Here is a 136,035-nt window from a genome sequence, read left to right on the forward strand (position 1 = left end):
GATCCCAAGAGTAACCTATGGGCTCACTGTTAGTCTCCCCCATATAAGCCCTGGATGGAGGTAGCTTCTCTCTGTTTGAGCTCTGCTCTTCTGCTAAGCTGAGGGCCAGTGCAGTCGTGCCTAGTGTGTGTGTCCAGAGTGTTGTAGACCTCAAAGTCCAGTCCTGCAGCCACCATCAATTCAAGTAAGCTAAAGTCACAGATTTATGAGTCAAGTCAAGTCAGTCCCTGTCATCTGTCAAGTCAACGTGGTCTGCATTCACTTGTCCAGTCCTACTTCAAGTCCCAGCAAGCCCTTAAGCTCTCTGCATCACTAGTCACCTCTGTGGGCCCTGGCTGAACTGTATAGACTTTACCAACTATCTACCCTCAGTAAAGCTACTGTTGTCCTTAACTTGGCATTGGAGTCTTTATTGCCCCCGTGCCTAGCCCAGGATCCAGTGGTATACCTTCGGGTGGTTTTAGGCTAAACCACACCCTGGCGTTACAAATAGAAGGGGTTAATGCCATTTGCCCCTAGGGTAACAACATCTGCCCTTATCACACCCCACTACCACATGCGGTACTACAGGGCCCAGCAGAACAGCACATAGACCAAAGCACAGTTGATATATTATGATTTTTACTAAATATCCATCTGTCCCACCAGTTCACAGGGGCAGTTATATCCCACTTGTGCCGCTAGTTAAGACATAAGGGCACTTGATATTATGCAGCAATACCGTCTGCTACCATTCAGGATCATTGCACAGGGTCCTGAAAGTGTTTTCTTTTTTCCGCTTCTTTCCTTGAAGTATTGCGCCAGTCATGCAGAGCAAGCACAAGTTAAGCCCGTAATACAGCGGTGTAGACGTTTCCATCTCCTACCTCACTCCTACTCATTTTAGAAAACATTAAGGATTTATGCCCGCTGCACATATTTATAAGCAAGTGGACCAGGCATCCTTTGAAGTCAGTCACACTCTTATCTTTTCATTCTGTTTAATCTTTTATTTTACTTTGATATGGTTTGGGCATAATTGAAAAAAAAAAAAAAACCCTAAGGAATTTCCCTTCCTGTCAAAACCTTGCAGGCAAATGTCTGTGTTCTACATGCAAGGAGACATTGGGGTGAGCTGAAAGAAAAAATCTCTAATCTGCTTTACATGGGAAAATTGTAATGATGTGTATACTTTTAGGCCGGGTTCACACTACGGAATTTCTGACCCGAATTCTGCTTCTGAATTTCGTGTTGGAAATTCCGCTGCCTGAGCCTAAGATGCAAGTGAATGGATTTTTAGTTAAAGGGGTATTCCAGGCAAAACCTTTTTTTATATATATCAACTGGCTCCGGAAAGGTAAACAGATTTGTAAATTACTTCTATTAAAAAATCTTAATCCTTCCAATAGTTATTAGCTTCTGAAGTTTTCTGTCTAACTGCTCAATGATGATGTCACATCCCGGGAGCTGTGCATGATGGGAAAATATCCCCATAGGAACTGCGCAGCTCCCGGGACGTGAGTCATCAGAGAGCAGTTAGACAGAAAACAACTCAACTTCAGAAGCTAATAACTATTGGAAGGATTAAGATTTTTCAATAGAAGTAATTTACAAATCTGTTTAATTTTCCGGAGCCAGTTGATATATGAAAAAAAGTTTTGGCCTGGAATACCCCTTTAACCTGTTAACATAGCGGAAATTTCTGGGCAGAATTTCCGGCCGAATATTTTGATCTAAAAATTCCCCCAGAATATTGTTCTATCGGGACGGCAATGTCCGCGCGATCCTAGCACTGACTTATTTGTAGTTTCTGATAACAAATAAATCCTGTTTAAAGTCTGATCACCCATGACATTAAAACTGCCTACCTAATATTGTATAGGTTTTCCTGCTGCCAAAACATCATGACCTGTTGAGGCAGTGCTTCCCAACCAGGGTGCCTTGCGCTGTAGCAAAACTACAATTCCCAGCATGCCCGGACAGCCGAAGGCTGTGTCGAGGCATGGACTCCGCAAGACCTCTGTAGGTGCCTGTGGTATACGGCAGCAAGACGTTAGGTCGGAGGTGATAAGTCTCCACCAATTGCTAAAAGAAGGGGTGCTTTTTAGCTTTTGTTTGGCTTGGCTTGGCGTCCCTCAGAGAGCCAAGCAAACCGTATACAGATTTATAGTCTATGCAACTTTCTAAGAACCTGTACGTTGTACACTTGGCTCCCTGAGGAAAGCTGAACAGAAGAAAAGGGGCACGGTGCTCAGCAGACCACCTCTGCCCCTTTGGTTTAGCGATCAGTGGGGTCTCAGAACCTGGACATGCACCGATCAAAACCTGTCACTATGAAATTAAAAAAGTTTGTAAAAAAAAAAGAGGTATTCCGTAAAGGGGTTCTCCAGCCCCACAATATTCTAGTGTGTGGGCTTGGGCTGGTTTAAAAATAAAACAAAAAAAGTGACACTCACCTGTCCCGACCCACCTGACAGTACCTGGTCCCGGCTGAACAGCACTTGCTGCTTTCGTCTTGACAGGCAGAAAGCACCAGCTAAGCCAATAACTGGCTGTAGCGGTGACCTAGGCACTGTCATGAATGATGGGCATTCTTTTTTTTTATTTTAATGCCAATCTAAGCTGTGATTCAGTTGTCTGTCTCTAACCATCTCAATTTGGCTTTACTGACAGCTCCAGTCAATTACTGACAGCTCCCAATAGTTCTGTTTGAAAACTTGTTGTGATGGAACAATTACTTAGCAGAACAATGCCCCTGTTTTTAGCCCTGACAAGAAGTGTCTTCCAGTCATGGGTTTCATTATAGTTTCCAACCATCCATCATTCGGACTCTCTCATTAGTGATCCACAGCCATTGTCCTCAATCCCTCTGGTTACACACTGGTCTTTACATAAGAGTCAATGTTATTTTTAGCTTGTTTTGCTTATTTTTGTCTAACATGGCCCAGATGGGTTGGTGAACCACACACTGCTGCATTATAAAGATGAATTAGCTATAGGCAGGACTGTTTTGGCCATTAGGCACCTATGGGCCTTTGCCTAGGGCCACAGTGTTGTAGGGGCAGCACTTTGGTGAGTTAAAAAAAAGGTACTTTTGATGTAGCTGCTGCCACCATGCTGTGGTCAGGAGAAAAATAATCTATTTCCCCTTTTTGTCGAATCCACATGGGTCAGAACAGCCACTCATTATGTTATAGATTTGTGTATAGGGGTGAGATCCACTGTGAGTCCGCAACCAAATCTGCATGTAACCCATGTGGCTTTTGCTGCATATTTGAACAGATCTGCATGTAGAGTCGCCATAATGGGGTGTATTTAGTTCAAGTGCCTAGGGCAGCACAAGCTGTAAATACAGCCCTGGCTATAGGGGGTGCTGAGAAAGGGGTTTTGGCTGGGTCCCAACTCCTAGAGTACTCACAGGCCCCTAAACTATCGTATCATAAGATCGGGGGCATTACTAGGCATATACATCCAGGCCCATGCCCCATCTAAAATGATCAGAGCCCGTATCCCCAATCTCAGACTTGTCTCGACTGTCATGTTACCAAACAGCAGGAAGAGAAAAAGACAGTATGGCACCTCTCCCTGTCTGCTTTGTCACCCGAGGTGGTGGCTGTCTTGTTTACTAGTGCAGTAAGGTACATGGAAAGGAGGAGGATGGGCAGCGGGCTTCACCATCACAATGGGGACTCAGCACGGCAGCCATGACCAGGAAGCCATGTCTGTAGAGCTGCCTGTGCTGTATGTTGGCAGATACTGCCAGAAGATTGACCAAGTTCAATCTTACACCGGAATTTAATTTCTAATCAGAAGTTCCAACCCAAAACTTCTGCTGTGTGCACAGTGCTGGGGGATACCCAATGAACACATTGAGGCTGTAATGCAAGGTGGAATCCATGAGGAATTCCTCGCTGACATTCCTTGCTGGTTCCATCTTGCAATTCTGTAGTGTAAAAGAGCCCTAACTGTGATAAGTAGGAAAATGTATACAGCTTTGTTTCAGATTTATCGCACAGAGTGTTCATGCAAAAAATCTGCAGCACATATCGTAGGAGCGGATTGAATGAGATTTAAAAACCTCATCTACATGTTGCTGAAAAAACACAACAAAACTATTTAAAAATGTAAACATGGTGCGGATTTTAAATCTACAACCTGTTAATTTTGTTGATGGAAATGCAGCAGATTTAGAGTGTAATAAATGTAGTGTTGTGGTTTTTGCAATGTTTCCTCAGCACTTCCTTCACTTCGCTTCAGTGTCTGATGACGTCACTCGTGCACCGGAGCAGCCAGAGCGCCGAGGAAGAGCTTGGCCCGGCCTCATGTGTTTGCTGGATATATGTAGCCAGCGGGCACAATGGCTCTTCACCCTGTCAAACTTCCCACATTTAACTGTAGATGCCTCATAAGAGGCATTAAAGGAGTACTATGATAAGCAAAAAATGTAACCAGGATTGGTACAGCGGTTCTCCTGCTACAGCCCCTGGTAATTTTGCATACTTCTGGGTACTGTACGTCTGAAACTGTTTGCCTCCCCCTGTGTCTAGCCACCACCCAGAGCCACCAATCCCCCTCTGCGTCCTCCAATCATGCTGAGATCACTGCATCCGTGTCACGCTGGCTACAGTTTTGTAAGCATAATGTGCTCACATCGCTGTAGCACGCGTGGCCCAGAGAAGCAGCAAAAAGCACGAGGGAGACAAAGCGCACACACAATGGTATTTATACAAGTGATTATAAATAAACGTTTGCATAGATATGAATGTTTATGTATGTGTATATAAATATATATATATATATACGGTATTTGTGTGCACATATATATATTTATTTGTGCATATATATATATATATATATATGTATGTGTGTATATATATATATATATATATATGTGCATATATATATATATATATATATATATATATATATATATGTATGTGTGTTGTGATAAGGTGGCAAGGAAAGGGTGTATTTCCTTTGCTCACCCTGAAGATTCTCTCACCTGCTTCTTAAGTAATGAGGCAGCAGGGAAGGGAGGTGTATATAAGATGGAGACTCAGTCTAATCTGTGCTCTCCCTTGGAAACAGTATGCTGGCTGTTAGAGGGGGAGACACACGGGTCCTGTTTAGGTAACATGCAGAAGGCGCTACGAGTGGTCCAAGTTCGGGTGTGAACTGTGAGTAGCAGGTTGCAGGAGTCACATGTTTAACTGGCTGAGGGTAGCTCTCCAGTTAGTAGTTAGGGCATGCTGATATGTGTAGTCAGTGACCAGACGGTCTAGGATTTTATTTTGTTCCTGCGTTATGTTTGTTTTTCCCCTGCAACATGTCTAAATAAAGCTGGCAAGGTGCCAGGCTTGCATGAATAACCATTGTCTGCGGGTTTATTGAGTGGAAACGTGTCCCGTGGCAAGTGACCAGGACAATCCCGGAGCTATCCCGAAGGAGGAATCCTTACAGTGTGTGTGTATATATATATATATGTATATATATGTATATATATATATATATATATATATATATATATATACACACATATATATATATATATATATATGTGTGTGGAACACATTACTTTCTCCCTGACACCCTCTTCTACCCCTTACCCTGTCACGCCCTTTATTCTGAACACAATAATGTCTCCATGACACACACTTCTAACCTTCAACTTCTCACCCTCATTACCCAAAACACAGTACTGTCTCCCTATTAACCGCTTCTGTCACTCACCCTATCACCCTCTTTTTCATTATGCAAACAATCTATCAATTACATTCTTTGTACTCTTTATCCCTCTTACCAGGGATGCCATCAGAAATTTCGGGGCCCGTCACACAGGTCAATGCAATGGGAGTTGTAGTTTTGTAACAGCTAGAGAGACACAGATTGGATACAGTTTAATCCATCGTCACTGCAGAACTTACAAGTGACTATAGCGCTGATGGGACAGTCAGGAGAATACACAATATCAGTGACCTGAGTGACGACTTCTGACTTGAGTGATATCTTCTGTTATCTTTTCTTCTTCATCTGGTCCAGAGACCAGGTCTTCCTCCAGCTCCATCTTTTCTGCAGAGTCTGGCATCCAGACATCATTGGCGCCTCACTTTGTCAGCAGATCCTCATCTTCTGCATGAAGACAGTAATCATTATAACCTTGCCAGTAAGTATACCATAAATAAAATACTGCCCCACACTGTACCCTGAATATAATACTGCCACACACTGTACCCTGAATATAATACTGCCCCACACTGTACCCTGAATATAATACTGCCATACACTGTACCCTGAATATAATACTGCCCCACACTGTATCCACTGAATATAATACTGCCCCACACTGTACCCTGAATATAATAGTGCCATACACTGTACCCTGAAAATAATATTGCCCCACACTGTATCCACTGAATATAATACTGCCATACACTGTACCCACTAAATATAATCCTGCAACATACTGTACCCTGAATATGATACTGCTATACACTGTGCACACTAAATATAATACTGCCCCACACTGTACCCTGAATATAATACTGCTATACACTGTACCCAGTGTATGGCACATGGAGGTGTGTCATATCTTCTGTAGGCTAAATCTTTATTTTTGTAACCTAATGCTGACTGTATGTATGGGCATGGCTCTGTCCTAGAGGAGTGGCTATGGAAAACCCTCCTTTTGTTGTCTGTATAAATAAAACTGTACTGACCTCCAGAGAGGGCAATTCTCTCTAGGCTGGTGGGAGGAATCAGTTGTAGGACCACTGACTTCTGTCTGTGTTTTTCAAACTACTGCGAATTCGATATCCCGAGCAGGCACAACTGACGCTGAATCTTATTACAAGTCTGGATTTTCTACAACAACCCCTGAATATAATACTGCCACACATGCATGCACATCATATATACATATACACCCCCTCTTATCCTCTGTGTCCTCATCACCCCCATAACCCCCCGCCAAACCTCTCCTCATCACTACTATAACCCCACCCCCAGCACCTCTCCTCATCACTACTATAACCAGGGGGGTTATGGGGGGTGATGAGGAGAGTTGTGTGGGGCACCTCTCCTCATCACCCTCCATAACGCCCCCTGCACCTCTCATCTCCCCCATAACCCCCTGCACCTCTCATCACCCCCATAACCCCCTGCACCTCTCAACACCCCCATAACCCCCTGCACCTCTCATCACCCCCCTGCACCTCTCCTCATCACCCCCATAACCCCCCTGCACCTCTCCTCATCACCCCCCAACCCCCTGCACCTCTCCTCATCACCCCCCAACCCCCTGCACCTCTCCTCATCACCCCCATAACCCCCCTGCACCTCTCCTCATCACCACCATAACCCCCCTGCACCTCTCCTCATCACCCCCCAACCCCCTGCACCTCTCCTCTTCACACCCATAACCCCCTACACCTCTCAACACCCCCATAATCCCCTGCACCTCTCATCACCTCATCACTCCCCCTGCACCTCTCCTCATCACTCCCATAACCCCCCCCCCAACCCCCCACGGCACCTCTCAACACCCTCCCAGCACCTCTCATCCTCCCCATAACCCCCCTGCACCTCTCTTCATCCCCATAACCCCCCTGCACCTCTTATCACCCCCATAAAACCCCCCTGCATCTCTTATCACCCCCATAACCCCCCTGCCCCCCTTATCACCCTTGCACATCTCATGACCCCCATAACACCCCTCCCCCTGCACCTCTCATGCCTCTCATGACACCCATAACACCCCCCCCCCCCCCATCACCATTGTAGTCCCCTAACCACCATATGCCCCCCTCCCCGTCCCCAGGCCCCCCGCACCAGTTTACTTACCTTGCCGGGGATCGATGCAACAGCGTGAGGCTGCTGCTCCTAGTCCTGTCACTAGATGCTGGAGGTCGCTTGGGGACGTAGGCAGGGACAGGTCAGGTGAGTAGACGTGCGTGCCTGCGTGGAGCACGTGACGTCTCTACTCCAATCAGCCCCTGACCTGTCCAGCCCTGCTTTGTTTCTTAAGGGGCCCGCGCCCTACAAAAAGGTATATTTAATAGAAATGTGCGGGCCCCCTGGACTATGAGGCCCGGTCATAGTCCTGGGGGCACCCAGCGGTCAGTGAGTGACAGTCGCAGTCACTCACTGACAAGCAGGGCCGCCATCAGGGGGGTACAAGTGACAAGACAGTAAAAAAAAAAAAAAAGTCCAGGGACGTCCGGGCCCCTGAAGCTCCGGGGCCCATACAGGTGTATGGGTTGTACCCCCCTGATGGCGGCCCTGCCTCTTACCATATATTTACATATCCTATCTAATTTTTAACATAAAAATACATTATAATTTTTTTTAAATATTTTTTAAAATTCTAACTTTAATAATTTATTATTCACAGTCTGCAGAAGATTTTGAATTTGACGAACTGTCAATTGTAACGGAAACTGTTACCACTTCTTCGCCATGGGATTCTGACAATGTAAGAATATAAATTTAGACTAAATAGAATAATTATTTTTTCTAATGAACTGAAAAATAAATTTATTACATGTTAATTTTAATCTTTAAAATCTAGGGGTAGGAAGAGTTTGAAGATGATGATGGTGAAAACCAAAATGCAACCTCAGCGCGTCAACAAAGAATTATTAAAAATGGTAATTAATACTTTTTTGAAAAGGCAATAGTATAAAATAACATAAGGTCCTATTGGTAAAGTTACAAACATTTGACATAAGTATGTGAATTCAAATTTTGATTGATTTTATCACAACCTGTTGTCATTGGTTAATGTGTTAAAATCAATCAATATTTTAACGCACCTGCTTTATTTAACCTCTTAAGGACTCAGGGCGTACCTGTACGCCCTGAGCCCGGTCCCGGAGTGAAAAAAATGGGTTACACCGTGACATCGCATCACACCGGGTCGGTCCCGGCTGCTAACGATAGCCGGGACCCTGGGCTAACAGCGTGCGGCACCGATCGTTGTGCCGCGCGCTGTTAACCCTTCAGATGCGGCGATCAAAGTTAATCGCTGCGTCTGAAAACGAAAGTGAATGCTTCCCGGCAGCTCAGTCGGGCTGATCGGGGATTTTATCGCGATGTTCCGATCAGCTGGGATGCAGGCGGAGGTCTCCTTACCTGACTCTGCGGCGTCCGATCGGGGTTTGATTGCCCCTATCTCGCTGATCCGTGAAAAGCTATGGCTTTGCAGGGATCAGCATAGGAGATCAGTGTGTGCAGTGCTATAGCTCCCTATGGGACCTATAACACTGCAAAAAAATAAAGGTCATTTAACCCCTTCCCTAATAAAAGTTTGAATCACCCCCCTTTTCCCATAGAAAAACCAAAACCGTTTAAATAAAAATTAACATGTGGTATCACCGCGTGCGTAAATGTCCGAACTATAAAATGATATCATAAATTAAACCGCACGGTCAATGGCTAGCGCGCAAAAAAATATCGTGGGCACTTTTTATATCATAAAAAAATGAATAAAAAGGGATCAAAAAGTCCGATCAACACAAGAATGGTACAGATAAAAACTTCAGAACACGGTGCAAAAAATGAGTCCTCATACCGACCCATACGTGGAAAAATAAAAAAGTTATGGGGGTCAGAATATGACAATTTTAAACGTATACATTTTCCTGCATGTTGTTATGATTTTTTTCAGAAGCGCGACAAAATCAAACCTACATAAGTAGGGTATCATTTTAACCGTATGGACCTACAAAATAAAGGTAAGGTGTAATTTTGACCAAAAAATGCACTGCGTAGAAACGGAAGCCCCCAAAAGTTACAAAATGAAATTTTTTCTTCAATTTTGTCTCACAGTGATTTTTTTTTCCGTTTCGCCGTAGATTTTTTGGTAAAATGACTGTCACTGCAAAGTAGAATTGGTGGCGCAAAAAATAAGCCATCATATGGATTTTTAGGTGCCAAATTGAAAGCGTTATGATTTTTAGAAGGTGATGAGGAAAAAATGAAAATGCAAAAAACGGAAAAACGCTGAGTCCTTAAGGGGTTAAATGTCCCCCCTTTGTGTACTTTTTTTTGTTTATTATTTAAATAAATATATGTATTACTATTATAATTTGATATCAATGTCTAATGCTAAGGTATGAATTTTAAAAAACATTTTCATTTATAATGTATACTGAATAGGTGTACAGTAAATGTCTGAGATATATAAACCTTATTTTTTTCAGAAATATATATATATATATATATATATATATATATATATATATATATATATATATATATTTTTTTTTTTTGTAAACATACATAATTAAGATAAATAATAATTTTATTACTAAATAGTATTAAAGGGGTTCTCCGCTGCCCTTCCTTCCGAAGCTCCGCTCTCAGCGTCTGTAAGATTATTATTCCTAACGCTGTGTGCGGGCTTCCGTGTTCGAGGCTGCCCTCTCGTGAAGTCACGCCCGCCCCCTCAACGAAAGTCTATGGGAAGGGGGCGCAAAGGCTGTGACGCCCCCTTCACATATACTTTCATTGAGGGGGCGGGCGTGTCTGATATCTTTCAGCAGAACTGGATTCAAACAAACTTTGGCTAAAACATTGTGGGCAGGTAAGCCGGGTGTCAACCATTTAGTATTTTCATTCTGCTCTTCCATAAGTGCGGGATGTTGGCATTGTAAAGAAACTGAGTTTTCCTCCCAGGAATGTTGATTTGCCACATGGTGCACCACAGACCGCCATCGGTCTACCAAAATTTCTGGGTTCTTTTCACATGTTCTTGCACACCACCACAAGTGGTTCTTTACAGTTTGTATCCATGACTTTAGAATCTCAGTCTTTCTGCATTTTGCACCAGCTGCCAATTTGTTGCCTACTGATTTTACTAGATGCCACACATCAAACTGATGCTCAATAAATGGATAGTCCTCCCTCAAAATTTTTCGAATGGATATGTGCCTGTCTGTAGCAATCGTTGAAATATCAAGATTTTTATTCAGTAAGCTGGCAAGGCACTTCTTGAAGGCTGTTTTTTCTAAACCTACTGAAGTGCCACTAGGTTTTAGTTGTTCAACGTGGAAAGCAACTATTTTTTTGGAATCAGCATCCATCAAAGTATAAGTGCAGTACTTAGCACTAAATCCTGGTGAATCATTCTGACCATCACCGGTTAGGTATAGCGGTGCTTCGCCAATCTCATTTATAATTTGTTGTTGCTCTTTTTTCCAACTCAAATCAATTCCTGGAAAAAAAATTTTTTTTCTTGAGGAAATAAATTTGATGTTTATAGTATTGAAGAAACATTCTATTTTTTTAAACTATTGCCACTCAGAACAATAGCGGAGGATAATAGTGGATTCCCAGATGGTTTGTTATTCACATTTGGTTGTGATTGCCATAAATGTCTAATATGTCCTTGTGAACATCTTACTGTCAAAGACAACATGCTTCCAATATAACGATTTTTTGTAGTGTGTCAACCGTCCCTTGCACTTTCTTTTAACCTGACAAGGGATCAAGTGTATACATTTTTTTAAACTAGATTTAAAAATTATGAATTTTTCATCTCGTATTACATCAGTATTGATGTCAAATAAATCATCAAAGTTGTCATTTAGATTTTCTTCTTCCTCACTGCCACTTATTGAGGACTCCTCTGCCTCTTCCTCACAATCAGAAGGATGGAATGAGGTGTCATCCTGGTCAATGTAAGTTGAAATTGTAGTTTCTGCAACTTCAATTAGATAAGGATTATCTGGAACTTCAAGAGATTCAGAATTATTTAAAATTTGTTCTTGTACTTCAGGGAGAACCATTTCAGATGGTTGCGGATATAATGATATAGAAAACGCATCTAATACTTCCTCATCCACAAATTTTGTTGAATAGTTGTGCTCTGCTAAAAAGCTCTTTGACGGTGCAGACATATACGTTCTTATTGGTTCTTGAGGAGAGGTAATATGTGTAGATGAACAACATATAGCAACATGACTGGAGGGACACTAGACCCGCCCCCTTCCCTTCTTAACCTTGTCTGGCCATCATCCATTTCCACCTCCCACCATTCTTCCCACAAAAAGACCCAACACGTATTATGGTGAAAATGGGCCGCTCGGACCCTTTTATTAAATATTAACACATTAACGTCCATGTAACAGTTTACATTAACCAACATTTCTCTCCAACATTTTATTCCTGAACTTAGGCACTCGCTATTTACCCCTGGCCGCGAACACCTGACCCAGGGGCACCCACAAGTGTTAGTGCCTGCTCCCAACAACTCCTGGGGCCCAAAAACACCACCAGAAGGTCCGTTCAGCTGTGTCCCCAACAGCTGTCAACCCATTCCAGTAAACCAACACTGCAATTGTCCCCAATTGGTCCCCACAGGGATCCCTTTCACCTGCTCCCGTCTAACAGTGCCAACCCCCCCAATACTAGGGCGGGTGGGCGGGACCTTTCTTCCTCAATACTTCACCGGAGTGAGCTCTCTCACCTCCGGTTCAAGCTGACACTGCTAGGCTCCTCCCCTCTGAACTTCTGCTGACCCCTTGTCCCTTCAGACTGCACATACACCTTCCCTCCCCCCTTAAATGGCCATACACCCTAAATTAACTCTCTAATTAACCTTCCCCAAAATGAGTGAAGGGGACTCTAACGCCCCCGTCATGCCGCTAATCCACTACCGGGTGCCCCTTCCACTCCGTTTTGCTCCCAGGATTTGTCTCCTGTACTTGCTCATCATGTTAATCAACATTATCTGTTTCATCAGGTAGAAAGCTTGTGAAATATTGGGATTGTTCTCCTATGTCCTCCTCCTGTTCCATCATCATTACCTTCAAAATTGCTAACTTTTTCAATAGCATGTGACTATTCCTCAAATGATATAATTTTACGCCACAATTTTTTCTGAGCCTTTGATGTTATTGACCTTTTTTTTTACCTTGAGGACTTTTAAAATAAAATGGTATTGTTTGACAGGCAAAATCCTTTTTAGTCACAATAGATCTCCTCATTCTTTTGCTTGGGCTGGGATCTATTTCAATTTCTGCTACTCGCTTAGTTGTCGCATCAGGGTTGAGGGTTGGTGTTACATTAGATGACACTGCCCAATATGTTGATGGCTCACTACTTGGCAATATTTGACTTAGACTATGTAATTCTGAGGAAGATGAAAGTAAAGCCAAAGATGACTGTGATGTAGATGACGTCTAAGTCAATGTTGACATTGAGGAACAGATTGGTAGTAATGACACAGTTACTGATGTGGATGTGGATGAAGGTGAAGAATATGTCAACACTGTTGTTGTTGCGGTAGCACAAGTACTTACTACTGTAATACAAGGCAAAGCAGTAGATGATACTGTAGATGGAAGAGTAGACAACATACCACTGTGTTGTACAGAAGATGAGGCTTGAGGATTAAATATCGTTGGTTCTGCATTTGGTAAAAGTCGACGACGGTTTTCCTCATATCTATATTGATGATGCTCAAAACGTAATGAGCACATGCGGTAGGTGTCATACAATTTACCATCTAACACCTTCTGGACCATCACTTGTAAATTTTCTGTGAATTGGCCTGAATTTTTCAGCCACTTCTGGATACGTTCACTTTGATTAGGAAAATTGTGCATTATGATAGAGGGGTCCCTTTTACATGAGCTACCGTATTTTTCGCCGTATAAGACGCACGTTTTCTTCCCCAAAACTGGCGGGAAAAAGTCGGTGCGCCTTATACGGCGAATACACACCTATCGCGGCGGTCCCTGCGGCCATCAACGGCCGGGACCCGTGGCTAATACAGGACATCACCGATTGCGGTGATGCCCTGTATTAACCCTTCAGACGCGGCGATCAAAGCTGACCGCCGTGTCTGAAGGGAAAGGAACACTAACCCGGCTGTTCAGTCGGGCTGTTCGGGACCGCCGCGATTTCACTACGGCGGTACCGAACAGCCTGACTGAATAGCCGGGTTAGTGCTTACAGGACACCGGGAGGGACCTTACCTGCCTCCTCGGTGTCTTCCCCGTTCAGGGATCCCCTGTATGGCCGGCGCTCTCCTTCCTCGTCATCACATCTTTGCGTACGTGCGTCGGCGTGCGTAACGACGTGATGGCGGCGATGGAGAGCGAGGATACCCGGCCAGCGGCAGAGACATTCCAGAGCGACGGGGACACGGCGACAGCGATGGAGTGACATCCAGGGCAGCGGTGACATCCGGAGCGGCGGGGACACGTGAGTATTACCTCCTATGCAGTGGTCTTCAATCTGCGGACCTCCAGATGTTGCAAAACTACAACTCCCAGCATGCCCGGACAGCCAACGGCTGTCCGGGCATGCTGGAAGTTGTAGTTTTGCAACATCTGGAGGTCCACAGGTTGAAGACCACTATTGGGTTCAAAATCTTTATTTTTTTAGATTTTGCACCTATAAATTGGGTGCGTGTTATACGACGGTGCGTCCTATAGGGCGAAAAATACGGTACTTGGGCAACCTTTTACTATACACAAAGGCATGCTAAAAAAAAAATAATCATATAAGAAGAAAATTTATATTTAGTTTTATTAAAATTTGCAAATGAAATGAAAGTTTTAAAAAAAATATATTGACAATAAATCTAATTACCCAACAGTATATGTGTTTTTTGTTGTAGTTATTCAAAAGCTGCAGATAAAGTGATGCATACCCAAAAATATATTTTTATGTTTATAGAAGTGTGCCTACAGCTGTTGCAACATTAACATTATACTCATGAGTGCTCTAATGCATGCTGTGAAATGTATAATACAATAGCAGCAGACAGAATGGGGGAATAATGAGTTAGTAAATTGGTTACTCTTGTGGAATTTTTTTTATTTTTTTATTTTAAAATCACGTGGTGCTAGTAAGTAAAACAGATTATTACTGTTTTCAATGACTTATTATCTGCTCTGTTAAATTGTTTGAGTCTACGCTTTGTGCCACCAATGAACCTTACCTTTGTGGGTTTAAGCCGTGTATTGTTTGCCAGCATATGTGCTATGATGCAGCATTATGCTGTATGTTTAGTGTTGGTGGGATTACTAAAAAAATGGGAAAGCTTTACTGGGAATAGTCAGCTAAAAGGGGCCTCGCGGCTGCCTAAGTTGATTAATTAGCCCGTTCTCCAGAATGACATATATAAATGTCATGATGTGCATGTAGTTCGCACATCATAAAATTTATATATGTCATGCAGTTAAAACGGCAATGTACGGCATCGCACAGGTCAACTGGCAGAAGTCCCGCTGTTACCAGCAGGGGGACAACTTCTGCATGCCACCCCAGGACCATCTGTGGATGGTCAAGGTCAGCGATCACTGTGATTGGTCCCGGTTTAGATCCCCCTGCTCTGCCCGCCCCTAGAAGTCGGGCAGAGCGGGGGAAGAAGATCCCGGGAGCTGCGAGGGGACTGCGGCACATACCTGCGTGGGGGAGAGGCGGGGAGGGCGTGTCAGTAAGGACCGGGGACCAGCGACAGGCACATGTGTAGGCGGCGGCAGGCAAGTGGAAGCAGCAGTGAAGATCACCGTAAAGTGATCTTCACTGCTGCTTCTAGGAGTTTAAAAACTACAACACCCAGCAGGCCCATGACAGTCAAAGGGCATGCTGGGAGTTGTAGTTTTGCAACAGACTTGCACAGGGTATATTAACATGGGCGGGATGCAGGGAGTCTCAAACTGCAAGTTTGTGATGCAGCAAATTTTACGCTGCAGCTCAAACTCCCAGCGGGAAACACGGTGTGAACAGGCCCATGTGAATGTACCCTAAAAACACTACACTACACAAAATTAAAAGTAAAACACTACTTATACACATACCACTGCACAGTCCCCCCCCCCCCCCCCTCCACAATAAAAATGGAAAAAAAAATCAGCTATGGCACTGTTTCCAAAACGGAGCCTCCAGCTGTTGCAAAAAAGACAACTCCCAGTTTTGCTGGACAGCCATTGACTGTCCTGGCAGACTGGGAGTTTTGCAACAGCTGGAGGCACCCTGTTTGGGAATCACTGGCGTAGAATTCCCCTATGTCCATCTCTATGCAAATCCCTAATTTAGGCCTCAAATACGCATGGCTCAATCTCACTTCAGAGCCCTGTCATATTTCAAGGCAAAAGTTTAGGATCACATATGGGTAATTTCCGCAATCGGGAGAAATTGCCTAACAAATTTTCTGGGCTTTTTCTCCTTTCACCCTTTATGAAAAGGAAAAGTAAGGGTCTACTCCAGCATGTTATTGTAAAAAAATATATTTTTTTTAGAGTAACTTGTTATTTTCACAAAAGGTAAAAGGGAAAAAATACACCAAAATTTGGTAAACGAATTTCTCATGAGTACAGAAATACACCATATGTGGACGTAAAATGCTCTGCCTGCGCACAACAAGGCTCAGGAGTGAGAACGACATGTAAATTTGAAATGATTTGAACAGGGGTGGCTGACCGTTAGAGCGGTTCTGACATAAACACAAAAAAAAACAACACCCACATGTTACCCCATTTTGGAAATTACACCCCTTAAGGAACGTAACAAGGGGTATAGTGAGCCATAACTACCCACAGGTGTTTGAAGATTTGTCGTTGAAAAATGTAAATTTGTATTTTTCACTAAAATGCTGGTGTTCTCAAAAATGTATCATTTTCACAAGGGGTAATGGGAAAAAAAAGCCCCCCAAAATTTGTAACCACATTTCTTCTGAGTATATACATACCCCATATGTTGATGTAAAGTGCTTTAAGAAAGTTCCTTCATCAGTTTCCAAAAAGAAAATTGGCACGAACTAACAGCAAAATGGAGTGCTGGGACTTGTAGTTATGCTACTTATAAAAGACATAGTAAACCAAATTTACAGTATAACCATTTGAGAACAATACATGATGGGAGTTGTTTTTATTGAACAACTAGAGGCATACAGCATTCAATACAATGGGATGTAATAAGTAAGAAATCTTTATATGGTAAAAAATAAAAATAAAAGCAGTGTAGTGAAGGGGAGATGGATTAGTTGTGGTTGTCAGGTCTGAGTGGAATGTTAGAACCTAGTGGAGACAAGGAGTGTAATTTGAGCTCAACTGTCTGTCTTTATCAGATAGCATATTGTCTTTATCAGATAGCATACTGATTTAGAAGATGGGTGTATAGTAGAGTAATAAAATTTAAAGTGAAACAATGGATGAATGTTGGAGGAATGGAAGGTTTGCTGGGGGTTTGGGGAAGGTTGGTGTTTTGGTAGACAATATTGGAGATGACTAGTCTAATTACGTCTGTCTGTCTGTCTGTCTGCTATGTCATGTAAGTAACCTGAAATGTAACATATGAAAAGAAATTATAATGTTAAATTTCAGGTTACTTATATGACATAGCAGACAGCCAGACGTAATTAGACTAGTCGTCTCCAATATTGTCTAGCAAAACACCAACCTCCCCTTCCTCCAACATTCATCCATTGTTCCACTCTAAATTTTATTACTCTACTATACACCCATCTTCTAAATCCGTATGCTATCTGATAAAGACAGAAATAATTATATATATATATATATATATATATATATATTTAAATATGGGAATATGCAAATCGGCTCATTACATCACCTTTTCAGGCGATGTTCCCTGGTATCAGCTTAGCTCCAGTCACGAAATGTAAAAAGCTAATCGGGATTAAAGCTTTATTGTCCATTCAGTCATTACAAGTCATACAATAAATTACAATCACACAAAGCATGACAGTACAATACACAGCAAAGGTTCCCTAAGCTATACATCGCACATCATGCTAATCTAACACTCCGCTCAATCCTGTAATAGAAAAACACAAGATATCGAATAACAAAACAATACAATCTGTGATCGGGGTAGGAGCGACTATGTGCGGGTGGGGAGGGGCGGATCACAGGGCCAAACTGCTTGGCTGTATCTTCAAGGAGACATGGGAGAAGGAGAGGGGTCTTCACTCCTCTTCTTCCTCATCGACGGCCGGGCTGTCCAAGATAGAATAGTCTCTAAGCAGGCTCTAGATGAACCTGCGGCAGTCCCGGACGGACATGTTCTCCCTGTTGATCACGAGGTGGTTCCTGGCAAGCCATACTGCATCCTTAAAACAGTTCATAAGACGCAGGCCTCCTGGATGGCCTCCACGTCGTGGGTCCCAGGGAACAGACCGTAAAGCACCGAATGGTACAATAGGCAGTTCCTGGGTACAGAGTCTCTGAGTTCATGTTCCAGGGCGTCCAACAGACCCTGTGCAAAGGGGCACTGCCAAAACACATGCAAAGATATTTCCTCCACATAGGGGCACCAGGGGCAGTACCGGGTTGTGCACAGGTTGCGGGCATGCATGAACGACCTGAGAGAGAGTCCTCCCTTGACGGCCATCCACAACAAGTCCTTGTGTCCATTGGTAAGCCGCTTTGAGACCACATTAGTCTAAACTGTCTCTGCAGTGGCTGCGGGGAGTCCCGGAACCAGCTCAGTCAAGTCCTTAGCTCGGATTAGCTTGTAGATTGTTTTCGGCTTCCATAGGTCAGGTTTCAGTCCTTCCAGCTGGTGCTCCCTCACAAACCGGACAACATCCCCATAGAACCAGGGAGCGTTCCAGTTGTAAGGGATGGAGCTGTCCCATCTGTCCCAGCCCAGTTGTCTCCAGAGGGGCATGAGAAACAAGCAAGACATGGACCTGCCCGCTGAGCCAGTCTTTTCAACAAGAGTCCGCTGCACGCTGACCCATGCAAAGGAGGCCCTCAGCAGAATGGGGATATCGGGTATTCCCTTCCCACCCTTGCGGGGATCCTTGTACATCACAGTCCTCTTGACTCTGTCCATTTTTCCCCAGATGAAGCGAAACACTGTCCGGGTGATGGCCTTGCAAACAGTGGTATGGGGAGGCCAAGCCTGTGCGGTATACTGGAGCACAGGCAAAACTTCACTCCGCAGGACCAGTGCCTTGCCTTCAATAGAGAGCTTTCTGGAGCTCCACAGTCCGATCTTAGAGCTCATCTTTCCTAGTCGGTCTTGCCAAGACTTAAGGGCCGCTCCTTCCTTCCCGAACCAGACTCCAAGAATTGAAATGAAGTCCGGCTTAACAGTAAAGGGGAAGGGGGCGGAAGAGGCCAGGTGCCATTCCCCGAAGAGCATGGCTTCCGACTTCCCACAGTTTACTTTTGCTCCCGAAGCTCTGCTGAAGTCCTCGCAGGTCTGGACAAGTGCAGTCACCGAACGCTGGTCAGCGCAGAAGACGGTCACGTCGTCCATGTAGAGCGAGCACTTGACCTCATAGCGACCTGGTCCTGGTGCGGTGATCCCTCTGATCTCTCCATTCTGCCGGATAGTCTCAGCGAAGAGCTCTATAACACAAACAAAAAGAAGAGGTGAAAGAGGGCAGCCTTGTCTAACCCCTGAAAGGATGGAAAAGGGGTCAGTCTTCCAGCCGTTCACCAACACCGTGCTGTAAATATCAAAATACATAACGTTAACAAAAGAGCAAAACATCTTCCCCAGACCTAGCCTGCACAGACAGATCTGCAGACAGCTGTTTCTTTTTTTTTTTTTTATTGAAAGCCGAGATACGTGCTCTCAAATCACCCAAGTGCAAGTGTTCACACAAAAAAACGTGCACGAGGATGCGGTCTATCACAAGCCCTTCTCCGAAAGGAGAGAGGCCCCCCAACAAACCAAACCCTTCGCCTCCGGGCCAAAAGGCACCTGCGAGGTTCCAGGTACGATGTCCCCTTTCACCGAAGCTACTCAGGGACCGAAAGTGTTCCCGGCAAACAACTAGGCGTTAACCAGGTTGTCACCAAGGAACCAGTAAAACTGTAAAACTGGTTTGGCATCCTGCCGAAACAGGATGCCACGGGGTATAGCAAGGAGGTGAGGAACCTAATGGCCACACACACCTCCCCTAGACCGGCAGGAGGGACACCCAGAAGGGCTACCGCACCCTACCAAGTCCTAGTGAACAAACGAACACAAAAAGTGGACACAGTGACAAAAAATAAATAGATAAATAAATAAGTGGATGTGCGCAGTGTGTAATATTTCCCGGACATCCGACCAGATCTATAAAAATTCCCCGATCCTAGCTGGAAGGCCGGGATACTAAGGGTGAGTGCCCAGAAGAGTGAGAGAAAAAGTGCGTAATATGTGCTTTCATTCAAGTGGGGTTGCCAATCCCAAGTGAATTCCAAGTGAGTGGGGATATCGGGTATTCCCTTCCCACCCTTGCGGGGCTCCTTGTACATCACAGTCCTCTTGACTGTCCATTTTGCCCCAGATGAAGCAAAAACACTGTCCGGGTGATGGTCTTGTAAACGGTGGTATGGGAGGCCAGGCCTGTGCGGTATACTGGAGCACAGGCAAAACTTCACTCCGCAGGACAAGTGCCTTGCCTTCAATCGAGAGCTTTCTGGAGCTCCACAGTCCGATCTTAGAGCTCATCTTTCCTAGTCGGTCTTGCCAAGACTTAAGGGCCGCTCCTTCCTTCCCGAACCAGACTCCAAGAATTTGAATGAAGTCCGGCTTAACAGTAAAGGGGCGGAAGAAGCCAGGTGCCATTCCCCGAAGAGCATGGCCTCCGACCTGCGGCAGTCCCGGACGGACATGTGCTCCCTGTTGATCACGAGGTGGTTCCTGGCAAGCCACAATGCGTCCTTAAAACAGTTCATAAGGCGCCAGGCCTCTTGGATGGCCTCCACGTCGTGGGTCCCAGGGAACAGACCGTAAAGCACCGAATGGTACAATAGGCAGCTCCTGGGTACAGAGTCTCTGAGTTCATGTTCCAGGGCGTTCAACAGACCCTATGCAAAGGGACACTGCCAAAACACGTGAAAAGATGTTTCCTCCACATAGGGGCATCGGGGGCAGTACCGGGTTTTGCACCGGTTGCGGGCATGCATGAACGACCTGAGAGAGAGTCCTCCCTTGACGGACATCCACGACAAGTCCTTGTGTCCATTGGTAAGCCGCTTTGAGGCCACATTAGTCCAAACTGTCTCTGCAGTGGCTGCTGGGAGTCCTGGAACCAGCTCGGTCTAGTCCTTAGCTCGGATGAGCTTGTAGATTGTGTTTCGGCTTCCATAGGTCGGTCCTTCCACAGTCCTTCCAGCTGGTGCTCCCTCACAAACCGGACAACATCCCCATAGAACCAGGGAGTGTTCCAGTTGTAAGGGATGGAGCTGTCCCACTTGTCCCAGCCCAGCTGTCTCCAGAGGGGCATGAGAAACAAGCGAGACATGGACCTGCCCGCTGAGCCAGTCTTTTCAACAAGAGTCCGCTGCACGGTGACAAATGCAAAGGAGGCCCTCAGCAGAGTGGGGATATCGGGTATTCCCTTCCCACCCTTGCGGGGCTCCTTGTACATCACAGTCCTCTTGACTGTCCATTTTGCCCCAGATGAAGCAAAAACACTGTCCGGGTGATGGTCTTGCAAATGGTGGTATGGGGAGGCCAGGCCTGTGCGGTATACTGGAGCACAGGCAAAACTTCACTCCGCAGGACAAGTGCCTTGCCTTCAATCGAGAGCTTTCTGGAGCTCCACAGTCCGATCTTAGAGTTCATCTTTCCTAGTCGGTCTTGCCAAGACTTAAGGGCCGCTCCTTCCTTCCCGAACCAGACTCCAAGAATTTGAATGAAGTCCGGCTTAACAGTAAAGGGGCGGAAGAAGCCAGGTGCCATTCCCCGAAGAGCATGGCCTCCGACTTCCCGCAGTTGACTTTTGCCCCCGAAGCTCTGCCGAAGTCCTCGCAGATCTGGACAAGTGCAGTCACGCTGGTCACGTCGTGCAGTCACGACGGTCACGTCGTCCATGCAGAGCGAGCACTTGACCTCGTAGCGATCTGGTCCTGGTGCGGTGATCCCTCTGATCTCTCCATTCTGCCGAATAGTCTCAGCGAAGAGCTCTATAACACAAACAAAAAGAAGAGGTGAAAGAGGGCAGCCTTGTCTAACCCCTGAAAGGATGGAAAAGGGGTTAGTCTTCCAGCCATTCACCAACACCGTGCTGTAAATGTCAAAATACATGACGTTAACAAAAGAGCAAAACATCTTTCCTAGACCTAGCCCGCGCAAAGCCCTGCCCATGAATGCGTGGGAGACACGGTCGAATGCCTTCTCCTGATCTAAGCTGAACAGGGCGGCGCGGCCACCGCGGTCCTGGATGTAATGGACCTTGTCTCTCACAAGGGCAAGGCTGTCAGCAATCCTGCGACCAGGAATGCCGCAGGTCTGGTCCGGATGGACGATCTGCCCGATGACAGGTTTCAGCCTGTTGGCCAGCACCTTGGCGAGGATCTTGTAGTTCACGTTCAGGAGAGAGATGGGACACCAGTTTTTCAGTTCACATCTCTCCCCCTTCCGCTTATACAAGATCGTGATCATCCCTTCCCTCAACGACAGAGGCATTCTGCCCCCCACCACCATCTCCTCGTACACCTTCAACAGGTCTGGACAGATCAGATCAGATCAGGCCAGCCAGCCAGCATACTTGCCCCTCATCAGTACAGAGCAGAGTAATCTGGCTTGGCTGAGATGAGGGGCCTTAGACCAACTAAACGGGATGAGTATTTAACTCAGGGTGAGTTCACCACTCCTGGTGTGACGGAGCTTTCAAGGGCCACTAAGCACTCCGCAGGCATTCTGGGTAGGGGAATATGCAAATCAGCTCATTACATCACCTTTTCAGGCGATGTTCCCTGGTATCAGCTTAGCTCCAGTTACGGAATATAAAAAGCTAATCGGGATTAATGCCAAGCCAGAACTCTCTCTCTCCAGAAGGAAAGAGCACCCATCTGCAGACAGCTGTTTCGCGGGGTACTTGCCCCTCGTCAGTACAGAGCAGGGTAATCTGGCTTGGCTGCAGTGGCGTTGCTACCGGGGTGCGGACCGCACCGGGTGACACCACGTCCGCCAGCACCCATCCCAACCCCCCTCCACTACTGCAGCGGCACATGGGTGACACCACGTCCGCCAGCATGCTGCACCCCCATCATCCATCAGCAGATCATCCTCCTGCCATTAGCACCCCCATCATCCATCAGCAGAATCATCCTCCTGCCATTAGCACCCCCATCATAACGGAGGATGGGGCGCCACTGCCAGGAGGATTATCCTGCTGATGTATGATGAGGGTGCTACTGATGAATGATGGGGGTGCTGCACCCCCATCATCCATCAGCAGGATCATCCTCCTGCCATTAGCACCCACATCATCTATCAGAAGAATCATCCTCCTGCCATTAGCACCCCCATCATACCGAATGATGGGGGCGTCACTGCCAGGTGGATTATCCTGCTGATGTATGATGAGGGTGTTACTGATGTATGATGAGGATGCTACTGATGAATGATGGGGAGGCTGCACCCCCATCATCCTGGATGATGGGGGGGGTGCCACTGGCAGGAGGATGATCCTCCTAATGTATGATGAGGGTGCTACTGATGAATGATGGGGGTGCTGCACCCCCATCATCCATCAGCAGGATCATCCTCCTGCCATTAGCACCCCCATCATCCATCAGCAGAATCATCCTCCTGCCATTAGCACCCCCATCATACCGGATGATGGGGCGCCACTGCCAGGAGGATTATCCTGCTGATGTATGATGAGGGTGCTACTGATGTATGATGAGGGTGCTACTGATGAATGATGGGGGTGAAGCACCCCCATCATCCATCAGCAGGATCATCCTCCTGCCATTAGCACCCCCATCATCCATCAGCAGGATCATCCTCCTGCCATTAGCACCCCCATCATCCATCAGCAGAATCATCCTCCTTCCATTAGCACCCCCATCACACCGGATGATGGGGGCGCCACTGCCAGGAGGATTATCCTGCTGATGTATGATGAGGGTGCTACTGATGTATGATGGGGATGCTGCACCTCCACCATCCTGGATGATGGGGGGTGCCACTGGCAGGAGGGTGATCCTCCTTATGTATGATGAAGGTGCTACTGATGTATGATAGGGGTGCTGCACCCCGATCATCAGGATCATCCTCCTGCCAGTATCACCCCATCATCCATCAGCAGGATAATCCTCCTTCCAGTAGCACCCCATTATCCATCGGCAGCACCATCCTCCTGGATGGTAGGGGTGCTACTGCCAGGAGGATGATCCTACTGATGGATGATGAGGGTGCTACTGCCAGGAGGATGATCCTACTGATGGATTATGAGGGTGCTACTGGCAGGAGGATTATCCTGCTGATGGATGATAAGGGTGCTACTGGCCTCCACCCTGGCAGTAGCACCCCCATCATACATCGGCAGGATCATCCTCCCAGCAGTACCACCCGAATCATCCATGTTGATGACCTATGTCGATGACCTATGTCGAGTGTTTTTTGTAATAAAATATTTTTTTTCCATGTTGTGTGCATGTGTGTTTTTTTTTTTATATTTACTTTACAGGCTTAGTAGTGGAAGCCGTCTTATAGACAGAATCCATTACTATGCCGGGCTTGGCATTAGTCCCAAAACCAGCTAGCGCTAACCCCCAATTTTTACCCCAGTACCTACTGCCCCAGGGGTGCCGGGAAGAGCTGGTACCAACAGGCCCGGAGCATCAAATACGGTGCTCCTGTGTCTAGGCGGTAACAGGCTGGCATTATTTAGGCTGGGGAGGGCCAGTAACAATGGTCCTAGCCCACCCTGGTAACGTCAGGCTGTTGATGTTTCGCTGGTATCTGGCTGAGAATGAAAAGGGGAACCACCCATGTTGTTTTTATAAATTATTTTTAAAAATAAAAAGTGTGTCGTCCCTTCTTTTTATTCTCAGCACGATATTAACAAAACATCAACAGCCTGACGTTACCAGGGTGGGCTAGGACCATTGTTACTGGCCCTCCCGAGGCTAAATAATGCCAGCTTGTTACCGCCTAGGCACAGGAGTGCCATATTTGATGCTTCGGGCCGGTTGGTACCGGCTTCTCCCAGCACCCCTGGGGCAGTGGATACCTGGGTAATAATTGGGGGTTAGCCTGAAAAGTAAAAAAATAAATAAATAAAAAAAACACACAACACACAGAAAAAAACATTTTATTACAAAAAACACTCCCACAGCCCTTATTAACATTTCATTTAAAGGAATACTCCGGAGTAATTGTTTAATCTCCCTTGTGCTCAGCTGGGACAGGCACAGGTTGACTAGAAAGGGGGCTTGAGCCCCTGCGGCCCTTTGGATATTTCTCCTACAAGTTCCCTGGGCAATGCTGAGTTGTCTGTGATCATTATATGGCAGGGGTGTCCAAACCGTGGCCCTCCAGCTGTTGTAAAACTACAACTCCCAGCATGTTGGACTATATAGTAGTATATAGTAATGGTAAGTGTTTCCCAACCAGGGTGCCTCCAGCTGTTGTAAAACCACAACTCCCAGCATGTTGGACTATGTAGTATAGGTCAGTGTTTCCCAACCAGTGTGCCTCCAGCTGTTGTAAAACCACAACTCCCAGCATGTTGGACTATTTAGTATAGGTCAGTGTTTCCCAACCAGGGTTTCTCCAGTTGTTGCTAAACTACAACTTTCAGCATGCCCAGACAGACAACGGCTGTCCGGGCATGCTGGGAGTTGTAGTTTTGAAACATCTGGAGGGCCACAGTTTGGACACCACTGTTATATGGGCATTTATATAAATTATTATGAGATGTGCCCTTTTCTTCTGTTCAGCCCCTGCCCCCCAAAATGTCTGTGCTCGTCCCTGGAGCCCTGGCTGCAAAAGTATACAAAACAAACTTTGACTCACCTGCCTACGCTCCCCCATTGCTCCGATATCGCTGTCCCGTTCTCTGGTCCCTGTCTTTTTCCGCTTCCTGTGGGTCATGACTCATGCTGTGCTCAGCGTATCACCGGCCGCAGCAGGACATTTCTGCGGCCGGTGATATGCTGAGCACAGCGTGAGTCATGACCCAAAGGAAGAGGTAGAGACAGGGACCGGAGTACGGGATGGCGATATCGGAGCAATGGGGGAGCGTAGGCAGGTGAGTCCAAGTTTGTTTTGTATACTTTGCAGCCTGGGCATAGAGAAATTGAGCAATTGCTCCGGAATACTCCTTTAAATAAAAATAAAAAACGCTTCTTATCAACGTAGTCCACCAAATCCATAGTTATCCTCAGCATACACGTATCTGAAATGAGAAGAAAATGGGTTAGTACATTTTGGCAGTGTGTTCCCAAACAAGGAGCCTCCAGCTGTTGCTAAACTACAATCCCCATCATGATGATGAGGCTGACATGAGGAGGCACAGTATTGTGAGGGTTGGAGGGTGATGATGAAGTTGACATGAGAGGGTGATTGGGGGGGTTAAGGATGCTTGGGATGAGGGTGGATGACCATGGAGGGCACAAGGCACAATATATAATATATGGGAGCACAAGTGTATAATTTATTTGTGGGGCATAGGTTGTTTTGCATTCAGAAACCATAGTGTATATTGTATGGTGTATGTGTGTGTGTGTGTATATGTGTGTATATATATATATATATATATATATATATATATATATATATATATATATATATGGTAGAACGTTTTTTGTGGGCTATAGTATGTTGCGGTATTATATCCATAGGGTACAGCGTGTGGCAGTATTTAATACAGTATGGGACAGGGTTATATACACAGGGAGTGAAGTGTGTGTGGTAGTATTACATTTAGAGGATACAGTGTCTGATTGAGTTATATTAATTATTGTTTTCACATAGAGGCTCAGAATCCGCCGACACAATGAGGAGCGATCTAGGTTCTACAGAGTGAAAATTTAGCTGGAACAAGTCCCGGTGGTATGTACTAACTGAATTAGATAAGGAAAAACTATAGAGAAGATGTCACCTGTAATCACTGATATTATTGTGTATTCTCCTCACTATAGAGAAGATGTCACCTGTAATCACTGATATCATTGTGTATTCTCCTCCCCATAGAGAAAACATCACCTGTAGTCACTGTAATCATTGTGTATTCTCCTCACTATATAGAAGACATCACCTGTAATCACTGAAATCATTGTGTATTCTCCTCACTATAGAGAAGACGTCACCTGTAATCACTGATGATATTGTGTATTCTCCTCACTATAGAGAAGACGTCAACTGTAATCACTGATATCATTGTGTATTCTCCTCACTATATAGAAGACATCACCTGTAATCACTGATATCATTGTGTATTCTCCTCACTATAGAGAAGACATCACCTGTAGTCGCTGATATTATTGTGTATTCTCCTCCCCATAGAGAAAACATCACCTGTAGTCACTGAAATCATTGTGTATTCTCCTCACTATATAGAAGACATCACCTGTAATCACTGAAATCATTGTGTATTCTCCTCACTATAGAGAAGACGTCACCTGTAATCACTGATGATATTGTGTATTCTCCTCACTATAGAGAAGACGTCAACTGTAATCACTGATATCATTGTGTATTCTCCTCACTATATAGAAGACATCACCTGTAATCACTGATATCATTGTGTATTCTCCTCACTATAGAGAAGACATCACCTGTAGTCGCTGATATTATTGTGTATTCTCCTCACTGTAGAGAAGACGTCACCTGTAGTCACTGATATTATTGTGTATTCTCCTCCCCATAGAGAAAACATCACCTGTAGTCACTGATATCATTGTGTATTCTCCTCACTATATAGAAGACATCACCTGTAATCACTGATATCATTGTGTATTCTCCTCACTATAGAGAAGACATCACCTGTAGTCGCTGATATTATTGTGTATTCTCCTCACTGTAGAGAAGACGTCACCTGTAGTCACTGATATTATTGTGTATTCTCCTCCCCATAGAGAAAACATCACCTGTAGTCACTGAAATCATTGTGTATTCTCCTCCCCATAGAGAAAACATCACCTGTAGTCACTGAAATCATTGTGTATTTCTCCTCACTATAGAGAAGATGTCACCTGTAATCACTGATAACATGGTGTATTATCCTCACTATGTCCTATCAGAGCTGGAGTCTGCAGTGATGATGGATAAAACAACAACTCACAGCATAACCTTATCACTGCTTAGGTCATACTGGGAGCTGTTGTTTTACATGGTAAAAACGTATTCCCCTTACTTTTCCCTTACTTGACAATTGTGTGTTTTTAATATGTAGATCACACAGAAAACCCAATTATTTAAAATCAACCAATGACCTAAATATTGATAAATAAAAATATATTGTACAGCGCACAATAATCCAAGTGAGGTCTCACCAGTGTTTTGTACAGCGGCATGAGCACTTCCCTCTCTAACGCTAATATCTCTCCCTATACACCCATGAGCACTTCTCTCTTTCTACTGCTTATACCTCTCCCTATACACCCATGAGAAATTTCTTCTTTCTACTGCTTATACCTCTCCCTATACACCCATGAGCAATTTCTTCTTTCTACTGCTTATACCTCTCCCTAAGCACCCAAGCATTCTGCTGCCGTTTCCTGCTGCTCTATTACATTGTCTTCCTACCTTTTAAGTCTTCTGAAATAAATCCCTTGAGGTCAGGACTGTTTCAAATATTCTATATTCTGCCCGAGGGTTTTTACACGTAAGGTGCATTATTTGTAAACTTATCCCAATTAAATTTCAGTTGGCAGAGTTTGAACCATTCTTCTAGTTTTCCTAAATCCTTTTCCATTTGGCGTTTCCCCCAAGGAACATCAACCCTGTTACATATCTTTGTGTCATCAGCAGAAAGACCAAAACCATCAAGACCTTTTACAATATCACTTATGAAGATATTAAACAAAATGGGTCCCAGTACCGATCCCTGATGTACCCCACTAGTAACAAGACCTTGTTCTGAATATTCTCCATTGACTACAACCCTCTGTTGTCTGTCCCTCAACCACTATCTAATCCATTCAACAATATGGGAGTCCAAGCTCAATGACTGTAGATTATTGATAAGTCTTCTATATGGGACAGTGTCAAAAGCCTTACTAAAATCTAGATATGCGATGTCTACTGCACCTCCGCCATCTATTATTTTAGTCACCCAATCAAAAAAAATGTATACAATGACCTTTCCAGTTTTACCACAACAAACGTTGCATGGGGATGCCATAAAGTGGGTGGTTTACATAAAAGCTAAAACCATGGGACATTGTATTATATTGCAAACAGGCCATAAAAATATATGAGGCATCCAACTAATGAGAAATTACACACTGGGAAAACCAGTCTATTCATACAATTAGCAACATATGATAAGCACAAGAAACAAATTATATGTTTTCATTGTGTCCTCTTTTTTTCCCGATTGAGTTTCATAAAGCAAAGTCTGAAGGGAATATTCCACTATGCCACATGGAGTGCATAAGTCAAAGAGGCCAAGTGGATACCAGCAAAGGAAAGCAAAGGAGGCAAAAATTTAATCAATCAAAACTCTTGCTGGATCCATGCTCAAATATGTCAAAAGACCAGATGATGGCCAGCAGACCAGATGATGGTTCATCAAAATACACCACGCCAATTGATCAAGCTGAGTCTTCTGATGCTTTTTTTGCGAAAGCTTTCTCCAGAGGAGCAAGAAGTGGAAATGGCAAAATCTGAAGAAGAGCAAGGAGGGAAAATAGAAGAACTTCAAGCAGAACAGCAAGGAATGGAAATGACAGAATCTGAAGCAGAAGAGAGTGCTGAAAGTGACTCAAGCCATAGTCCTGATACTATGAAAGAGATGAGTGCAGTAAAGGAGAAAGATCTGCAAATTTTATCCGATGTGTCCTTCTGGGAGATACCGGTTCCAGATCATTTTCGGGTAGAAATTGTGAAAAGAGGAAGTGCTTCTTTCCAGAACAAAGATGGTCCTTTTAGTGTCACAAAAAGGCCTGATGCAAAAGCTGCTGCAAAGGGAGAAGTGCGTCAACTTTCAAAAGGATGGTTTTATAAGGTCATGCCAAACGGAGAGAAAATTCTGAGGACATGGATGGTTTACTCACCTGTCAGTAGGAATGTATACAGCTTTTGCTGCCGACTCTTTGCAATCTGTACTACAGATACAACATCTAAATTTGTCACTGGGTTTCAGAAGTGGTGGAAACTGAGCCCAAAAGTATATCATCATGAGACATCCGAAGAGCACTTACACTGCCTAGAAAAGTGGAAAACTTTGGCAGCAGGACTTCAGCTGCAAGAAACCATTGATGCCCAAACTATTTCTATGATGGAGACCGATAACAAAAAGTGGAGGGACATTTTGCACAGATTGCTTGACATAACATTGTTTCTTGCCAAGCAGAATCTGGCATTTCGTGGCCACAAGGAAGATGAGTCTTCATTGAATAAAGGGAACTTTCTTGAGATGGTTGAGATGCTTTCCAAGTATGATCCAGTACTGAAAGAACACCTAATTAGGTTAAAGCAGCACACCTGTCACCTTAATGTGTCTGTCTCCTATCTTTCGCCACAAACTCAGAATGAGTTTATAAGTGTCCTGGCAAATTATGTGAAGGAGAAGATTGTAACGGACATAAAGTCTGCATTGTACTTTGGAATCATGTTTGACAGCACACCTGATGTTTCACATACTGATCAGATGTCTGAAATGATCAGATATGTACGCATCACCAACAGGAAAGTTGAGGTGAAAGAAGTATTTTTAGGAGTTTTCCCTTTAAAAGGGAAACAAGCTGCTGACCTCAGTTCGGACATTCTTAAAAAACTTGAAAGTGATGGCCTAGACATAATGATGTGCCGCTCTCAGGGTTATGATAATGCTGCTACTATGGCTGGAATCCATGGAGGTGTACAATCCATTCTGAAGGAAAAAAACAGGAAGGCTATTTTTAATGGATGTGTGGACCATTCCCTTAACTTGTGTGGTCAGCACTCTTTTGCTGAAAATGCATCTTGTGTGACCTTTTTTGGAACTCTGCAGACAATGTTGACTTTTTTTGCTGCTTCCACCCATCGATGGGATGTGTTAATTGAGCATACTGGAGTGTCAGTAAAAAGACTGTCCACAACACGCTGGAGTGCTCATCATGCTGCAGTTAAGCCAGTAAAAGAAAAATTTGACATGTTTGTATTGGCACTTGAAGCTCTTTGTGAACCGTGTGAAAATCTGGACACAAGATGAGCAGCACAAGGTCTTCTACCTGCGGTCTGTGACTTTACTTTTCTTTGCTACCTGCACTTCTGGTCTGATGTACTGAGGGAGGTTGATGATGCACAGCAGTACTTGCAGACTAAGGGCTTAAGTCTCGATAAAGTGGTGACAAAGCTTGAGACACTAAGACTTTTTCTGTGTGAAGAGCACAGTCACCTAGTCGAAAATGCAATTCAGCAGGCACTTTTAAAAGCTGATGAACATGGAATTGCAGTAGAGAGAAGAGCCAGGTTCAAGAAGAGGATGGCAGGGGAACTGGCAACAGATTTTGGAAGCATAAGTCTCCAAGAAGAAAATAAGAGGGCGATGCTTGAGTGCATTGATCGCTTTCATTCGGAACTCCAGACCAGATTAAGGGCCATCATGGAAGTAGCAGGCATGTTTGAGGCTGTTCAAGCAAAGAGTCTCATATCTGCCACTGAAGAAGAATTAAAGGTGTCTATTCCAAAACTGACCAATTTCTATGATGAGGTATCAAAGAGTGAGCTGGTACTGGAGATACCAAGGTTGAGAAGACACCTTACAGCAGCAAAGTTGGACCTAGAAGAAGTCACAGATTGGACAGCTTTACAAGTTTTGACCTTTATAGCGGAATGGGATTTTATTGAATCTCTCCCACACCTCTCACTTTGTCTGAAATTATTTCTCACAATCTGTGTATCTGTGGCTTCGTGCGAGAGGAGCTTTTCAAAGCTTAAACTTATCAAAAATTACCTAAGATCTGCAATGGGACAGCCTAGGCATTCCAATCTTGCACTGTTGTCAGTTGAAAGCGAATTAGTGCAAACCATTGATTTTGATGAAGTTATTAACAGTTTTGCGGCTTTGAAAGCCAGAAAAGCTAAATTCTGATTTAAGTGCACTTGTATTTGTTCTTTTTTAATTCGGTGTTATTTATTTATTATTTGTTCCTTTTAATTTTTGTATTATTTAATTTTATATTTTTTTTCCTCCTGTTTAATTTTGTGTTGCAAAAATGTGTTATTTATTTAGTAAAGATTGAATTTAAAATAAACATAATTTTTTTTAAAGCATTAACTTTGATTTCTTTCAACATATTTCTAGTTATATGGCTTAAAAAACTACTGCTTCGGGGGGATGGTGACACCATTTTGAAAGAGCTTTATTGTCCGTTCAGTCATTACAAGTCATACAATAAATTACAATCACACAAAGCATGACAGTACAATACACAGCAAAGGTTCCCTAAGCTATACATCGCACATCATGCTACTCTAACACTCAATCCTGTCATAGAAAAGCACAAGAGATCGAACAACAAAACAATACAATCTGTGATTGGGGTAGGGGCATGGGCTGTGGGGCGGGGGCGGTATGGACGACTATGTGGGGGTGGGGAGGGGGCGGATCACAGGGCCAAACTGCTGGGCTGTATCTTCAAGGAGACATGGGAGAAGGAGAGGGGTCTTCACTCCTCTTCTTCCTCATCGACGGCCGGGCTGTCCAAGATGGAATAGTCTCTAAGCAGGCTCTTGATGAACCTGCGGCAGTCCCGGACGGACATGTTCTCCCTGTTGATCACGAGGCGGTTCCTGGCAAGCCACACTGCGTCCTTAAAACAGTTCATAAGGCGCCAGGCCTCCTGGATGGCCTCCACATCGTGGGTCCCAGGGAACAGACCGTAAAGCACCGAATGATACGATAGGCAGTTCCTGGGTACAGAGTCTCTGAGTTCATGTTCCAGGGCGTCCAACAGACCCTGTGCAAAGGGGCACTGCCAAAACACGTGCAAAGATGTTTCCTCCACATAGGGGCATCGGGGGCAGTACCGGGTTGTGCACAGGTTGTGGGCATGCATGAACGACCTGAGAGAGAGTCCTCCCTTGACGGCCATCCATGACAAGTCCTTGTGTCCATTGGTAAGCCGATTTGAGGCCACATTAGTCCAAACTGTATCTGCAGTGGCTGCGGGGATTCTCGGAACCAGCTCTGTCAAGTCCTTAGCTCGAATGAGCTTGTAGATTGTCTTCGGCTTCCATAGGTCAGGTTTCAGTCCTTCCAGCTGGTGCTTCCTCACAAACCGGACAACATCCCCATAGAACCAGGGAGCGGTCCAGTTGTAAGGGATGGAGCTGTCCCACCTGTCCCAGCCCAGCTGTCTCCAGAGGGGCATGAGAAACAAGCGAGACATGGACCTGCCCGCTGAGCCAGTCTTTTCAACAAGAGTCCGCTGTACGCTGACACATGCAAAGGAGGCCCTCAGCAGAGTAGGGATATCGGGTATTCCTTTCCCACCCTTGCGGGGCTCCTTGTACATCACAGTCCTCTTGACTCTGTCCATTTTGCCCCAGATGAAGCGAAACACTGTCCGGGTGATGGCCTTGCAAACGGTGGTATGGGAGGCCAGGCCTGTGCGGTGTACTGGAGCACAGGCAAAACTTCACTCCGCAGGACAAGTCCTTTGCCTTCAATAGAGAGCTTTCTGGAGCTCCACAGTCCGATCTTAGAGTTCATCTTTCCTAGTCGGTCTTACCAAGACTTAAGGGCCGCTCCTTCCTTCCCGAACCAGACTCCAAGAATTTGAATGAAGTCTGGCTTAACAGTAAAGGGGAAGGGGGCGGAAGAGGCCAGGTGCCATTCCCCGAAGAGCATGGCTTCCGACTTCCCGCAGTTGAATTTTGCCCCCGAAGCTCTGCTGAAGTCCTCGCAGGTCTGGACAAGTGCAGTCACCGAACGCTGGCCAGCGTAGAAGACGGTCACGTCGTCCATGTAGAGCGAGCACTTGACCTCGTAGCTATCTGGTCCTGGTGCGGTGATCCCTCTGATCTCTCCATTCTGCCGGATAGTCTCAGCGAAGAGCTCTATAACACAAACAAAAAGAAGAGGAGAAAGAGGGCAGCCTTGTCTAACCCCTGAAAGGATGGAAAAGGGGTCAGTCTTCCAGCCGTTCACCAACACCGTGCTGTGTAAATATCAAAATACATGATGTGGACAAAAGAGCAAAACATCTTCCCCAGACCTAGCCTGCGCAAAGCCCTGTCCATGAATGCATGGGAAACACTGTGAAATGCCTTCTCCTGATCTAAACTGACCAGGGCAGCGCGGCCACGACGGTCCTGGATGTAATGGACCGTGTCTCTCACAAGGGCAAGGCTGTCACCAATCCTGCGATCAGGAATGCCGCAGGTCTGGTCCGGATGGACAATCTGCCCGATGACAGATTTCAGCCTGTTGGCCAGCACCTTGGCGAGGATCTTGTAGTCCACGTTCAGGAGAGAGATGGGACGCCATCAGGTCACCCAGCGCTTTTTGGTCTCCTCCAGCTCCTCCCTGACATCCCAGCCACACTGGAGCAGTTCCTGCAGGGACTTCAGCTCGCGCTGCAGTTTCCTGAAGTCTCACTTCTTTGCACACGCCTGATGTCTGCCTTTTGCCTGAAAGAAACAACAGAACTCGACTTTAACATATTCCCACCAATCGCTGATGCAGTTAAACAGACATTTGTCACTACGCCATACAAGGTACGCATCCCTAAGTTCCTCCATGACCTCCCTCTGCTCCAACAGGGCACAATTCAACTTCCAGGAGCCTGGGCCAGGTGGGAATCCATGGCCCAGGGTCCCCCGAAATCGAATGGCCCTGTGGTCAGAGAAGAAGCAGGGGACCATAAGGTACAACACCTTTCTGACTGCTCTCGAAGTGAAGATGAAGTCTATCCGAGAACGGAGCGAGCCATCGGGGAGGCTCCACGTATAGTTTACGGAGCCATTTCCGATGGACCCAACAACGTCCTGCAAGGATGCCTCTGTCACCATCTCAATCAGCAGCTTAGACGTCACGTCCAGGTTGGCGGATGTGCCAGAACTGCGCCCGTCCACCTCAATGGGGCAGTTGAAGCCACCACCCAACACTACTGCCCTAGTGGTGGCGAGCTGAGCCCGCAGGGCCTGGAGAACCTCCAGTCGGACATTCTTCTCAGGGGAGGCATACACATTGATGAGCCGCACAGGCTCACCCGCCCAGAAACTGTCTGCGACGAGAAGTCTGCCACAGACGAGCTCCCGGACGGAATCAAGTGCAAAGTTACCTCCCCTGATCAGGATGGCCACCCCCGCAGACCTACTGTCACCCCCATCAGACCAGTAGGAAGGGCCGTGAGACCACTGCCTGGCCAGATGGTTGTAAGACCTAGAAGCAGACAAAGCACATTCCTGCAGCATGTAAACATCACACCTCTAAGAATCTAAGAACGTAAGGACAGTCTGAAATCTAAACCTAGCTCTAATACTCCTCACATTAATGCAGAAGATGTTGAGATCAGCCATGGGAATACTAGTTACCACTCCGGTCGGGCGGGTCCCCTTCTCTGGCGCCTGTCAGCTCCTGTGGCTTCTCATAGCGCCCTTCCAAGAACTCGTCGTAGACCGGGTTGGCCGGTGCATCTAGGATTTCTTTGACCTCTGGGTCCTGCAGCAGCTCCTCCATAGACTGAGCTTGGACCTGCTCCACTTGGGCTCTCCATCTGAAGCTTGATATTATTACACTACTTATTAAAACAATACTTAAAAAATAAATATATTTATATATATAAAAAATAAATATATCTGTGTATGTATACATATATATGTACATATCTATATATATACATATATATATATATATATATATATATATTAGATTATTTAATATCTAAAAATATATATATAACTAGATTTTTTTTAAATATATATATATATATATATATATATAGATTTAACATTAAAAAAATAATATATATATATATATATATAAATTTGAATATATATATATATATATATATATATATATATATATATATATATACAGCAAAAAGAAATCTTGTCTTCTGTTTTATTACCCTGCTTTCTGTTTTTATCCACACATGTCTGACCCATGGACTTGTTTATTTTCCTATTTCCTTTTATTCATTTGATTTTACCTTTTTTGTTGATTCGGGCTGCGTCCCGATACTTTTGCTTTACTTTGGTATTGCTACCTTCTTGCCTATTACAATAAAATTGGTTGAATTGACACTAAAAAGAAATCTTGTCCACAGCACCAATTCCAAAAAAGTGTAGATTTTATTCCATAAAAGGTGTCAGTACAGCAGCGACGTATCAGTCAGCTCATCCTGACCTTTCTCAAGCAGTATATCCATAGTGTTAATCACATTTATATAAGGGTATCAATCACACCAGATACCAAATAGAATAAACAGCAATTAGTGAATAAAGTGCATCATAGTGCATAACCAAAGTACATATAAAATATTCAACCACAGAAAATTAATCACACAATATATCAAAATTGTATACATAATTATAAAAAACACACATATCATACAGTGCAAAAGATATTAAGATAAATGCTTAATCGCATTTAAATTAGGCAAGTGATACACATGTGTAGAAAATAATAAAGATTAAAAAGGTGGGGGGAGTAAACACTCACCGGATGATCACATAGTCAGCGCCATTACAGTAGCTAGCGTGGGGAAATGCAGACTGCGCCTGCGTCACCTATTCAATGAGTGTTTGTCCATGTCTACGTAACTCAACCAATCAGTTGCAGGCATTGTAGTTCCCAAGGAGACGGGCACAGCGTCCCAGCACGCATGCGCACATCCCCATGAGTTCGACAGTGCCATCTTGAAAAAGGGAATGAAGCCTCCGTAATACATATAGAAGTACTGGTAAAATAAAATGACAAAAATATTTTTTTGTATTATATAATCTGATTTGTCCCTGTTTGGGATATGCACAGTGGTAGGGATGCATCCCAGCCCCCCATTCAAAGAGATCACTCACTCTTTTACAGGCTGTCAGCACAATCAATGTGTCACCTAACCCCGGGAAACGGAGCCAGGTGCTGCATAGTGTGCACGCAGTCATGTACCCCCCGCACGTAAGTGCGAGGGGACATGTATGCAGCAACATAAATCGCTGGCAGCCCTAGGACCCTCTCGGTCCATCAATCACATTCAGAGACTCACTCCCAGGGACATAAAGGGACCATCAACTACTAACTAGTAAAAAAACTTTTTTTATAAAATAAATAAATAAAGTAATAATGATAAAAATAAAATAAAAACAAAGAATACAAAATGAAAATTGTGCAAAAGAGCACCAAAATATGTAAAAACCAAAAAACCAAAAAATTAATAAATAAAAAAGAAAAAAACAGAAAAATAATAAAAAAAATAATAATAATATTCTTACGAGGTCTCATCCCCTTTGTTACGTTAGCTGGACATGCAAACAACTCATGAACAAATAGGTAATAGTATACACAAAATATTTTATTTCTTATACTAATAATTATACAAATATACAAATCATCAGATGAGTGTTCAAAGATTCCCCAGATCCACCTAAAAAAACACAAAAGAAGGGCAGATTAGTATAGTTACGTATAGTGATAACACAAAAAGATATAGCATTACCAAGCTTCAATACCCCGAATTACATATATTGGAGGATTATTGAGCAACCACCCTATGGGGGGTCTTAAACTCAACGTTCAGGCCCCCTGGTTTCAATGAACCAAGTTTAAAAATCCATTTCAACTCTAATCTCTTTAAAACAGCTTGTCGATCCCCACCTCGTTTAAGTGGAGGGACATGATCGACTATAACAAATTTTAATTCCTTTTCTGTGTGTCCAAAAGTCGCAAAATGACTCGATACCGGCAAATCTAACTTTTTTTTACGTATTGTGTACCTATGTTGGTTTAAACGTGTCTTCAGGTCCCACGTGGTCTCCCCCACATACAGGAGGCCATATGGGCACCAAAGCACGTAAACCACATAAGAGCTGTTACAAGTTAGGTAGTACTTAATAGGATATGTTTGTCCACTCCTAGGGTGAACAAAATTGTTACCCTTACACATCAATCCGCAATTTATACATTGTCTACAGGGAAAGCTTCCTTTATTCACAACGGACAGATACCTCTGTGTGCCTCCTTGTTTCTGGGAAATGTCCGCTTTAACCAGTCTGTCTTTTAGATTTGTTTGTCTTCTATAGGATAAAAGGGGGTAAGAGTTAAATTCAGAGATGTTACAACAATCTTGTATAATGTGCCAATGTTTTCTGATGACCCTGCCTATAGCCTTAGAATCCTCACTGTAGGTAGTTACAAAAGGCACACGTGTGTCATTCTTAATCCTTCTTACTGGTACCTCCTCCATTTGTTGCACATGAGTTCTATGTCTATGTACTAAATCCCTAGGGTAACCCCTCTTGACAAAATTGTCCGTCATTCTTTCCAATGCCGCTTCCAATTTATCCTTTGTGTCTGTAATCCTCCTTGCCCTCAGCATTTGGCTGAAGGGCAAGGAGTTAACCATAGGTCTCGGATGACAGCTCTCAAATTTCAATAACATATTACAATCAGTGGGTTTAATGTACAAGTCAGTGGTCAAACCACCATTTTCTACACCGACCAGTACATCAAGAAAATTTATGGACTCCTGAGAATATGTGAGAGTAAACTTAATACTTGTTGTGACATCATTGAGGTAGTTCTGAAAAGAGAGTAACTCAGACACTCCCCCACTCCAGATGAGGAAGATGTCGTCTATGTATCGCCACCACCCCAGGACATGCCTGAAGTGGTGCGACACATAAACGTACATCTCCTCAAAATGTGCCATATAAATATTTGCGTATGTAGGCGCAGTGTTACTCCCCATTGCGGTCCCTCTTTTCTGTAAAAAAAATTCATTATTAAAAAGAAAATAATTATTCTCGAGGACCAACTGTAGTAGGGAGACAAGAAAGTCAATTTTTTCTGGAGAAAAGGTAGCTTCCATCAAGCATCTGGTTACTGCCTCCACACCTCCATCATGTTGGATGGAGGTGTAGAGGCTAACCACATCAAAGGAGGCAATGATGGTGCCAGGTCGCACCCTAATTCCCTTAATCTTGTCTAGAAAATCAGCAGTATCCCTCACATATGATTTTGTATTAACTGCAAAAGGCCGTAAAACTTTATCCAAATACACCGATATTCGTGAAGTAATAGAGTTCAAACCCGAGACGATCGGTCGTCCCGGGGGATCCACAAGATTTTTATGGATCTTTGGCAAGAGATATAGTAACGGCGTAACTGGAAAGAGTACAGTCAAAAATTTCTTAGTCTCTTCATCAATAATTCCTGCCTCGAATGCATTTTTCAAAATAATCTGTATCTTTCTCTCTATCTCAAAGATTTGTATATTTGTATAATTATTAGTATAAGAAATAAAATATTTTGTGTATACTATTACCTATTTGTTCATGAGTTGTTTGCATGTCCAGCTAACGTAACAAAGGGGATGAGACCTCGTAAGAATATTTATTCAATTTTGTTTTTTTTTTAATTATTATTTTTTTAATTATTTTTCTGTTTTTTTCTTTTTTCTTTATTAATTTTTTGGTTTTTTGGTTTTTACATATTTTGGTGCTCTTTTGCACAATTTTCATTTTGTATTCTTTGTTTTTATTTTATTTTTATCATTATTACTTTATTTATTTATTTTATAAAAAAAGTTTTTTTTTACTAGTTAGTAGTTGATGGTCCCTTTATGTCCCTGGGAGTGAGTCTCTGAATGTGATTGATGGACCGAGAGGGTCCTAGGGCTGCCAGCGATTTATGTTGCTGCATACATGTCCCCTCGCACTTACGTGCGGGGGGTACATGACTGCGTGCACACTATGCAGCACCTGGCTCCGTTTCCCGGGGTTAGGTGACACATTGATTGTGCTGACAGCCTGTAAAAGAGTGAGTGATCTCTTTGAATGGGGGACTGGGATGCATCCCTACCACTGTGCATATCCCAAACAGGGACAAATCAGATTATATATTACAAAAAAATATTTTTGTCATTTTATTTTACTAGTACTTCTATATGTATTACGGAGGCTTCATTCCCTTTTTCAAGATGGCGCTGTCGAACTCATGGGGATGTGCGCATGCGTGCTGTGACGCTGCGCCCGTCTCCTTGGAAACTACAATGCCTGCAACTGATTGGTTGAGTTACGTAGACATGGACAAACACTCATTGAATAGGTGACGCAGGCGCAGTCTGCATTTCCCCACGCTAGCTACTGTAATGGCGCTGACTATGTGATCATCCGGTGAGTGTTTACTCCCCCCACCTTTTTAATCTTTATTATTTTCTACACATGTGTATCACTTGCCTAAATTAAATGCGATTAAGCATTTATCTTAATATCTTTTGCCCTGTATGATATGTGTGTTTTTTATAATTATGTATACAATTTTGATATATTGTGTGATTAATTTTCTGTGGTTGAATATTTTATATGTACTTTGGTTATGCACTATGATGCACTTTATTCACTAATTGCTGTTTATTCTATTTGGTATCTGGTGTGATTGATACCCTTATATAAATGTGGTTAACACTATGGATATACTGCTTGAGAAAGGTCAGGTTGAGCTGACTGAAACGTCGCTGCTGTACTGACACCTGTTATGGAATAAAATCTACACTTTTTTGGAATTGGTGCTGTGGACAAGATTTCTTTTTGCTGTTTAAATAATTTTTGGTCCTCTAACCAAGGATCCAGGATCTGCGAGCACCTCCGTACGGATATTTTTGAATTGGATGTGCTGTTCTTCTATCTTCTTCTATCTATATATATATATATATATATATATATATATATATATATATATATATTTCACCAAATTTAAAAATTATATATTTATATATTAATATATGTGTGGGTATATATATATATATATATATATATATATATATATATAGATATATGTGTGTGTGTGTTTACAATACACTAGTCCCAGCATGACCTAATTATGAATAATGCCCTTATTTTTTTTGGGGGGGGGGGGGGGAAACCGGTGAAGGCACACAATACTTACGTAAAAAAGTTACACACTTTTATGTAGTTAAATTTGAATAAATATTTATATTAAGTGTAGCATTATATAACGATATAAAATATAGTTGTGGAATATTAATATACTTACATTATTAAAGTGCTTATAATATTCAGAGATATAGATGAGTAAAATAATGGACAATCCACACAAAGAATCAGGAAACAATGATGCTTTATTTACTTTGCTTCAGACATATAAAACAAAGGGGCGTTCATATTGTAATTACTACTTGCCTGTTACGCCTAGCGCTCCGGGTCCCCGCTCCTCCCCGGAGCGCTCACGGCGTCTTTCTCCCTGCAGCTCCCCGGTCAGTCCCGCTGACCGGGAGCGCTGCTCTGTCATGGCCGTTGGGGATGCGATTCGCACAGCGGGACGCGCCCGCTCGCGAATCGCATCCCAGGTCACTTACCCATTCCCGTCCCCTGCTGTCATGTGCTGGCGCGCGCGGCTCCGCTCTCTAGGGCGCGCGCGCGCCAGCTCCCTGAGACTTAAAGGGCCAGTGCACCAATGATTGGTGCCTGGTCCAATTAGCTTAATTGGCTTCCACCTGGTCCCTGCCTATATCTATCCTCCTCCCATGCACTTCCTTGCCGGATCTTGTTGCCCTTGTGCCTAGTGAAAGCGTTTGGTGTGTTTAAAGCCTGTGTACCAGAACTTCTGCTATCTCCCCTGACTACGAACCTTGCCGCCTGCCCCCGACCTTCTGCTACGTCCGACCTTGCTTCTGCCTACTCCCTTGTACCTCGCCTATCTTCAGCAGCCAGAGAGGTGAGCCGTTGCTAGTGGATACGACCTGGTCACTACCGCCGCAGCAAGACCATCCCGCTTTGCGGCGGGCTCTGGTGAAAACCAGTAGTGTCTTAGAACCGGTCCACTAGCACGGTCCACGCAATCCCTCTCTGGCACAGAGGATCCACCTCCTGCCAGCCGGCATCGTGACAGTAGATCCGGCCATGGATCCCGCTGAAGTTCCTCTGCCAGTGGTCGCTGACCTCTCTACGCTGGTCGCCCAGCAAGCTCGTCAGATCGCCCAACAAGATCACCAGCTGTCGTACTTGACCACCATGACACAGCAACTCCAGTCACAACTACAGCAAGTACAGTCACAGCTACAGCAGCAACAATCATCTCCTCCGCCAGCTCCTGCACCCCTTCCGCAGCGAGTGGCCACTCCTAGCCTCCGCCTGTCCTTGCCGGACAAATTTAATGGGGACTCTAAGTTTTGCCGTGGCTTTCTTTCGCAATGTTCCCTGCACATGGAGATGATGTCGGACCAGTTTCCTACTGAAAGGTCTAAGGTGGCTTTCGTAGTCAGCCTTCTGTCTGGAAAAGCTCTGTCATGGGCCACACCGCTCTGGGACCGCAATGACCCCGTCACTGCCTCTGTACACTCCTTCTTCTCGGAAATTCGAAGTGTCTTTGAGGAACCTGCCCGAGCCTCTTCTGCTGAGACTGCCCTGCTGAACCTGGTCCAGGGTAATTCCTCCGTTGGCGAGTACGCCATACAATTCCGTACTCTTGCCTCTGAACTATCCTGGAATAATGAGGCTCTCTGCGCGACCTTTAAAAAAGGCCTATCCAGCAACATTAAAGATGTTCTGGCCGCACGAGAGACTCCTGCTAACCTGCATGAACTCATTCATCTAGCCACTCGCATTGACATGCGTTTTTCTGAGAGGCATCAAGAGCTCCGCCAGGAAAAAGACTTAGATCTCTGGACACCTCTCCCACAGTCTCCACTGCAATCTGCGCCTAGGCCTCCCGCCGAGGAGGCCATGCAAGTGGATCGGTCTCGCCTGACCCTGGAAGAGAGGAATCGCCGTAAGGAAGAGAATCTTTGTCTGTACTGTGCCAGTACTGAACATTTTTTGGTGGATTGCCCAATCCGTCCTCCACGTCTGGGAAACGCACGCTCGCACCCAGCTCTCGTGGGTGTGGCGTCTCTTGATGCTAAGTCGGCTTCTCCACGTCTCACGGTGCCTGTTCGGATTTCTACTTCAGCCAGCTCTTCCCTCTCAGCCGTGGCCTGCCTGGACTCTGGAGCTTCTGGGAATTTTATTCGGGAGTCCTTAGTGAATAAATTCCGCATTCCGGTGACCCGTCTTGTCAAGCCACTCCACGTTTCCGCGGTCAACGGAGCCAGGTTGGATTGCACCGTGCGTTTCCGCACGGAGCCCCTCCTAATGTGCATCGGACCTCATCACGAGGAAATTGTATTTTTGGTCCTTCCTAATTGCACTTCTGAAGTTCTCCTTGGACTACCCTGGCTTCAACACCATTCCCCAACCCTGGATTGGTCCACTGGGGAGATCAAGAGTTGGGGCCCCTCTTGTTCCAAGGACTGCCTTCAACCGGTTCCCAGTACTCCCTGCCGTGACCCTGTGGTTCCTCCTGTATCCGGTCCCCCTAAGGTCATTAAGGACTCTGCCTGCCACAGGAAATGCCTCTCCCCCCCTCCCAGTCCCATCAGGCAAGCCCCTGTGTCCCCGCATGGCCCTCGTCCTGGTGTCACACTGCCCCGTGCCAGGTCTCGCCCTCTGCCCTCTCTCCCCATTCCTACTCCTGCTGTTCTGCCTGCCGTTGAGGAATCCCTCCATCCTTTCCCGGTGTCCTCATCCCAGGGGAGGCAGTTACCGGATAAAGAGAAGGGGAGACCTAAGGGGGGGGGTACTGTTACGCCTAGCGCTCCGGGTCCCCGCTCCTCCCCGGAGCGCTCACGGCGTCTTTCTCCCTGCAGCTCCCCGGTCAGTCCCGCTGACCGGGAGCGCTGCTCTGTCATGGCCGTTGGGGATGCGATTCGCACAGCGGGACGCGCCCGCTCGCGAATCGCATCCCAGGTCACTTACCCGTTCCCGTCCCCTGCTGTCATGTGCTGGCGCGCGCGGCTCCGCTCTCTAGGGCGCGCGCGCGCCAGCTCCCTGAGACTTAAAGGGCCAGTGCACCAATGATTGGTGCCTGGTCCAATTAGCTTAATTGGCTTCCACCTGGTCCCTGCCTATATCTATCCTCCTCCCATGCACTTCCTTGCCGGATCTTGTTGCCCTTGTGCCTAGTGAAAGCGTTTGGTGTGTTTAAAGCCTGTGTACCAGAACTTCTGCTATCTCCCCTGACTACGAACCTTGCCGCCTGCCCCCGACCTTCTGCTACGTCCGACCTTGCTTCTGCCTACTCCCTTGTACCTCGCCTATCTTCAGCAGCCAGAGAGGTGAGCCGTTGCTAGTGGATACGACCTGGTCACTACCGCCGCAGCAAGACCATCCCGCTTTGCGGCGGGCTCTGGTGAAAACCAGTAGTGTCTTAGAACCGGTCCACTAGCACGGTCCACGCAATCCCTCTCTGGCACAGAGGATCCACCTCCTGCCAGCCGGCATCGTGACATTGCCATTTACATGCATAAAATAACATTACTTTACAAACATTAGAATACATTTGAATAGGATCGCTGCGCTTTCTATTACAGCCTATTATGGTGTGCGCATGCGCATATAAACAAGGTTCTAAAGTATTGGCGTAGGCGGCGTAACTATCTGTTATATTACTGGTTGAACAAGATCACATGTCCGGTCCTTCTAGGAGGAAAGTTAAATAGGCGTTTACTCAGCCCAGTAAATGCCGGCTGAGTAAACGGCCCTATGAATATGCAACTTGGGGCGTCACATGGGCACACTGGATGGGGAGGGCTAACTGAGTGGAGGAAAGGAGAAACGATGATGTATCGTTTCAGAAATGGCCGCTGACACGCACACACTGTGGAACGAAAGTCATAATGCTGTGAGAGAGGCTGCACTTCCGGATACGCAGCAATACATGGATGCTTACACCGAAGGCAACGGAGGTAATTGTATTATATAACTTTGTAAATCAGAGCTAATGGTTTTAAAAAGATTTTGGTTAGAGTACTCCTTTAACCTCTTCAGGACATAGGGCGTATGGATACGCCCTGAATCCCGAGTCCTTAAGGACCGAGGGCGTATCCATACGCCCGTGGGAATTCCGGCTCCCACCGCTAGCCGGTTGGGGACCGGAGCCGGATGCCTGCTGAAATCGTTCAGCAGGCATCCCGGCATATCGCCCAGGGGGGTCATTATGCCCCCCCATGTCGGCGATCGCCGCAGATCGCTGGACAATTCAGTCCAGCGATCTGCGGCGATTCCGGGTCAATCGGGTCTCCAGTGACCCGATGACCCGGAATTACTGGCTGTTCGGGGCCGTCAGAGACGGCCCCGAACAGCCAGAGCCTGCAGGGGTGAGGTGGCACTGGTGCCACCTCACGATCGCCCTGATTCGTCGGCCGGATTACCGGCCGACCAATCAGGGCGCCTGCTGCGGGTGTCACTCCCGCACCCGCTCCGCCCCTCTTCCGGAGGACGTGAGCGGGTGTGGGAAGATGACCCCCGGTGCTGGGGACCCCGATCCCCGGCGCCCCTGTTGGGATCGGGGCCCCAGGAGCAGCTGCGGCGGCAGAGGGACTGACCTGCAGCGTCTGGATCGTTGGAGGTGAGTGACAGCCTCCTGCTGTTGCTTAGCAACAGCTCCCAGCATGCAAAAAGGGCATGCTGGGAGCTGTAGTTATGCAACAGCAGGAGGCAGACCACCACAACTCCCAGCATTCCCTTATGGGCATGCTGGGACTTATGGTTTTGCAACAGCTGGAGGCACATTCTTTCTATGGAAAAGTGTACCTTCAGCTGTTGTCTAACTACAACTCCCAGCTTGCACAAACAGCTAAAGTGCATGCTGGGAGTTGTAGTGGTGCATCTGCTGGTTGCATAACTACAACTCCCAGCATGCCCGTTGGCTGTCGGTGACTGCTGAGAGTTGTAGTTTTGCAACAGCTGAAGGCACACTGGTTGGGAAACTCAGAGTTTTTTTTTACCTAACTCAGTGTTTCACGACCGGTGTGCCTCCAGCTGTTGCAAACTACAACTCTCAGCAGTCACCGTACACCATGCACCGTACATGCTGGGAGTTGTAGTTTTGCAACAGCTGGAGGCACACTGGTTGTGAAACACTGAGTTAGGTCACAAACTCAGTGATACATAACCAGTGTGCCTACAGTTGTTGCAAAACTGCAACTCTCAGCAGTCACCGACAGCCAACGGGCATGCTGGGAGTTGTAGTTATGCAACAGCTGGATGTCCCCCCCAATGTGAATGTACAGGGTACACTCACATGGGCGGAGGATTACAGTAAGTATCTGGCTGCAAATTTGAGCTGCCGCAAACTTTCTGCTGCAGCTCAAATTGCCAGCGAGAAACTACTGTGAACCCCCGCCCGTGCGACTGTACCCTAAAAACACTACACTACACTAACACAAAAAATAAAATAAAAAGTAAAAAGCACTACATATACACATACCCCTACACAGCCCCCCTCCCCTCCCCAATAAAAAAGAAAAACGTCTGGTACGCCACTGTTTCCAGAACGGAGCCTCCAGCTGTTGCAAAACAACTCCCAGTATTGTCGGACAGCCGTTGACTGTCCAGGCATGCTGGGAGTTTTGCAACAGCTGGAGGCACCCTGTTTGGGAATCACTGGCGTAGAATACCCCTATGTCCACCCCTATGCAATCCCTAATTTAGGCCTCAAATGCGCATGGCGCTCTCACTTTGGAGCCCTGTCGTATTTCAAGGCAACAGTTTAGGGTCACATATGGGGTATCGCCGTACTCGGGAGAAATTGTGTTACAAATTTTGGGGGGTATTTTCTGCTTTTACCCTTTTTAAAAATGTAAAATTTTTGGGAAAACAAGCATTTTAGGTAAAAAAAAAATTTTTTTTTTACATATGCAAAAGTCGTGAAACACCTGTGGGGTATAAAGGTTCACTTAACCCCTTGTTACGTTCCCCGAGGGGTCTAGTTTCCAAAATGGTATGCCATGTGGGTTTTTTTTTGCTATCCTGGCACCATAGGGGCTTCCTAAATGCGGCATGCCCCCAGAGAAAAATTTGCGTTCAAAAAGCCAAATGTGACTCCTTCTCTTCCGAGACCTGTAGTGCGCCAGCAGAGCACTTTTCACCCCCATATGGGGTGTTTTCTGAATCGGGAGAAATTGGGCTTCAAATTTTTAGGGGTATTTTCTGCTATTACCCTTTTTAAAAATAAATTTTTTTTGGGAAAACAAGCATTTTAGGTAAAATTTTTTATTTTTTTTTTACATTTGCAAAAGTCGTGAAACACCTGTGGGGTATTAAGGTTCACTTTATCCCATGTTACATTCCCCGAGGGGTCTAGTTTCCAAAATGGTATGCCATGTGTTTTTTTTTTGCTGTTCTGGCACCATAAGGGCTTCCTAAAGGTAACATGCCCCCCAAAAACCATTTCAGAAAAACGTACTCTCCAAAATCCCCTTGTCGCTCCTTCCCTTCTGAGCCCTCTACTGCGCCCGCCGAACACTTTACATAGACATATGAGGTATGTGCTTACTCGAGAGAAATTGGGCTACAAATACAAGTAAAAATTTTGTCCTTTTACCCCTTGTAAAAATTCAAAAATTGGGTCTACAAGAACATGTGAGTGTAAAAAATGAAGATTGTGAATTTTCTCCTTCACTTTGCTGCTATTCGTGTGAAACACCTAAAGGGTTAAAACGCGGACTGAATGTCATTTTGAATACTTTGGGGGGTGTAGTTTTTATAATGGGGTCATTTATGGGGTATTTCTAATATGAAGACCCTTCAAATCCACTTCAAACCTGAACTGGTCCCTGAAAAATACTGAGTTTGAAAATTTTGTGAAAAATCGGAAAATTGCTGCTGAACTTTGAAGCCCTCTGGTGTCTTCCAAAAGTAAAAACATGTCAATTTTATGATGCAAACATAAAGTAGACATATTGTATATGTGAACCAAAAAAAAAATGTATTCGTAATATCCATTTTCCTTACAAGCAGAGAGCTTCAAAGTTAGAAAAATGCTAAATTTTCAAATTTTTCATCAAATTTACGTATTTTTCACCAAGAAAGGATGCAAGTATCGACAAAAATTTACCACTATGTTAAAGTAGAATATGTCACGAAAAAACAATCTCGGAATCAGAATGATAACTAAAAGCATTCCAGAGTTATTAATGTTTAAAGTGACAGTGGTCAGATGTGCAAAAAACGCTCCGGTCCTTAAGGCCAAAATGGGCTCCGTCCTGAAGGGGTTAACAGTTAAATGCGGGACATGTGGGGGCTGTTCCATGACAGCAAGACATCACCTCAAAAGCAGGAATGTCCCTCCGAATCTGGGATGGATGAGAGGTATGGAAAATAAAGACATACAGGTTACAAAAAGATAATAAAGAGGGAAACAAAACAATTCAGGAAACTAAATGGGATAAACACAAGAAAGTCCTTTGGCTGTCCGGGTATGCTGAGAGATGAACAACAGCTGGAGGCCCACTGGAAATTTACTGCTTTAGAACATACAATGGGGCAAAAAAGTATTTAATCGGTCACCAATTTTTAAAGAATTTATTTGCAAATGATGGTGGGAAATAGGTATTTGGTCAATAACAAAAGTTCATCTCAATACTTTGTTATATACCCTTTGTTGGCAATGACAGAGGTCAAACGTATTCAAAGTCTTCACAAGGTTTTCATACACTGTTGCTAAAGAATAGGACCTCCAATGTGTCGAAGGGATTCAAAGCGCAGGACACACCAGTAAAGGGATCTGAGGTTTTTTCACCCATGATGCAACGCGTTTCACAGACTGCTTCATCACGCATCATGGCATTGAAGAAGGTTTTGGTTTTGATGTGGTTCTGATTATCATGTGAAATTATGATGTCCAGGAATTCAGCGTGATTATCTGTATGGGTGTGTGTGAAATGGACATTCCAGCTGTTGTCATTCAGAGAGGAAATGAATTGAAGTAGGTTGGATTTGTTGCTGTCCCATACAATGAAGATATCGTCGATATATCTGCGGTAGGTGATGCAGTGTTGTAAAAGGGGGTTCTGATATAGAATTGTTTCTTCGAATGCCCCCATGGTTAGCTAGACTTGGTGCGAATTTAGTGTCCATCGCTGTTCCACATTGCTGACGGTAAACTTGGTGGTTGAATATGAAAAAATTATGTTCCAGAATGAATTTTATTGCTTCCAGTAGAAATTTCCGTTGTGTTTTGGGCATTTTTTTCATCACGGTCAGGGTAATATGAAACAGCAGCGATTCCTTTGTCATGGTGTATGATAGTATAGAGGGATGTGATATCCATAGTGAGGAATGAGTAATGTTCTTTCCATTGAAGGTCTATAACTGAATTGATGAAATCACTGGTGTCTCCTGTGTGGGATTATAAATTGCGGACATAGTTTTGTAGATACAGGAAGATAAATAAATAGATAGATAAATAAATCAAAATCAGTGGATTGTTTTGATGGGCAAAACGATAGACCTCTGGCTAGGATATTTGACTCTACTGGTTTTAATGCTATTTTGGACAGGTTAAATATTTTCACCGTATCCATGGTGTTGCTGTTATTTATGTGGTCTGGAATTATTGGGGTGTCATGTGTCTTTCGTTGGTCGCTGGTTTCTTTCTTCTTACGACCTCCTCTTCTCCCTGTCTTTCTTTTCTTTTTGTCCTTTGGGGACAGATGGGTGCTGCCAGATGCACTATCTCTGTGGAGTAGAGTGACGGATCTGGTGTTTTGCATAGGACCGGTGGAAGTGTCCTCATTAACTTCTTGGTCCGTTGGTACATTGGTGCCTGGGGTGAAGAAATTGTTAAATGATTCATGGGAATTTTGTTCTTGCGTCGGTGTGAGGCTTCCGTGGATGCATTTTTTCTGAACTTATATTTGACTGAGAACTTTTTACCTAGAGGACTAAGATTAAGGGTCGCTCCCTCATTTAACCCCTTAAGGACCCAGCCCAAATATACCTTAAGGACCTGGCCATTTGAACATCTGACCACTGTCACTTGAAGCACTAATAATTCTGGGATGCTTTTACCTTTCATTCTGAATCCGAGATCGTTTTTTCGTGACATATTCTACTTTATGTTAGTGGTAAAATTTTGTCGATACTTGTTTCATTTCTTGGTGAAAAATTCCAAAATTTGATAAAAAAAATTTTTATTTAGCATTTTTTTTTACTTTGAAGCTCTCTGCTTATAAGGAAAATGGATATTCCAAATAAATTATACATTGATCCACATACACAATATGTCTTCTTTATGTTTGCATCATAAAGTTGACATGTTTTTACTTTTGGAAGACATCAGAAGGCTTCAAAGTTCAGAACTCGCATGTTCTTGTAGACCTAGTTTTTGAATTTGTGGTTATAGGAGAAAAAGCCCTCCGAAATTTGTAACCCAATTTCTCTCGTGTAAGCAAATACCTCATATGTGTATGTCAATTGTTCGGCGGGCGCAGTAGAGTTCTCAGAAGGGAAGGAGCAACAATGGGATTTTGGAGAGGGAATTTTGCTGAAATGGTTTTTGGAGGACATGTCACATTTAGAAAGCCCCTATGGTGCCAGAAAAGCTGAAAACACCACATGGCATTCCATTTTGGAAACTACACCACTCAAGGCACGTAACAAGGGGTCCAGTTAGCCTTAACACCCCACAGGTGTTTGACAACATTTCGTTAAAATCGGATGTGTAAATGGCAAAAAAAAAAATTTCACTAAAGTGCATTTTTTCCCCAAAGTTACCATTTTTACAAAGGGTAATGGGAGAAAATGCCCCCCAAAATTTGTAACCCCGTCTCTTCTGAGTATGGAAATACCCCATGTTAGGACATAAAATGCTCTGTGGGCGAACTACAATGCTCAGAAGAGAAGGAGTCACATTTGGCTTTTTTAAAGCAAATTTTGCTGAAATGGTTTTTAGGGGGCATATCGCATTTAGGAAGCCCCTGTGGTGCCAGAACAGCAAAAAATACCCACATGGCATACCATTTTGGAAACTACACCCCTTAAGGAACGTAACAAGGGGTACAGTGAACCTTAACTACCCACAGGTGTTTGACGACTTTTTGTTAAAGTTGGATGTGTAAATGAGAAACATTTTTTTTTTTACTAAAATGCAGTTTTTTCCCAAAATTTTACATTTTTACAAGGGGTAATAGGAGAAAATGACCCCCAAAATTTGTAACCCCATTTCTTCTGAGTATGGAAATACCCTATGTGTGGACGTCAAGTGCTCTGCTGACAAACTACAATGCTCAGAAGAGGAGGAGTGCCATTGAGCTTTTGGAAAGAGAATTTGTTTGTAATGGTAGTCAGGGGCCATGTGCGTTTAAAAAGCCCCCCGTGGTGCCAGAACAGTGGACCCCCCCACATGTGACTCCATTTTGGAAACTACACCCCTCACAGAATTTAATAAGGGGTGCAGTGAGTATTTACACCCCACTGGCGTTTGACAGATCTTTGGAACAGTGGGCTGTGCAAATGAAAAATTGAATTTTTCATTTTCACGGACCACTGTTCCAAAAATCTGTCAGACACCTGTGGGGCATAAATGCTCACTGTACCCCTTATTACATTACGTGAGGGGTGTAGTTTCCAAAATGGGGTCACATGTTGGGGGGTCCATTGTTCTGGCACTATGGGGGCTTTGTAAACACACGTGGCCTTCAATTCCGGAAAAAAAATTTTTTTTAAATCCCAATGGCGCTCTGAGCATTGTAGTGCGCCCGTAGATCACTTTACATCCACATATGGGGTTACAAATTTTGGGGGGATTTTTTCCTATTTTCCCTTGTGAAAATGAAACATTTAGGGTAACACCTGCCTTTTAGTGAAAAAAAATTTCTTTTTTCATTTTCCCATCCAACTTTAATGAAAATTCGTCAAACACCTGTGGGGTGTTAAGGCTCATTATACACCTTGTCACGTTCCGTGAGGGGTGCAGTTTGCAAAATGGGGTCACATGTGGGTATTTATTTTTTTGCGTTTATGTCAGAACCGCTGTAAAATCAGCCACCCCTGTGCAAATCACCAATTTAGGCCTCAAATGTACATTGTGCGCTCTCACTCCTGAGCCTTGTTATGTGCCCACAGAGCATTTTAGCCCACATATGGGGTATTTCCGTACTCAGGAGAAATTGCGTTACAAATTTTGGGGGTCTTTTTTTCCTTTTACTGCCTGTGAAAATAAAAAGTATGGGGCAACACCAGCATATTAGTGTAACATTTTTTATTTTTTTACACAGGCTGGTGTAGCCCCCAACTTTTCCTTTTCATAAGGGGTAAAAGGAGAAAAAGGCCCCCCCAAAATTTGTAGTCCCGAGTACGGGAATACCCCATATGTGGCACTAAACTGTTTCCTTGAAATACGACAGGGTTCCAAAGTGAGAGAGCGCCATGCGCATTTGAGGAATAAATTAGGGATTGCATAGGGGTGGACATAGGGGTATTCTACGTCAGTGATTGCAAAACAGGGTGCCTCCAGCTGTTGCTAAATTCCCAGCATGCCTGGACAGTCATTGGCTGTCCAGAAATGCTGGGAGTTGTTGTTTTGCAACAGCTGGAGGCTCCGTTTTGGAAACACTGCCATACAATACGTTTTTCATTTTTATTGGGGGGACAGTGTAAGGGGGTGTATATGTTGTGTTTTACCCTTTATTTTGTGTTAGTGTAGTGTAGTGTAGTGTTTTTAGGGTACATTCGCACTGGCGTGTTACGGTGAGTTTCCCGCTAGGAGTTTGCACTGCAGCGAAAAATTTGCCGCAGCCCAAACTTAAAGCAGGAAATTTACTGTAAACCTGCCTGTGTGAATGTACCTCCAGCTGTTTCAAAACTACAACTCCCAGCATGCGCTGACAGACCGTGCATGCTGGGAGTTGTACTTTTGCAACAGCTGGAGGCACACTGGAGGCAAACTACAACTCCCAGCATGTACTGATCACCGAAAGGCATGCTGGGAGATGTAGTTATGGAACAGCTGGAGGTACGCAACTACAACTCCCAGCATGCCGAGACAGCTGTTTGCTGTCTGGGCATGCTGGGATTTGCAGTTTTGCAGCATCTGGAGGGCTATAGTTTCTAGACCAGTGCACAGTGATCTACAAAATGTGGACCTCCAGATGTTGTAAAACTACAAATCCCAGCATGCCCAGACAGCAAACAGCTATGTGTAGCATGCCCCCCTCCCAGCATGCCCAGACAGCTGTTTGGGCAAGCTGGAATATGTAGTTTTGCAAGATCTGGAGGGATATAGTTTAGAGACCATTGTATAATGGTCTCAAACTGTAGCCCTCCAGCTGTTGCAAAACTACATATTCCAGCTTGCCCAAACAGCTGTCTGGGCATGCTGGGAGCTGTAGTTTTGCAACATCTGGAGGGCTACAGTGTAGAGACCACTTTATAGTGGTCTCAGACTGTAGCCCTCCAGATCAACTTACCGACTTCCGTAGGATCTAGAGAGCTGTCCTCTTCTGCCGCACGATATCGCCGCCCGCCGATCACCGTCGCCCGCACCCTCCGGACGGGTAAGTGGATCTTTGGAGTTCAGTCCCCTTCATTTCCCCGTTCTGCCCCGCCTATTGTGGGTGGGCAGGACGGGGAAAACTAAAGTTAACCCCCGACCTGTTATTGGTGGTCGCGTCTAGACCACCAATAGCAGGGATAGAAGGGGTGGCACCCCTGCCACCTCACTCCTATTCCTTCAGGGGGATTATAGGTGTTTAAGACAACCGCGATCCCCCTTATATTCCGTGTCACCGAGTCACTATAGACCCATATGACCCGGAATATGCGCAAATCGCAAGTGTGAATTCACTTGCGATTTGCGCCGATCGCCGACATGGGGGGGTCTGATGACCCCATGGGCATTGGGACCGAAATTCCCACAGGCGTATGGATACGTCCTGGGTCCTTAAGTACCAGAAATCCAGGGCGAATCCATACGCCCTAGGTCCTTAAGGGGTTAAAGATGATGCTGATTTGCATTGCAGTGCATTGCATTACATACATGCTCCTGTACTTTGATAAGTATTCTTATTGACAAGCGTAACAGCATGATTTCAACTGTTTATGATTAAATTGATGACCATATATATAAACTGTCTAATCTGAAATATTTAGATGAATATTCAGGGTGGGACAAGAACACAACCACTAAAATCAACAAATTTGAAAAAGAAATTGCCACCTCAAAACTAAACAAACTTAATAGAGACAGATCTGACTACAAAAATAATAATATTAAATACTGGCTCAAAGATCCAAATAAAAATAAGAATAAGAACACCAAAAAAAGAGGAACAACTAACATCAAATATCCCCACAATAACGCTTATGCCAGACACCAAAGTACGAACCCCCTTCAAAAAAAAACTACCATACTTCTCACCAATACTTCCTCAAAACCAATCCCTACACCCACTCCCACAATTCCTATTCCTGCTCCCAGAAAAATTAATACCAACAACCTCAGATCCAATACCACATCTCCACAGTTAGTTCCAAAATCGATCCCTGAAGAACTTCTGGAGTTTGTTAAAAATACTGCATCCTCCCTCCCATCTGGCCACTTCGATCCACCACCTACCCAGGAGGAAGAAATAATTTTTGAAGATTCCCTTATCACCATCCACAGAAGCCTCGCATTGACGCAAGAACAAAATTCCCATGAATCATTTAACAATTTCTTCACCCCAGGCACCAATGGACCAACGGACAAAGAAGTTAATGAGGACACTCTGCTTAATACAAACCACACTTTATTACCGGAATCTTTTTTAGGACTTCCACCGGTCCTATGCAAAACAGCAGATCCGTCACTCTACTCCACAGAGAGAGTGCATCTGGCAGCACCCATTCGTCCCCAAAGGAAAAAAAGAAAAGAAAGAGAGGGAGAAAAGGAGGTCGTAAGAAGAAAGAAACCAGCGACCAACGAAAGACACATGACACCCCAATAATTCAAGACCACATAAATAACAGCAACACCATGGATACAGTGAAAATATTTAACCTGTCCAAAAGAGCATTAAAACCAATAGAGTCAAATATCCTAGCCAGAGGTCTATCGTTCTGCCCATCAAAACAATCCACTGACTTTGATTTATTCCTGGACCTGAATACCTTATCAGAAAACTCACTCTGAAAAGACATTTTAATTTACCAAGGATTCTACAAAAAGAACATCCACCTGAGCAGAAAAAATCGTAGTACTTGGCTTCACTAGATCCACCCCCTATGAATACGGGTCTAAAATCGAAGTCTACCTTTTACCCCACTCATCATCGGGGAAATTTTATTGATACCTTTTATGGCTGGAGTATCTCAGGATTTTGAAGATCTAACCAAGAAGGACCAGCAGAAAAGGAAGAAGACACCACAAAATTACAATAACCTTAATTATCAGGAGAGAAAAGTGCTAAAAGCCCTAGCCCAGGATGACACTATTGTAATAAAAGCGGCAAATAAAGGTGGCGGGATAGTGATCCTAGACAATGAACACTACATCTCCGAATCCAACAGACTCCTATCCGACAAAACCTTCTATATTCCCCTCAACAAAAATCCAGCATCTGAATACGTTAAGGATATGGATATCTTTTTGGAAACCGGTTTGAAAAACGGAGTCCTAAACAAACTGCAGTACAATTTCTTTAAAATTACAGAACCTCACACACCTCTATTTTATCACCTCCCGAAAATTCATAAACACCCCACAAATCCACCTGGCCATCCGATCATATCTGGAATAAATTCACTTACATCAAAACTATCACAATATATTGATTTCCATCTACAAAACTATGTCCGCAATTTATCATCCCACACACGAGACACCAGTGATTTCATCAATTCAGTTGTAGACCTTCACTAATATGGGGCATGGAACAGCTTAGCTTTGAGGAGCGATTAAAGGAGTTACAATTGTTTATTCTTGAGAAGAGACGTTTAAGGGGGGATATGATAAAAGTATATAAATGGCCCATACAAAAAATATGGAGAAAAACTTATGGAACAGTCTACCTCAGGAACTGGTCACAGCAGGAACAATTAACAGCTTTAAAACAGGGTTAGATACATTCCTGGAACAAAATAACATTAATGCTTATGCAGAATTATAAAACTATATCCCTTTCCCTTATCCCCTTACACCCTTCACTTCAATTCCCTGGTTGGACTTGATGGACGTATGTCTTTTTTCAACCATACTAACTATGTAACTATGTAACTGCTGTTTCATATTACCTAGACGAAAAAATGCCCAAAACACAACAGAAATTTCTACTGGAAGCAATAAAATTCATTCTGGAACATAATTTTTTCATATTCAACCACCAAGTTTACCGTCGCACTGTGGAACAGAGATGGGCACTTAATTCGCACCAAGTCTAGCTAAGCTATTCATGGTTGCATTCGACGAAAAAAATCTATATCAGAACCCCCTTTTCCAACACTGCATCACCTACCGCAGATATATCGACGATATCTTCATTGTATGGGACAGCAACAAATCCAACCTACTTCAATTAATTTCCTCTCTGAATGACAACAGCTGGAATGTCCATTTCACACACACCCATACAGATAATCACGCTGAATTCCTGGACGTCATCTTTTCACATGATAATCAGAACCAAATCAAAACCAAAACCTTCTTCAAAGTCGTTGATGGAAATAGATACCTCGACTATTCCAGCTGCCATTTCAACAAATGGACTAAAAATGTCCCATACAGACAGTATAAAAGGATTCGCCGCAATTGTACCTCTCGAACAGATTTCAACAACCAGAGCAAAATCCTGGACAATAGATTCAAAGCAAAAGGCTATCCAGCATCCATCATCAAAAACAGCAAACTCAGAGCTAGCCAGCTCGTCCAGAAAACCTGCCTCCTGCCTAAACACATTAATCCGACTACCAATGCATCCGAAATCAATAAACACTCGTACAATTTCCTCACAACCTTCTCCAATGATCATAAAGCTATTAAACAAATACTCCAAACACATTGGAGCATCCTCCTTATGGACCCCTTCCTTAAGGATATCATACCTCCTCACCCACAAATGACCTTCCGAAAAAACACATCGCTCAAAAATATTTTGGCACCAAGCAAACTAAAAAGCGCCCCCTCATGATCCACATTCCTGAGCAACTCCATCACTGGCTCCTTCCGATGCTGTTCCACTAATTGCAAATGCTGTGACACCATAACAGACCGAAGAAAAGAATTTACATAACAGGAGAAACTTTCTAAATCAAAACACTGATGACCTGCAAAACTAACTATGTGGTTTACCTCCTGGAATTCTCCTGCGGGATCCAATACGTGGGACGCACCACACAGATGCTCAGCTCCAGACTGAATAAATATCGGCCCAACGTAAAAAATGGATATCAACTTCATAGCATATCTCGCTATGCTGCATCAGTTCATGACTGCAAATTTCCTGACTTTTCTGTAACACCCATAGAACATATCCCCTCTGGCTCCCACCGACGGTACACTCAACTATGCAGAAGGGAGAATTTCTGGATCTTCAAGCTTAAAACTTTAACACCTTCAGGCCTGAATGAATACATTGAACACACTATATAAAGGCACTCTGACTTCATCCTGGAAATATCCGTAATATTGAAATTCTAGCGGCTCTCTGCCGAATAGTCGAAACCACATCACCAAATCACATCCGATTGGTCGTCACCCTAATACGTAGTAATACGCACAGTTCATACTACATATTATAAATGGTCTAATAGATCTCTCTGTGAATATATACAAAGAATGCTGTACTCCGGCAAGCCTTTGATTGGTCAGAATCACATCGAACTCTTAGCGCAGTAATTATACGCTGCTTCACCAGCGCCCTCTTGATTGGTCACACGCATCGAAGCCGGTATCTTCTGATTGGCCTCCACTATCCGAGCCGATATGCCTGTATACAAAAAGATGCAGCCGGACCAGCATTCTTCTGATTGGCCGAACGGTCTCCAAGAACACTCCGGATTGGCTGAGAAAACATCACACCCCCATCCATTATGTGCGACAAAATCGAAGAAAAAACGCAATTTTGTAACTTTTGGGGGCTTCCGTTTCTACTCAGTGCATATTTCGGTAAAAATGACACCTTATCATTATTCTGTAGGTCCATACGGTTAAAATGATACTCTACTTATATAGATTTGATTTTGTCGCACTTCTGGAAAAAATCATAACTACATGCAGGAAAATTTATACATTTAAAAATGTCATCTTCTGACCCCTATAACTTTTTTATTTTTCCACGTACAGGGCGGTATGAGGGCTCATTTTTTGCGCCGTGATCTGAAGTTTTTATCGGTATGATTCTTGTTTTGATCGGACTTTTTGATCACTTTTTAATCATTTTTTAATGGTATAAAAAGTGACCAAAAATGCGCTTTTTTTTACTTTGGAATTTTTTTGCGCGTACGCTATTGACCGTGCGGTTTAATTAATGATATATTTTTATAGTTCGGACATTTACGCACGCGGCAATACCACATATGTTTTTTTTTTTTTACACTGTTTTATTTTTTTTATGGGAAAAGGGGGGTGATTCAAACTTTTATTAGGGAAGGGGTTAAATGACCTTTATTAACACTTTTTTTTTACTTTTTTTTTGCAGTGTTATAGGTCCCATAGGGACCTATAACACTGCACACACTGATCTCTTGCACAGATCACTGGCGTGTATTAACACGCCTGTGATCAGTGTTATCGGCGCTTGAATGCTCCTGCCTGGATCTCAGGCACGGAGCAGTCATTCGCCGATCGGACACCGAGGAGGCAGGTAAGGGCCCTCCCGGTGTCCTGTAAGCTGTTCGGGATGCCGCGATTTCACCTCGGCGGTCCCGAACAGCCCGACTGAGCAGCCGGGTCACTTTCACTTTAGAAGCGGCGGTCAGCTTTGACCGCCGCTTCTAAAGGGTTAATACCACGCATCGCCGAGATCGGCGATGTGTGGTATTAGCCGCGGGTCCCGGCCATTGATGAGTGCCGGGACCGACGCAATATGATGCGAGATCGCGGCGCGATCCCGCTTCATATGGCGGGAGCCGGCGCAAAACGTAAATATATGTCCTGCATCGTTAAGGGGTTAATACACATAAGCCTCTCACATAAAGATTCCAAAAGGACTATTTTTAACCATTTGTGTATCCCTAGAAAACTTCAGACAGGCCTGGACATGTACTGGCTTAAGCAGGGGACATGTCTGGCACTGCATGATTTAAGTCCCTGGCGGTGTAGTGTGTTCCTGATGGTAGTCTTTGTTACTTTGGTCCCAGCTCTCTGCAGGTAATTACCTAGGTGTCCCCCCCGTGTGGTTCTGGGATTTTTGCCTACTGTTCTTATGATCGTTTTGGCACCACGTGGTGAGATCTTGCGTGGAGCCCCAGATCGAGGGAGATTAACAGTGGTCTTGTCTGTCTTCCATTTTCTAATAATTGCTCCCACAGTTGATTTATTCACACCAAGCTGTTTGCCTATAGCAGATTCAGTCTTTTAGCCTGGTGCAGGTCTAGAATTTAGTTTCTGGTGTCCTTCGACAGCTTCTTGGTCTTGGCCATAGTGAAGTTTGGAGTTTAACTGTTTGAAGTTGTGGACGGGTGTCTTTTATACTGATAAAAAGTTCAAACAGGTGCCATTAATACAGGTAACGAGTGGAGGACAGAGGAGACTCTTAAAGAAGAAGTTACAGGTCTGTGAGAGCCAGAAATCTTGCTTGTTTGTAGGTGACCAAATACTTATTTTCCACCATAATTTGCAAATAAATTATTAAAAAATCAGACAGTGTGATTATATGGATTTTTTTCTCTCATTCTGTCTCTCATAGTTGATGTATACCTATGATGAAAATTATATGCCTCCCTCATCTTTTTAAGTGGGAGAACTTGCACAATTGATGGCTGTTTTGCCCCACTGTCGTGAAAATACACCAGGAGGGGACCATATTTCCATTGTTGCTATGGGCCTTAGTCACTTCATTTTATCTCCTTGATTATACAGTGCAGTTTTATATAGCCTTTGGGGCCACACAGGCCGTCTGTGCTAAAACTGTGCCCCATGGGTCTCTGAGTGAGTGAACTCAGATATGACAGTGATTAACACAGGAAAAATACAGAGTAGGCAGATAAGTACTGTTTTTCTTAATACAGTAACTTCTGTGTACAAAGCCGACTATGCATGATATTAATCCCCTTCTACAAGCCCTGACTTGCACAGGAACTAAAGTCAAACCTTAAACAAATATATATTCCATTAGTCCTGTGATTATCAATAACGGAGAAAAGACTCGGCCTTGAGGGTGGATGAGCACTGTTTGAAGTCAAATCCACTTCCTCTGAGTACCTTTAAGTCTATGAAGATGGGTTTTTTAGATTGTGTATTGTTGATAGAAAAGGGCAAATTATTTTTACCAGTTTCCAATCTAACATGAAAACTTAAGCCACTTTGCAAATAGACTTGATATGAGAATCAGTTCTATGTAGACCTATGTTTCTCTATGGTTACTGCAGTCATGCGTTACAAAAAAAGTGAAGACTTGTGACAAGTTCAATAGTATCTTGGGATTTGCAGGTAGGAGGCCACATCTAGTGACTGAACACTACACATTATATAGCAGTATGGCATCAAAAAATAAATCAGTGGTGCCGGGCACTATATGCTTGTCAAATCTAATACAGCATTACTGACGGGTCCTATAGATGTGGTCTTTACCTTTTGGTTGTCAAGCTGTGGACAAGTCTACAAGTCAGTCATTCCTGGCTGTCTGGAGCTGTCAAGGCATTTTGGGAGTTGTAGCTGTGCCCTCAGCTGAAGAGTCTCAGGTCAGAGACCACTGTCCAATGGGATAATGTAGCGTTTTCTTGGATTTTGCTTTAGTAGCTTGTGATGGGATTTTGTTGTATACGAAGCATTGTCTTCAAGTGTCATCATGTGGCTGAGGAGTTTTTCTCCAAGTATCTAAACCTTTATCTAGATATTATGGGGAAGATTTATTAAAACCTGTGCAGAGGAAAAGTGGAGCAATGAAATTGCTTCTTTCACCCTTCTTAAAAATGTAAAAGAAATCTAATTGGCTGCTACTGGAAACTGCTCTACTGTTCCTCTGCACAGGATTTGATAAATCCCCCCCCCCCCCCCAATAGTCTTACATGTATAACTTGTCAATTTGTCTGTCACACTATTATATCTGCATGCACTGTGGTATTTAGGATGTGTGCAGGTTAAAATTTTGCTCTCTATTGCCACCACAGGTGAATTACATATGTAAAGGATGCATGGGACTTTGGTCACATGACCTTCCCTCTAGCTGATAGTAGAATCTATTGGAAGGTTCTGAGGGAAGTTCTCCCAAGTCCAACCCTCGCTCCTCAACTAATTAGTCTGGTCCTAGCCAGAGAAGTATGTGCATCTAGTTAGACTGTGTCCTGTTAGCTCATGTGAAGAGACTAGTTCAGTTTTCCTGTTTTCAGCTAAGCCTGATGTGAGGCAAGGTAGCTTAGCCCTTGGTCTGCCAGAGAATCTACATTGCTAAAGTCTAACCTGAGTCGGCTGTGGGTTTGTCACAGTGATCAAGGCATCATGTGGTGTTTCAGGAGCTTTGCCCAAGACTGTCTCCAGTCCTTACTGAGAAGGTATTATTCTCTACTATCCTGTTCTTGCTCCCAGTTGGAAAATTGTCTAGCCAGAAGAAAGAATAGTTTAGTGAGAATTTTTCTGCCAACCCTTAACTCTATGTGGGCTTACGACCAGAGTTAGTGCTGTATGGTTTACACTAGGCACAACTCAACCCATGTAAGCCTGGGACCACAATAACAATATATTCACAATTGCCCCGTAGCAATTTAGCCCAGAGCACTAAGGTCCCATCTATTACTAACTCCCCTAAAACGTAACTTTTAATGTAATAGAATTAAAATAAACCTGATGATTATGAACTGTTAAGATTAGCGTCACTGTAACCTATATGTAGATAATAATTATGAAATGTAATGTATATAGAAAATCACTGGTATGGCCTACAGTGTCATGGAGACATATAACATAACAGATTATAACCAATCAGATAATGGAAACTATCTTATAGCCACACACCTCATATCCTGTTAAGGCATCAAAGTGTGTCCATGCCAAGTCTCGCGGTATCTTTGAAATCCTGCGCATTTCCGCGAACTTCAACTTCTATGTGTATCTCATATACTATATACTATAAATGTTATGTGATATGTCTCCATGACAACTGATAGAGGCTTGCAAGATTGGTTCTGGTGTGGTGCTGAATGATTATGAATGGGGGACTAACCCATACATTTTGGCAATTTGCACATGGTAGGTGGTTTGCCTCATTGTTTCCTCCTGAAGACGGCGATAAGTCACCAAAACATGTAGAGAGGGGCAATTTTTTTGTATTTTTAATATGCGTCACTAGTATAATCTTTGTAATAAGACTGTGACTGTTGTTGACCACGGTGGAAGAGCCTGTAGGCCCCACCAAATATATTAAGTGCACTGACAGTCTTTTATGGTGGAAGAGCCTGTAGGCCATACCAATGATTTTCTATATACATTGCGTTTCAAAATCATTATCTACATAAAGGTTACAGTGACGCACATTTTAACAGTTCCTAATCATCAGGTTTATTTTATTTCTATTACATTAAAAGTTAAGTTTTAGGGGCGTTAGTAATAGATGGGACCTTAGTGCTCCGGGCTAAATTGCTACGGGGCAATTGTGAATATAATGTATGGTTTACACGTCACAATCACCTTTGTCTTACACCCTGCCATAGGAAATGGTAATACCAGAAACCATGAGTACAAGTCTGTCAAGTTTATTCACCACAGTCAGTTGAGCTGTGTAGGCCTTCCTCAGTACAATATATTTTATTTGGGCTGTATATAACTCCAATAGCAAAACAAAAGTGCTTATAGAGTAATCAAAGACTTTCTGTCAATAGTAAGAACTATGCAACTATGATGAAATGTGACTTAATTCCGAGCATCCATCCAAAAGACTGTAACTTTACTACTCTGTTCTGAGGAGGAGTATCTATTGCCTGGTTAGGCACAGTGTGCGTCAGTAAAGGTTACCTCTGTATATTTATCCACATGTCTGGACTGAGATTGTTGTATACACAATCATAGGTATGTAAACCAACAAAGAGATGACGCTGGGCACCACTGACAGAGCCAAATATATAATGCAGCTGGAAAAGTTGTGGGGTATCAGTCCTTGCAGACCAGGGAAAGAGAGGTGCTTCTCGTATAGATATACACATGTCCAAACACTTCAATATAGAAAAGGAAAAGATGGAGCACACACCTGAACGCTCCTGCCTCTCATCTCTGCATGCATTCGTGGGGAAGAAGTCTTATCCGTGTTCTGTCTGAACTGTGAATAAATTCGTGGCAGCAGGAACTCTCAGGTGTGTGCTCAGTCTTTTCCTTCTCTAAATTGAAATCATAGGTATGTGGTGACTACCGTGGTTAGTGGCAGGGCCATGGGTGTTGCAGTGAGTGGTGGGATCAAATGGTGTTAACCCCTGGGGCAAGATGTTGATAACCCCTAATGTTCGTGGCGCCTGGACGTGGTTGTTTGGTGCAATGTACCGCCGACAACCAGCCCAAAAACGGCATATGATGAATGAGAGTCCAAAGCAGGGTTTTGATGCAACTTGATCTTTACTGATGAAGAAGGCAGAAAACAGTCTTTACAAATAGCCAACTTCCACAGAGGTGGCCGGGACAAAGGGAACCTCTCAGGCTTGCTTGGACTTGTAGTTATTATAATGATGATGCAGGCCACTGTACTACTGTTATGACTTTGGTAGGGACAGAAGAGACTTGACTTGATGTGGCTGCAGACGTTTAAGCTTTGGCCTCAACATGCTGGAGTTGACTTGCACAGGACTTGTGCTTGCTTTTGGGTCCAGGAATCAAGAGAGAGAATGTGGAGACTACAGCCCCCTATATATCAGGGGGCTGGACTAAAGCCCATTGGTAGCTGGTTGCCTGTGGTTACCTGTGCCCATGGAACTATGGGTATATCATGTGATGTATCACATGACCGTAGGAAGGTCCTATACAGGGTAAATATCCTAATAACCTTTATATACAGTTTACATTTACTGTACAATACTTATAATAAATTTAGATACTCAATATACAATATAATATCATTTAATGACTTAGGGGGACCCTGCAGGAGAACCCTGTGGACCTCAGGGAATCTACCTGAGGGGACTTTAGGACTGTACAGAACCAAGTTCTGTACCAGGACACCACATCCACCAACGTGTACCTGGAGGTTAAGGACTTCCTATTTTGTGCAGCCCCTCAGATTTAGTAAAGTTTCCTGGGTCTTTATGTGAAAATGCAGGGTCAGCCATCCGCAAAGCCATCCATGACCACACTCAAGACTTTACTGGGAGAATACTACCCTGAGCTTCCCTGGACTACCCTACCAATTCTTTTCGTGGGCACCACAATGAGACTTTAGATATGCTGGTTATGGAAATTTCACTGGCTCCTCAGTAGTAGTCACCATACTATAACATTGTACACAACACAGGATTTGGTGGAGGATCACATTCTCATAATAAAAAGCCAAAGCATTTTATGATAATATATATAAATAGTCTATAAAGGTTCTTTGATATGGATATACTTTAAATCTTCAGGTATAATATGTCTTCAGGAGCATGGACACATAAGTTATCTGAGTGTCCTGATCATATTGTTCACTTGACATTGCTCATGTGACATTCAAGTTGTGAACATCTTACATATAATTACTTATTGTTTTGTTGTTTCCATGCGTTAACAAGGTCAGCCTGCTAGTAAATTAGATAGGCTGAGGGGTTGCCAAGAGATGGATAACATAGATGATAAAACCAGAAGATTGCACATGGGACCAGGAGAAGTGGACACCGTTTATCAAAAGCTTATGGAATTTTATCAGTCCCAAGGTGTGAGATGTGGGATCTTTACCTGAGACTTCTACTTATCAGAAAGTTGGTTTCCCCTGCCCTATCTTTTAGCACTTTGAAGAGGAGACAAGGTGTCGGCCCATATGCTTTTAAGCAGTCAAGTGTTTTGCCAATTTCTATGAATAACAATGGAGGGATCTGCACACATACATAGCCAGCCCCTACTTCATCTCACTGGAGTGCTGCACAGAAAGGAGTTTCCAAAAATGAAGGTCCCAGAGATGGCCAATGTCTGCTCAGAATGGCATTAGGAGGTTGCAGGTTGTGTAGCCATCATAAAATGCCAGAAATGTGCTTTGCCAGAATGTGGGTGACAAGTGCAGTTTTTCCCAACATTGTTGGGCTTGGTGCAGCCCTCAGACCCCATTACATGTTTCTCTTGTACTTAATATTTATTTATTAGAGTTGTTAGCTTCAAAAGACTGTCTTCATGTGTGGCAGCCCAGTACAGAAGTTGCACCCCTGTACCATTGCTGCCCTTTCAGGCGGACTCTATTCAGTGACTCCTGGGCCCCCCTTTTCTCTGTGTTCCCTAAGTAGTTAACTACCACCTGTGTTCTCTATTGTAATGTATATAACTTGTCATATACCTTTAAGTAATGTTGTTAAGTGTTGTAACCAAGGAAGGTACCAGTGACCATGTGATCTACAGAGTGACCTATGAGAAACCCTCCAGAGTCTCCGACATATAAACCCTGGGAGAAGCTAGTTCACTCTTTTATGTAGTTGCTGCTGAGGAACAGTGAGGTCAAGTCCTGTGAGAGTGTCTGGTGTCCTGAGGAGGCCTAAAGCCGACCACGCAGCCACAAATCCAGTACCTCACAGGTGAACGTCAAAACCTGGTAAGCTACATACGGGGTGAAGTCAATCTAGTAACATAGTTCATAATGTTGAAAAAAGACCAGAGTCCATCAAGTTCAACCTATATCCCTAATGAGTCCCTACTGAGTTGATCCAGAGGAAGGCAAAAAAAAAACAACTCAAACTAGAGGTAAAAATTCCTTCCTGATTCCAAATATGGCAGTCAGAATAGATCCCTGGATCAACATTCTGTCCCTATAAATCTAGTATACATAACCAGCGATGTTATTATTCTCCAAAAATGCACCCAGACCCCTTCTGAACTCTTTTACACAGTTCACCATGACCATCTCCTTAGGCAGAGAATTCCACAGTCTCACTGCTCTTACAGTAAAGAACCCCCGTCTGTGCTGATGTAGAAACCTTCTTTCCTCTAGACGTAGAGGATGCCCCCTTGTTATAGATACAGTCCTGGGTATAAATAGATCATGGGAGAGATCTCTGTACGGTCCCCTGATATATTTATACATAGTTATTAGGTCTCTCCTAAGCCTTCTTTTTTTCTAAACTAAATAACCCTAATTCTGATAATCTTTCTGGGTACTGTAGTCCTCCCATTCCCCGTATTACCCTGGTTGCCCGTCTTTGCACCCTCTCCAGTTCCACTATATCTTTCTTGTACATTGGTGCCCAGTACTGTACACAGTATTCTATGTGTGGTCTGACTAGTGATTTGTACAGCGGTGGAACTATTTCCTTGTCATGGGCATCTATGCCCCTATTGATGCCCCCCATGATTTTATTAGCCTTGGTAGCAGCTGCCATACACTGGTCACTACAGTTAAATTTACTGTTAACTAAGACTCCTAGATCCTTTTCCATGTCAGTCGTCCCAAGTGTTCTCCCATTTAATACATAATCCCAGCCCGGATTTTTCCTCCCCATGTCCATTACCTTACATTTATCAGTGTTGAACCTCATCTGCCACTTCTCAGCCCAAACCTCCAACCTATCCAGATCCATTTGTAACATTGCACTGTCCTCCATAGTGTTTACCGCTTTACAGAGTTTTGTATCATCTGCAAAGATTGCTAGTGCTACTTTACTATTCAACCCCTCTACAAGGTCATTAATAATTATATTAAATAGGACAGGACCCAAGACGGACCCCTGTGGTGCCCCACTAGTAACAATACCCAGTCAGAATAAGTACCATTAATAACCACCCTCTGTTTTCCATCACTGAGCCAGTTACTTACCCACTTACACACATTTTCCCCCAGTCCAATCCTTCTCATTTTATGCACCAACCTTTTATGTGGCACCGTATCAAATGCTTTGGAAAAATCCAGATATACGACATCCAGCGATTGCCCCTGGTCCAGTCTGGAGCTCACCTCCTCATAAAAGCTGATCAGGTTAGTTTGACAGGACTGATCCCTCATAAAGCCATGCTGATATGGGGTCATACATTTATTTTTATTAAGATACTCCAGAATTGCATCCCTTAGAAAACCCTTAAACAATTTACATATAACGGAGGTTAAACTAACAGCTCTATACATAGTCAAGTCAGTCAAAATCAGTCTGTATACAGTCAGCATGGGCCAGCAGCAAATTGTCCAAATCCACCAAATCCCAGTCCAAGCAAGCCCTATGGTCTCTGAAGTCACTGGTCACCTTCTTAGAACTAACTGAGCTGTCAAGACTATTACACCTGTCTACCTCAGTAAAGCTGCCGTTGTTCCGTAACTTGGCATCGGAGTCATTATTTGCCCCATGCCTAGCCCAGGATCAAGCGGTATACCTTCGGGTGGTGAAGAGGTTAAACCACGCCCTGGAGTCACGAATAAAAGAGGTTAATGCAATCTGCCCCAAGGGTAATAACATCTGTCCTCATCACACACTCTACCACACATGTTTATGACCTTCTTTACACACTCCTTACCAGGGGCGTACCTAGAGCATTTGGCACCCGGGGCGGACCCTTTGTTTGGCACCCCCCCCCCGCCCGCAACCCCCCCCTTAATTACACCCCCTCCTCCCCCCCCTTAATTGCACCCCCTCCCAGGAGCGGACTGACAACACTCAGGGCCCATGGACCAAAAAAAAAGCAAGGGCCCCTACTAGGCTCTGCAGCTCGTCAATCTTCTGCCACGCTCCTATTCCACCTAAATCCCACACACAATAAACTAAAATTTATATATATAAGAAACACTTTAACATAGGTAAATTTCCATGACTAATAATACTGGTATACAAGGAGTAAATGTATACCACCACACAATAACTGGATAATGCCGCCATACTGTACTGAATAAAACCACTATACACAGACCACTATACTATAAAGGGTCTGTATAAGTGATTATATACAGGACCATATGGTGGTAGATATCAGCTGTACACAGGATGTGTATACCATATAAGTGATTACAGTTACATTTTGGGACTCACAATTACGTATTTTCTGATCAGCGGCGTCCTCTTTCCTATTCTTCTCCGTCCGGATAAGACCGCCATGTAGATCTCTTAATATCTGCAGGAAAAACATGTCAGACTCAGCATTTTTCCAGTGCTCTCCCCTCCTCTACAATCTTTCCATCTATAGACCCACAAACTGTAATAATGCCCTCCTTGGAGTCCTGCACAGTAAAAGTGCAGGTAGGTAGGTAGCCAGGTAAATAGGTAACTAGGTAGGTAGATCAGGAAGCCAGATATGTAGGTAGGTGACATGTTAGGTAGGTAGAGGGCTAGCTAGGTAGTTAGGCAGCCATGTATGAAGGCCAGGTATGTACATAGGGTAGCTGGGTATGTAGGTAAGTAGTTAGGCATCCAGGTATAAAGTTAGGTAGCCCCCCTTCCCTGTAGGTATAGGCAGCAGAGTTAAACTCCCTTCCCAATAGGCATAGGAAAAGAGTTAACCCCCCTTTCTCCTTAGGTATAGGCAGCAGAGCCCCCCCCCCCCTTTCCCCGTAGGTATAGGCAGAGTTAAAAAAAAAAAAACTCCCCCCATTTCCCATAGGTATAGGCAGAGTTAAACCCCTTTTTTCCCATAGGTATAGGCAGATTCCCTCCCCCCCTCCCAATTGGTATAGGCAGAGTTACCCACCTCTTCCCCATTGGTATAGGCAGTTATCCCCCTCTTCCCCATTGGTATAGGCAGAGTTACCCCCCTCTTCCCCATTGGTATAGGCAGAGTTACCCCTCTCTTCCCCATTGGTATATGCAGTTACCCCCTCCCCTTTCCTCCCCTTTCCCCATAGGTATAGGCAGAGTTGCCTCCCCCCCCCTTTCCCATAGGTATAAGCAGGTACCGGACGCGGCGGGTTCCGGATTCCGCCTCCGGACGCGATCCGTGCGCCGGCGATGGAGGCATATATAAGCAACAGATAAAAAGCCTATAACAAGTACATGGAAACGTTAACACAATATAAACCGTACAAACATGAAGTATATTTCTCAGAGTATATTTAATCTTAACTAACAGAAAAAAGAAAAAAAAAACTCTCAGCATGATACTACAGCATCAGGGCACACCACCCCTTTGTGGCTGACACTAGGGAGCTGTGCAGCGTCCATGCACCCCTTTGTAGTGTCCTTAGACTGCACACATGGTTTGTTGGTAGTCTGTAACCATAGATATGTAGGGGAGAATTTTGTAGGCCATGCATGTCAGTTTTCTGCCAAGTTATCTGTGGCTTAACAGATTTCCTATTACTTACAGCTTGTGACACACAGAAAACCAAGATGCTTTAAATGCATTAAAACAGTGTTTCCCAAGCGCGGTCCTCGAGTACCCCCAACAGGTCATGTTTTCAGGATTTCCTTAGTCTTTTACAGGTGATATAATTGTGGTGATGCCTGGCTCAATGACCTGTTTGGGGTACTTGAGGATAGTGCTTGGGAAAAACTGCTTTAGAAAACATGTGCTTAGTTTGTCTTAAAGGGGTACTCCCCTGGAAATGTTTTTTTTTTAAATAAACTGGTGCCAGAAAGTTAAACAGATTTGTAAATTACTTCTATTTAAAAATCTTAACCCTTCCTGTACTTATCGGTTGTTGTATGCTCCACAGGAAGTTCTTTTCTTTTTGAATTTCCTTTCTGTCTGACCACAGTGCTCTCTGGACAGTTCCTAAAATGGACCGAGGTGTCAGCAGAGTAGGAGCAAATCCCCACAGCAAACCTATCCTGTTCTGGACAGTTCCTGATATGGACAGAGGTGTTAGCAGAGAGCACTGTGGTCAGACAGAAAGGAAATTCAAAAAGAAAAGAATTATTATTATTTATTTTATTTTTATTTATTTTATTTTTTTCCCCAGAAGTCACTATAATATGTGCCGTTGGACAAGTTAACTCTTGTAGCTGCATCTTAATCTTAGATTTGTTGCATTTAGATCAATTTCAATTCAAAATGTGATTGTCACTTCTATTGTTGTCATTTGTTCTAACAAGCTTACACGCAAATATAGAACAAGGATAGTTATGAAAGGGCAACAAGAAGTTATGTAAATAGTGTTATCTGTCTGTACAGCAAGTAAACATGTATAAATGTATCGGCAGAGGGAGATGTTCACATAGTGTTCTTGGCTTGGAATTTTCTACCCTCAGGTTAAGTAGATAACATAATAAATGGGACATCACAGCCTCCATTGTTTTCAAGCATGACGGCTCCTATTTATAGTAGGACATATTAGTCATTTTGAAAGGTACTGATTATCTCTTTGTATCTGCTCCAAATTACTAGTCTCCAAAGTCAGCACACGATTACGATGAGTATTTAAAGGCAGAATGACCAGGACTGGCTCGTACCTGCAGACACTCCTGCAATGAGATCGAGAAAGCAAGACACAACTAAGGTGGAGATGGTTAATGACCGGCAGACTGGAGCTTCTAGTTCCTTCTTTTCCAACTTCGAGAGGAGGAGTTCAACTAAGCAACCTGCTATCTTGGTGGATCAACTAGACAAAGGAAAAATATCCACCCAGCAGAAGCCACATGCCAAGATGACCTCCAAAACTGCATCAACTTTGTGGAATAATTCTCTAAAAAGTGCAAGAAATTACGAAGATTCAGATAAGAAGTATTCCAGATTTCCTCCTCTGCCAACCAAGAGTTCCTCCACCTCAAGAAAGGCAAAGGTTTCCTTCCCACCCTCTCAACCGTTGGAAGCGCATAGAAGACGTCTGTCTGTTCCTGAGGAATCCATGAACTGCTTGCCCAAGTCCATTTTGAAGAAAAGGCTCTCGGTTTCGATGGAATTTAACCCACCAGCTCCTCAAAAAGAGCAAGCGGACTTTTCGGTTCTTTGGAGTCTTCCTTGGGAAAGAGAGTTGTATTTCCCACCTGTCACCCATAATGGGATGCTGGTCTTCCTCGATGAAGATGGATCTCTTCCACCAATGCTTCGCCGACTCAGTAACACTGATACCTACCATTACAGCCAAGAGTTTCTGCAGGTGCTTGACGAATTGAAGGATCGGCCAACATCATGAAAGTCATTACTAATGAACCTGTCTATGCATTGAAAACACCCACATGTCCTCCAACACTATTTATGACTATTATATTGAAATTGTTATATGGACATTGAACGTTAAGATATTTATTAAATGAAGCCTTTTTTTTTTTTTTTGGGAAGATCCTTATTCTTTTAACTTTTTTATTTAAGGACATTTTTTCACGGTAAAAAAAAGGATCCAGTTCTGTCAGAATCCTAAATGACTAATCTCCCAAGCTACGCAGCTATTCACTATGTATTTTTACTTATGTGATTGGGAAAAACTGGCTGCTCATAGCAACCAATCAGGTTCCAGTTCTCATTTTTTGGCAATTGGTCCTACTATTTTCACACTAGTTTTGCCAAATGTCCACCACTCAATATAAGCGGCCACGTTATCATGTTAAGTATAAATTTGGTGTCATTTCATTATGGGGGATGACCATGTTAGGATGCACTTTATTTTAATCCTAAGTGTATATTGTTTTTAATATATAATATATATATATAATTCTAATATCACATCTTTTTTTTTTTTTTTATATTACAATATTTGCTATTCATCATCTATATCTACTGACCACTACAAACAATGGCATCTCTAAGGCTAGGACCACACGGACACTGCAGTCTCCAATAGACTGCAATGTATTCTGCAAGTATTTTTGCCTGAAGAATGACCATGACCAACGTCATTCTTCAGGTGGAAATTTTCAAGCGGATTTTTCGTTCACAAATTCCTCTTCACAAATCCCGAAGTGTGAATTTGTGAACAGAAACCCATTCACTACACTAGACATTTTAGTAAGTGGAATTTCTGCCTGCAATTTCAAAGGGGAATTGCAGGCGGAAATTCCGTAGTGTGAACCTAGCCTAACATTCAATGCAGACATTAGCATTTTTTGTCTAAAGCAGTAGTCTCCAAACTGTAGCCCTCCAGATGTTGCAAATGCCTACCAGGCATACTGGGAGCTTTAAGTTTGCAACATCTGGAGGGGCGCAGTTTGAAGACCATTGCTCTAGAATGACATTAACAGAATTTGACAAATTGTCAAATATTCTGGATTATTGGATGGTCAGGGCATATACCATAACATAACTATAGACCCCCATTATTCCTAGACCAAAGAAAGTGTCCTATTTGGCAGAATAGAATGACATTATTGACCAAATAATTCTATATAGAGGAATCTAGTAAAAAAATAAAATAAAAAGTATATTGCATTGTATACAAACAGATGGAGCTATATTAGGAAGCTCTACCTAGTTATACCTCCAACATATACTGCATTTAGAGTCTGAGTTGCTTCTACTCATTGCTCCTCGGAGATACCAGATTCTTACAATTTCTGGATTATCAGATGCCGGATTAAAGGAAGCATACAGGGACTGTGTATGCGGCCAATTGTATGAAGATTATAATTGATGATCATCTGTTATTATATTTGTATTTTTGATATATATTAGTTTTTATCGTAGGTAATTATTTAAACCATGTAACATATTTTTTTGTCTATGGTTTTATCAAATAAAATCTAAATGTAAACCCTTTAAGGGGTTATTTTTGCTTTTTTTAAGGTCTATTCCAATGTTTCCACAACTGTCCGGGCATGCTGAGAGTTGTAGGTTTGGAGGTCCACAGTTTGTCTGGATGTTTTAGTTTTACGTGTATGCCACCCCACATACCAACACCAATTTTAAATAGGCATCATCGGGGGTTTCTATGTTTTGACGGCAAGAATAACTTGTCATGCTGTATTATTGTTGCTGTCAAATCTGTCAGAACAGCCAGCAGAGGTTTTATCTGACCTCATGTCAATTTATTTGCATCGCATTTATAGGAAAAGATTGTAATGCAATTTGTGCAACTCAATATTGGGGGAGATCTATCAAAACTTGTGCAGAGGAAAAGTGGAGCAGTTGCCCTTGGCAACCAATCAGATTGCTTCTTTCATTTTGAAAAAATGAAAGTGATCTGATTGGTTGCTATGGACAACTGCTCCACTTTTTCACTCACAAATTTAGATTCATCTCCTCCAATGAGACCATGTTCACGTCAGAATTTCCGAGCCCGATTCTGCATCACGTTAAATTTCGCCGGGATTCAACGGGATTCTTCTGCGCTGAGCACACTGCGGAATTTCCATGCCAGATGTTTCCGGCACCGAAATTCCGATTTTAGTGTCCACAGAAAGAATGAATACGTTCATTCTTTCTGCGGACTCCACACAGAATGCAAAACCGTCTATGATACTAAACATTCCTGTACGGTCCTAGGGCCGGTCAGTGTATGCTGGTGCTCGCAGTTTGCGGAATGTCCGCATTGAGATTCTCTGTGCAGACATCCCATAGTGTGAACATAGCCTTAGGCCTCATACATATCATGCTACCATATTACAGCTACATATAGGGTAGAACCCTAACACTGTCCCCTTAGAACTCTATGGGGCCTTGCAGTACCTCCATTCACCCCCACTTTTACATAGAGCCATATAGAGGGTGTTTCTAAGGAAGAATATCTCCATAATACAGCGCCAGAATATAAACGGGGCATCACAGGAGATTGGTCACTGAGAATCTTCAGAGACCAGAGCACATGAGGTAGAAAAAGCAATACACTGTAATAAGGTTCTATATGAGAGCACTAAGCCCTGTATTAGTCCACTATTTGCAGTCTGTTATACTACACAGCTATGCATACCCCGCAATGGTATATGCCTTATCAGATCCAGCCTCCGTCAGGTTAAATATAAGAAATGATGTGCTTTCACCCAGAGTGCAATACAGTGATCCCTCAACATACATTGGTAATCCGTTCCAAACGGACCATCGTTTGTTGAAACCATTGTATGTTGAGGGATCCGTGCAATGTAAAGTATAGGACAGTGGTCTACAACCTGCGGAGCTCCAGATGTTGCAAAACTACAACACCCAGCATGCCCGGACAGCCAACGGCTGTCCGGACATGCTGGGAGTTGTAGTTTTGCAACACCTGGAGGTCCGCAGGTTGAAGACCACTGGTATAGGAAGTTGTACTCACCTGTCCCCGCCGCTCTGGACCGTCACCGCTCGTCACCGCTGCCCGGGATGTCACCTTCCATCCCCGGGTGTCCCCGACACTCCGGCAAGGCCTCTGCTTCCCGGGCATCCTCGCTCTCTGTCGCCGCTCTCCGTCGACGCCATCACATTGTTACGCACGCCGCTCCTATTGGATGGCGGGACAGCGTACGCAGCGACGTGATGACGACGATGGAGAGCGCCGACGATGGAAGGGATCCCGAAGAGGATGCGCCAGAACCCCGAGGAGAGGTAGGAGACCATCACTGGAGCACACGGGGCACCATAAACGGCTATCCGGTGGACGCTGAAGCAGTCTGCGCTGCCGGATGACCGTTTATGCGATGGCCCCGACATATAAAAGCATCGTATGTTGATGCTGCCTTCAACATGCGATGGCCTCTGAGAGGCCATTGCATGTTGAGATTATCGTATGTTGGGGCCATCGTAGGTCGGGGGGTCCCTGTATATGGCTTCACAACACCCTTCTATATTTATGGTCAGGCATGCAATCTTACTGCAGTTATGCTTAAATAACCTAATCCTACAAATAATACTGGTGTCTCACCCATTTGAAGGTACTCCTGATCTCCACCGTAACCCCTACAGACGCCGTTTCGTCTCTTCCTCAGAGGGCTGAGGAAAAGACGAAACTACAGCTGTAGGTTTCAATTGTGATGGCGCACGGCGCAGGTCCAAACAGTCCTAGCACCAGTGGATTCCATAAGAATGGAATCTATGCCCAAAATATCTCTGGACACAGAGTGGCACTCAAGAAGTGAAAATGCTGGGATCAACCAACCCAAGTTCTGGTTACCCATTGTTCTCAGAAAGTTGTTACTGTGGCTGACTGGACATGTTTGGACTTTCTTTCAAGCCCTACGCCCTTGGGGCTTCGTAAATCTTTAGACCTTTTCTCTTTTATTACTGGCACGGTAGTAGTTTTATGGGCATTTGCTATAGTCCTATAACCTACAGCTATCACCACACCTGTCAGGTGCACCCAGGCCTGAAACTATAGTCATAAAAAGCAGCCTGTCTGCCGTATACGCACATCTATGACTAGTCTGCAGATATAACTCCATACAAATATATGGATCATTGCAGCACCCACAGGGTTGCAGCTGTGCTACAATCCTGAATGGTTAAAGGAGATAGCTAGTGCTGAAAAACTTATCCCCTATGCTAAGGACCTCTGACCTCCTGTACGGGGCCCCGGCAGCACGCGTGAAGGGGTGTATTGACCACTGCACGAAGCTGCGGCTGACACGTCCCCTCAATACAACTCTATGGCAGAGCCAGAGCGCTGCCTTCGGCAATCTCCGGCTCTACCATAACGATGTATTCAGGGGGCGTGTCAGCCGCAGCTTCGTGCGGGGGTCGACACCCGCTATCTGGCCTTCGAGCCGGGGCCCCATACAGGAGATCGCAGGGGGCCCCAGCGGTCGGGATAGTGGATACATTTTTCACCACTGGACTATCCCTTTAATATTCCTGCTTGATGGAAGCTGTGAGGGCAGCCATGTTGCTGTTTTTCCAGACAGATTTATCAACATGGTAGGGTTGAATGCATTGCGTTTTCCAGCCTGTAGCTCAAATGGATCACATATAGAGAGGCACCGGCCATTTCAAGTAATTAGTTTTCCAGTCAAAGAGATCTCAATGAGTCTTCATTTATCTCTGCCTCCCCGTTTCCTTACTATTTTGCCTGTGTGAACAGCCCCATCTAGTGGCCATACAACATCCTTACAGCTCACGCTACAGTCACATTCCACATTGCATTCTTTCTTATTGCCCTGGGGTGAGAGAAATGTAAGTTTGTCATTGCAAGTCCATGGATCTGATTTTAGAGAAGACGGGAAGAAGCAGTGAAAACCCCAGAACAGAACCACAGATACCACAGATACAGAAGGAAGTTGATTGGTGGCACCCACAAGATGGATCTGCAGGAATCAAGACAGTGCCCAGGACTGTGCTAAATTCTTCTTGTTTCTTCTGCTAAAGTCTACATGCAGTCATCCAGGTAATTCCTATATTTCATGCGGGACACCTATATATCACTATATAGTTACTGCATTGTCTTATTTATGTCAGGCATTTCTTAAGGACTCGGGGTTTTTCCGTTTTTGCACTTTTGTTTTTCCCTCCTCACCTTTCAAAAATCATAAATCTTTCAATTTTGCACCTAAAAATCCATATGATGGCTTATTTTTTGCACCACCAATTCTATTTTGCAGTGACATCAGTCATTTTACCCAAAAATCTACAGCGAAACAGAAAAAAAAATCATTATGCGACAAAATTGAAGAAAAAACACAATTTTGTAACTTTTGGGGGCTTCCGTTTCTACGTACTACATTTTTTGGTACAAATTACACCTTCTCTTTATTCTGTAGGGCCATATGGTTAAAATGATACCCTACTTATATAGGATTGATTTTGTCGTACCTCTGGAAAAAATCATAACTACATGCAGGAAAATGAATACGATTAAAATTATCATCTTCTGACCCCTATAACTTTTTTATTTTTCCGCTTACCAGGCGGTATGAGGGCTCATTTTTTTTTAGCCCTGATCTGAAGTTTTTAGCACTTCCATTTTTGTATCGATCAGACTTTTTGATCGCTTTTTATTTATTTTTTTATGTTATAAAAAGTGACCAAAAATACGCTATTTTGGACTTTGGAATTGTTTTGCCCACATGCCATTGACCGTGCAGTTTAATTAACAATATATTTTTATAACTTGGACATTTCGGCACACAGCAATACCAGGTATGTTTATTTTTATTTCTATTTACACCGGTTCTTTTTTTTTTTTATAGGAAAAGGAGGGTGATTCAAACTTTAAAACTTTTATTAGGGAAGGGGTTTAATGAAAAAAAATTGGAAAAAAAAGTGGAAAAAAAAGTTTATAAAGATCAATTATTAACTTTTTTTTTTTTTTACTTTTTTTTGCAATGTTATAGCCCCCATAGTGATCTTTTACATTGATCATTGTTATCCCATAGGATAACATTGATCAATGATTCTGCCGCTTCACTGCTCATGCCTGGATCTCGGGCACTGAGCGGTCATTTGGCGATCGGACACGCAGGAGGAAGGGAAGGGCCCTCCTTGTGTGTTCCAGCTGTTCAGGAAGCCGCAATTTCGCCCTGGCGGTCCCAAACAGCCGACTTAGCTAGCCGGGAGTAGTTTACTTTCACTTTAGACATGGCGATCAACTTTGAATGCCATGTCTAAAGGATTAATAGCACGTGGCACCGCGATCAGTGCCACCCGCTATTAGCCACGTGTCCCGGCCTCTAACAATTGTTAGAGGCCGGGCCCGACCCACTATGATGCGGGCCCCGCCTTGGCCCCGCATTATAGAAAGGGAGCAGACTCAGGGCGTACAGGTATGCCCTGAGTCCTTCAGTGGTTAAATAGAAGATTGACTATTATGGGAATACATTTATGGCAATTTTCCTATAAATATCTATTGTTCTCTCTACAATTGGGAGCAGTTTGTAGGATCTGGGATTCTATATGGGGCCCTACTGCCGCCATTATTGTTATTACCGGGGAAAAGCTGCAACGTTCCCTCTGATAGACTTGCATTGAGGGGGCATGGCGTGACGTCACGAGGGCCGTGGCCGTGATGTCACGACCCCTGCAGCCCGCACCCAGTGTTTGGAACAAAATGTTCCGCGCACTGGGGCAGTGGAGTACCCCTTTAAATGTATTTAAATGCCTTCCTTCTTTATATGTGGTGTATGTAGGATCAGTTTTTTGTCTCTTGTATAATAATGTACCCATACAGAAAAGGCTGCACTCACATCACCATTTTTGGCATCTATTAAGTTTATAGAATTCTATCCTTGAAAATCATATAGAATCTTATATCTAGACCAGTGTTTCCCAACTAGTGTGCCTTCAACTTTTGCAAAACAACTGGAAGAACATTGGTTTAGAAACGCTTATCTAGACATATCATTGACTTCTTTTGGCAATTGGTATCTAACATTTATTCTGTTTACGTTTTCACCCGATTTTTAATTGGGTGGAAAACTGTGTTTGATCACAATTTTTTGTCCCGATCTGTGTTTGATCACAATTTTTTGTCCCGATCTGTGTTTGATCACATTTTTTTGTCCCGATCTGTGTTTGATCACAATGTTTTGTCTCGATCTGTGTTTGATCACAATTTTTTGTCCCGATCTGTGTTTGATCACAATTTTTTGTCCCGATCTGTGTTTGATCACAATTTTTTGTCCCGATCTGTGTTTGATCACAATTTTTTGTTCCGATCTGTGTTTGATCACAATTTTTTGTCCCGATCTGTGTTTGATCACAATTTTTTGTCCCGATCTGTGTTTGATCACAATTTTTTGTCCTGATTCAAAACAAATTTAAATTGTATCTGACTTTTTAACATTACTGTCTATATAAGTCAGATTGAATTGTATCACTGTATGTTTTGATTTGTTTCATTGCACGCAATTTTGTTTTTACACACGTGCAGTGGCTTAGGAATAGTCTAGAAAGATCAAGAAACATAAAAAAGGATGTGATTTTTTTTTCCATAAAACGAACAAAACTATGTAAAGTCATACGACCATACATCTGATTTTTTAGCATACGATCCCATACGATTTTAGGGCATCCATTTTAACAATACGTTTAACAGATGCAAAAAGTGTGCTGGGAATGCAATCTGAGGTATAGACTGCTTAACTTACAGAAAATCGTATAGACTGGATACAATTGCATTCAGCATCAGATCTATAGTGGTATTCAGTTTATAAGTACTAGTTGCTGACAGCAAGCAGAGATGCTGAAGAATTCTAACATGATCTACAGTATTAGTAATTTGCAGGACTTTTCTTTATACTACAATTAAACTTTACTATGTTAGGCAAACCAACACAGTAATGTGAAAGGAAGGATTAGTCCAATACACAGGACTATGTACACATGATGATCATAAAGCTTCATTGGCTTGAACCATTACTGCAGGGGGTTGTGATATGTACATTGTATTGAGTCATTTGCAGTGAGAGAGCTTCAAGCAAGGAAAGAATCTGTTCTGTTTGCCTATATTACTACCTTATCTGTGCCAAGGAAGCTCTCCCTCCCCCACATCATTTGGGAAAGTTATGGTTAATACTTCGTAGTACTTTGCCAATTTGCTGCTTACGTTGCTTATAGTCTCAAGTTCCGAAGCAGCTCCTTAAGGCTCGTGCAGATTTTTTTTTACCCTTTAATCAGTTAAATATGCATGTTGTATAGACTAAAGTGGGAGGGCAGAAGATGGGGCTCCTATTACACTCAAATACTCAAATCCTAAATGGGGTTGCAGCCTGTCAAGACAATCTCAAGGAGCATATTACGTATGTAATGGAGATTTCTTTGTCCCTATAGGGTCTTCAAACAAGGAGGAGAGTTCTTAAGATGCTTCTGTAATTCCTTAGGAAAGGTTCTGCAGACAACAATACATTCTGGAGGCTGCAAAATGCAACAGGCTGAGGCTTAAAACTGATCTGTCCTTAGGTTAGGAATTTGCCGTCGATTGAATGGACTTTAATGAGCGACAGACTTTATCCATACGCAGAGTCTCAGCATCACACAGACCCTAGAACGTGTTCCAAGCTTTACCACAAGTATCTCCTTTCGTGCAGCCTGTCCTTGTGTTCAGAGGGATGGAGTTAGGAGCCAGGGAAAGAAGCCAAAGAGAGTGACCTGGAGCACAAAGAGAGGTCTTGGCACACTTAGTCCACATAGCCTGGGGGAGAAGAACCTTCCTCATCTTATTGATGGTTCTGTTTGGCCGCTCAACAAAGACAGGCACTTTCTCACAGAACTAAAGATACCCCTCCATCTCTGAAAAGTCCACCAGTGGAATAAGACATTGACTGATCTCAGGAATTCCTTTGCGTTTTGATATTCATTGGCATTGTTCTTGATATCTGGAGCCATTTCTTAAACTGGACGAATCCCTGGCTTGTCCTTGGATAGTCTGCCAACGTTTATCTAGAGGAGATCCAGGAAGGAACTGCAGTGTGTTTGGCATCTGCCGCTTCAGAGCTGATACAATGCTGGTCTTAAGGCTCATCGTGGTTGGTAGCATCATGTTCGGAGTGCTTAAGGGATGCCAGATGCCGCAAGATTGGAGACCACAGACTGAAGCCTGCAGAGCGGAATTGGTAGAGACTGTGGTGTTTGCCAAGGTGTTGGCTCTTCATAAGGATAGTTATAGTGTCTACAACTACCTACCCTGGCAGTATAACTCTGACCTGTTCTATTCTGCAGAGATTGAGTTATTATGTGACCAGGGCTGGGGAAGCATGTTGGAAGTTCCAGCAGGATCACGACTCAATGTCACAGGGCTCGGCTACTTCAACTGTCACTCATACACCGTGATGGAGAACAACTCCTATTATTTCTTCCTAAGGTAATATAGGTCTGTGATATATATTTGCCTTAATCGAGAAGGGGGGGGGGGGGGATTTCTAAAATGTTTTTAACTATTAGCAAAGCTTTATATAGAGAGTGTGTATACCTTTGCAACCATATTGTATTCTTTCAATGCACCTCAGCGACCAATTCAAATAATCTTGATTAATCTTGACCATTAGTCTTGATCAATCTTGACCATTTTGTGTATGCAGCTTTACAGACCTATATGTCTCAGTGGTTACAGTCTCCAAGCAACGCTGTGTATAGTGTGATCCTGCAGTCATACATCTGTCCATTAGTTCTCAGAAGCCTATAAATAAAGGGCTGCCTAGGAGCGGCATACATCAAATAAAGATTTTAAGAGACCTTTTGCAAAGTTGCTTCATTTTTCACTCATATATAGTAACATAGTAAACAATGTTGAAAAAAGACTCGATTCCATCAAGTTCAACCTATAACCCTACTAAGTTGATCCAGAAGAAGGCAAAAACTCCCCATGAGGCAGATACCAGTTGCCCGATAACAGAGGGGCAGTAGGCATCTACCTCTTGGAGAGGGGGGGAGAGGAAAGGAAACAAGAAATGCTCCAAAATCTCCTGGTAGACGAATGCGTGGACTTAAAGGGGTTCTCCACTGCCTTAACCTACTTGTGGCAGTTAGTTAGTACTGTAGCTATATGTTATTATGGCTTTTTTTCCGGTAGTACACGGTACTGTATGTGGTGTTTTTCTTACCTTGGTTCCAAACCCAGAAGCTGGTTTCTTCATTTGCTTCCTGCCTTGCCTCGACCACTCTTTTTTTCTTCCGCCGCCATCTTGCCATCGGGACGTCACCATGGAGGGTGGTGTGTGGGAGGCCGGCCTGCCCCTCGCTCCGTACGTGCCCGTCTCCCGCGTGACTGAATCCTCTGACGTCATCAGCGCGCACCTCCTTATTTTCAGCTTCTTCTAAGCTGAATGCGTATTGGGCTGCTTTCGGCGAATCGAATCCCGTGATGGGCGCATGTGCAGTTCGTCCTCGCTCAGGAGGGTCATCTGCGCATGTGCCATTGTGATGTCAGCCTCGGGCCTGACGCGCTGGGGGATTGTTAACCCTAACCTTGCCAGTGGGGAGTCCTTGAGCACTGGACAGCTCCCGAAGGTTTGCTATTGCAGTGTTTCCCAACGAGGGTGCCTCCAGCTGTTGCGGAAACACTGCCATAGCAAACCTTCGGGAGCTGTCCAGCGCTTAGGGACTCCCCTCTGGCAAGGTTAGGGTTAATAATCCCCCAGCGCGTCAGGCCCGAGGCTGACATCACAATGGCACATGCGCAGATGACCCTCCTGAGCGAGGACGAACTGCGCATGCGCCCATCACGGGATCCGATTCGCCAAAAGCAGCCCAATCCGCATTCAGCTTAGAAGAAGCTGAAAGTAAGGAGGTACGCGCTGATGACGCCAGAGGATTCAGTCACGCAGGAGGCGGGCACGTACGGAGCGAGGGGCAGGCCGGCCTCCCACACACCACCCTCCATGGAGACGTCCCTATGGTAAGATAGCGGCGGAAGAAAAAAAAAAGTGGTCAAGGCAGGAAGCAAATGAAGAAACCAGCTTCCGGGTCTGGAACCAAGGTAAGAAAAACACCACATACAGTACCGTGAGCAACCGGAAAAAAAGCCATAATAACATATAGCTACAATACTAACTAACTGCCACAAGTAGGTAGAACCCCTTTAATTAAGTACAGTGACCAACCCCAGCAGATGACATGGCTCCCCAAATCATAGTAATTGGCTGGACTTTGGGCTTTTCATGTGCTGTAACCATAATCATTACAATTATGACAAATCACGGCTTGAACTATCTTGCTTTGCATGTAATGAGTCCCTCTCATATATTAGTTTCACCTTTTAAGTTACATTACTGAAAGAAATTAACTTTGCATAATATTAAAATTTTCGAGTTTCACCTGTATATGAATGGTAATTTATTGGGTCAGTGTGATTAAATGTGAGTGAGGGAAATGGTAATGAAAGGTGGGAATGCTTAAAGGGGTACTCCGGCGCTAAGACATCTTATCTCCTATCCAAAGGATAGGGGATAAGATGCCTGATTGCGGGGGTCCCGCATGTTCGCTCCGTGTCTGATTACTGGCGATCACGGGGCCGGAGCATTATGATGTCACGGCCCCGCCCCCGTGTGATGTCATGCTCCTCCCCCTCAATGCAAGCCTATGCACGCCCCCTTCCATAGGCTTGCATTGAGGGGCCAGTAATCAGACCCGGAGCGAACATGCTCTGGGGACAGATTGTATTGGGGGGCTGCGTGCAAGGTCACGGGGTCCCCAGCGGCGGGACCCTCCGCGATCAGGCATCTTATCCCCTATCCTTTGGATAGGGGATAAGATGTCTTAGCACCGGAGTACGCCTTTAAATGATAAGATTCATTGCAGGTGTCATGTGGTTGATTAAGTGCCATTGCAAGGCAACAATTAGTTCACACTTGTCAATGCAAAGTACAATATGTAGTAGCAACACTTGAAATTATTGGTTCAAAGAGAAGTTTAGTCATGTTGACACCTTTGTGTCCTGTTTTGCCGTGTAAAGCTAAATTTGAATTTTCTTTTGTTGTTCACCTAAAGTGAATGTTTTCCCTTGAAATTCTACAAATGATTCCACATTTCTCTGCTGAATCATTTTCTAATATACTTTTTTCAGTTTTCCAATACAGAGTTCCATATTCACCACATACACAAAATTATAACATTCTTGCTACCTGCTGCCACCAACAGAGGGAGCTTACGGTATAGTGTACAGTATACTTTGACCTCAGTCATTACACTGTGGTAGCTACAAACAACCAGGATTGTATCAATAACCTTATATCTTTGAAGGGGATTTGGAGCACTGTATTAAATAAGCAACTGTTAACTTAAATGGGCACTGTCATGAAGTACAAAAATTGATATGTTGTAGTACTTAAGTACTACAACATATCTCTAATATACTTTAATAAAAAAAAAAAACAAGTTTAAAATCACTTTTAATTTCGGCCACTAGGGATCGCCCTCCTAGTGGCCGAATGCATTCGGCAGTGATGTCACTACTGAATTTCGACTCATTGAAGACTGGCAATGAGTCGAAATTCAGGCACTGCGGTGCTCGCTTCTGGCTGTCAATCAAACAGGCGAGAGTGAGCACGCTGATAGCTGGGGCTGCGCGCATTGGCCAGCTCCACTGGCCTCGCGCACGGCCCCGCCCGCCCCCTTTACCCTCTCCCTGTGCTCACTAGTGTCACATGTGCCCCCCGCGAGTGCGATCGCTACCATCACCGCTAGCGGGGTCCCTGTGCCCACTAGCGGTGTCACAAGAATGCCGAGCGCAGCTCTGTTCCCTGTCAGCTGTCAGGGTACGGGAATAGATTTAAAAGCCTCGCGCGCAGCTAATGAAGTACTGCGCATGTGCAGTACTACGCAAATAGCTTAGGGCTAACGCCAGGCTCCTAGCGCTGCCTACGTTAGCCCTACACTATTTGCGTAGTGCTGCGCCTGCGCAGTACTACGTTAGCCGCGCGCAAAGGTTTTAAATCTATTCCCGTACCCTGAGACTAGGCAGCGCTAGGAGCCTGGCGTTAGCCCTACGCTATTTGCGTAGTGCTGCGCATGCGCAGCACTACGTTAGCTGCGCACGAGGCTTTTAAATCTGTTCCCGTACCCTGACAGCTGACAGGGACGGGGAACAGAGCCGCGCTTGGCATTCTTGTGACACCGCTAGTGGGCACAGGGACCCCGCTAGCGGTGATGGTAGCGCTCGCGGGGGGCACATTTGACACCACTAGCGGGCACAGGGACCCCGCTAGCAGTGATGGTAGCGATCGCGCTCGCGGGGGGGGGCACATTTGACACCGCTAGTGGGCACAGGGACCCCGCTAGCGGTGATGGTAGCGCTCGCGGGAGGCATTTTGTGACACTATGACATTAGACAATAGGGTGCCTCCAGCTGTTTCACAACTACAATTCTCAGCATGGCCTGACAGCTAATAGCAATCATGGCATGCTGGGAGTTGTAGTTGGGAAACAGCTGGAGGCACCCTATTAGATAAATAAAACACTCATGCATAGACGATGTGAGGGCGGAAGCAAGCGCCCAGCAAGGCATCAGTGACATCAAGCCTGCTGGGAAGCGCTGCTTCCTGCCCTGCTTTATAGAGCAGATTTAGAAGCACTAAATCTGCTCTATTAATGCGATTAAAAAATGCTTTGAAGCCAGGTAGGGGGTTAGTGCTAGATTACTACTAGGTAGGGACATAATTAGATTATATAGTACTTGGTGGGAGCTACACTTTAAAGAAGAGCTCTTGTTATAAAAAATGTATCCCCTATCTGAGCTCCTGCACTGCGCCCCCACTCTCTGCATGAAAAGAGCAGTGTCGACCACAACACGAAGCTACGGCCGACACGTCCCCTCCATGCAGCTCTATGGCAGAGCCAGAGATTGCCGAGGGCAGCGCTCCGGCTCTCCCATAGAGATGCATGGAGGGGGCTTGTTGGCCGCAGCCTTGTGCTGTGATCAAGATGCCCCATTCAAGAGGAGAGCCGGGGAGTCATCCGGGAGATTATGGGGAGTCCCAGCGATCGGACCCCCCATATTCTGACACTTATCACGTATCCTCAGGATAGGGGATACGTTTTTACAAATGGGAGTTCTCCTTTAAAGTGGCAGTTTTCTTTACAAATCACTATATAGTAGGACACCTGGTAGTTTGGCCCAAACTTATTGGGGTACAGGAGACCAGTGGGAAAGTTATTTCTGAGACTCAAACGATCAGGCCATTCAAGTCAAAGGAATGATTGCCTCTCCAAGCTTGTATATGTCTGCATCCCATTTTGACAGGTCCCCGATGTATATTTGCCACAGAAAGTACAATCTTAGTGTAAAATCACTGTTAGAAAAATTGTTTGCCAAAATGTACACTTGTTGACCTGCACCCCCTCCTCTCACCCATAGAAGAATGATCTTCATAATTTCCCATGCATCTATTAGCCTGATAATTCCATCTAGCCAAATATGGCACCATGCATGGCCACTACTAGAGATTCGCTGTTGTTGTTTACACAAAGTGTCCTTAACTACTGGGCCACTACTACACTGCTTTGTCAAATCCATTAGGCCACATAGTCATGAATTTTACTAAAGCGTCCACCGAATGCCAGATACAGCACCAGTCATGAGGTCCGGTCTTATTGCAAGGATAATCTGGTTGAAAACATTTGTTTTTGAATCAACTGGTGCCAGAAAGTTAAACAGATTTGTAAATTACTTCTATTAAAACATCTTTATCCTTCCAGTACTTTTTAGCAGCTGTATGCTACAGAGGAAATTCTTTTCTTTTTGAATTTCTTTTTTGTCTTGTCCACAGTGCTTTCTGCTGACACCTGATGCCCGTATCAGGAACTGTCCAGAGCAGGAGAAAATCCCCATAACAAACCTTTGATGCTCTGGACAGTTCCTGTCAGCAGAGGACACTGTGGACAAGACAAAAAAGAAATTCAAAAAGCAAAGAATTTCCTCTGTAGCATACAGCTGCTAATAAGTACTGGAAGGATAAAGATTTTTTGATTGAAGTAATTTACAAATCTGTTTAACTTTCTGGCACCAGTTCATAAAAAAAAAGTTTTCCACCGGAGTACCCCTTTAAGTGTTTATTGCACCAAAAAACACGTATGCGATATTTCGGCTAAAAGCCTTTCTCAAGAGGAAGGTTCTTAAAAAAGGCTTTCTAGCCGAAACGTTGCATACCTGTTTTTTGGTGCAATAAACACTTAAGCCTGCAATTATACCAGACCTCATGACTGGTGCTGTATCGTGCATTCAGTGGACATTTAGTTGATTCCAGCCCTGGCAAGCTGGTGGACACTGGGCGCAACATTTGAGGCATCCAGTGCTGATTCTTCCTTCGAAAATTAGCCATGAATATTATGTTTTGTAGTTGAGGGCACTGGAGGTACGCCTACCAGGGCATAGTAAGATGATTAAAATCTACAAACATCTGCTAGACCCCCAAAGACCTTTATATGCCGGCACATTTGGTTTTCCAGCTGCAGATAGGGTTGCCATCTTTCTTGCCCAAAAAATACCGGCCATACTAATTTGCGTAATTAATTATATATGCGTCACATCACAGGATACACATATGCGGGGGGAATTTTGTCCTATTCTAACCCCTATTACTTTTTTTTTAAATGTACTTATTTTATTTTGTTGTGCCCCAATCTGCAGTTTTTAACAGAACCATTTTTGTTTGGATGTGACTTTTTGATCGCTTTTTTTAAATTAAATTTGTGAGTTGCAGTTACTAACTACAACTCCCAGCATGTCCTGATACAGCCTGTGGCTCAGCAGCTGCCCCAACGAAAACTACAACTCCCAGCATGTAGGACTATATAGTAGTATATATTATAGGTCAGTGTTTCCCAACCAGGGGTGCCTCCAGCTGTTGCAAAACTACAACTCATAGCATGTTGGACTATATAACAGTGTATAGTTTAGGTCAGTGTTTCCCAACCAGGGGTGCCTCCAGCTGTTGCACAACTACAACTCCCAGCATGTTGGACTATATTTTAGTATATAGTATAGGTCAGTGTTTCCCAACCAGGGGTGCCTCCAGCTGTTGCACAACTACAACTCCCAGCATGTTGGACTATATTTTAGTATATAGTATAGGTCAGTGTTTCCCAATCAAGGGTGCCTCCAGCTGTTGTATAGGTTTTAGTGTGACATTCCGGGAGTTGTAGGATTGGTTGGATAAATACCGCCCATTGCATTGGCGGTATTTTTTATATAAAAATACCGGAGGGGTGGTCAAAATACCGGCTGTGCCGGTAAAATACGGGCCGAGTGGCAATCCTAGCTGCAGACGGTTGATGTATATTGACAGATCACAATATTTAACCTCCTAGGTGGCGATGATCTAATAAAAGGTGAAAGCAGAGATTTAATGGGGTGCAACCAATATAGCAGAGGGACATAAATCCTCAGACAGCTCTGGGACTCCCAGTATAGTAAACGTCAAGCTGGATTATCCTAAATGTAATGAGTAATGTCTCAGGCCAGAATTCATAGCCACTGAAAATGTTTAAAGGCTTGTTAAGTTAATAGGCCTGCAGGGAGGGGACAAGCATTTTGGCTTTTGGGGAACTAGAAGCGCTATTTTTAGTGATCGTGCTTCATGTCTACAGTACTACTTCTAGGAATACAGTAGTAAACACCTACCTTATAGTCGAAACAGTTGCAGGAAACAGTTATTTAGCTCGAGTAATTCCTCTTGAATTCTCTGCTCCAAATTTATTCACATCTCCTCTGCCCATTGACTTTAATGTCCTGTTCACACTGCGGAAATTCTGCTAGCGGAATTCCGACACTGAATTCCGTTCCGCTTGAAGAAAGAACATGTTCATTCTTCAAGCGGAATCCGCGAGCAGAAATCAATAGAAGTCAATGGCTAAAATAAATTCCGCCCGACATTGTTTTCGCATGGAATTTGTGCGGAATTTGCACAGAATTTGCATTTCAGTGCGCAATTCCGCACAATTCCGTGCAAATTCCACGCAAATTTGGCACAAGTTTCGCACAAAAAAAAAATATTTTTTCCTCCCGTAAATATTTCGGCATGAATTCCTCTTGATTTACTCCATGTGAACGCACCCTGAGCTGGAAGCATGTCACAGAACCTCACTGCACAGAGCCCTGCTTGTCCTCACTGCACAAAGCCCTGCTTGTCCTCAGTGTACAGAGGCCTGGTTGTCTTCAGTGTACAGAGCCCTGCCTGTCCTCAGTGTACAGAGCCCTGCTTGTCCTCACTGCACAAAGCCCTGCTTGTCCTCAGTGTACAGATCCCTGCTTGTCCTCAGTGCACAGAGCCCTGCTTGTCCTCAGTGCACAGAGCCCTGCCTGTCCTCAGTGCACTGAGCCCTGCTTGTCCTCAGTGTACAGAGCCCTGCTTGTCCTCAGTGTATAGAGACCTGCTTGTCCTCAGTGTACAGAGCCCTGCTTGTCCTCAGTGTACAGAGCTCTGCTTGTCTTCAGTGTACTGAGCCCTGCTTGTCTTCAGTGTACTGAGCCCTGCTTGTCCTCACTGTACAAAGCCCTGCTTGTCTTTAGTGTACAGAGCCCTGTTTGTCCTCAGTGTACAGAGCCCTACTTGTCCTTAGTGTACAGAACCCTGTTTGTCCTCAGTGTACAGAGCCCTGCTTTTCCTTAGTGTACAGAACTCTGCTTGTTTTCAGTGTACCGAGCCTTGCTTGTCCTCACTGTACAAAGCCCTGCTTGTCTTCAGTGTACAGAGCCCTGTTTGTCCTCAGTGTACAGAGTCCTGCTTGTCCTCAGTGTACAGAGCCCTGCTTGTCCTCAGTGTACAGACCCCTGCTTGTCCTCAGTGTACAGAGCCCTGCTTCTCTTCAGTGTACAGAGCCCTGACTGCCCTCACTGCACAGAGCCCTGCTTGTCCTCAGTGTACAGAGCCCTGCTTGTCCTTACTGCACAGAGCCCTGCTTGTCCTCAGTGTACAAAGCCCTGCTTGTGCACATAACCCTGCTTGTCCTCAGTGTACAGAGCCCTGCTTGTCCTCAGTGTACAGAGCCCTGCTTGTCCTCAGTGTACAGAGCCCTGCTTGTCCTCAGTGTACAGAGCCCTGCTTGTCCTCAGTGCACTGAGCCCTGCTTGTCCTCAGTGTACAGAGCCCTGCTTGTCCACAGTGCACAGAGCCCTGACTGCCCTCACTGCACAGAGCCCTGCTTTTCCTCAGTGTACAGAGCTCTGCTTGTCTTCAGTGTGCTGAGCCCTGCTTGTCTTCAGTGTACTGAGCCCTGCTTGTCCTCACTGTACAAAGCCCTGCTTGTCTTTAGTGTACAGAGCCCTGTTTGTCCTCAGTGTACAGAGCCCTGCTTGTCCTTAGTGTACAGAACCCTGTTTGTCCTCAGTGTACAGAGCCCTGCTTTTCCTTATTGTACAGAACTCTGCTTGTCTTCAGTGTACCGAGCCCTGCTTGTCCGCACTGTACAAAGCCCTGCTTGTCTTCAGTGTACAGAGCCCTGTTTGTCCTCAGTGTACAGAGTCCTGCTTGTCCTCAGTGTACAGAGCCCTGCTTGTCCTCATTGTACAGAGCCCTGCTTGTCCTCAGTGTACAGAGCCCTTCTTGTCTTCAGTGTACAGAGCCCTGCTTGTCCACAGTGCACAGAGCCCTGACTGCCCTCACTGCACAGAGCCCTGCTTGTCCTCAGTGTACAGAGCCCTGCTTGTCCTTACTGCACAGAGCCCTGCTTGTCCTCAGTGTACAAAGCCCTGCTTGTGCACATAACCCTGTTTGTCCTCAGTGTACAGAGTCTTGCTTGTCCTCAGTGTACAGAGCCCTGCTTGTCCTCAGTGTACAGAGCCCTGCTTGTCCTCAGTGTACAGAGCCCTGCTTGTCCTCAGTGTACAGAGCCCTGCTTGTCCTCAGTGTACAGAGCCCTGCTTGTCCACAGTGCATAGAGCCCTGACTGCCCTCACTGCACAGAGCCCTGCTTGTCCTCAGTGTACAGAGCCCTGCTTGTCCTTACTGCACAGAGCCCTGCTTGTCCTCAGTGTACAAAGCCCTGCTTGTGCACAGAGCCCTGCTTGTCCTCAGTGCAAAGAACCCTGTTTGTCCTCAGTGCACAGAGCCCTGCTTGTCCTCAGTGTACAGAGCCCTGCTTGTCCTCACTGCACAGAGCCCTGCTTGTCCTCAGTGTACAGAGCCCTGGTTGTCTTCAGTGTACAGAGCCCTGACTGCCCTCACTGCACAGAGCCCTGCTTTTCCTCAGTTTACAGAGCTCTGCTTGTCTTCAGTGTGCTGAGCCCTGCTTGTCTTCAGTGTACAGAACCCTGGTTGTCTTCAGTGTACAGAGCCCTGCTTGTCCTCAGTGTACAGAGCCCTGCTTGTCCTCAGTGTACAGAGCCCTGCTTGTCCTCAGTGTACAGATCCCTGCTTGTCCTCAGTGCACAGAGCCCTGCCTGTCCTCAGTGCACTGAGCCCGGCTAGTCATAAGTGTACAAAGCCCTGCTTGTCCTCAGTGTATAGAGACCTGCTTGTCCTCAGTGTACAGAGCCCTGCTTGTCCGCAGTGTACAGAGCTCTGCTTGTCTTCAGTGTACTGAGCCCTGCTTGTCCTCACTGTACAAAATCCTGCTTGTCTTTAGTGTACAGAGCCCTACTTGTCCTCAGTGTACAGAGCCCTGCTTGTCCTCAGTGTACAGAGCCCTGCTTGTCCTCAGTGTACAGAGCCCTTCTTGTCTTCAGTGTACAGAGCCCTGCTTGTCCACAGTGCACAGAGCCCTGACTGCCCTCACTGCACAGAACCCTGCTTGTCCTCAGTGTACAGAGCCCTGCTTGTCCTTACTGCACAGAGCCCTGCTTGTCCTCAGTAGGGATGTCCCGATACCGATACTAGTTTTATGTCCCCGATACCAAGGCCGATACCTGCTGCACTCGCCGCATCCCCGTCCTGCCATCCACATCATGGCGTCCTATGGGGGAACATGTGACACACACATGCGCCCAGCGTAACACTACGGAGGAAGGAGGAGTGACGTATATGTCACATGCTCCTCCATAGGAGGCTACGATTCTGATGGCAGAACGGGAATGCGGGCAGCGGGGCGGCAACTGCAGGTGAGCAACTACGGGGGGCAGGGGAGCTGCTGCTGCTTACAAGGGGGGCTGCTGCTGTTTACAAGGGGGCACTGTGTACAGGGGGGGCTGCTGCTGCTGTTTACAAGGGAGCACTGTGTTCAGGGGGGGGGTCTGCTGCTGCTGTTTACAAGGGGGCACTGTGTGCAGGGGGGGGGTCTGCTGCTGCTGTTTACAAGGGGGCACTGTGTACAAGGGGGGCTGCTGCTGTTTACAAGGGGGCACTGTCTACAAGGGGGGGCTGCTGCTATTTACAAAGGGGCACTGTGTACTAGGGGGGCTGCTGCTGTTTACAAGGGGGCACTGTCTACAAGGGGGGCTGCTGTTGATTACAAGGGTTCACTGTCTACAAGGGGGGGCTGTGCTATTTACAAGGGGGCACTGTCTACAAGGGGGGCTGCTGCTATTTACAAGGGGGCACTGTCTGCAAGGGGGGGCTGCTGCTATTTACAAGGGGGCACTGTGTACAAGGGGGGGCTGCTGCTGTTTACAAGGGGGCACTGTCTACAGGGGGGGCTGCTGCTGTTTACAAGGGGGCACTGTCTACAGGGGGCTGCTGCTGTTTACAAGGGGGCACTGTCTACAAGGGGGGCTGCTGTTTACAAGGGGGGGGGGTCTGCTGCTGTTTGCAAGGGTGCACTGTCTACAAGGGGGGCTGCTGCTGTTTACAAGGGAGCACTGTCTACAAGGGGGGCCTGCTGTTTACAAGGGAGCATTGTCTACAAAGGGGGGCCTGCTGTTTACAAGGTGGCACTTTCTACAAGGGGCGGCTGTTGTTTACAAGGGGGCACTGTCTACAAGGGGGCACTGTCTACTCGGGGGGGAGGGGGGCTGCGGTCTACAGGGGGGGCTGCAACTATCTATACTACCTACAAGGGTCTACTACCTACTATTAAAGGCAATCTTACAGTAGGTGACCCGGTTTCTACCGCTGCTCACCATGTGAACATCAGCACAATCGCTCCGGAGACATTGGTCTCGACGCCAATGCAGATTCCCTGTTCTGTCCAATGGAGAAGAGAAAAATCTAGGCTCATTCTACAGCAGCCGCCTCCATTGTACACAACAAGGAACCTACATATCATACGGTAAGCAGCGCCAGAAACCGGGTCACCCTGCTGTCAGATTCCATTTAATATAAAAGTACTTGTATTTGGTATTGGCGAGTACTAGAATTAAAGTATCGGTACTCGTACTCGGTCTTAAAAAAAATGGTATCGGGACATCCCTAGTCCTCAGTGCACAAAGCCCTGCTTGTCCTCAGTGCACAGAGCCCTGCTTGTCCTCACTGCACACAGCCCTGCTTGTCCTCAGTGTACAGAGCCCTGCTTGTCCTCAGTGCACAGAGCCCTGCTTGTCCTCAGTGTACTGAGCCCTGCTTGTCCTCACTGCACACAGCCCTGCTTGTCCTCAGTGTACAGAGCCCTGCTTGTCCTCAGTGGACAGAGCCCTGCTTGTCCTCAGTGTACAGAGCCCTGCTTGTCCTCAGTGTACAGAGCCCTGCTTGTCCTCACTGCACACAGCCCTGCTTGTCCTCAGTGTACAGAGCCCTGCTTGTCCTCAGTGTATAGAGACCTGCTTGTCCTCAGTGCACAGAACCCTGCTTGTCCTCAGTGCACAGAGCCCTACTTGTCCTCAGTGTACAGAGCCCTGCTTGTCCTCAGTGTACAGAGCCCTGCTTGTCCTCAGTGTACAGAGCCCTGCTTGTCCTCAGTGTACAGAGCCCTGCTTGTCCTCAGTGTACAGAGCCCTGCTTGTCCTCAGTGTACAGAGCCCTGCTGTCACACCTCCTCCCATAGACTTGCATTGAGGGGGCGGGGCTATGACATCACGAGCTCCCGTCACCAGCTCCAGCATTCAGAACAGGAGATCCACGAAACTTAAAGAAGCATAGTCAAGTCTTGGCAGGCAGGCTAGCACTGGTATGACCTAAGGACAATAGAGAAGTCAGTGAAATGACAGCAAGGCCCTTGTACAGCTCTCTCCCTGCTAAACCTCTTGAAGAAAATAAAATGTCTGGACTCTCCTTGTAGCAGGACTTGGGCTAGGCTCATTAACAGCTTTGTTGCGGGGCCTATTCTTTGGAGGTAGGCCTTGGCTCATTAAACTTTAGTCTCAGGGAGGATAACAGGTTTGAGGAACAAGACATGTGCACTTGCTGGGCCAAGCTCTGACTGGGGCAATGTTATCCCTCTGCATACTGTAAAGCTCAGTGTATTGTTTTAGGTTGTGGTGCAACTTGTTGTGGTGTAGAATACAAGCAGAAAATATACTTTGCATGACTATACAATACCTGAAAAAACATATTTTGTAACCAGGAAACCTCGTATAACCCCAGCAACTACTGATGGGCAGCAGATGGAGGGACTGTGCTGGGCCACCACAGGATGAAAACAATGTTAAAGTAGTACTAGAACATACAAACCAAAATACTGAAGTTTTCTGAGGGTAAACAATGTATTTGGTGGACAGGAGTGCCTACTGCCTTCTTTAGGCCATATCTGTTTTCTATATACAGGCAATTTAAACAGATATTGTTTTACCTCATGGAGATTATGGATTTCTTGTGTGTCTGACTCATTTGTTATGTTTAGTTGTATATAGTTTATGTCTATGTATTTTTGGCAGGACCTTAAAAGTCACCAGAGATCACCCCCCACCCCCACCAGTGACCTTCGGGCAAGTTTTTCACCAGGAATATATCAGAAATGGTGCCTTTAATCATTCCATGTGTATGTATATATATTGTATATTTACAGTAGGGGAAGGTTTATGTTATCCATTGTGTTACTCATCAGTGGGCCCCTATAGTTAGTTTTCACTGTGGTAGGCCCATTATATGCTAACACAAAACAGCATTTAAAGATTGGGTAATGTAGCAACCTGGCAACTATAAAAAAAAGTGTTCTTCTGTGAGGGTGGTCTTCTCAAAGAAAATGACAACTATTTCTGAAAGTAAAAATTCCTCACACAAAAGCTGGTGTGAATAAGGTGCTAGTCCTCTCAAAGAGGTGTTCTTCTGGATAGGTTTCACTGTATGTAATAAAAAAAGGAAACTATTGACATAAGTTTTCATGGGAGGGCTAGCCTCCATACCCAGGGAGGAGATAATATTATAAAAATGAACACTAAACACTAAACTAAGAATAAAGATACCCACACTAATTTTGGATAAACAGGCCGCGGTCCTCGTTTATTAAGAAAACCAATAACATAACATAATAATAAACTTAATAATAAATATTAAAACCAATGGGAATTTTACCACCTGTCCGCCCAGCCTAGCTGGGTGACACCCTGTTTAACAACCTCTGACCACGACAAAAAGGCAAATAAGAAAAAAAAAAACAAGGGGGGGGGTGGGTGGGCGGCGGTTCTTCTTTACTTGACTCGCCGGCTTCTGACTGGAACCAGGAGCTGCACCAACATTTATAAACACAGAAAGTTCCCGCCGTTGCCCAGCGACCAATCCAAGGCCAGCTGTACATCTGGCCAGGAACATCTGCCCAGATACAGGTGAGTGACCAATCAGCACCCACCTGTATTCAAACAAAACCAGCATATATAACAAATACCATTTTTATTTTTTATTTTTATTTTTTATTTACCCCTTACTTCCCAACTACTCCCAGAGATGGAGGCGCCTCCCATGTGGCCCTTCACTTAGGGCTCCGGGCCCCTAGCATTCCCTTTACCCAGTATTTAGTTGAAGTGCTTTTCGCACAGTTACAACCTTCTTGGGGATAATGTCACAAGGTTTGCACATCTGGATTTAGGGATTTTCTGCCATTTTACTCAGCAGATCCTCTTATGGAGTGCAGTATGATGTTGAAAACGTAATTTGTTTTATTTTAGCGCAAGACCGCAACATAGCAAAATGTAAAAATTAAGAATGTCATTGGATGGAGGATAAGATGTCTGATTGTGGGGAGGGGGGGGGGCTGCTTGAACCCCCGCGATCTCTGTGCAGCACGCCCCATTAGACATGAATTGAGGGGGCATGGTGTGACATCACGTCTCCAATCCTGGAAACCCAGAGGTTTCCGAGACTGGAGCAGCAGCCCGTCACGGAAAGACAGATACTTCTCGGAGATCGCAGGGGTCCCCAGCAGCCCCCCCCCCCCCCCCAATCAGACATCTTATCCCCATCCTTTAAATAGGGGATAAGATGTCTATGGCTGGAATACCCCTTTAAGTAAGTAAATGGGATCTAGTTGCAACCCACCCATGACCATAACCCTGCCCTAACACTCACACGAATTCCATCTTGGGTTACGGCCACTGTGGTAGGTTGCACTGTGATGCAGCACGATCACTGCAATATGACGCAGTGATTTTTGGCCACGCTAAAATGGCTGCTGCTCCATTGTTTATCAGAGCCGACACTCACCGCCGTGCCACAGAGTCAGAGAGCAGTGTAAGTGCTTAGATGAGGGATGGGGGGCTATCAAATTTAAAGACAAGATAAAAAAAATATATATACACACACACACACACATATATATGTCAGGAAATCTAGTTCAGTGGTGTCATTCATAAGGGAGGAAGTAGCTAGCTTCTCCTCCTTCCAATGGAAATGAATGTAGCTGATGTAATTTCATGAAGTTAGGGTCAAGTGTGGAATTTTATTTACATACTGTACTATTTTTACAATTTTTACTGTACTCTAAATAAATAGTTTTGCTGTAACTTAAAGCCATGCATGTAGATCTTAATGGTATTTCCTTATGTGAAGGCCATACAGCATGCAGACATGCAGGAGACTGGACACTAAGTCTAGCTGACAGCGCCCATCTTAATATTTAACCAATACTTAGGATCAAACGTAAAACAACTTTGCAAAATAAAAAGCTGATAAATCCCTCAGGAATGCAGCGTAATCCTATGGCTAGGGGGTGGACAGGGCAAGTTTGTCCTACAGATGTACTGGAGCCCCGTGAACCCAAGGCATCGAGAACCTAGATAGAGATAGAAGAACTGTCCAGCTGCATTTTATTTTCCTAATGGGCTGGTGACATTGACGGCACTCAGGACATTCTGGGAGTTGTAGCTTCACAATAGCTTACTCTGGTTTGCAGACCATTGCTTTAGACTATGCTGCAGAAAGGAAGAGACATTGGGGGAGATTTATCAAAGGATTTAGACTGTTTTTTCCCATCTAAAATTGTCGCATAGAAAGTCGCAGTCTAAATACATACTTTTTGCGACTTTTACTTCAGAGGATTTTTAGTTCATGATGCATTCTTGGCTAATTTTAATAGGAAAAATGCATTGGTGCTGAATTTATCGATTGCGACTTTTCGGCAAAAATTTGCATTGGGTGAAAGTATGCTGAAAAGTCAGACCATGCTGAAGCAGATGTAAATACAGTCTAAACCGTAGTTCCCGAAGTCCGTGCGCAGAATTTATCAAGAGCCGCGCGACGTTTGATAAATTAGGCATACAAAAGACCGGCCTTACGCTATGTAGGTTGGTCTATATTTATCCGGAAAATAGATAACTTTGATAAACCCCCCCCCAATTATCTCTGTAGACTGCATACTGACCAGTGCATGGCATACAGTAGTTATATTTTTGTATATAGGGAGCTGTATAATAATGGTTATATTCTTGTACATAGGGAGCTGTATAATAATAGTTATGTTCTTGTACATAGGGAGCTGTATAATAATAGTTATGTTCTTGTACATAGGGAGCAGTATTATAGTAGTTATATTCTTGTACATAGGGAGCTGTATAATAATAGTTATGTTCTTGTACATAGGGGGCAGTATTATAGTAGTTATATTCTTGTACATAGGGGCAGTATTATAGTAGTGATATTCTTGTACATAGGGGCAGTATTATAGTAGTTATATTCTTGTACATAGAGGGCAGTATTATAGTAGTTATATTCTTGTACATGGGGGCAGTATTATAGTAGTTATATTCTTGTACATAGAGGGCAGTTTTATAGTAGTTATATTCTTGTACATAGGGGCAGTATTATAGTAGTGATATTCTTGTACATAGGGGCAGTATTATAGTAGTTATATTCTTGTACATGGGGGGCAGTATTATAGTAGTTATATTCTTGTACATAGGGACAATATTATAGTAATTATATTCTTGTACATAGGAGGCAGTATACTGCATACTGACCAGTGCATGGCATATAGTAGTTACAGTCATGGCCGTAAATGTTGGCCAGAAAATGAAATATTTCTCACAGAAAGGGATTGCAGTAACACATGTTTTGCTATACACATGTTTATTCCCTTTGTGTGTATTGGAACTAAACAAAAAAGGGAGGAAAAAAGCAAATTGGATATAATGTCACACCAAACTCCAAAAATGAGCTGGACAAAATTATTGTCACCCTTTCAAAATTGTGGAAAAATAAGATTGTTTCAAGCATGTGATGCTCCTTTAAACTCACCTGGGGCAAGTAACAGGTGTGGACAAAATAAAAATCACACATGAAAGCAGATAAAATGGAGAGAAGTTCACTTAGTCTTTGCATTGTGTGTCTGTGTGTGCCACACTAAGCATGGACAACAGAAAGAGGAGAAGAGAACTGTCTGAGGACTTGAGAACCAAAATTGTGGAAAAATATCAACAATCCCAAGGTTACAAGTCCATCTCCAGAGATCTAGATTTGCCTGTGTCCACAGTGCGCAACATTATCAAGAAGTTTGCAACCCATGGCACTGTGGCTAATCTCCCTGGGCGTGGGCGTCAACAAAGTATAGTCCGGATTGGGGATAAGCAGCCCCAAACAAGTTCCAAAGATATTAAAGCTGTCCTGCAGGCTCAGGGAGCATCAGTATCAGCGCAAACTATCCATCGACATTTAAAATAAAGGAAATGCTATGGCAGGAGACCTAGGAGGACCCCACTGCTGACACAGAGACATAAAAAAGCAAGACTACATTTTGCCAAAATGAACTTGAGTAAGCCAAAATCCTTCTGCGAAAATGTCTTATGGACAGATGAGACCAAGATAGAGCTTTTTGGTATGCACATCATTCTACTGTTTACCGAAAACGTAATGAGGCCTACAAAGAAAAGAACACAGTACCTACAGTGAAATATGGTGGAGGTTCAATGATGTTTTGGGGTTGTTTTGCCGCCTCTGGCACTGGGTACCTTGAATGTATCCAGATCTAAATCCCATTGAACACCTGTGGAGAGATCTAAAAATTGCTGTTGGGAAAAGGCGCCTTCCAATAAGAGAGACCTGGAGCAGTTTGCAAAGGAAGAGTGGTCTAACATTCCGGCTGAGAGGTGTAAGAAGCTTATTGATGGTTATAGGAAGCGACTGATTTCAGTTATTTTTTCCAAAGGGTGTGCAACCAAATATTAAGGGTGCCAATAACTTTGTCCAACCCATTTTTGGAGTTTGGTGTGACATTATGTCCAATTTGCTTTTTTTCCTCCCTGTTTTGGTTTAGTTCCAATACACACAAAGGGAATAAACATGTGTATAGCAAAACATGTGTTACCGCAATCCTTCATTTTCTTAAAAAATTTCAGGAGTGCCAACATTTATGGCCATGACTGTATATATTTATATATATATATATATATATATATATATATATATATATATATAAAAAGAAAAGTGGGCAGCACAACCGGGTTGACTGTGGCGCTAGCTGGTTGACTCGGTCCCAAGTCCCAAATGCATATGCAGAAAAACAGCAGCACTCCAGGGTATGCGTGGCTTCATTCACCAAAACATCAGAGGTTGCGACGTTTCAGCCTTCTCACAAGGCCTTTGTCAATATATTAGTTATATTCTTTTATGTAGGGGGCAATTTTATAGTAGTTATATTCTTGTACATATGGGGCCATATTATAGTGCACGTATTATAGTAAGATTGTTATAATTGTACATAGGGGGCAGTACTCTTGTCCCTAGATAAAAGCATGCTTTAATAATGGCAAATATTATATTTGTTTTGGTATAATAAGACACATTATTCCTCTTCCTCTTGTATGCAACACTTTTTGCTTCTTTTCTCCCCCTTTGGCTCCTGTATGTTCTGTTTCCCATCAGTATAGAATTGCTGTAAGTATTCAATCTCTGGGCAGGAAGCTGCGCTTGGCTCCCTTTGGGACTCCTTATGACTTGCAGGTTGATACATAACACATTTCTAGCTTGGATTTCTGCACTGAGAATGTGCCTGTCTGTGTGTGTGCCGGCCGTGTATCTCAGGCTTCACTTTTGTGCCAGACAAAATAAAGAGCTAGAATTACCAGAGACTCTGTGTGTTAGCATATGCAGGAAACTCTGACTGTTAATGTGTGGCAAACTTTTTACTTAGCTCTGTATCTGGAAGCTAGTCTGAACCGTGACCATAAGTGATCCTGAATACAAGCTGTAGCATGCCATATAACCCTGCAGCCAAAGTTTTCAGGACCATTTTGCATTGGTATAAAACACTGGATCAGTTATGAATGCATAATTCATTGACTTCTTCTGGGGTATCTCAGGTTTGTCTTAATTTGAGGTATCTATCCCCTCTTCCGGGCTCCAAACACATACCATGTCCCTCACCCAGTCTGTCCATTGTCCCGGTAGCTTTCATAGCTCATTGCCTTATAAGACATATAGATTGTTTGTTCATTCATCTGGAAGGATGAGCGGTTCTTCTGTATTTGTCTTTATTGCACTGATATTGATTTTCCTCTGGACACTCCACCGCCACACTCTTCAGCACCACTGCTCCTGATTTTCATTGGCCTCTTTTCCTCCATTGGGTCAGGGCAAGGGAATTGCTAAAAATGGTGCATACATAGCAGTTCTACTTGGCCCTGGTTCCCTAAAGGGGGCATTAACACCTCTCTGTCACAAAAAGACACAGTAATATGAATGACACACGGTAGGTGCGGTAGGGGACTTGTTACACATTTTGTATTGTGGCCCAAGAGTTTCAGAGTTCTTGAGCACGGTAGATCTGGGTCATCCTTTAAGCATGTACTGTAACTTGAAGCTCCTTAATACCAAAACTACATTTGTAACAGGGTCCCACCTACCATGTGCCTTTGGGTCTTCTCATGCACCAGTTCTCTAGTGCCACTTCAATACCCCCTATATCCAATCCCCTGTTGTAAGCAGAACATTTTCATCAAGTCACATCCACATTTTGTATTTTGATCTACTTGCTTCTCAGCATAAATTCAAAAACCAACAGGTTGTTAGTATACATTTTGATCAAAAAGTACAAGCCCTCTCGCCATGTCAAGGCCACCTATTTAGAGTGGGTCCCTAACATGCCTAGCATAAAATGGCATAGCACTAGGCGGCGACCACCACCGCCGCAACACCAGTACCCACAGGGGGGGAATGACCCACTGACAGAGCAGCCCCAATGCCAGTCAGACAAGTCTTAGGGCCGCGCCTCCCCATAGACATGCCACGGCAGCAACGGACACTGCACAGCACCACACCAGTGTGAACAACATTTTCATCATGTCACTTTCATACACTGCTCAAAAAAATAAAGGGAACTAAACAACACTATGTAATTCCAAGTCAATCACACTTCTGTGAAATCACACTGTCCACTCAGGAAGCAACACTGGTTGACAATCAATTTCACATGCTGTTGTGCAAATGGAACAGACAACAGGTGGAAATTATAGGCAATTAGCAAGACAATCCCAATAAAGGAGTGGTTTGGCAGGTAGTGACCACAGACCACTTCTCAGTTCCTATGCTTCCTGGCTGATGTTTTGGTCACTTTTGAATGCTGGCAGTGCTTTCCCTCTAGTAGTAGCATGATATGGAGTCTACAACCCACACAAGTGGCTCAGGTAGTGCAGCTCATCCAGGATGGCACATCAATGCAAGCTGTGGCAAGAAGGTTTGCTGTGTCTGTCAGCGTAGTGTCCAGAGGATGGAGGCGCTACCAGGAGACAGGCCAGTACATCAGGAGATCTGGAGGAGACCGTAGGAGGGCAACAACCCAGCAGCAGGACCGCTACCTCCACCTTTGTGCAAGGAGGAGCAGGAGAAGCACTGCCAGAGTCCTGCAAAATGACCTCCAGCAGGCCACAAATGTGCATGTGTCCACTCAGATGGTCAGAAACAGACTCCATGAGGTTGGTATGAGGGCCCGACATCCACAGGTGGGGGTTGTGCTTACAGCCCAACACCATGCAGGACGTTTGGCATTTGCCAGAGATCACAAAGATTGGCAAATTCGCCACTGGCGCCCTGTGCTCTTCACAGATGAAAGCAGGTTCACACTGAGCACATGTGACAGATGTGAAGAACGTTCTGCTGCCTGCAACATCCTCCAGCATGACCGGTATGGCGGTGGGTCAGTAATGGTGTGGGGTGGCATTTCTTTGGGGGGCAGCACAGCCCTCCATGTGCTTGCCAGAGGTAGCCTGACTGCCATTAGGTAATGAAATGAGATCCTCAGACCCCTTGTGAGACCATATGCTGGTGCGGTTGGCCCTGGGTTCCTACTAATGAAAGACAATGCTAGACCTCATGTGGCTGGAGTGTGTCAGCAGTTCCTGCAAGAGAAAGGCATTGATGTTATGGACTGGCCTGCCCGTTCCCCAGACCGGAATACGATTGAGCACATCTGGGACATCATGTCTCACTTTATCCACCAACGCCATGTTGCACCACAGACTGTCCAGGAGTTGGCGGGTTCTTTAGTCCAGGTCTGGGAGGACATCCCTCAGGAGACTGTCCGCCACCTCATCAGGAGCATGCCCAGGAGTTGTAGGGAGGTCATACGGGCACATGGAGGCCACACACACTACTGAGCCTCATTTTGACTTGTTTTAAGGACATTACATTAAAGTTGGATCAGCCTGCAGTGTGGATTTCCACTTTGATTTTGAGTGTGACTCAATATCCAGACCTCCATGGGTTGATAAATTTGATTTCCATTGATAATTTTTGTGTGATTTTGTTGTCAGCACATTCAACTATGTAAAGACGAAAGTATTTCATACGATTAGTTCATTCATTCAGATCTAGGTTGTGTTATCTTAGTGTTCCCTTTATTTTTTTGAGCAGTGTACATCAGAGTGCATTATTTTGCAGATCATGTACTGTATGTATAGTAGTCCTCATGTGGGTTCTCCCAAACCTCTCGGTTTCTGCCATTGGAATTTTTTTTCTTAAAGTGTTTATTATCCTTGAAATTTAGACCTTGACATAGCTTAACTACTTAAAGGGGTACTCTGCTGCTCCCGGCGCCGGCTCGGGAACAATTTGTTCCAAACACTGAGCAGTGGAGTACCCCTTTAAATAAGTGCAGAGAGAATCTTGTGTCTGTATTTCAGCACTTTCCACCCAAAAGCAAGAAAAAAAATCTACTTTTTACTCAGTCATGTTTTGTACTGATAAAGTTCTGTTTGTTCAGTGGGCCTTCTATCTAATATCTCTTCTGTTCTTTCCATTAGGATGGATGAAAATTATAATCTCCTTCCACATGGAGTCAATTTTCAAGATCCCATCTTTCCCAACACACCAGAAAACAATCGCATATTTGCAAGTATATTCCAGTTCTCCAACTGTGCAGCTGGGATAGATCCACAGATCTACTCCCCAGACTGGGAAGCTCAAGAGGACAGCAGGGTGAGGCGACAAACAACTGCTCTGTGATAGTTTCCAATCGTGATGTATCTTCTTGAGTTTGGTGCCACTTTGCTTAAATGTTGTCTCCTGCCTGTTGGTCCGCCTGTTTCTTCCCTTTTGTTCCTTATCACAGTCAAGTCTTCTATAGTATCTTGAGAAAGTCTGACTCATTTGATGTAACACATGTCATCTCCTCTCTACTTTTTTATATCTTCCTAAATTCTGCTCCAGCTTCTGAATACATTTCATAGAGTCTTCTCCAGCCTTTCAGCTTCCTAAAACTTGGAGTATTCTCTTTATTCATATTGTTTAACACCTTTCATTAAGTCTTCTAAACCTTACATTCACCATGGAGTCAACTGTGACTTCTTAATACATATAACATAATACACTAGGGTCCCCTAAAATATATAATAGATCCTATGCAAATAGAGGATATAAACAAGAAAGAACAAAGCGTATGTAGATCAATTTTCAAAAAATTTCAGAAATTTTTGTAACATAAATGCAAAAAAACATACATTTAAAATCACTTCAAAAATGTATACATGTGTATATGAGCCGGAATACCACTCAATAGCCACAGAGGCAAAAGAAGAAGGAGAGTCTGGTAGGTATAAGTTGCTGTAATAAGTATAGCTATAACCATAATATAAATGGGACACCTTGACAAAAAGCCCAATGTAATAACCAAATAAAGTGGGAAAAGGAATAAATATAATAACCCACAGTGCAATAAATACTATACATGCGTGAGGCGTCCCAGTAGTTTAAGATATAGAGCAATACAGAAAAACAACCTGCCTAACACAAGTACCAGTGTATGAAAATAAATGTAATTACCAAGCTGACCAAATAACTGTGTGTGCCAGACCTCCGTCAGCCAACGTTTCACCACTTAAGGCTTCTTCTGGGCGCCCCAACTTTATTACATTACAATTCAAAGGGTATTCTTCAGCTTATTTTTCACTTCACATAACCTGTTGACATTTCCAACTTCTTACTTTTTGAATCATTTTATAGAGTCTTCTTTAGTTTCTTACAACCTAACACACTTCATGGAATTTCCAAACAACAAGAGTCTTGTCCAACAACTCTAAAGTTTGACACCTTTCATCTATAGCTACTTTACATGGAGTAAGATAGTGTTTGTAGATCTTATCCAGCTCCCTGCATCTTTATTCAACATGACACATATCCGAGCTGATACAGTCATATATAGGAATATGGATTCTCTAAGCCACAAACCTTTTGGTGGCGGCTGACATGGAAAAACTAGTTTTCTGGTGTTCTTGATTATAGTCCAGGAGGCTTTCCAAAATGGTCATAAAAAGGGCTAGGGATTGTCATCAGGAAATCAGTCAGAGGATAAACTAGGAATATTCAGCCAAAAGATAGAACTAGGACTAGAACAGATACTAGGCAGGCAAATTAAATGACAAGGCAGGAGCATGGTCAGAAACAAACTCAATGCCTGATTCAGAATTTAGATGCCTTGGCAATAAACACAAATGGGAACAAAGGAAGGATGAACCCTCAAATAATCCTTCAAAATGTGCCAGCTGAAGTATACTTTAAATAGCCCACAAGGTCATCTTCAGGTTCTGGGTTGCCTTGGCAACCCGATGCCACCGTTCATGTACAGAAGGATAGCTGTAACCCAATCTAGCAGAGCAACAGAAGAAGACAGGAGGCGTCGCTGTAAGAAGAAGATTTAATCCATTCCCTAACAAAGCTGCCATTGGTGAGCTACAAGCAGTGGATAAAACAGGTTCTTAAAACTTGACACATTTCATGAGGTGTTCACAAAAAATATTTATATGCCAAATTACCCAAAAGGGCATAAGGGCCCTCTCAATTTATATACACCAAACCCCCGGGCTATGACCCGGGGTAAAACACCCCTATTTAGATACCCCTAAAATATAACTTTTAATGTATACTATTATAAAACATGATATTATAACCCAGAGATATTAAAATTGATGCCAGATGGGTAATGCATTAGTAATGTATGACAGGGTGTAAACCCTCACGTTCCAGAATCTGGAACAACCCAATCTGGAAATCGTTAAAATAAATGCACTCGATTGCCAGCCTCTATTTGTTTTGCCATTACAACTGTGTTCTCAAGAGGCAAATAGTGGCAATAGAAGACAAAAAAATGGCGGAGGGGCTTTTTATAGACATCCCCTATGACCTCACATTTAATTGTCCAAGTCACTGGACCAATAAGGGATAAGATGACAAATGCAGTCCATTGTAAACCAATAAGGTCCAAGCTTCTCTATTTACTTCCTACGTTACATTTCTTAGTATGCCAGTCAAGTTGAGTCAGTGTACTCATATCAGCAAAAATGTTCCTGTTCCGTGTACTGGCGTCATATAATTGCGCCCACCACATTGCTTACCTCATTCCGTCTGACCGTGCATGACAGTTCATGCCGCCGGCAATCCCCGATGTCCTTATACTGTGCTTGCTTCAGGAGTCTGCGCATGTCAATTAGTGTTCATGGAGAACTTCTATTCTCTGATCTCCTGATAGTGTCAGTGCGCCTGTGTCTGCACTTTCACTGTTGCAGATGCGCACAGCACATGTATTTGGACTTAGTCTCTATTGAGGCTAGAAAAACCTCTAATCTAACCATTACTGTTGTTCAGTCATTATGACCTCCAGATTTTTTAGCTAACAGACTAATAAAGTTGTTTGTAAATAACGGAGATCCTGCTATTAACATAAATTAACAACATAATATAATGTTATTCAGGTGTCTAATGTGCTATACAGGTAAGTACAAGATAACATAACACAATGTTGTTCAAGTATTTAATGGGCTTAATATGGGTGCACTGACACTATCAGAAGATGAGAGAATAGAAGTTCTCCATGTTGACATGCGCAGGCTGCTGACGCAAGCGCAGTAGTAGCGCACAGTATGAGGACATCAGAGATTGCCGGTGGCATGAACTATCATGCTCGGCGCGGCGGAGTGAGGTCAGCCACGTGGTTGGCGCAATTATATGACGCCAGTACATGGAACAGGACCATTTTTGCAGATGTGCGTACACTGACTCAATGTGATTGGCATACTAAGAAATGTCACCTAGGAAGTAAATAGAGAAGCTTGGACCTTATTGGTTTACAATGGACTGTATTTGTCATCTTATCCCTCATTGGTCCAGTGACCTGGACGATTAAATGTGAGGTCATAGGGGAGGTCTATAAAAAGCCCCTCCGCCATTTTTTGTCTTCCATTGCCACTGTTTGCCTCTTAAGAATGCTGTTGTAATGGCGAAACATGTAGAGGCTGGCAATCTAGTGCATTTATTTTAACGATTTCCAGATTGGGTTGTTGGGTATCTGCAGTACCATAGATTCTGGAATATGAGGGTTTTTTACACCCTGTCATACATTACTAATACATTACCCATCTGGCGTCAATTTTAATATCTCTGGGTTATAATATCGTGTTTTATAATAGTATAAATGAAAAGTTATATTTTAGGGGTATCTAAATAGGGGTGTTTTACCCCGAGCTACGGCCCTGTGGTTTGGTGTATATAAACAAAAAAAAATATTTATTACACAATTTTGAGACTCTTTTTTTAAAATACATGATGTTCACGACAGGCTGGGATTACCTTGTTCAAGCCTCTTTCTATGCTCTCTTTATTGATCTGTACGCTTGGCTCCCCCCCTGGTCCTTCTTATCTCCTTCTCCTCTTCTTCCTTGTCTTTTCTTCTTTGTCCTCCCTTTTCTCGTTTTTTGTATCTTTGTCGTTCCACATTTTTGTTGCTCGCTTTCTCTTTGTCTTGGTCCAGGTTCCCTGGTCATTGGATTTACCCCATGTACCTAGTCTGAAGTTGACCAAATTAGTGGGGCTTCACATTTTTTCTGGTCATGGCCTATGCCCTATCCCCGCTTCCCATCCTTCTTGCTACAAATCCATTATCCTTCAGCCTTTGCTTGCTCCTGCGAGCTCTGTTATTTTTGTATATATATATATTATTATTATTATTTCTCTTTTTTTTTATAGAGCATTGGCTAGACTTGTTAGACCCACCAAGCCTCTGCATATTTTCTTGAAATTTCTCTGTAATATGCTCTTTGTTTTGCATTGATTTCTTTAATAAAAACTCTTTTGATTTGGAAAAAAATATATGATGCATTTTTTGAGGATCTTAACATCTTAATAGCAATATCCAAAGAAGAAAAGAATACCGCACTCACCGGTAGAACCAACAGGTGCGGCGGCACCACTCAGGGACCTCTTCAGATCAGGGGCTATGAACTGAACCTGGTTCCTGGTACGGGGTGCGGGACATGGGATGCGTATATACATAGCAATATACAAATAAGAAAAGAATACCACACTCACCGGTTCTACTTGTTTGTGTCTCTTAACATCTTAAATGTTTTATAAAATCTTATATAACTTTACAATTTTTTCCAAGAATTCTAAATGTGGAATATTTGACTAGTTTCTCCAGCTTCTAAAGATAAAGTATATTTAGTACAGCATTATCCATCTTCTTAAAGGGGTATCCCAGGCAAAGCCTTTTTATATATATATCAACTGGCTCCGGAAAGTTAAACAGATTTGTAAATGACTTCTATTAAAAAAAATCTTAATCCTTCCAATAGTTATTAGCTTCTGAAGTTTTCTGTCTAATTGCTCAATGATGATGTCACGTCCCGGGAGCTGTGCTAGGAACTGCACAGCTCCTGGGACGTGAGTCATTAGAGAGCAGTTAGACAGAAAAAAACAACTCAACTTCAGAAGCTAATAACTATTGGATGGATTAAGATTTTTTAATAGAAGTAATTTACAAATCTGTTTAACTTTCCGGAGCCAGTTGATATATAAAAAAAAGTTTTGTCCTGGAATATCCCTTTAATGCTTAACTCCGTTCAATGTGTCTCCAACTTTATAACCCATGTGTTCTTAAATAAGGGGCTTCAATTTGACACATTATTTAATCAGACATTGATATAATAACTTTTTGTCTGTTTTTTTCTTTAAGCTCATGTGTGATTCAGTACAAAGAGCCTTACTAGAGGAGGAGGAACGCTCAAAAACATTATCCCAAAAGGTTCGGTTCTTGGAAAAGGCCAATGCACATCTTCGAGAGAAAGTAAAAAACCTAAAACGAGCCTTGCGTCAGGCAACAGAGGACAATAAGAAAGATGTCCTTTCCAAGCACATCTCGGAAAAAGACAAAAGTCTTCATAAAGATAATCCAAAACAGACCATCCAGAAGAAGATCATATCAAGACCAACTAAGAAAGCAACTGGGAACAATATGGATACTTAATCAGGTTGAATCCAATGGAATCTTGTTATGGAGGAACATGGCATCAAGTAGCACTGAATTCTAAAGACTGAATGGACACAATGATGTTTTAATAAATCTGCTATGGTTTATCTGCAGCAAATGTATAAAAATCAGTATTATGTGCAGTAAGTATACATCAAGTATAAAAGAGCTTTTTAGCATGAAGTCTGTTGGGGTAGACCACTAGTTATATGACATCTACTGTATGGTCCACCTCAATGTAATACGGACCATAGATCCTGATGAGGTCTCAGAAATTGCTACAATGCTTCATTTATAGTATTGGTCTGCTTATATCTAAAAGAGAGACCTAATGGGCCCCTCAGGCCCCTGGGCCCAGTTGCAATGGTAGTTACACCCCTGTCAATATAGGGTTCTATGGCTATATAAGTTTGGTTGAGAAAAAAAAAATTGAACCAATAATTGAGGTCACACTATTGATTTAAAATGCATCCATATTATGACATTGTATATGCCATACATCACATAACTTTTCTATAAAACATAAATGTAAAAACAAATAACCAGAAGCCTCAATATATACATTGTAGATAATAAATGAACAATAAACTTCAATAAAGATCAGTAAGGAAACAAGAATTGTAATGATGTCAGTGTCTTCATATTTTTGTAAATTTATGCACTAAAAATATTGTCCAGCATTAGAAAAATGGCCGCTTTCATCCAAAAACATCTCCACGCTTGTCCATGGGTTGTGCCTGATGTTGCAGTGCAACTCCACTAAAGTGAATAGACATGGGCCCTCATTTACTATTCTAAACCCAACCTCTTTTGTCGGGTTTTTTTGTCGCATCTTTGTCTGCGCCATGTCGCAGACATCGTGCGCCAGTCTGCGACACTATGCGACATTTTTTCCCGACGGACCCGATGTGGATTCTCCCAAACCCGAAAAAGGGTCGTTACCCGACATTTCTGAGCTTTCCCACGTATTTATTAAGGTTTCCAACCCGAATTTGTTGAATTGTTGTGGATTTTTTCCCGACAGCTCAGAGGAGTTGGAAACCAAAACCTACAAAACCCTCGTGCGACAAACAGAATGCGACATAATAATAAATACCAGGGGAAAAAAGCAGTCGGGTAAGAAAGCAACATAGACTTACAACCCGATTTTCTTAGTAAATGAGGGCCATGATCTGTAATAGCACACACAGCCTGTGGGCAGATATGTCATCGTTTTTACAATAATGGGTCATATTTTCCTAATCCTGTAAAACCCCTTTTTAATCTGTGGAAACAACAGCAACTTTCTGATTGGTCCCTCTTTTCTCCCCTTCCAGTGCTATGATGTCCTGCACCATAGAAGTTAATTAAAAATAAATGAAGGGAAAAATGTCTGCAATTCCTTAGTGGTGTGGTTGTGTTGAGGCAGACAAGGAGGGCGTTGTGGGTGTCTGGGCTGGAATGGCCATAGGGCAAAAATGCCTGGTGGGCCAGGCTGCGCAGGAGCCACGGGCCATAACAAGCCGTCGCCGCTTTCAGAGCCACAGCTGCCGATTTATGGTCCATGCAGCCATGCCCATGGAAGGCTGTTCACTTTTGCAGTGGGCTGTGCTGCGCAGACACATGTCATTAACCCATTAAGTATGCTGCCAGTTTTTACCTTAAAGGGGTACTCCGGTGAAAACCTTTTTTCTTTTAAATCAACTTGTGGCAGAAAGTTAAACATATTTGTAAATTACTTCTATTAAAAAAATCTTAATCCTTCCAGTACTTATTAGCTGCTGAATGCTACAGAGGAAATTCCTTTCTTTTTGGAACACTGATGACATCACGAGCACAGTGCTCTCTGCTGACATCTCTGTCCATTTTAGCAACCATGCATAGCAGATGCATAGCAGATGTATGCTAAGGGCAGCATGGTGGCTCAGTGGTTAGCACTGCTACCTTGCAGTGCTGGGGACTTGGGTTCAAATCCCACTAAGGACAACAATAAATGAAGCGTTATTATTATTATAATAACATCAGCAGAGAGAACTGTGCTCGCGATGTCATCAGAGAGCATTCCAAAAAGAAAAGAATTTCCTCTGTAGTATTCAGCAGCTAATAAGTACAGGAAGGATTAGGATTTTTTAATAGAAGTAATTTACAAAAATGTTTAACTTTCTGCCACCAGTTGATTTAAAAGAAAAAAAGGTTTTTACCGGCGTACCCCTTTAACCCCTTAAGGACTCAGCCCATTTTGGCCTTAAGGACTCAGACAATTTAATTTTTACGTTTTCATTTTTTCCTCCTCGCCTTCTAAAAATCATAACTCTTTTATATTTCCATCCAAAGACTTGTATGAGGGCTTGTTTTTTGCGCGACCAGTTGTCCTTTGTAATGACATCACTCATTATATCATAAAATGTATGGCGCAACCAAAAAACACTATTTTTGTGGGGAAATTAAAACGAAAAACGCAATTTTGCTAATTTTGGAAGGTTTTGTTTTCACGCCGTACAATTTATGGTAAAAATGACATGTGTTCTTTATTCTGAGGGTCAATACGATTAAAATGATACCCATTATTATATACTTTTATATTATTGTTGCGCTTAAAAAAAATCACAAACTTTTTAACCAAATTAGTACGTTTATAATCCCTTTATTTTGATGACCTATAACTTTTTTATTTTTCCGTATAAGCGGCGGTATAGGGGCTCATTTTTTGCGCCATGATCTGTACTTTTTTTTGATACCACATTTGCATATAAAAAACTTTTAATACATTTTTTATAATTTTTTTTTAATAAAATGTATTAAAAAAGTAGGAATTTTGGACTTTTTAAATTTTTTTTCGTTCACGCCGTTCACCGTACGGGATCATTAACATTTTATTTTAATAGTTCGGACATTTACGCACGCGGCGATACCAAATATGTCTATAAAAAATGTTTTTTACGCTTTTTGGGGGTAAAATAGGAAAAAACGGACGTTTTACTTTTTTATTGGGGGAGGGGATTTTTCACTTTTTTTTTACTTTTACATTTTTTTACATTTTTTTTTACACTTGAATAGTCCCCATAGGGGACTATTCATAGCAATACCATGATTGCTAATACTGATCTGTTCTATGTATAGGACATAGAACAGATCAGTATTATCGGTCATCTCCTGCTCTGGTCTGCTCGATCACAGACCAGAGCAGGAGACGCCGGGAGCCGCACGGAGGAAGGTGAGGGGACCTCCGTGCGGCGTTATGAATGATCGGATCCCCGCAGCAGCGCTGCGGGCGATCCGATCGTTCATTTTAATCGCGAACTGCCGCAGATGCCGGGATCTGTATTGATCCCGGCACCTGAGGGGTTAATGGCGGACGCCCGCGAGATCGCGGGCGTCGGCCATTGCCGGCGGGTCCCTGGCTGCGATCAGCAGCCGGGATCAGCCGCGCATGACACGGGCATCGCTCCGATGCCCGCGGTTATGCTTAGGACGTAAATGTACGTCCTGGTGCGTTAAGTACCACCTCACCAGGACGTACATTTACGTCCTGCGTCCTTAAGGGGTTAAAGGGCCCTGTACTGTACTTTTCCCATATGGATCTAATCACTTCCAGATTTCTTCTCTGAACTGTGAGCCTGTTGTTGCCAGGCAACAGAACACACATTTTCCCACAATCCCCCTTGCTTGCATGTGCAGTGGAGACCAACCATCATTACCTTCAGGAGACTGCCGTTCAACTGAGCATGTGCGACCTATCTCAGTGGGTCGTTACCATTGGCAACAGTTATTAAAACAAAGCAGGCACAATAAGGGGAATAAGTGACCATATATCTTTCAAACAGGACATTTTCAGAAATCCTTGTAAATTTTAAATATGTCTATTCTTTTTTTATTGAATTTCCAATTGTAAAAGCTTCATCATTACATAGTGCAGAATAAACAAGATTAAGGCCAAGTGACTGGCCTAAATGTGTTGGATATTCATATTTATTCTGTACTGATGTAATGATGAAGGTCTAGTGTACGTACCCAAAAGATGACACCAGACAACCAACTTTGTGCTACATTATTTTAAAGCAGCCACATCCGCTCCACCTTTTTTTGAGCAATAGGTTTAATGGAGTCCCATAGTGGAAGTTAGAGATGAGCGAATTGAAGCTGACGAACCCAAAATCTTTACGATTCAGTCACGCAAATCGCTTCATTAAATTCCATTTAGTGCCGTCCAGGCTCCAGGGCACCCCAAATGGTGGATCCACATGTCAGTACATGGGGCAAGGAATGCTGGGAAGGCAAGGCGGGAAGGCAGGTAGGCGAGATGACCCTGAATCACATGCAGGATGCAGCCTATCAGCAGCCAGCCACCCCTGTGATTTCACAGCCCTATATAATCAGCAGCCATATTGCGGCTCTTCACTTCTTTTATTACACTGCAGAGAGATTGGACAGACATCGCTGTGTGTGTTACACAGAAAAGTTTATTGCGGCAGCGTTTCACATCCCAGTCACATCAGCATTCTGGTGGACAGAGAGCAGTGTTTTTTTTGTTCACTGAAAAGGATTTTTACTGCAGCCATTAATCACCCAGTTACTTTCTTCAGCATTGTATTGCAGAGAGCTGTGTGTTGCCTCATACATTTCAACAAGCTGCCTCAACTTCATAAACCTTAGCAGAGGAGGCAGGAAGAATTTTTCAGTGCAATTCTGTGTCTTTGTTCTACAACAAATCATCTACTGGTTATACTAGTCTGTAGATGGTATAATACCCAGCAGTCCATTCCTAATAGTCTGTGAGAGAGTGCAATTTTGGGTTTAGTACACAGCGACTGTGTACTGCTGGTGTTCAAAAAAAAAAAAAAAAACTATATTTAAGTGTACTGTAACACATACCTACATCTAAGTAGTGTACTATTTTGTACCTGTTAATCTGTCAAGGGCCTATATACTGCGAAAGTCCAGGCAAAAGTAATCACAGGCTGGTGTTTTACCTATTAATCTGTCAAGGGCCTAGATACTGTGAAAGTCCAGGAAAAAATACTCACCGGCTGGTGTTTTACTCAGATACTTTTTTAAGTGTACTGTAGCGCATTTTCCTGCCCTGATAAGTGCATACCACATACCCACATCTAAGAAGTGTACTATTTTGTACCTGGTAAACTCTCATGGGCCTAGATACTGTGAAAGGACAACCAAAAGTTCTCACATGCTGATGTTCTAGACAAATACTGTTTTAAGCATAGTGAAGCGTATTGTACTCCCCTCATATACACACTAAGTATGTCAGGCAGAGAAGTGCCAGGACATGCACAGAGGAGTGGCAGAGGCCTAAATTTATCAGGCAGAGGTCGCAGCAGATTAGGGGCGAGTGGCAGCAGAAGTCGCAGCAAGAGGCCTGAGCTCCCGGTATCAGTTAGAGGTCGTGTCTCAATAAGAAACCCATCTGCCATCATCGATTGGTTAACACGGTCATCCACTTCATCACAAGTGACATCTGATACCCCCAATCAACAGTCGGTGGGTTCCTCAGACACAACCCTCAGTTGGCATGGCCCGGGAGCAGTCCCTATCCTCCCATTGCCTCTGTCCTATGCTGTTCCCTCCCCTAAAGAAGTATCTTATGCTGTGGGTTCGGCTCCACTATTCAGTGAGGACAATCTAATAGAGGACAGTCAGCAGCTACTGCCCAGCCAAGAAGTGGAGAAGACATCCACCGCTTCCTCCGCTAGGCGGGCAAGTAGTGATGAGGAGAGAGACGTGGGAAGCGTTGTTGCCAGCATTCAGGGTCCTGAAGCAGACACTGTAGAGGAACCTGAGGAGGGCATCAATGACCTGCAGACACTTGTTGATGATGATGAAGCCGATCGCAATTGGTAGCCGGGTGCAGAAGGGGCTTCATCATCATCTGGAGAAGAGAGTTGCAGGTTGCCCGTGAGGCAGCAGCTGAGCCAGCAAGGTGGTAGCCTGGTTGGCAGTCAGCATGGTGGCAGATGTGGAAATTCTGGAGCCATACATGCCCGGGGGAGACCACCTGCTTCGTGGCAGCCTACCTTCCCGGGAGGTAGTGGAACAGGGGTTCCTGGAGATGGCAGGGAATAGCAGTCAATTAGTGCGACTGTTGGTGGGAAAATCAGCTACTCGGCGGTGTGGCAGTTTTTCATCAAGCACCCGGAGGAGGTTAACATAGCCACATGCAAAATATGTTGGCAGAAGGCGAAGCATGGCCAGGGTCCCAATGTTGGCACCACGGCCCTGCGGCAACATATCCTTCGCCACCAAAAAGCGGCCTGGGAGAACCGTGGCTCCGATTTAGGGGTCCAGCCTGCTGCATCACCCAGTGCCACGCCGCTCCCAATTTCAGCCAGCCAAGGCTCCACCACTTTAGCCAAAGGGAGCTGTGTGTCATACCCTCCTTCTGTCACTCCAGATGCTCCTGCTTCTCCTACTTTTAGTCAGTCATTCCGCCAACAATCCCCTGGTGAAGCCATGTCTAAGAAACAACAGTAAGCGCCCACTAATCCAACGGCGCAGAAGCTGAATGAGCTCCTGTCTAAGTTGCTGGTGCTGCAGTCCCTCCCTTTTCAAGTGGTGGACTGTGCACTTTTCAGAGAACTGATGGCTTGGGCCAAGCCGAGGTGGAGAGTGCCAAGCCATCATTTCTTTGTGAAGATGGCAGTACCAGCCCTGCACTTCCTTTTGTGGAAGAGAAGGTGGGCCATTCCTTGAGCCTGTCGGTGTGTACCAAAGTAACCGGCAGCACTGACGTCTGGAGCTGTAACTACGGTCAGGGTCAATACATGTCCTTTACGGCTCACTGGGTGAATGTGGTTCCTGCACAGCCACAACCCCAACTTGGACAGGTCACGCTGCTTCCTCCTCCACGCTGTGAGCCCGTTGGTCCTGTGACAGTTTGCAACTCCGCCTCCTCATCCTCCACCGTGTCCTCAGCCTCCACTGCCCAGACAAGTCTCAGTGCCCCTTCAGCATACCATGTGTGCAGCGCACAGTGGTGTCACGCTGTTCTTCACATGGTTTGCCTTGGCGAACGGAGTCACACTGCTAAAAGTCATTTGTAAAGAAATTGGAGCATGGCTTACTACATGAAAACTGGAAATGGGAAACATGGTGACTGACAACGGGAAGAACACCTTGCATGCGCTGTGACTGGGAAGGCTGAGCCATGCTCCCTGCATGGCACACGTGTTCAATCTGGTTGTCAAGCTGTTCCTGAAGTGTTCCCCCCATTTGCAAGACATCCTAACAATGGGAAGGAATATTTGTATGCACTTGTACACTCGTACATCACTCGTACACCGCAAAGCACACCCTCCTTGAGCTGCAGCGTCAGAACGGTATCCCACAACATAGTCTGATTTGTGACATTTCCACACGTTGAAATTCCACCCTCCATATGTTGGACCGACTGTACAAACAGAGAAAAGCCATCACCGATTTCTTGATGATTCAAGCGGATAGGGGCACTCCCTTGTGTAACTTCAATGTGGATCAGTGGTAGCTCATAGGTGACACCGTCCGTTTGCTCAGGCCCATTGAGGAAGACACATTATTAGTAAGTCGCCAGGATTACCAGATGAACAATGTAATTCCACTGCTTCATTTCCTACAACACGTGTTGGAAATGATGGCTGGTCAGGGCACTGGAGATGTGAAGCCTACATCTCACGGCCACATAAGCCCTGTGGGGTCTGAACTGCAGGAGGAGGGAGAGGGGCACAGTGGAGCACAGTTTAGGTTTTGCCAAATGGGCGGTTTTTCTAGCAATCTGACAGGAGAGGAGGAGCAGGAGCAGCCAGAGGAGCTAGATGGTTATGAGGAAGGTGAGACAGAGGACCCAGACACACCGTGGCAGTATGCAGTGGAGACGAAGGCTCCCTCCGAGTCACTTGCACAAATGGCATGATGCATGCTCAGATGCTTGCGTAGTGACCGCCGAATTATCACCATTCAGCAGCGGATGACTTCTGTCTCTCCAAATTATTGGACCCTCGATACTGTCACAAAATAAGGGCCTTTTTTTTACACCCACTGAGAGGGAGGACAAACTGCCCTACTACAGAGGCATCCTATGTAGTCAGTTGGCCGATGCCTATCAGCGCCATTGTCCATCCTTTCGCAGGTCTAAATCAGACTGCCATGGCTGCTGTGGAGGGGTGGGGTGGCAGGAACAGTACCAGCTCCATCCACAGCAGCTTGAGTCTACAGTCGCTGATGAATATCTTTCTTCACTCACATAGTGAAGCAACTCATCAGCAGCAGGTAGACCTGGAGCAGGACCTGAACCAGCAGGTGGTGGCATACCTTGACATGCCCATGCCAACACACCTTGAAGATCGGCTGGACTTCTGGGCAGCCAAACTTGATTTGTGGCCGCAACTAGCAGAGTTTGCCCTGGAAAAGCTGTCCTGCCCGGCCAGTAGTGTGCCATCAGAGCGGGTGTTTAGTGCGGCGATTGCCATAGTAACCCCAAGGAGAACTCTGTCCATGAAAGATGTGGAGAGACTAACCTTTGTGATGATGAAGCAGGCATGGATCAGCCAGGATTTCCACCCACCAGTGCCTGATGCATCAGAGTAGATTGACCATGGTGCCACACCAACACTTCACAAATATGGATAGTGCCAAACAGATTTAAGGCGTTGCTCCCCAGTTACAGACATTCCTCCGCATCAGACCTTTTTTCACCCACGTTTGTCACCAGGTACTGGTATTGCCACCCACCGCACCACTCTGTCACCAGGTAACTTTCAGTACTCCTGATTCTGCTGCTGCCACCTCCGGTCTCATTCAGCCACTATATGGTATCTCCTCATGCTTCAGCCACCTCCAGGCTGTGCCGTTCAGCCACTATATGGTCTCCTTATGCTTTAGCCAACTCAAGGCTGTGCCATTCAGCCACTTTATGGTCTCCTTATGCTTCAGCCACCTCCAGGCTGTGCCATTCAGCCACTTTATGGTCTCCTTATGCTTCAGCCACCTCCAGGCTGTGCCATTCAGCCACTATATGGTCTCCTCATGCTTCAGCCAACTCAAGGCTGTGCCATTCACACACTATATGATCTCTTCATGCTTCAGCCACCTCCAGGCTGTACCATTTACACACTATATGGTCTCCTCATGCTTCAGCCACCTCCAGGCTGTGCCATTCAGACACTATATGGTCTCCTCATGCTTCAGCCAACTCAAGGCTGTGCCATTCAGCCACTATATGGTCTCATCATGCTTCAGCCATCTCCAGGCTGTGCCTTTCAGACACTATATGGTCTCTCCTCATGCTTCAGCCACCTCTAGGCTGTGCCATTCAGCCACTATATGGTCTCTTCATGCTGCCACAAACTCCAGGCTGTGCAATTAAGCCACTATTTGGTCTCTCCTCATGCATCAGCCAACTCCAGGCTGCGCCATTGAGCTACTATTTGGTCTCTCATCATGCTTCAGCCAACACCAGGTTATGCCATTCACACACTATATGGTCTCTTCATGCTTCAGCCACCTCCAGGCTGTGCCATTCAGCCACTATTTGGTCTCCTCATACTTCAGCCACCTCCAGGCTGTGCCATTCAGAAACTATATGGTCTCCTCATGCTTTCGCCACCTCCAGGCTGTGTTGTTCAGCCAATATATGGTTTACTGATGCTTCTCGGCCTGGGACATTACCTACAAATATTTTATGGTAGCAATAGATTCCATAATTCTTCAATTTCAATATTAAAATTCATCTTTTAATCTTAGGGATTGTGAAGCCCTAGTGTCTACTCATGCTGCTGCCTGCTCCAGGCTGTTTCATTCTGCAACTATATGGTTTAGTGATGCAGCTGGGCCTGGGACATTACCTTAAATTCCAATTCCAGGCTATGTCATTCTGCCAGATTATGGTCTCCTCATGTTGCTGCCACCTTTAGGCTCTGTCATTGTGCCACCATGTGACTACTTGTTAGATTGGGATTCAAAGTAAACACCGGGACATTAAATTCTGGAGTCTAATATAAATGTTAAATTTAAAAATATCGATGTAATCTTTTCAAGACTGAGGCCGTCATATTACCTGTGGAATTATCACAAGAATCCAATGAAACAGCTTGGAGCAATGAACCATAACTGATTAAATGAAACATTCACATTTTCATAGTCAGGGGGGCGCTGAGAGGCAGGGGCTGGAACAGGTGATATCTCGCCTGGCAGAGGACCGCCAGCTAGATTCTCACCAGAATGGGTACTCAAAAAATGTAAATAAGTTCGAATTAAATAAAAATCACATGAAAATCTCTTTATCCTTTTCAATTTTGACACCATATGGTCTCCCTGTTGTCACATCGACGCTCTGCAGCAGGGATTCTAATAGCAATGCTTGTAATCTGCATGTTAGGCTGGGTCCACACTACGTTTTCTCCCATACGGGAGCGCATACGGCAGGAGGGAGCTAAAACCTCGCGCTCCCGTATGTGACCGTATGCGCTCCCGTATGCCATTCACTTCAATGAGCCGACCGGAGTGAAACGTTCGGTCCGGTCGGCTCATTTTTGCGCCGTATGCGCTTTTACAACCGGACCTAAAACCGTGGTCAACCACGGTTTTAGGTCCAGTTGTAAAAGCGCATACGGCGCAAAAATGAGCCGACCGGACCGAACGTTTCACTCCGGTCGGCTCATTGAAGTGAATGGCATACGGGAGCGCATACGGTCACATACGGGAGCGCGAGCTTTTAGCTCCCTCCTGCCGTATGCGCTCCCGTATGGGTCAAAACGTAGTGTGAACCCAGCCTTATACTGAATTAACAGTATTATTTCACTAACACAGCACACTCCCTATGGGTGTTAGAACAAAGCAAACTGTTCTATACCCCTACTGAGGCAATCTGTAGAACAGAAAAATCGCCTTTTTTAATACAGATTAAGATAAATACAGATAAATTCAACCCGAAACAAATTTTTTTCGGAAAATTTTTCCATCTCTAGTGGAAGTGTTTTTTTTATTTATTTCTATCAGATCTTTATATTAAAGTTTATCAGCTTTATACAGAAAAAACTGAAAGGGGGAGATTTATCAAAACCTGTCCAGAGGAAAAGTTGCTGAGTTGCCCATAGCAACCAATCAGCGCATTCTTTAATTTTTTGCAGTTGCAGGCCTTTTAAAAAATGAAAGAAGCGATCTGATTGGTTGCTATGGGCAACTCAGCAACGTTTCCTTTACACAGGTTTTGATAAATCTCCCCTATTAACTCCAATTCCCAACCCTAACTCACCCCACCTCCCCAGGGAGGTGTTACTGTAAGTGTGCAATATCCAGTGTTCCCGACTCCATCTCTACCTGATCCTCTGCAACTGTACAATCAGGGCCAGCTCTGCCTATAGACAAAATAGGCAGCCGCCTAGAGCCCTCTGCATGCCCCAAGAAAGTTAGACAACCAGCATCCGAACCACTCTCTCAGTCAGCAGCATGAGGGGGAGGTTTGTTACAGTGTGTCACCCCAGTAGTAAGGTGGTGTGTCAAAGGGGCAGAGCCAATGGAAGAGTCAAGGGGGTGGCAAAATTAGCTTTTGCCTAGGGTGGAAAAAATCCTTGCACCAGCCCTGTGTACAACCCCCAGAAAGTTCCCTGCATGATTCCCGTTTATCAGAAAAAAGCTTGTGCACGGAACTCGCTGGGTGTCATACAGTTGACTTGGCAACAAAAGATGAAAAATGGGAAGCTTAATAATATAATATATGTGAATTAACCTCCTGTCACTCACAAAGAGAGTACAGTTAGACTCAGGACAGGAAAAACCCCCAGTGGAGGAAACCTGTAGGGAAACCATGGCTGCTTTATTGCCCTTCCTCTGGGCATACTAAGAGAGGTTAAAGGGGTAGTGCAGTGGTGAAAAACTTATCCCCTATCCTAAGGATAGGGGATAAGTTTGAGATTGCGGGGGGTCCGACCGCTGGGGCCCCCTGTGATCTCTCTGTACGGGGGCCAGGCTCTCCGGCCAGATAGCGGGTGTCGACCCCCGCACGAAGCGGCGGCCGACACGCCCCCTCAATACATCTCTATGGCAGAGCCGGAGATTGCCGAAGGCAGCGCTTCGGCTCTGCCATAGAGTTGTAATGAGGGGGCGTGTCGCCCGCCGCTTCGTGCGGAGGTCGACACGCCCCCTTCCCGCGGGCTGTCGGGGCTCCGTACAGGAGATCGCAGGGGGCCCCAGCGGTCGGACCCCCCGCGATCTCAAACTTATCCCCTATCCTTAGGATAGGGGATAAGTTTTTCACCACTGCACTACCCCTTTAACCTCTCTTAGTATGCCCAGAGGAAGGGCAATAAAGCAGCCATGGTTTCCCTACAGGTTTCCTCCACTAGGGGTTTTTCCTGTCCTGAGTGTAACTGTACTTTCTTTGTGAGTGACAGGAGGTTAATTCACATATATTGTATTATTAATTATTGTGGGGGGGAGCACTTTGTCTTCATCCATCTTCTTCGTAGGTCCGGCACCTTGATTCCACCATCCTGGTAAAAATACATTTAAGTTTTGGAAACAAAAGAAAAAATATTAACATTTATTATAGGAATGTATGTGGAGTTAACAAGTACAGGGAACTGCAACAAAGACCCATTTGAATGCTATACTTACCAGTTAAGCAAATTAATCTGCTTGTCCGGGTTCCTACTTTAAGTCTGTGTAGCAATGGTCCTTCCTCTCTCTTACCCTGTATGTGCTTATCCTTTATAGCAGTGTTTCCCAACCAATGTGCTTCTAGCTGTTGCAGCACTACAACTCCCAGCATGTGCAGACAGCCAAATGCTGTCCAGGCTTGCTGGGAGTTATAGTTTTGCAACAGCTGGAGGAACACTGGTTGGGAAACACTGCTTTACAGGGAACTACAACAAAGATGAAGTGCCCCTTGGATTCAGCTCCTGGCTGTGGCTGTGTCTTCCCTCTGTGATGAAGAATGAGCAGCAGTATATACTCAGTGCTGCCCTCTGGTGGAAAATGATTATGACATCACAGATATGACACACTAATACCTCCTGGGAGTTCTATTTGGGCAGTGCTGCTGTCTGATTGGCTTAAACCCAAAGAAGCTGTTACCATAGGGATTTTTATATTAGGTTTTTAAAATTGGCGCCACTCTCTGATTTACACTCGGGGGTTGTCCCATGACGCAAAGTTGGTAAAATCAAATGTGACCACATACATATATGTAAAGGAGGACCAATGTGTTGTAACTTACATGCCTGTAGAGTTCTTTTCCATTGATCTGATCACTTCCAGGTTTTCTCTCTAAACTGTGACCCTGCTGTTGCCAGGCAACAGAGCACACATTTTCCCACAATCCCCTTTGCTTGCATGTGCAGTGGAGACCAACTGCCATTACCTTCAGAAGGCTACATATGAACTGAGCATGTGTGACCACCACATTGGGTCCATGGGCATAACCATGGGCAACAGTTATGAAAACAATGCAGGCACATAGAGATTGGTGACCTTATATTTCTCAAACAGGACACAGGGCATACAGGTATGCCCTGGGCACCAGGCACTTAGTGCACAAGGAAGTACATGTACATCCTGCGTTCTGCCGCAGCTATGAAGCGAGTGCAGGAGCTGCGCTTGCATCATAGACCACGGGTCCCGGCTGCTATTAGCAGCCAGGGACCCGACGGTAATGGCGGACATCAGCGATTGCGCTGATGTCTGCCATTAACCCCTCAGATGCCGTGCGGGGATCAGATCAGCTGGCGGCTGAGGGGACTATGAAAGTGTAAAAAAAAAAGTTTTAAGTAAAGTGAAAAAGCCCCTCCCCCAATTAAAAAAATAAAATAAAATAAATGTAGGCAAGAAGGAAAAAGCGAAAGCGAAAAAATTGAAATTTCCTGTGTCCTCGAAGTCAAAATGAGTCCTTAAGGGGTTAATGGGACAACGAATTTAAACACACCTTGGCCATAGACATGAATGGAGGGGCGTGACGTTATGACCATTACTTCCTGAAATTCACGTTCTGAACATAAATGTTTAGAACGTCGGGGTGCCTGCCAGAGATCGTGAGGGGTCCCAGCGGCAAGACCCCCGCGATCAGACATCTTATCCCCTATACTTTGGATATGGGGTAGGATGTGAAGGGTCAGAAAACTCCTTTAGGTTGTTCCTCTTTTCAGACAGTAGGAACTAGGGCCTCTTGAATATTTCCTTTGACAGATGATGTCAGGGGAGAGAAGGAACTAGCTTGTTAAATTTTAAAAGACCAATCACTTTGCTCCCAGGGAAATAAACTGGTGCCAGAGGTGTCTGGAAGCAGCTTCCTCCACCCCTTCTCCCCTCCTCATTCCAAATTCATGAATGCCAACTGTTCATGTGTATGAGTAGATCGGAAAGACAGCTGTCAGCCAACAGCTATTCAAGCTGTATCTTACAGCGTACCTGTCAGATCCCACAAGAAAAACACCTAATCCTACCATGTACATCAAATTTTTATGCCTCTATCACCTATATTTATTATTGAAATCCCACTTTTCATTAGCTCACAGTGTTAGAAATCCTCTTAGGGGAAGGGGGCGTGTCCCTCCCTTGTGGTGGTGGGAGGTGATTGGTGTGCCTGCTCATGCAGCCTTGTCCATGAGTCATCTCTTGTCCATGACTCATGGACAAGTCTAATGCTGCTGCAGGACTGATCAGTGTCCCAATCGGTATGGGGACCACTAGTGGCGGGATTTTTACAAACTCTTTGCAATGTGTTTTTATTTTATTTTAGTTGCATTCGTGTATTAAAAAGCAGTTAGAAAAACCTATACAGTATGCCCTTACAGCATTACAAAATAAGTAAATATTTCAGTGATAGGTTATACACTGCTCAAAAAAATAAAGGGAACACTTAAACAACACAATATAACTCCAAGTCAATCACACTTCTGTGAAATCACACTGTCCACTCAGGAAGCAACACTGATTGACAATCAAATTCACATGCTGTTGTGCAAATGGAACAGACAACAGGTGGAAATTATAGGCAATTAGCAAGACACCCCCAGTAAAGGAGTGGTTCTGCAGGTGGTGACCACAGACCACTTCTCAGTTCCTATGCTTCCTGGCTGATGTTTTGGTCACTTTTGAATGCTGGCGGTGCTTTCACTCTAGTGGTAGCATGAGACGGAGTCTACAACCCACACAAGTGGCTCAGGTAGTGCAGCTCATCCAGGATGGCACATCAATGCGAGCTGTGGAAAGAAGGTTTGCTGTGTCTGTCAGTGTAGTGTCCAGACCAGGGAGGCACTACCAGGAGACAGGCGAGTACATCAGGATACATGTAGGACGCCGTAGGAGGGCAACAACCCAGCAGCATGACTGCTACCTCTGCCTTTGTGCAAGGAGGAGCAGGAGGACCACTGCCAGAGCCCTGAAAAATAACCTCCAGCAGGCCACAAATGTGCATGTGTCCACTCCGACGGTCAGAAACAGACTCCATGAGGGTGGTATGAGGGCCCGACATGCTTACAGTCCAACACCGTGCAGGATGTTTGGCATATGCCAGAGAACACCAAGATTGGAAAATTCGCTACTGGCGCCCTGTGCTCTTCACAGATGAAAGCAGGTTCACACTGGAGGAGCACATGTGACAGAGGTGACAGAGTCTGGAGATGCCGTGGAGAACGTTCTGGTGCCTTCAACATCCTCCAGCATGACCGGTTTGGCAGTGGGTCAGTAATGGGGTGGAGTGGCATTTCTTTGGGGTGCCGCACAGCCCTCCATGTGCTTGCCAGATGTAGCCTGACTGCTATTAGGTACAGAGATGAGATCCTCAGACCCCTTGTGAGACCATATGCTGGTGCGGTTGGCCCTGGGTTCCTCCTAATGCAAGACAATGCTGCACCTCATGTGGTTGGAGTGTGTCAGCAGTTCCTGCAAGAGGAAGGCATTGATGTTATGGACTGGCCCGCCCATTCCCCAGACCTGAATCCGATTGAGCACATCTGGGACATCATGTCTCGCTCCATCCACCAATGTATGTTGCACCACAGACTGTCCAGGAGTTTGGGGATGCTTTAGTCCAGGTCTGGGAGGACATCCTTCAGGAGACCATCTGCCATCTCATCAGGAGCATGCCCAGGCATTGTAGGGAGGTCATACGGACACGTGGAGGCCACACACACTACTGAGCCTCATTTTGACTTGTTTTAAGGACATTACATCAAAGTTGGATCAGCCTCTAGTGTGGTTTTCCACATTGATTTTGAGTGTGACTCCATATACAGACCTCCATGGGTTGATAAATTTGATTTCCATTGATAATTTTTGTGTGATTTTGTTGTCAGCACACTCAACTATGTAAAGATGAAAGTATTCCACACGATTAGTTCATTCATTCAGATGTAGGATGTGTTATCTTAGCGTTCCCTTAATTTTTTTGTGCAGTGTATAATAAAAATGAAAATACAAAATAAAATAGATGGAAATAGCATAAAACCTAAAATTACAGGTTGAAAGAACGTGAACAGATGGTATTTCATGGAAATATTCATGGCCTAGAAAATAAGTAGCTTTGTACCGACATGGAACAAGAGATCTAAGGAAATTGGCTTTTTTTCAGGTGGTTAGCTCCGTCGTCACAGTGTATTATATTTTCTTGTGGTCACACAACCTTTGCCGCAGTTATCATTATATTACTAAGAATAGGGTGTTTCATGTGTGCAGAAACCGGATCTCACATTCTTTCTTCTCCTAAGGAAAAATACAGAACTTGTGTATGAGCTAAAGGGCAAAAAATTAGGTCAACACTTTACTATACGTTACTATAAAGAGACCAAAAACCTCTTAAAAGAGTTTACATTTAATACATTTCAAGAGTTTACATTTCATAGTGTCCTATAGAGCATAACAGATTTTTGTTCATAATTATATATAGTTACAAGAGTGGTGCATACATCCATGGAAAATTTATCTTACATTAAATTTTATTTCCTGGAGTTCGTAGGCAGCACACAAAGGGGTTAACGGTTTCTCCTTGACACGGCAGAAGAACTGGATCTAGCAATGTAATCACAGAGATAAGTAATTAGTCATAACACTCACACCTGTGCCTCACCTATGAGACTATAAAAAAAAAACACCTATACACGTACACTTTTCAGCAATATAAATTTTTATTGGGGGTATACTTGTGCCTCCTTTGGACTCCAAGAAATAAAAATTTTAGGGGAGATACATTTTCCACTTCCTGGTCGTCACAGTGGCAGTTGATCTCATAGAGTGAGCTTTTAGAAGTAATGGAGACTGAAAACCTTCATGAAAATAGCAGTGCCTGATGGTGTCTCTTATCGCTGATTTTGTACGTTTGCTTACTGACAAAGAAACGATCAGTCTATAATTTTAATGGTGGGTTTATTTGAACAATGAGATAGAATAATAAAAAATCCAGAAAATTAAAATAAGATACAAATTACAAATACATTGAAACATTTACTTCAATCTTAAAGGGAGTGCTCCTAATCTCAGCTTCTTACCTGTATAAAAGACACTTGTGCACAGGCAATCAATCAGATTCCAAACTCTTTACCATGGCCAAGGATGTCAGGGAAAAGATTGCTATAATTGGGCTACAAGACCATTGCCAAGAAGCTTGGTGAGAGATTTACAACAGTTGGTGTGATTACTCACAAATGGAAAAACCACTAAATTACTGTATTTATCGGCATTTAACACACACTCCAATTTTAACAGGGAAATTTAAGTAAAAAATAAATAAATGTAAAATAAATGACTTGGACTAAATGCCACATTATCCATCCAACGTTGATTTCCCCTGCACCCATGTTTGGTCCCCTCCACCCCCCAGTGACACATCATTCCTCCCCTTTTACCAGCCCCTGTGCCACATTTACCCCTATCACTGCCATAGACCACTAGCCATACAGACATTATCCCTTTAGTGCCTCATCCCCCCTTCATCATTTCCCCCTGTTTCATCATCCCCCCAGTGTACTCAAGTGAAAGTCAGCTCACCTCCCCCAGCTCTCTGCGCTGATCTGCCCAGACCAGGTGCGCAACGTAACAGGAAAAATGCAAAATGATCCAGCAGAGTCTTGCAATTCCGGTTTATTGGATATAAAATCACTACATCAGATGGGTGGTAGAAAAATACTGGACGCGTTTCAGACGGAGATCCGTCCTTTGTCACAACTAACCATAAGCTGTGACAAAGGACGGATCTCCGTCCGAAACGCGTCCAGTATTTTTCTACCACCCATCTGATGTAGTGATTTTATATCCAATAAACCGGAATTGCAAGACTCTGCTGGATCATTTAGCCTTTTTCTTGTTCATCATCCCCCCCACCCTGTCGCATCATCCCCCCCCCCCTCATCGTTCCTCCTATGCCATTCTTCCCATGCCTCATCATTCCCACCCTCATCATTCCCCCTTTTACCCTGCTTTTTATAGTTTTTTTATTTTCCTTACCTGGCTACGCTTCGGCAGGCCAGGTCAGGCGGTGGGTTTTGTGGGCTGCGTGGTCAGAGAAGGAGTGACGCCTCTGCCAGCTCCTCTGCGTTGCATCAGGGACATCACTTTTCATTTCCTGCAGTTGCCTGTGGCCACTCTGACAAGCGGCGGCTGCAGGAAATGAAAGGTGGCGTCACTGATGCCACGCAGAGGAGCCTGCAGAGGACGTCACTCCTTCTCTGAACACGCAGCCCGCAAGACCTGCTGCCTGACCTGGCCTACCGAAGCGCAGCCAGGTAAGGAAAATAAATAAAAAAACAATAAAAAGCAGGGGAAAAGGGGGAAAGATGAGGCAGGGGGGAGGTAAGGAAAATAAAAAGCAGAGCGAGGAGAAGTCTGAGCCCGCAGGAGCCACTGCTGGTCACTATTTTAAAGTGGCCATGGCTGGGCTGCTGATCCTAAACAAGCAGCTGTCGCTACGGCCACTTTAAATCAGTGACCAGCACAGTTCTTGGCGTACAACATGCAGGCAGGCTTTTTGCTTTAAGTTTTAAAAGTGCATGTTATACGGCGATAAACACAGTACTGTCAATCTCCCTCGGTCCAGAGCTCTATGTAAGATCTCACCTCATGGAGTTTCAATAGAATGGTGCGGAATCAGCCCAGAACCCAAGAAAACAATTGAAGACTGAAATCCTGCAGCACCAGCAAGACCCCTGTCATGACCGAAAGTGGACAGGGAGAGTAATCCCTAAGCTATCCCTAGTAACACTCTCCATGCCGACAACTTGGGTTCCTCCCTGCGCTAAAGTGCAGTGGGCGTAAAAACAAATAATATACATAGTCGGTCACAGGCCAGAAACAGAATGGGAAAACTACCAGACAACCAGATATACCAGACAGAATAAAAACTCACAACCTGGGCAGAATATAGTGTATTAAAAAACTGTTCATAAACCGGAATCCAGATAAACGGCAGACATGATTAAATGAACTAGACTAGGTATGCAACAAGTATACAGCAGATTCCAAGAGATGCAGGGGATAAACAGAAGAACTGAATGCCAAAACACTACACAGATCAGGTAACATAGGACACTGTTCACACTGGACTAGAAAACAGAAACAAACTGGACACCCCAGTCCACAAAAGGAGTAGACAGCATAATAAAGCCAAATAGACTACTAGCCAGCAGGCACACTCCACTGTGTGATCAGGATGCTAACCGAGTAAGAAACTAATATAAAACATAGAACACTAAATAGACTCCAGGATACCAAACAGGAATTATAACATACAGAGCACAGGTAACACTAGCAAGACAGTGTGAACACAGACTAAGCAGAAAGGACATACAAATCCTAAAAAACGACAGATGTAAAACAGACTAAAATCTACAATAAACATGACTATTAAACCATGGCTAAAACTCAGATAATATCACAAGATAAATACAAGGTGCATGCTCAAGCAGACATGAAGTGTATTGCACAAATAACCAGCAAAGAATGCAGGAGAAGTCTGGTTTAAATAGACCCGCCCAAGTTCTAATTGGTTCAGGGCATTAACTGTTCCCTATCCAGGGAGAATAGCAAACTGCTCAGAACAACCTATTGTGTGAATACACACCTAAACAGAAAAATACAAAAACAAATAAACGGACATTACAACCCCCTGCTCCAGAAAGCACATGTACAAGTCCCACTGAAACGATTGAATGATTCAGTATGACAAACTTCATATCAAACTGCTTGGCAATGGTCTTGCAACCCATTCCAGCCTTTTGTAGGTCTCTAGTTTTGTCCCAGACATCCTTGAACAGCTCTTTGGTCTTAGCCATGGTGGAGAGTATGTAATTTGATTGTTTGATTGCCTTTGTGGAGAGGTGTCTTTTATACAGGTAACAAGCTGAGATTAGCAGCATTCGCTTTAAGAGAGTGCTCCTAATCTGAGCTCGGTAACTGAATAAAAGACACTTGGGAGCCAGCAATCTTGCTGATTGAAAAGGGGTTTCAAATACTTATTACAATGCAAATCAATTCATAACTTATTTTAAACATGTTTTTCTCTATTTTCTTTCTTGTTATTCTCTCTCTCACTGTTCAAATAAACCATTAAAATTATAGACTGATCATCTCTTTGTCAGTGGACAAACGTAGAAGAAAATTAGCAAGGGATGAGCTCATCTCTGGGAATTCTTTCTTTAATGTCTTGTGACAGGTGACTTAACCATAATCTATGTGCTCTGCCCACAGGGAATGAGGCTGCAGCGACTCTAGATGATGAAGCGGATGCCGAATTGGTATTTTGGCAAAGCAGAAAAATGAATACATGTATTGGTGTTTTTGTGACAGTCTTACAGGTGAGGTACAGATGTGAGTGTTTTGACTAAATACTTCTCTTTGTGATCCAGATCCAACTCTTCTTCTGAGTCAATGAGAAACTATTGTGATCTGCCATAGGACGACCAGGAAATATATTATCCCTGTCCATAACGGGCAATAATACAGTAGTTATATTTTAGGACATAGGAGGCAGTTTTATTAGTTATTTTCTTGTATATAAGGGGCAGTATTATTATAGCTATATTTTTATACTTGTACATAGAGTACAGTATTAAAGTAGTTTTCATCTTACATATTTATATTCATATGTTATGTTCATATAAAAACAGCAACTTGAGTAAATAATACACATATGGATGTATAAATGTCCGGGGGGGGGGGGGAGGTTGGGGTCATAAAAAAAATGCTAGAATTTCAACAAGAGGAAAATCCTCAAATTGCTAATATAATAGGATTTGTGGAAGTAATTGCACACATCCCTCCCTGTCTGCTTTTATTACATCAGGATTCTGCAGAAAGAAGTTCAAAGCCAGTTGTAGGAGGGAGTTACCACAACAGAGCAAAAAAGAGTCGGCTGCAAAGGAGCAAAATGACATTATGAATAAAGACAACATTTGTTTCCAGCATGGGCAGATAATGGCTGAGAATATTCAGTACGTGCACAGGTGAACCCAAATTATCAGTCACAGCTATTGGTCCTGACCTAGACTGGATTGAGTGGATCGCAAATAACTAAAGTTGAAATTATGCCATACTGAAGAACAGTTTTCAAATGGTCCAAGAGTAACGTAGAACACTTTAGAACAGGGGTCTCATACTCATTATCTGGGGGCCACTGGAGGTAGCGGCTGGGCCACATGCGCTCCTTACATATAATGCCCCCATCATACGCCCCTCACATATAATGCCCCCATCATGCGCCCCTCACATATAATGCCCCATCATACTCCCCTCACATATTATGCCCCATCATGCGCCCCTCACATATAATGCCCCCATCATACGCCCCTCACATATAATGCCCCCATCATGCGCCCCTCACATATAATGCCCCATCATACTCCCCTCACATATTATGCCCCATCATGCGCTCCTCACATATAATGCCCCCATCATGCGCCCCTCACATATAATGCCCCATCATACTCCCCTCACATATTATGCCCCATCATGCGCTCCTCACATATAATGCCCCCATCACACGCCCCTCACATATAATGCCCCATCATACTCCCCTCACATATTATGCCCCATCATGCGCTCCTCACATATAATGCCCCCATCATGCGCCCCTCACATATAATGCCCCCATCATACGCCCCTCACATATAATGCCCCATCATACTCCCCTCACATATTATGCCCCATCATGCGCTCCTCACATATAATTCCCTCACATATAATGCCCCCATCATACGCCCCTCACATATAATGCCCCCATCATACACCCCTCACATATAATGCCCCCATCATACACCCCTCACATATAATGCCCCCATCATGCGCCCCTCACATACAATGCACCAATCATGCGCTCCTCACATATAATGCCCCCATCATGCGCCCCTCACATATAATGCCCCCATCATGCTCCCCTCATCATCCACCAGCAACACCCCCCACCACCCACCAGCAACCCCCCTTCCCATTCCCCCTACCCCCCTGTGGTAATAGCATGAGCTGACGGATGATGGGGGGTGCAACTTCTGGGGAGGGGAGAATTAGGTAGGCAGCAGCTTTCCCACATTAGGAAAGTAGGTGTTTCTATACATTAGGAAGGTAGCGGTTTCCCCACTTTAAGAAGGTAGCATGTTCCCCACATTAGGAAGGTAGCGGTTTCCCCACATTAAGAAGGTTGCATGTTCCCCACATTAGGAAGGTAGCAGTTTGCCCCCATTAGGAAGGTTACATGTTCCCCACATTAGGAAGGTTGCATGTTCCCCACATTAGGAAGGTTGCATGTTCCCCACATTAGGTAGCATTGTGTCCCATCCCCCCATCCCCCAGACACACACACACAGACAGACACACACGCACACTCACATAGACACACTTACCTGTCCTGCGCTGCGCTTCTCCGGCAGCCTGACGAGTCACGTCACTGACGTCCTCCTGCACGGTTCTGCGGAGGGTCGTCACATGCGCGACGTCCCTCATCAGACTCGGGCCGGACAACCAGAGACAAGGGTGGAGGAGGGCGGGGTATGTGAAGGTAATTCGCTCTATCGGATGGGGCGGGGACTTTTGATTGCGAACGCAGATGATGCGCCCCCCGTCAAGTCTTGTGTGAAGTCTTCCAGCATTTAGCGCTGCTTGCCTGCAGCAGGGCTAAGTGCCTGAAGAAGTCACCTGCCCGGCATCTGGAACTGCATGTCTTGGGAGCGGGCCAGGAGTTTGAGACCCCTGCTTTAGAAGATGGGTCTGCCTTTTGTGTCAGGGGGGTATAGCTCCCTCAATCCCACTGCTTCATTCACAGGGCTGGCCCAATTCTGGGCTTTTGTATTTTTTTGCTTTAATGGCATTTACCGTACGGGATTAATAGTGTTATATTTTAATAGTCTGGACAATTATGCACACTGCGATACCTAATATGTTTATTATATAATGTTTATATGTTTTTTTGTTTTTACACTTTATTGGCCCCTTAGGGGACTATTAGAAGGATTTAGTAGATTCCTCATACAGCTCAATGAAGTTCCATGGAACTTCGTTGATCTGTGTGATCTGCAATTGGTAGAGCCTGGTCCAGCCATTGTAGGGCCAGGCCTTTCCATTGATAAGGACAATAGGCAATCTCCATTCTTGAGTTTGCTGAGGATCTGACTATTAAAAGTCTGGTTGACTATATCCCAGCATTTAGGGTAAATATGAAACATGAACATACCATATGTTTCCATCTTCAGAGAAAGTCTACAGAACTTCATAACAACAGGAGATGAAGAGCTTCAGGCCTTCGGGAGGCAAATACTCAGCCTTATCTTTAACAACTTTAACGTGCAATATGTAGCTTTATACTTTTTAGTTTAAATCAGTGGTTGAATTAAAACATTTAGACACCTTTTTTCTTAGTTTGCTTTGCATATAATATTTATGAATATTTTTGTTTGAGCAAGGATTTTTTCATTTGGCCTCATCCTTACTATGTTGGCTGGGGGGGGGGGGGGGGGGAGGGGTTCAAAAGTATGTCTTTGTGTATTGTATAAGAAAACAAACCTTTACTCACCTCATGTGCTCCAGTAATGCCTCCAGTGTCATGCCCCACGCCGATTGTCTTCTGGAGCAGCATCCTGACGTGTTGGGCCTGGGAAGCACCAGGGTCCAGTGACACTGCTGTTTAGCGAATTGCTAGCTGCAGTGATGTCCCGTCTCGTTTAGCGATTCCCTGAGCGGCAGTGTGACACACTGGGCCGGGTGCTTCCTGGACCCGACAGTCATGCTGCGGCTCAGAAAGAGGATCGCACTGAGGCCCAGGAGCTCAGGAGGTTAGTAATGGTATATATATATATATATATATATATATATATATATATATATATATATACACACACACACACACACTACAGAACAAGCATACCTTTAAAAAGCAAAAAAAAAAAACAGTTGCTCGATAACCTCATTAAGCTACACTTCTTCTTACAACTTTACCTTTAACCCATGTAGAACCGGGCAGACTGCAGTTTAGGAAGCTGTCCTAGGATCAGTACTGTTCATTCAGGATTAATCTCTTTTTCCTACATATCTGACAGGGTCAAGAACAAAATGTCTGACACAAGAGCAGCAGATTAAAGTAAAACGGTCACCCGTTCACCCACACTATAACCCGATACACCAGTAGTTCTCAACCTTTTTTGCCTGAGTACCCTTTGACAGTCCATTCCCAAAAAATTGTACCCCCATATTAGAGACATTTTGTAGTGATTATAGTATAATTCATATGCTTTACTTTCCTCTATAAGGGTATGTTCACACTACGTATAATGAACGGAATCTCCGCTCGCAGAATTCTGTGAGCGGAGATTCCGTTCTGGCGGCCGCCGCCGCAATACTTAGGCGGTAGGACCGCGCGGCACTGGGCCATCACCATTGACGGTTATGCAGTGTTCGCGGACTTCCGCCCAAAGAATGAATATGTTCTTTCTTTGCGTGGAACAATTTCAGTGGCTGAAATTCCGCACTGTGAATGCACACACACACACACACACACACACACACACATATATATCATGTGTATATACATGCTGTACACACACAACACACTATAAATGCATGTAAGAGAAATAGTTCACATCACACGTTCACACACTAGATCAGTGTTTCCTAACCTGGGTGCCTGCAGATGTTGCAAAACTACAATTCCCAGCATGCCTGGACAGCCTCTGGCTGTCTAAGCATGCTAGGAGTTGTAGTTTTGCAACAGCTCGAGGCACCCTGGTTGGGAAACACTGCACTAGATATAAATATACTTACTTTTACTGAGAGCTTGCTGGGGGCAGAGAATACTTCCGCAGCTAGGTATTGGAGGCCGGATTCTGTGCTTCCTGGAGCCTGCAGGCTCTCTCACCCATCTGCCGACAGGCAGATACACTGTGCGAATCTACCTGCAGCAGCAGGAGGGGGATGAGGAGCTGGTGTGTGTGTGTGTTGTGTGTGTGTGTTGTGTGGTGTGTGTGTTGTGTGGTGTGTGTCCCTGGCAGCACTACATGAATGGCCTCTGCTGAGATTTTTTTAAGAAGCAGCGATGCTCACTTCTAAATGGTACTGGCTGCACTACCACACACTCCCTGAGCCGCAAACACTGTAGCAGCCCGAAGGGGCCCCTGGGCAATTGCCCGGTTTGCCCGCCTTAATGCTGGCCCTGGCTGTAGGCCCCCAAACTGCCCCCATATATAGTTGTAGGCCGCCATACTGTCCCACTTTGTGGCTCCACTGCTCCTCTGGTTTGGGGACCTATTGCTATAGCTCATAGCAGTAGGTCCCCGGTCTGCAGGGGCAGTGGAGCAACAAAGCTGATGGTAGTTACTGCCCACAGCAGCCCAGTGCCCGCGCTTCCCCTCTGCTGTCCTCCTGCTCTGCTCCTCGGTGCAGTGACGTCAGCCTACCATTTCTTTCAAAGTGGTCCAGACCAGTAACCAGTGGCTGTGGCTGCCATTACTGATTTTTTTTAATGTACCCCCTGGAGTACTTGTACCCCATGTTGAGAACCACTGTGATACACTGAGTTATAGTGCGGGTGAACAGGAGACCGATGCAGGGTCTGGGACTGCCATACCTACCTGCAGTCCGGAGTCCCGATCCCCTTAAGGTCCCCCTCTTCCAGTGCTGTGGTCTTCAAAAGCAGTGGTCTCCAAAAGTGTGGTTCTCCAGCTGTTGCAAAACTACACCTTCAGCATCCCCAGATAGCCATCGGCTGTCCAGGCATGCTGGAAGTTGTAGTTTTGCAACAGCTGGAGGGACACAGTTAGGAGACCACTGACATGTAATTCAGCTCTTTTTACCATGTAGAAAATAAACATATCACAGATATGACATAATAAAATGTCTAATATCTGAACAGTCTGGCTCCATGAAACATCCCTCAAACACATGAAAGGAAATTATATTATTAATGACAGATGTTTTACCAGATAAAGTAAAATAAAAAATAAGATTGCATCAAAAAGACCCCACTTAGTACGTTGTTGCCCCTCCTCAGGTTTTTATGACACCTAAGCAGGGATGACATTACCCTAGTTAGGGGCTCAGGCCCTAGGTCTGCCACACAGTCTGCAATTGCCATACTAGGACTGGCGCCACCATGGTCCTTGCAGTGGCATAACCAGACCATTCACCTGCAGGTCCAATCGCACCCCCTGCGAGTGTGCCCACAGGTGAAGGGATGCTAGTCAGCGGATACAGGGCATTTATCCTGAATCCTGGAGTGACTGCAGCTTTCAACACTTATAGCCACACACTGTGTGGAATGTGCACTTTGGCGACTTATGTGACAGAAAGGAGCAAGCGGCTCCATTGTGTCACTCCAGCGCGACCTTCCAGTGCATTAACAACTCTGCTTGACGCTGTCCACGCAGGAAAAATTCTACGAGGCAATGTGAGGGGCATAATATTCTATGGGGGCAATGTTTCTGGCATAATACTTTATGGGTTTACTGTTTAAGGCCTGCTAGGCTATGGGGGCAATGTTGGGACCTAAGACTATATGGGGGGGCAATGTGAGCATGTAACTGCAATCATATATATGGTCTGCAGCACCTGTGTACATCTGGTATCTATTTCTATATGGTCACTGTATGAGGGTATATTGGTCTTTGTATAGTGTTTTTTATTCAAGCGTTACAGGCCACAGCACAAAAAGATGGACTCCATATTCTTATATGTAGAGCTGTGATTTATTGGTTCCCCACATGCAACGTTACATTGTAAGCCTTTCTCACATTGAGCCGAAGCATTGCATGTGGGGAACCAATAAATCACAGCTCTACATATAAGAATACGGAGTCGGCCATCTTTTTGTGCTGTGGCCTGTAACTCTGGGGTATATTGGGATACTGAAGTGGCCCTCCAGTTGACCACAGGCACGCTGGACTGGTCCAGTGCTGTCCTCTATGTTTCTACTGTGTTTTTTTTATTCAGGAACAATATAGCAGTTTTAGTCAGTAGTTATAGTAGTAGTCATGGTGTGGCGGAATCATTTGTCCCTTGTTTAGTGGTGTTATTGGTGATACTGCTTTGTCTATATTGATTTTATTTCCTTACAGTATTATGGTATTATTAACCCCTTAAGGACCAAGTACGTACCGGTACGTCCTGAGTCCTCTCCCTTACTCCCTTACTATAACGCAGGGGCCACGGCAGGGGTCATAGCGGGTCGGGCCCGGCCTCTAACAACGGCCGGGACCCGTGGCTAATAGCGCGCAGCACTGATTGCACACTATTAACCCTTTAGACGCGGCGTTCAAAGTTGAACGCCACGTCTAGAGTGAAAGTAAACCAATGCCGGTTAGCTCAGGGAGCTGTTTGGGATCGCCGCGGTGAAA

General features: G+C 44.3%; 2 protein-coding genes and 1 pseudogene across 2 annotated transcripts; all 3 read left to right on the plus strand.

The window, feature by feature from the left end:
• Positions 1-4,661: 4,661 nt before the first annotated feature.
• On the plus strand, positions 4,662-72,731 carry LOC130275963 (uncharacterized). The gene is made up of 4 exons (XM_056524699.1): positions 4,662-4,697; positions 8,369-8,449; positions 8,546-8,624; positions 70,436-72,731. Exon 4 carries the CDS (start codon positions 70,518-70,520, stop codon positions 71,181-71,183), a length of 666 nt encoding a protein of 221 aa, XP_056380674.1. The 5' UTR covers positions 4,662-4,697; positions 8,369-8,449; positions 8,546-8,624; positions 70,436-70,517; the 3' UTR covers positions 71,184-72,731.
• Positions 29,277-31,102, plus strand: LOC130275961 (zinc finger MYM-type protein 1-like; annotated as a pseudogene).
• Positions 72,732-80,235: 7,504 nt separating the features above from the next.
• On the plus strand, positions 80,236-108,920 carry LOC130275962 (coiled-coil domain-containing protein 3-like). Its single transcript, XM_056524698.1, has 3 exons — positions 80,236-80,678; positions 102,780-102,954; positions 107,981-108,920. Exons 1-3 carry the CDS (start codon positions 80,320-80,322, stop codon positions 108,269-108,271), a joined length of 825 nt encoding a protein of 274 aa, XP_056380673.1. The 5' UTR covers positions 80,236-80,319; the 3' UTR covers positions 108,272-108,920.
• The last annotated feature ends 27,115 nt before the right edge of the window (positions 108,921-136,035 follow it).

The sequence above is a fragment of the Hyla sarda genome, chromosome 6 (genome assembly GCF_029499605.1).
Source record: "Hyla sarda isolate aHylSar1 chromosome 6, aHylSar1.hap1, whole genome shotgun sequence".
NCBI lineage: Eukaryota > Metazoa > Chordata > Amphibia > Anura > Hylidae > Hyla > Hyla sarda.

Excerpts from the sequence above, each read along its gene's own strand:
- LOC130275963 (XM_056524699.1), top strand. The coding sequence starts at position 70,518 with ATGAGATCGAGAAAGCAAGACACAACTAAGGTGGAGATGGTTAATGAC.
- LOC130275962 (XM_056524698.1), top strand. The coding sequence starts at position 80,320 with ATGCTGGTCTTAAGGCTCATCGTGGTTGGTAGCATCATGTTCGGAGTG. Across the intron at positions 80,679-102,779 it reads TCCTATTATTTCTTCCTAAG|GATGGATGAAAATTATAATC; the intron begins GTAATATAGGTC and ends TCTTTCCATTAG. Across the intron at positions 102,955-107,980 it reads AAGCTCAAGAGGACAGCAGG|CTCATGTGTGATTCAGTACA; the intron begins GTGAGGCGACAA and ends TTTTTCTTTAAG.